Source organism: Trachurus japonicus, chromosome 10 (assembly GCF_045865225.1).
Source record: "Trachurus japonicus isolate A0001 chromosome 10, Traja_1.0".
Classification (NCBI taxonomy): Eukaryota; Metazoa; Chordata; class Actinopteri; order Carangiformes; family Carangidae; genus Trachurus; species Trachurus japonicus.
Genome location: NC_140916.1, coordinates 26,688,352 through 26,803,332, shown reverse-complemented (window position 1 = coordinate 26,803,332; position 114,981 = coordinate 26,688,352). Strand labels below are relative to the sequence as shown.

Below are 114,981 nucleotides of genomic sequence, written 5' to 3'. Positions count from 1 at the left end.
AGAAAATGTGCAGAGACATGCCGTATATACATAGCTACAATCCTTGGAAAAAAACACATCCTGTTTGTGTGTGTGTGTGTGTGTGTGTGTGTGTGTGTGTGTGTGTGTGTGTGTGTGTGTGTGTGTGTGTGTGTGCCATGCCAGACAGACAAACAAGGAAAACACTGGCGACCCTGCCAACATGGTGACAGAATGCGCCATGTGTGTTCGAGACGCTCTCTGTTTGTGTGTGTGTGTGTGTGTGTGTGTGTGTGTGTGTGTGTGTGTGTGTGTGTGTGTGTGTGTGTGTGTGTGTGTGTGTGTGTGCGTGCCAACTTTCACTCTACTGGGCAGCCAGGTCAACAGACAGACTGGTCACCATGGCAACAATGCCACACGCAGCACCTCTAAGCCAAGTAGTAAATATGGAAGTCATAAAAATATGAAAGTCTGACAGTCCCTGCATCACATGCCACCCGGCGGGGGGGGTCAGTGTGGTCCACAGGTGATCCAGACCCAGACACGATGATACACGATGTGAGGATTGAGGTTGTTATAGTATGTGAAGCAACTCATAGACAAATTGGATTTTCTTTATGGTCTGGTAGCACATCACAAGCTACATTTGTATAGCTGCAGTTCCTGAGATAAGGTTTCATATTCTATGCGTAGTTCATAATGTTTTCTCCCACTCACGCATCAAATTTGCTCCAACATACGAGCCCATGTTTGATTGACCACCATGCTCACTAATCTCACAGGTGTCAGTGGAAATCTCACTCAAAAAAGTAAATAATCAAATAATGAAACATGAGCAGCTGCAATATTAAGTTAATATTCAACTGTTTTTTAGCTACCTCATGTTGTACAAACTCAGTGCTGTCCTCTTTTAGCATGATGTGTTGCTACCGGCCAGCTGAACTACTCTCTGTGAAACAGTTCTGATAAACCCTGTGCACACAACTCACCCACCACCAAACATTAAACAGATAAAGTGAGCCAATTGCTGTTGAACATAGTTGAGTATTTAGCAGGTACAGAGCCAGAAGTGTCCCTCAGTAGGTGATGGAGACCAAATCAGAGCTACTGTATAAGGAGGATGAATTTACCCATGCAGAGGTCAGACACAGGATCAGCTGAATGTGTTAAAACGTTCACCACAATAACTTGATTATATATGTCAGATTTGCATTCACAGCTCTTCGTACCCACAAGTCAATCAATGCAGCATCGACTGTTATGGTGGTTCTCTACTACAATCAGCCATACTGTGTGATCAATGAACCAGCTCTCCTGATGATAGGGTCTTATTTTCAGCCCATATAAAACCTAAGAGAGATGTTTTATTAAACACATGTATGTTAGAACAAAGTCTCATATTGCTGAACGTGTCTAATAATTAGAGCCTGTGTGGTAAAACGAAAGTCACTGTAAACTCTTTCCAACTCATTATGCAAATTATGTAAAAATCAACATACGTTATGGTGATGGCATGTTGCACCAACCACCCAGCACAGCTTGTTCTGCTGGTTAAATTACTTTGGGGACTACAGCAATACTTTCTTTGCGGTCGGTTTAACCACAGGCATCTCTCATGTGAATCCATGCTAATGCACACTCTCTTCACAGAGCAGGCTCCATGTCGGTGGGGTCCATGCATTAAACATGGGGCGGCTGAGGGGAGAACATGTTGGAATACCAATAATTTTGCCGTGGAAAATCTGCCTGACCATGTTGCTGAATCAGGCCAACAAAGACATGATGGGAAGTTTAACTGAGGTTGAAAAGAGAGACTTTCCATCCTCAGCTTTGCTCTTATAATGTTATGTAAGATCTGTTGTGATTATTTGTCTTTATACTATAGATGATTAATTAAAAAATGCACGTTGACACTGATTATGATAGATTATGCAGATTTAAGGTGAGCAGAGAACATTGGTTTATTGGTTCTTTCTGTTTCACGATGCATGTTCGATTTCAGAGGTCAAAGGTTGAGGAGAGTGTTGTTGATTGTGTATTCTTGGCGATCTTGATAACCTACAGTGGACAACTGACCCTAACCCCAAATCACTCCATCACCTTCCCCAACTTGTACCTCAACTTCAATGGGAACAACTAAGATTTAATCTTAGACTGTATGTAGGTTTGATATTAACTAAAAAATAGATATCACTGATATCATGGGCATGGGCATGGGCATGGACATGGGCATGGGCCCCAGGATTTAAAATACACATCCAAGGGCCACCTTAAAAGCCTTAACTGTTATACCAGTATTAAAGATCAATGAATAAAAAACATAGTCTTGTGTTGTGACTACAGATACCACAGTGTTGTGAACCACTGACTATAACCACATTATAGTCTCTCTCCATCGTTTTGGCTCACTCTTCTAAACAGTCTTTAAAACATTAAACTGTCACATCAGTTTCATGCTTCATCAAAGCTCTATTGCACATCTGAAAAAGATTGTAATTCACCCAAAACATATCATGACGGTTTCAAAACTTAGTTTTTGGGTCAGTTAATTGACTGGTGCCAAAATGAAAAGTTGCTTTGTTATTGTTTGAACCAAACTGGTCAAAAATTACACTGTGAATATGACTGACTTAAAATTACAACCTCGGGAAAAATGCAAAATCAAAGACAAAAAACATTCTATGACAATATTAAAAAAAATCTGTGGTAGTTAAAAGAATTAAAAAACAAACTAAACAGAAACATTTGTTCCTCTTCGCAGTTGGGTCTACATGACGCTAGGCCTGTAAGTTCTCATGCATGTGGACATGCTAGACACTCTGTAGCAGACTCATTACACTCCATGTCATTGGTATTAACTTTTTCTTTTATATACAGTCTATGGTATTAACAGCATACATGTATGTGTGACGGTTCTGACGATCAAAATTTTTACATGTGATGCTCAAGCGTCTTTGAGTGACTACATAAATCATACTAATTATTATTATTTTGTTCAAACAATGGAAAAATGTTTATTTGCAGTTTTCAGATATTTGAGTGTAATATTTAGAAAAATGCTTTTCTCATTGGAGAACTGAGCCTCTAAAAATGGCTGAAACACATCATGTATTATTGACTTGCTGTTTGACCTTGCTCCAGCAGAGGGTGCTGTTCCTGCACAGTTACCATGTGAATGTGACCACATGGTCTGATCCTCTCCACGTGGACTCAGGTGAGGTGTTCACATGGCAGAGTGGAGAAATCTTGGGGACTTTTCCAAGGTGTGTCCTGCAGATGAAGGTAAGGAGGTGAAGTACCTGATGATGACAAATAATTTATTCTGATTTCCGGAAACTGAAAACACAAGTGGAATCTCAAAGCTGTTGTAATAACACAAATGACGGTGTACTACAAGCAACCACCACAACCACAATGTGTGTAATTAGAGACACAAACATTCAGATTTCTCAGCCTCCTCTCCACCTACCTGTTTGTGTTACCTGAGCAGGTCTGACCATGGCCTCAGATGGCGAAACAGGTTGTGTGTTTTCTTATGTTTGCATTCTGCTCCATTATCTTTTCACTGAGGCACAGATTTACTCAGGATTATATTACGATGAGGAGAAGAGTGAAAGCAAGAAGACACGACCTGATTCTGACCAACTTACTGTGAATCTAGGTTGCTCCTTTACAGGAGGTCACACCGGGTCAGACTCAGGTTTATTAAGGTGGACGTTAATATTAGGTTCAGATTTGAGGCTTGGTGTTAGCTGTCAGTTTAAATGTGGACTGTTTTGATTTGAGATCAAATCTTGTGACGTTGTATGTATCCATGTGTCTGTTGGTGGACCTTGAGCTTTCTGCTCCGATACCACAGACAAACAGAGAGACAAACACAGACTGCTGCTGTCTGGTATCACTGAAAATCTGGTTTTGGTGGAAACCAGCTAATGACAACTGTGGTTTCATTTTGCGTAATGCTGAGTGTCGTGGTCGTTCAACTTTCACTGACCTGATGAGAGCTTATTGTTTTCATTCCAGCTGGAATAAAACTGATCAAAATCTGTTTCAATTTCACTCCTTTCTTTGAGAAAAATCCCCTTTTTTCAATTTCACCCCAAAGAATTGATAGAGTTAATTTTATTTTAAGACAAATTTTCTACTCATTCTTAAATGTAAACATACTGTAATATATACCATTTATATTATGCTGTGATGTGGTGGTTCACATAGGCTCATGTTAGCACAACATATAGAGATTTAAAGGAGGAGTTTGTCGCTTTTTAAACAATTAAAAAATAATGAATAAAGTGTTCATAAACGTATTTTAAACATTTTACAGAGTGCAGGATTATTTACGTAAAGAGTTCTGCAAAAAAAAAAAAATCATGATATTATACAGGGAACTACTATGTCACTTATGAAAGAACTACATACTACATGTTCATTAATCCAAAGTTTTATTTGTTTTTATTTGCTTCCTCAATAACAGTTTTCCCTCCATAGTCTTCTTGGGAATCGGTAGCTGATAAACTGTAAGTGACTCATGTTGACATGCAAATCCGTTGGCTTAACTCAGTGATGCTCCTCTTTACTGGGCTGTAATTTCTGAATCATTAACCAGGAAGTTTCCTTGAAGGCTTTTTCTGTAACTTGGTGCTAATTACAGAGAAATCAGCTCAGCCCCACCAAGAGATGGTCGGCTAAACATGCACAGATTTAGAAATGTATCTACAGGGAAACATTTCAGCAAATATGGACAGTAATATTTACAATAATAAATGATTGAAATTATTTCTTTCTGGTAATTTCTTTCTGGTAATTGGAACCCAATTAGACAACTCACTATCATTAAATTACTCACAAGTCACTGACCTATAAAATAAACTGTTACCTTCTTTTCTACTTGTGCTACACTGTTTTGTGTTTTGTCATTAACCAGTATATTAAAATGTGTACTGTAAATATCAACTAAATACCTACTAAACCAAAATAAAATCAAACATAACTACACGTGGAGCGACTGATATTTACAGAGAGATGTTATTTGCAGTAAACACACCCTGAAGGTCACACCTACCCAGCCTCGACGGGGCATTAACATCAGGAGACAGGTTAGTCAACTTCATTGAAACTGAATACAAAGGTGTGATCTTATTAACTGTAATTACTCTGAGGTGTTTGCCTGACATTTACACCATGTGACTGGACTCATCTGACCTGGCACCACGAGGCGGGGCAAACACTAAACAATGACTGCCGGGCATGGTAAGTTCGTCAACAACCTGTTGACGGAAAAGCCTTGTGAAATAAATATCCAGATTACATCCTGCACATGTGGAGTTGTGATTAAGGAAGAGACCTTGAGAAGTGCTACTCAGTCACATGGAGCCAACAGGACTTCCTCAAGGAAGAGAGAGAAAGAAGGGGGGGGACCACAGCTATGCAGAGACTGTCAGTCAGATAAAATTAAAACAGTTGATACAGAAAAGGGTCTGAGAAAGAAGCACTCCCATTTCCCACAAGAAAAGGTTACATAGCCTGTCAGGGGAAATTAAATTCCTTGTGTCCTTGAATGCAGCTAAATGTCACAGGGGAGCAGATTGAAAAGATTAAGCTGAGAAGTTATTTATAGTAATGAGGGAATTTCTCCCACTTGGTATCTCACCAGCATGATATTGCTTCTTATCATTGCAAGGAATGAGGAAAGGAGTAAAGGAGGAGAAGTGGAGAGGAGGGGTGAAGGAAAAGGAGGAAGGAGGAGAGGAAAAATAAATGCAGTGATGTCAGTCCGTCCCACTCCCATTCAGTACAAATGCGACAGAGCAGAGCTGAGCCTGCATTCCACTGCTGCTGACGCTCGGTCCCACACATACACACACTCACTCGCATACAACACACAGAGACACACTCTCACATTGTCCCACGTCACACACTCATCACACCACACTCACACAGGCGCTGACTGACTGAAGCTCCGCACCAGTGCAGGGAGATGCTACCGGCCGGCAGCCTCTGAGTAAGTCCACTCTCTCTCTCCTCGCCTCTCTCTGTCTCTCTCTACCCTGTCTGTCTTTTGTTGCACTTTCCATTCTGCAGCCTGTCTCACTTCATTTATCTCTCACACTCTCCCCTGTCGCTGTGAAGTGACCACTGTTTCTCACACTGAGAGACTTTTCAAACTTTCCTCTCAGTATGCCGTGCACATACCTTTTCCTCCACTCGCTCCCTTTCTCTCTCTCTCTCTCAAATCCCAGTCTTATTTGCATCTTGGCAGAGAGCCAGAGCTGCATACTTTGTCTCTTTATATGTGTGTGTGTATGTGATCCGCTATATGTTAATTTTGTCCTTGTGATGTTGATTTTCTCTGTGGTTTTGTTTTGTGTGTGATAAGTTTGTCTGGTTTATGTCTTGATTTAAATATTTCCCTTTTGTGCTGCTGTGCCCCAGTGTAAACGTGTGCTGTTAATTACAGGGGGCTGTGATGCAGGTTTGAGACTCTTCTCTGTTTGCCACAGAGTAGGTTGTTTACTAGGAAATGAAATCTCCTTGTCAGGTCCTGTTTACTTGTATTGCTTTCAATCAGACTCTCAAAGGGGTTTTTGCAGCTCCCGCAGACTGAGAGAATGAACAGAAACACTTCCTCTTCCATCTTTAGACAGTGGACAAGAACAATGATCAGTGGGAAAAACCCTGGAGACGTTGCAAAGTGCTGCTTGGCTGCTGAATGAATGGATGCTGGGAGTAACATCAGCTGTGTTAAATGAATCCAACTTACAGCAAGTTTAATGTTTGGTTGGTTTTACTATAAGAAGAATAGTGAACAGAATTGCCTTTTCTCTTTTCAGTGTTTTACAGATTTATGAGCTGTTGTGTTTTTAATAGTGAAACATATTTCATTGTAGGTATTGTTATAATCTGAAGCTAAAGCAGGACGCTTCCTGAGCTCACCAGCTGGATCCAGCTTCATATTTACTGGGCAGAAATGAGAGTGGTATCATCCCTCTCTTCTAACTTATTTCCCAGTAGGTCAAGAAAACCACAAAGAGAAGTGAAAATGAAAAGTTTTGCACCTTGTGGTAAATGTTTAAGCTGGTAACTCTGTGGTTCGCCTGTGGTAAGAACGGCCACGTCCTAAAGTTTAAATGAAAAGCTGATAAGTCTCCAGTGTGAACCAGACCCCCTGCAGGTGGAGATTGGTGAACCATTATAACAGACTCGAATCCTATTGGCTCTCGCTCAGCAACAGCTCGCCGTTTCAAATCTTTGTTTGCACAGTTTAAGGTGAAGGTTGTTGTCTGGCATCTGCTCCTGAGGACTTCCTGGTCCTTGATGAGAGGGCTGCTGCCGCCGATGGCTATTAACCTCACGTGTGTCGATAAGAGGCTAATAACAGTGTTGTTGTTGTTTTATGTTTCATTCGTGTTGGTATGCGTGTGTGTGTGTGTGTGTGAGGGACAGAGAGAAACTTACCCGAGCTACAGTCTGTCTGTTGCACCCAGATAGCACGTAGTCATTAACACCCCACCCTGTGTGTGTGTGTGTGTGTTGACATACTGAACCTGCCCCTGTTTGTCTTTCAGTGTTTGAAAGCACAGCAGCATTCTCGCTGCCTACTGTATGCAGAGTAAACACTGCATGCATGCACACACACACACACACACATTACAGTTGGCATTTTGGTTTATTTGCTGAGGGCCCTATTGTGTTTTTCCAGCCAGAACGGGATTGAATGGTGGGGAACAAAACAATACAGTAGATATAATCTCTCCCTCCCTCTCTCTCTCTCTCTCTCTCTCTCTCTCTCTCTCTCTGCACTGTGACTTCCACAGAAAAGAAGAGAGCCTGACACACACAGAGGAAGTGCGCTTGACAGAGGACACTTCACTGACCTCCAGCAGTTGTCCTGTACCTGATCCACTTCCTCCAGAAAACAAGAGGGAATCTGACTCTGAGTGTGTGATCTCACTCCACGGCTGAAACCCGACCCACTGCACAGAGAGACGCAGCGGCTGACAGACAGACGTCTGCCGGGGGGGAACGGACAGAGGCAGGATGCTGGCTAAAATCCTGGAGGACATGTGGGTGGAGCCGGAGGTGCTGGAGGCCCTCAGCGAGGACCAGAAGAGGATCCTGTTCCTGAAGATGAGAGAGGAGCAGGTTCGCCGCTGGAGAGAGCGGGAGGAGAGGGAGGAGAGGGAAGTCGACAACAACACCAGGCCAAAGAAAGGTAGAGTGAACTGGTTCTACTGGCAGAACAGACTGTCACAGAGAAGAAAGATCTCTTTAATTATGACTCCAGTGGAGCAGAACAGAAGAACAGTGACTGACAGAGGAACATATTTCTGTAGCAGGAGGGAGCCAGGTTTCTGGGAGGGTCTCATGTTGTAACTGTACAATACCACAGTGCTGCACTGGCAAAATGACAAAAGTGTTGTACATTGAGATAAGTAAAGTTCTTAAGATGTCAAACAGGTTTAATCCGAGTTTAACTTGAAACACGTCACAGACCTCAGCACTGTGTCTGCAAATCTGGATGTTTTAAGAGGAGTTAATGTTCCAGTGGTGGTCCTAAAGAATAAGTGAGCAGGAAATAATAAAGCTGAACAGTACAGTGATTGAATATTAAGATAATAACGTAATTATACTTCTAAAGTTTTTGGTGGTTATGCTAAGAGTTTTTCAGGTCAAGGGATTTTAAAGGTCCCATACAGTATAGAGGTAGATGTCCATAGTAATGTGGTTATAAAGCAGGTCAAGTTTCTATATTAACACTGTGAAAGTATCAAAACCTCAGTCCACAGAGAAATGTACACAACCTGTGTTCAGAAACTGAGCCTTTAAACCAGGCTTCAGGACATTGGCATATTTGATCACTCAAGAAAAACAAAAAACAAACAGCCATCAGCCAATCAGAGGAGAGAGAGGGGATGAGAAACTACACTGAAGTTTTTTTTTGGTTCTTAAAACATCAACTTATATATCAAAAAATAGAAAATGCTGCTGCACAGTGACAGTCGAGGTGCCGGTAGTATGGCGAAGGAATAAACTAGTTGAGAAAACCACCAAAAGTAGGAACATACTGCACACTGGACTGCATTATGAGGATCTTTTTAAGTTTATTTTCATGTCAGGTTCATATTGCTCTGAAATAAATAAAAAAGATCCTCATAATCCAGTCTAGTGTGCGGTATGTTCCCACTATATGTGCTTCTCTTAACTAGTTTATCACCTTTATCTTATCATGGATCAACACTGCTGGTCAAACACAGTCAACAAAAGGTGGACCCATTTATGACTTCAGTGTTTGTAGAAATCCAAGCTACAGCTCTCTTTAGCCCTCATACAATCACCACACACTTTTTTCTATGTGGAGAGTAGGCTTATTGCAGTTTTTAGTAGATAATTATATAGAATAGGAAATATATTGATATACTACTTACAGCAAATAGTCTGTTGCTAGGGAGTCTATAACTAATTAATGCTGACCAGAATTCTTTTAAAGTGTGAGTGCACATGAGTCAAGAGACACAGATACACAAGCTGTGTAGTAACACACTCTCAGGTTCCCAGTCTCATTAATCTGTTTGTGTGTGTGTTGATTACACACACACACAAACAGAGGCTTTTCAGTGCTCCGTCAGCAGCTGTGTCTCCCTCTGCTCCACCTTCTGTCTGAAGTCATCTCATCCAGCCTTCCTCCATTCACAGTGTTTATCTGACTCACTGAGACCCCATCGACCCCACTGGTTCACCTGCACATGAGTTTGTGTGTGTGTGTGTGTGTTTGTGTGCGACAGACACTCGTTAAATCATCCTCCAGGCGTTGCCAGGCTTTAAACCACATATTAAGTTCCCGTCTTTGTTAAACCAATCTCTGCTCTGTCACCTGAGAGGTGAACGAGTGTGTGCTGCCTGTGTGTGCGTCTGTGTTACACAACGCACAGTCCAGTTAAACCTCTTTAATGCCTTTGTTCACTGCACTGGGAGCGTCTTGTGTGTGCAGACAGGCCGATAAATCTCATGCAAACACAATCACGCCAGTCTTTAGACTAAAGATTTCCATTTCCAGTAAGTGGTTAATTTGTAGGTGTGGTAGTAATAAAGAAAGACGCCGCAGATGAGAAATCGCCTGTGTGTGTGTGTGTGTGTGTGTGTTATCACAGCTATAACTCAGTGAGGTGACTGTGGAAACATTAAGGTGTGTTGTGACTGACAGACGATGACTAACAGTAAGTCAGAGATGCTCTTTGGTCAGATGACTGAGTTCAGACAGCAACACAACACAACACAAACACAGCTCATTATTCTCCACAACGTCAACACAACAGAGCTGCTTTTGTCTGTATCAGTGGAGTCAGTTCACAGTGAGGAGCTGATTGTTTATCTCGACTCTCACAGTATCTTTTAAAGGCTGAATCGATTTTGCGTCACACTGCTGCACAGCTCAGAAAAATTACTATTTTAAAGCCACGCCCCTTTCAGTGATGTCATGGCAGGTGTTTCATATTTATCAGGTATTATTCGTCATGGAAAACAAAACAGGCTTTGTGACAGGTGAGGTTTATTTTTACCTCCTGTGTCATCAGGAAATAACAATTTAAAATTCCTTCTGTTTTTTCCCACATGTGGTAAACATGTTTGAAGTGAGTTTGAAGTTTATTTGTTTATGGGTGACTGCAGATAAGATAAGATAAGAATAAATAAATGACAGATTCTGTTTAATTGTACTTTCAGATTTATAAAGTAAATTATTAGTCATACTGGCATTATAGATGGGACTGATTATAAAGTCAATGGAGAATAAAAGTGCTGTTGCTCAATTCAACTGACACACAGTGTTTCAAAACCAAACATGTGGGCTGTGTCCAGTTTCTGGTAACTTAGTTTCATGTTGACAGGAAGGTGTTGGTATACTGATACTGGTGCTGGTGCTGGTGTTGTTTTTCGTTCATATCTTTTGGCAATGATTCCATATAATTTGAACATGCTTAATCAATATTATTCCATGAATAGGGTATAGTAGTGATATGGATTGTTTCAGTGGAAACAGAGCTGGTGAAAAGAGTGGGAGAGACGAGAGAATGATAAGGAGTTGAACAGTGATAGAGGACAAAGTCTGCTGCCATTGTGTGAGCGTTCCCAAGCCCTATACTTAGAGGACAGTGCCACCTTCTGGAGGAAACCCAGAATGACAGTTTATCACAATCTCATGTTCGAGCCTGACACTGTGGGATGAAAATAAATCTCATGTTTTGTTTTGTTTTGTTTTTCTTCTTTTCCTCCCCCAGCCTCCAGTAAAAATGTGAGGTGGCTGCTCGGTCGAGACGGAGACGTGAGTGTCAGTGTGATCGGAGAAGTGGACGAATTCAGGTCGTCTAAACTCCTTCAGAACCTCATGAACAACAGGTAAACACAGACACCAGATGACTAGTAGCAGGCCTTTTGGCCCTGACTCAACACAGTGTAGCTTATTATTAAATATAATATTAAACATAGACCCAACAGTATCCGTGTGGTCGCAGTCTCTTCATTACTGTAGAGGTCAAGCAACGTAGAGAGAAAAATGTGAAGTTGATGTTTTTAAACATTTTATGTAGAGAACAAGATAAAGAAAGGTAAAAACATGTACTGATGATTTACATGTACATGTGTCTCTTTAGTCTCATTGAGGTTTAATATGTAAGATCATTTATTCTGGTCCAGAATGAATACACAGTAGCAAAACCAAACTAATTCAAAAGGTGATAAATTTGTGTCTTCCTTACAGTGAATTATTTAAGCTCATCAGATGTTTTTTTTTCTCCTTTTTTTTTTTTTACGTATCCTACAAAGAAATATTGTAATATTTTAGTTGACTATTTATTGAGTAACAAGTGATTTTCCTTCAGGTCAGGTCAGTTCATCAGCAACGTGTTTCTAAACCAACACTCATGAACATCCTCATAGGTCTGTCCTCCTTAACGAAGCCCTCGGCTGGTTCAGATTACATAACTCTGGTCGGCTTTGATAAGATAAACAGGGAACTAAAGAGTTTCAGTCAGCGCGCCGTCTCCTCGTCCCAATTTGATTATGGAAGTTATTTCCCAAATGACTGACTGGAGGATTAATTCAAAGGTTGGGACGTCTGTCTTTGGGAGTAAAAATGGACGTCTTTGTCTTCCAGACTCCACAGTGATAATATGAATGGCATCCAGACAGTGGACTTGCTGCCAGGAAGAGAGGCCCGGGAGCTCGGCTTTAAAGAAAAACTCCAGCTGCCCCTCACAGATGTTAGCGTGAGTTATAATGTGTTTGTATGTGTGTTTGAAGTTTATAAGGTAAAATGTCCTGACTATAAAAGTCTAACTGTCAGATTATGTCCCGCTCACGTACAGGACGACCTGGCTTCAGCGCACGAGCAGTCGTCTGAGGAGGACATGGACTCCTGCAGCGTTGATGACGACCTGAAGGAGCCGGTGGACGACAGCGACACCGAATCAGGCAGCGGCTCAGACAATCCCAGCGACTGGGCTCCTCTCTACAGGCCCCATCTTAGTCGCCATAGCAACCTGCCGCCGCTCAAAGCCCCACTGTCAGACACACAGAGAAGCAGCCGACAAGACAGAGGTGAGGAAACAAGAGAGCAGAGACGTGGTGCAGAGAAACGTGGTTTTTGTGTTAAAATGTGCGATTCTCATGGACACAACTACTTCAGCATTGTACTGTGTGCCGTTACAGGTAAAAGAAGAGCTGTATTTCATTCATGTAACTTAAAAAAACAAACATATTTTAAACATCTACAAACAGATCAAAATAAAAGCTACTAAACCATCTATACATGAACAGTAGTAAATGTATTATCTTTGCAGAATATCCTCTGTAACTGTCCATGAATAATGTCTGTTGCTGTTAGATAAATGTGTTGGAAAAAATAAATGTGACATGTAGCATAAAATGGAAAGTTGTTGTAAAGTAGGCTACGACAGTAAAGCTGATAGTAGTTAAACATTTTAAGATAAACTGAAAGATTGAATGTCTAATATGAGGGATGAGAAAAAAGAAAGGCGTCTGTTGACCTTCACCTTCTTCCTCTCTTTCCCTCTCAGAGACCTCAGTGAGTTGTGAGGAGAAGAAGTCAGAGTACGGAGGTCGTGTAGCGCAGCTCAGGAAGACGTTCGCAGACGATCCTAAGAGTCCCACACCTGCCTCCACCAAACCCCCTCTACCTGCCAAACCTGCTCACCTGCAGAGCCGAAGCGCAGCCTTGAGCTATTAGGACTCCAGGTGTGTCCTGGCGCTGAGAGATAACATTTGACTCCAAAATGGCTTAGCCATGTCGTACTGAGTGTAAGGATACTTGTGGCTCAGCTGCACTCTGCTGGACCAGGCTGCAGCCACATACATGTGCAAAGGAAGAGGGAGAAGAAGCAGAAGAAGAAGGATGTCCTTGCTTGAACCAGAGCTGTGAACTGAGATGGGCTTTGTGCGTCAGCTGAAGGAGCATCCACAGACAGACAGTCTGGGAGGTGGACACAGAGAAAGACTTGAAAGCTTTTAAACCAAAGTCAACCTGAATGATAAAAATGAAGCGGCTTTGATGTTGCTGAGTTCAAATACACTCACATAGCTTTTGTGATTGGCAGGTAGACGCAGGGCGAGATGTCCAGACACACACACAAACACACACACACACACACAGACTGTTGACCACAGCTGAAAAAACTCTGTTGTTCACTACTGAAACAAAGTTCAGTTACTAAAACGCCATAAACAGAGGGTTTCGGAAACTGAAACATGACTTACTTATCATATACTTTCTTCTCTACTGTTTAAAGGGTTGAAACTGTTTTATATTTTGTATATAGCCTAACTTGTCATTGTGTTGTTTTAACACCGCTGACTTCCACCGACGTAGACAGCATCTTTATCCATCTTACTGATCACTTTGGTGCAGGGGTTTGTGGGTAAAATAAAAGGACTGAATTTGTGGTAATTTACCCATGTTGTGCCTTTATATTTACATCCATGTACTTTATATTTACATCCATGTACGTCACATCAACCTGTGAGCACGCATTCACTTTCACAGTCACTGACAAGTAGCCTACTTACCAGCTCATCAGGAACAGGTGGAGTTTCACCCATGACCACTGGAAGGACATTTACATCACAGATGTAACGAAGCTGTTTGGCTCCTGCAGCTGTAGACGGAAAAGGAAACTGTAATTATGAGGTTAACAAGGTGACCAGTGTAAAAAAGAGAGTATTTACATTCACAGGAACTAAGGGGCTGAAGCTTTGTCATGATACTGATGTGGTTCAAGGGATGGAAATGTTGCTCTGTTGGTCAATGGGCTCTTTGCACAGCTCCACTACTTCCTGAACTTAATGCTGCTCCTTTGTTTCCTGTCTTGCATTATTAGACAAACTGATTAATCCAGGTGTGTCTGACCATTGTTGTGACTACTGAGGTCAGAGTCAGACACACCTGGATTAATCAGTTTGTCTAATAATGCAAGACAGGAAACAAAGGAGCAGCATTAAGTTCAGGAAGTAGTGGAGCTGTGCAAAGAGCCCACTGATTTAAAGGGACAACAAGGAGTTTCTATTTGGTTATAAAAAAAAGTCTCACGTTAATGTGGATGAATCTCCGCTACCCACACTTGTTAATGGGCCCATTTTCGATAAATATATAGTTTTGTCTCTATCGTTATTTTTGTTATTATTAGTGGTGGTGGAAATGCTGGGCGAGCCGACCAGCGTTTCCTTACTTTCGGTTTCGCGGCGAGTCATGAGAATAACGCAGCCGAATCGCCGTTTATTGTTGGAACTATGACGGTATCTGATCGTCTTCGAACCTCTGACTTTAATTATTGATGAATGAAAACATGAGTCTGTCTTGCGCCGGTCAAAGAAATGTACGGTGCACACGGAGGCTCAAATGTAGTGTGAAAACGCTTCGCTTTTCCAAAACTCCTCGTTGTCCCTTTAAGACCTCAACAACTAAGTTTTGCTCAGACTTATTCCACAAAGCATGCCTTGATCACCATCATCTTCACTTATGTGACCAAATACCTGCTAAAGTTTGAAAATCAACCTGAACTGCACTTAAACTATGTTGTGCTAATTAGCATTAGCATGGTATAAAATATACCTGCTCCTAAACATTAACATGTTAGCATTGACGCTGTTAGCATGATCACATTAGCATTAAGCAAGAAGAACAAACTTACAGAGCAGCTAGCTGAAGGGAGCCTGGATATCTGAAGGACAAGAAAGGGGTTGGATAAAGTAAGATACTTTTTTCCCTCAATTTCTCAGTTTTGGCTCATTTAGGGAAAAAAAAGTGGGCCACGTCTGTCAGTTTCATCAAAACATGTTGCATGTTTTTCAAATTGCCACCAACATGAAAACTAGTAAAGATGCTTTTTCACCATAGCCACAAATTACATTGTGATAATGACTAAGGAGGTCTGATAATAGCAAACGACCAATAATATTAGCAGATATTAGCATAATAATGTTATATCTGTCCATATCATTATTGGTTTTTCTATCGATAATGAAAACCCGATAATGTAATGCCATTTCGAACGAATTAAGAAGCAGCTGCCACTACTTATTGCCTTGCAGCCACAGCTTCAGAGAAGACACAACAATTACATCCTTGTGAAAGAGCAAAATCAAAAACATAAAATGATGAAAACTTAATAAAATAAATAAATAATAATAATAAATAAAATAAAATTAACATAATTGATCTTAAAAACTGTATGTTGACCTGAGAAATAGTTTGACTACTACAAAACAAAAAAGCCCACTTAGATTTTCTGTCATCATGTGACCGAGCACTTCACATCATAAACCATTCCCATGATAGCCTAATTGGGCAAATGTCAAATCATATTTAATATTTGGTTGCATGTTCATTATAGTCAATGACCACAACCCAACACACCAACACACTTCCGTTGCCGCGTCTGTTTCCTACAGCTCTTCAGTAAATGAATCACATGATTGTCTGTGCAGGGGTCAGCTGTCAGGGTGAGGTCAGGTGACCCACTAGGCCTTAGGCATCAGGAATCAACCTTTATGTTAACAGTAGGAGGTCTTAGCTATGTTTTGTAAAAAAAACAAAAACAAAAACCAAACTCATCTGTATAGTCATGGCAGTGATGGGGCCGTGTTGAAAAAGAGCTCCAGCTGCTTTTCTGGTCGTGTTTTAACGAGCCTCTTACAGTACTGCGGCACTTCAACCCCATGACCATTGTTTCATGTTGGTGGTTTGTTGAGTACTAATCTAAAACAATGGAAGATGTCTCTGGAAAAACATATTTTTAGACTTAACTGTAGCTTTCAAGGGACAAAAGATGCAACAAAACTACAGGACACATGAGAGAGTGCTTCATTTTTAAGGTTTGGGGCGGTCAAGATGGTTACTACCTAACCACTGTGTCACATGTCGCCTTTACTTAGTCACTAATTCCCAGCTAAACTACGATCCTGCTGACACAGATTTTTGTATTATACCCTTTGTTTGTCTGTGTTTTGTATATTTACCTACCAATTTTATTCTGTGTTTACTGCATTTGTCCATTATGTTGGATGAGAGTGGAAAAACTGGTTTTATTGTGTTTTTGTATTCAACAAAGTTGTGTGTGTTGGTAGCATGTGGTCAGCAGGCGAAGGTGGAGCTGATGACAGGGGTAAACACAGAGAAGTTGTTGATAGTGATCATCAGCACAATGATTATCTATTGAGAGGGATGCATCAGAAAACAGCCCATCAGAGATCAAACACACAGAGCACAGAGAGCTGATTAGCATGTGGTTTAGACTGAGACAGAGGGCGCGACGCATGGGGAGACACAGCAAATGGGAGTCAGGTCACGGGAAGCAACACGTCACAGTCAACTCAATAAACCTCCTCGCATTCCCTCACCACCTCCACACCCCAGCCTCTCTGTGTGTCAGGAGTGTGTGTGTGTGTGTGTGTGTGCGTGTGTTTGTGTGCCTGTCCGCCCATATATCTTGAATCATGTGACTTGACACGAGCAGTCATGCACACAGTGTGAAAAGCCCCGCTAAATATAGTAGGACAGTGTTGGGTTTCTCAGCAGAGCATTGTAGCAGTCTACTCATCTTTGTCCCATAAGAAAGTGCGTGTCACTGACTTGTAATGTTTCTGTGGGCTGAAGGTGTCGAGACTCTGCCGCTGCTCCTGTTTGTTTTCTGTCCGGCCTCAGAGGTGAAACTGGGAGGTGAGAAGCTCTTCGTGTGTCGACCACGGTCCTGTATGACGGTGGACCTCAAACATTACATCAGGCAGGAGTGGGTATATGAAAAATTGTTTCCTTTGGAACAATAAACCTTATCTGATTTCTAAAGAGATGTACAGAGTCAGGAGATCAGGCAGTTAGTTGACAGCTCTGTGCCTGATGTATAATTACATTACAGCCGTGGCTTCATTGATTTGATGCTACAGGCCAATGGTTCCTCAATTCGTTAGTTAATTATTGTTCAAATCTGAGCAGTTTCAATCAGGATTTCATTGTTTGGCTGCAAATTGTGCATCTTTGTCCAATCTCCCAACCTCAACAACATAAAAAGTACTTGCACATGGTCATACATAACAGGCTCTTACAGACTACACTGCAAAAACTTAAATCAAGAATATTTGTCTTATTTCTAGTCAAAATGTAATTTCTAGTCAAAACAAAAATCTCATTATACTTAAAATAAGACTCATCAAGCTTGTTTTAAGACACTTTTTAGCCTACTTGTTTCAAGCATATTTCACTTGAAATAAGTAGAAAAATCTGATAGTGGATCAAGTTTCTCTTTCTTATTAAAACATACATAAGTGAAAGTGACATTTGTTTGAAATAAATGAAAATGATCTAAAAACAAGTTCATTTTTAGGGGATGATTCTTATTTGAAGTGAAAAGAGTTTAGTTTTGACTAGAAATGAGACATTTTGACAAGAAATAAGACAAATATTCTTGGAAAGATTTTGAGTTTTTGCAGTGTATAAAGCACACTTTATATTAAAGATATACTTATTTCTCCCAGACAAAAAAGTAGCACTAATATACATCATGTTTATGTCTAATATGTACAAAAAAAATAGACATAATGTTTAGACGTAACCCAGAGAAGAAAGCACAAACCTGATCGGCTTCATTGTGTCCTTAATCAACACAAGTCAACCTATGAACTTTTGGTAGAAAACAAAAAGGGGAGATCACAACACTACATTTCCCAGAATGCAACAGAAAGCATGTTTTTGTTAGGCCCTCCTAATAAACACCAACATCTTTTTAACTTTAAAAAAATAAATAAATCTGTAGTCTCTGTGACATTAACAAGGTTGACGAAACGACTCCAGGGACTCACAACTCCTAAACTGAGTCCACTCAGGAAATTAAACAACTTTTTTTTTTAAATGACACAGCGCGTTTATTTTTGCCAGCTGTTATTAGCACGCTAACACAGTAAGCTAAGATGGTGAACAATGGTAAACATTGTTCGTGTTTTGTTATTGTGAACATGTTAGCATGCTGATTTTAGCATTTAGCAGCAGTGATAATATCCCAGTCTGAGCAGCAGGATCAGTGGCTGTGCTAGGATCTGACCAGATTAAATGAGGAAAGGATTAGGCGGTGTCTGTAAACTTTCTTACAGGATATTTAAAATGATATGGATGTTAAAATGCTGTCTTCATCCTTTTCTCAGCTGCCTTCATGATCAGTCTGGATACAGTTGCAGCTGTTTTATGAGGCAAATGAATACTATCTGACATTTCTTATTTGGTTATGCAACATAATATCACTGATTATAATGTATTATATTCATTCATAATTTAGTTGAATGCTTAAATTGAGGGGAATAACATGAAAACCAGTCGGGGACCTCATGTTGCTGACATTGGAGATGAGTGGATGATGTGCTGTGCTGATTAAACCGTGGGGATCATGTAAACAGAGCGGTGAATGTGGCCTCCTGCTCAATACTGGACGACAGCAAGTTCTTCCACATCATGGAGCCGTGGTGAAATATCAGGGCAGGCTGACAGACTTTATCAGTGTGCTTTGCCTAACTTCCTGGAACCACTGTGGCTTTTTTGAGATCAGCAGTGAGCTAAAGATTAACAGAGCTGTGTGTACACATTAGCTCCAAAAAACCAACACCATGTGAACCCACCTGAGGATCCAAACGTGTGAATGGTTTCAGAACTCATTTTATGACTGTTCTCTGACAGCGCTCCATGACTCAGTTCTTTAATTACACAGAGACTCTGAGTTACATGTGTCATCTTAATGCTATTTAATGGCTTTTTTGTGCTTGTTGTTCATTGGGAGCGTGAGACCAAACCAGAAGTGGATGAAGCTGCATTTAGACGTCGGCCTATTTGAATCCACATTTAACAGCTTAAGGGGTCAAAGGTCAAGAGACCCCCTCCGACCCCGGTGTCACCAAAATATAACCTGAGGACTGATGAGCCTGAGCTTTTCAAGGATGTGAGAAACTATTGTGTTTCTGTTTTGGGGAGCAGCGTGTTTTGCGGGTCTATAAAAGTGAAACACAAATGGATAACAGAGACGTAACGAGGAGTGATCTCAGAAAAGATGCTGTTTCTGCAAAGCTGTTAGAGATTTTCGAACACTGGGGATGCCGCCAATGGAGGGAGGAAACGTTCACAATGAGACACAGTGTCTCCAAGCAGACGCAGTGGCCAACATTTCAAAGGTCTGGCTCGTGAGTGAGGGTCCGCCCAGCTCCAGTGCAGGTTGCCTTGGGCTGGCAGGTTGTTCCACTGCAGTGTGTATGAAAGGAGTGTTTCTCCAGAGTGGGCAGGGCCTGCTGGTGTGCTAACATATGTAAGCTCCACGGGGGTCTGTGACGGCACACACCACCTCTCTGGACAATGCATCCGTCATTAACCCCCGGTCTCTCCGTCCTGCTGCATTTCAGTCGTCCTCCATCACTCCGCTCATCCCTCCGTCTCTCTTTGTTTGGCCCACATTATCTTCATCCCCTGCTGTCCATCTCCCCGTCCTCCTCCCCGCATATCTCTCTCTCTCTCTGTCTCTCTCTCTCTTCTCTCCCCCTGTGGCCTGCTTTTCATCTCTCCCAGTTTCACCCACTCTCTCTTACCCCCATTACACCCTCCTCTCCTTCCTCCCTTTTCCCTCTCTGCCCTTCACCCCCTCCACCCCCGGATTCGCTTTCCACCCCCCTCCTCCCCCTCCTCCCCGTCCTCCTCCTCCTCCCCCAACTCTCTCTCCCTCTCAACCCTCCCCCCTCCTCCTCTTCTCTGTCCTCCGTTCAATCCCTCCCTCCCTCCCTCCTCCTCCCTTTCTCTCCTGCCATCTTGCAGGCCAGTGGAGCCAGACTGCAGGCGTTCAGGGAGTCACTGGACCTGCTGGGCAGCGGGTGACACAGATTTCCGGTGTGTGTGTGTGTGTGTGTGTGTGTGTGTGTGTGTCTGTGTGTGTGTGTGTGCGTGTGTGTGTGTGTGTGTGTGTGTGTGTGTGCATGCGTGACGAGAACAGGGAGGGGGGATTAAGCTCCAAATCACTAGAAAGGCACAGAAGAGAAAGAGGGGCGGTGAAAAAAAAAGCTGCAGATCCAAGAATTTGAAATTCCCCCTTTGTCTGGGAGATGAAGAAACACTAGAGTGTGGACTGGAGCTAAGAGACTGTGTGTTTCTCTGTGTGTTTCTCATTCAGTGGCAGCGTTGTAATAGCATGATGTTGGAGCTCACTGCTTTTCTCCATGAGTTGGCAGTGTCCTGTGTTGGCTGGCGTGCTGCGCTTTCTCCCTGCCTCTCTCTCTCCCTGCCTGACAAACACACACACACACACACACACACACACATACACACAAGCACTCACGCACATACGCACGCACACACACACACAAGCCCCCCCCACCCCAACCCTCCCACCCCCACAGATGCGCACACACACATACACACACACACACACAGAGACACACAGTCCCTCTGCGATCCCCCTGACTGAAGGCGCACAGGAAGTGCAGCCGTGGCCCAATTATAGCGTGACACCTCGGGCCGGCCGTTGCCATGGTTACGTCTTCCCTGCGGTCCCCTGGAGTGTGGCGCCGAGGAAGAAGGTCTTATCACATCAGCCATCGTTACGGCAACAAGCAAAAACCCACCCTATAGCCTTAGTCCAGCTGGCTCTGTGTTTGGCTTATAACATGTGTGTGTGTGTGTGTGTGTGTATGATCTATACTTGTGAATAAAAAGGGAAATTGCGTCAGTGTGTGAATAGAGGAGAGTGTTTGTGATTATGTGTGCATGTCAGGTGAGGTGTGTTCGAGTGCAGGCTCCGGACTTGCCAAGGCAGCATGTAGGTGTGTGCGTGTTTGTGTGTGTGTCTGTGGGGTTGTGATAAGGCTCTCAGCCACACCATTAGGTGACTCATAATCCACACAACCCCACACACATATACACACGTGTGTGTGTGTGTGTGTGTGCGTGTACAAGTAGAGACACGGCTGCAAACAGACACATACACCCAATTAAATATGAACACACACACACACACACACACACATGCGCTAACACACAACATACACACAGAGGTGTAGTATAAACGCAGCCTGTAGACGAGTGCACATGGCCAATTTCTTTTATTTCAAAAGGGCAAACAGAGCTTTACAGTACAAGTTGCACATGAAATAATTTAGCCGCGGCTGAACTCATTCATTTCTTACTGATGCAGTGACGTCAGAACAACAGAATCAAAAACTCCCCGTTAGAAACAAAACATTTGGCTCCTTTTTCTTTAAATGTTGAAACACAACACATCCAAACTGGAAAGGGATGTAAAAAAGACATAATGTTTTCCAGATATTTACAGGCTATTTACAGCATTTTTGTCATCATCTAAATATTGACACACATTGGTATCCTTCTCTGTCTCCTCTGCCTTTCACTGATTGTCAAAAGGAGGGATGGGAACGAGCGTGGACATTCTCAAACAGAGCTGCAGCTCCTCCTCAACACCAGATCTGAAGATCTGTGAGCCACAGTCCCAGTGTGTTAACATCGTGTCCTGTGTGTTTGTGTTAAACTGCAGCTCCTCAACAATCATCCAACCAGGATCCTCTGACAAATGCTGTCACTCCGAGCGTCACTATCCATCCAAGGCTCCGTTGCTCCGCTCCTGTGCCAGACCCAAAGTAAAGTCGGACCCCCTCAGATCAAACCCAGACACCCTGCTCTCGAACCCCGGGCCCCCTGGCTTCCTCTTCAGCTCCTCGCACTTCCTGTATTTACAGATCTGGTGTCCCCTCTTGCGGTTGCGGCAGCTGCTGCACTGTTCGCAGTTCGTCTGACGCCGACACGGCACGCACTCCCCGCACCTCTTTCTCTTCCTCCTGCCCGCGTTGCCGGCGCCCAGAGAGCCGGGGGAGTAGCCCTCGGCCACCAGCCCCTCGATGCCCTCGGCTCCCATGGCCGCGCTTCTCCAGTGGCCTCCCCCCATCTGGAAACCCGCCAGGGGGAACAGAGCGGGGCTGAAGGGGAACCAGGCGCCCAGGAAGGGTTGGAAGTCAGTGCCGCATCCAGAGGAGTCCTCTTCCTCCTCCTCCGGCCCGGACCCACCCCCCTCTCCGTCCCCCTTGCCCCCCTTCGCCTCTGCAGCCTCCCTTTTAGCCGGCTGGCTGCTCTGTGCACCCAGGCTGGCCTGCTCCGTGGTGGCGGGCGTCAGAGCCAGAAGCCCAGCGCGCATCAGCAGCTCTGCGGCGTGGGCCAGGTGGAGCCCGCTGGGCGACTCCCACATGTCGGGCCAGGAGGGGGCCCGGCGAGGCTTAGTGTGTGCAGGCTGAGCGGCCCGCTGCTGGGCCGGGGAGGGCTGGATCAGGCCTTTGACGTCCACGGCTGGGGAAGGGGTGGAGATGTAATGGGAGAGGCTGTAGGGGTGGCTGGAGCGCTTAAGGCTGGGTCTGAGTGGCTCGTTGGGGATTTTAGCGCTGCTGTGGGGCTGGTCTGGGGAGGAAGGGCCAGCGATGTCTACGGCAGTGGACATAGCTGTGGCTGTGTGTGTTGGGGAGGGGGGGGGGGCGGGGGGGGTCAGTCCTTGTGTGTGTGTGTGTGTGTGGGAGGAGAGGTGAGGGAGAAGGGGATTGACGCCGATGCGGGGTTGACAACCGTCCTGCTGTTACTTCAGCCAAAATGGCAAGCCTTGGCCTGAGTCCCTATTCCCATTCTCTGCAGCAGCCTCACAGTCCTGGAGAGCTGGAAATGAACAGGGGATGAAGAGAGGAAGGGTAAGAATAGAAATGTTGGACAGAGGAAAACAGAAGGAGAGTAAACAGAGGAGATAAGACTGGAGGATGCTCCTCAGCCACTCAGTGTCAGAGAGCCACAGTCAGATAATCTGTTAAAAACACATATAACATAAACGTAAAGACACTCAGGAGCAAAGAGCTCCACAGAGGAGGACACATCCGTCCATCAGACACACTGCCTGCCCTGCCACTGATTTCCGCATACAGGAGGCAGTATCCCTTTAAGAATTTCACGGTATATCAATGCAATCAATAACAGAGCGACAACAATATGCAAAGATATGCGCATATGCGCAGGTCAAATGTGGAGCGCGCTTTTCAAATACATTTTGACGACTGCTGTTATGTGTGCCAGCCAAAGCTTTAGCCCAGCAGAGTCAGACTAAAGAGGGGACCGGAGAAAAACAGGCTGTCTTTTGTCTGCTATCGACGACGAGGAGCGAGGTGCGCAACGATGCGGTGCTGTGGATAAAAAAAGACCAGGCTATATCCCGGCTCTGCGTTTGGATCAAAACTATTCACCGATTCAACTCGGGGCCGTGTGAGATGTTCCCGGACGAGTGTGAGGACCGAGTGGTGGCTCGATGGTGGACACCGATCGATCATTTCACCGTGATTAACGTTACCTAAGAGGACGGTGTTCGACCGACGCCACGGCGCTGACCACAGTCCGAGTGGTCGCTGCGACACGGCGCCGCGCGCAGCAAAAGGCGACACAACAAAAACAGCGAAAAATCAACCGGAAGTGTTGGGAAAACGTCTCGTCTTACCTTGTGAACACGGTCCGACCTCTCCTGTCACAGATAGGATGAAGTCATGAACTAATGGCGAGCTGATTGTGGTGTCTGTGGACGGCGGAGCTGCCGATTCCTCCTCCACCTCTCCGTCCCGGAGGGTCTGCAAACACTCTGCACGGAATTTGGGGGCGTCGCTCAAAATGCGAAGTGGACTCTGCAGCCGAGAGCGTGGTCAGAGTAGAGCCACCCCATAATATCCACAGGAAGAGCCCGACACGCCGTCAACACTCTATAGCAACCAATTAAACCCCACATTTAATAACATCCAGCAGCCCCATGTACACTCACTGTGTCAGGAGGCGCGGAGGCGGGAGAAGGTGGACACTATTACTATTATTATTAGGCTATTAATATTATTATTATTGTTGTTGTTGTTATTATTGTTGTTATTACTACCATACACCCCCTCCCCATCACACATGTCACAGATGTCATACATCAACACAACTAACAACTACACGTCCTATTAATAAAAGTATACAGATAACAAAAAACAGATATCAACAGATTTATTTTTTATCTCTAAGTTTAGGAATAAATTAGTTATTTAATAATACTACTAATAATAAACAATTATGGTGATGTTGTGTTTGTTTAATTAAAAGATGTAGCCTAATTAATTATCAATAACATATGTCATAGCAGCCTTCCTGTTACAACACTGTGATGACTGTGTAGGTCTGCGTCAGATGAAGCTGTTCTGTCATACTGTTGTGTAGTTGTATGTGACCACACTGTGCAAAGTTCATTTACATTGAATCCTATGTAAAAAGTTGCAGCAAACTGGCGACGATGGAGCTTTGACGGTATTAAAATGGGAAAAGTGAATCAAATCAAATCAACTTTTATTATGGCACTTTCTATACATCAAGTAGCACAAAGTGCCTCACAGAGGGTAAAAACAACAAAGAAAAACCATGAAAACCCAAACCTCCCACCCCCACAAATACACTATTTGCTTTATCAGTGTGTTTATCTGGAATGACACAAGCATGATGTGAATATGTGTCAGATTTCAGATCGTGGAACAAATGGAAGATGAACACAGATGATCCTGTTAATTAAAGCTGTGTGTAAAATGAATAGTGAATGTCACCTGCAGCAGCACACCTGTAGCTCCTGTTATTCCCAGGTAAACACAGCATTAGGCTCACATACAGTCCATGTTACAGAATAAATAAATAAAAGAAGAGGGGGGTGGGGGGTGAATATATAAATATAGAATAACAACACATCTCCGCCACCGTGTGTCCTCCGCTCCGACGCCGTCGCTGCCTGTCGAAGGTGACTCCTCACACGGGGATGGTCGAGTCCACTCCACCTCTTATGAGAGTCCTCCGTTGCATCTGGCACGCAGCCAGATACCTCGTGCGTGTCTGACTATGTGTGTGTGTGTGTGTACGTGCGCGCGTGTCACTAAGGGAGCAGGGGCCCACCGTACTCGCGTGCACCGTCTGGCCTGGACTATCCGTGCAAACACAGCGTCTTCTAGTGGTCACCACAAATACTGCTGCGTCTTAAAATGGCCACTGGTGCTGGTGGACACTGCAGCACGGAAGCCCCCCCACCCCACCACCACCCCCAACCCCCAACCCCCACCTCTCCAGCCCAGGCCTCTCTCTCTCTCTCTCACACACACACACACACACAAACACACTGATCCCAGAGCAGCCAGCACACGGCCCTGTTTACTTATTATCCCTGCCTACTGTTAATCCATAAACACACGGGCTCTGCTAAGGGGTGAAGTGGTTAAATGAAGCTCATTTGATCTTGTGGTTCAAAACAAACATGTAGAGTTTGGCCCCTCGGCTCCGGAAAACAAGAAACGGCCCCTATGCATAAACAAGAATAAGAGAAGTTTACAAAAATCAGATCACTCAACAGGTTTTATTCACAGTATACACACAGCAATAAATCATCATGTCACACACACCACAGCCAGTAGAAAATAAATCTGAAGAAAAGGCAAAATATATCCTTTATAAGCAGAGTTCTCAGCCGTCAACACTTTACAGATTAAATACAACAGTTTCCTCAGAGAGCAACAGTATGTGATCAGACAGAACATAGTGTTTTCACACTTCTCAGGACTCAATGATTATTTCATTTAAGACAAGACTAAACTCCCGTTTCCTCTGACTAAGCAGTTCTTAGTGCAAAAATCAAAACATGTAACATTCATATGTGTGTGTGTGTGTGTGTGTGTGTGTGTGTGTGTGTGTGTGTGTGTGTGTGTGTGTGTGTGTGTGTGTTCAGATTTAAATATAAGGCCCAGACTGAGTTTCAATGAAATACTGCTGTGACTGAGGCAGAGCGACCAGTTCATTACATGTGTTGATGCCCTGCTTCACACCTGGAGGAGCTGAGAAGGAAGGTCAGGTGACACCAGCCGTGACAACATAAAGGCCACACACACAGGTATTTCAGGTCTGATGTGAATTTTGACCAAATCCTTCATGTTAAATGCAGCAAAACGCTGCTGACAGCTCAGTTGTCTGAGAGCACCGGGTGCCAAAGTCCCTTCCTTATCTCTCCTCAGATAACCTTTGATTTCAATGTCATGTCGTCTAATGCAGTGTGGAAGGTCTGGGATCAACATTTAGAATTTATTCAGCACTTTCTGAGCGTCTACTCTGGGCTATGAAGCACATCCACTGTTTGATCGAAGCGGTGTCGTACCGTGACAGCCAGCATGACACCGTTTATGATGATGGTAGACAATTGTAGAAACTGGGAGGAGGGGGAGCAGGTACATGAGAATCCGAGGGAGTATGGAGCTCTGTGATTGATTGATTGATTGGTTTAAGCATCCTTCTTTTTGATGATGAGCGGTCCGACGTTGTCCCCGGTCTCCTCGTTGTGTTTGGCGTGGGCTCCGTCACAGAACGGGAACTGCAATGAGAACACATGACCTCAGAGGAGAACAAGATTTCCTCTCATCAAGGTTAAGCCCCTTGGTCTTTTGAATGTGGGAGGAGTCGACATTTGATACTGTAATAATCTGATTCAAGATTTACAACAGACGGTCTGAAGCTGTTTCCCTTTTGTTCCAGCAGAGGGCAGTCTAAAACGTCACTGTCAGCTTGACCCAAGACACGCCGTAATGACCTACCAGTAAACCAAGCAGCTGGTAATGATGTGTGCTACAATCATGGGGGACACTCGTGAACAAAGACACCTCTTGAGCACCGAAGCACCTGAGGAGCATCGTCTCTACAGCTTTAAACCGTGTCAGAAATCTACCGGTCAGCTGAACTGTGTCAATCAAACTTTGTTCCAGCCTGATTGTTTGTAGAAAAAGTGACATCATGTGAGAGCTGTCACACGGAAACGGTAATAAACTGCTTCTCAGTTGACATGTTTGCTCCATTATCTGACTGAGAATCTATGTGATTATAATAAAAAGTAGAATAAAAGATATTTCATCTCCACCAATCTTTTATGGCTATCTTCTATTAAAACATTTAATTCAGTGTTAAATACACCTGTAGAGTAGCCGTATTGTTTTTTTTTGTTTGTTTTTGTTTTTGTTTTTTTTATTTATAGTGCAATGCAGGTGATAAACAATACAAGTGTAAAAGTGTGTAAGACGGGTGAAAAACAAACATATATAGCAACACAGGACAAGACAATACACAGTGATAACTATTAAGAGTAGCCGTATTGTTGAAGTCTATGTCAGGATGGAGCGACGTCAAAGTCTGGCCCCGCAAACAGCAGAAGGATGTTTAACTGAGTAAAGTTTTGACCCCTGCTACAGAGTCTAAAAACTCTATGAACTGGCTGATGAGGTCTGACCTTCTTGGACTTCCAGCAGCGGCAGTACACGGCCTTGGTTCCGATGTCCTCCATGTCAAAGCTGTGGACCACTTTGGGACTGTCTTTGCTGATGGACGTGTTCACCAGGCCCTTTTTACAGCTCCGCCTGTTCAGGTAATGGCTGACGAGGAAGCCTCCCAGAGCTGCAACCACTGCCACCGGCACCGCCACCACCAGGTGCTCTGTGGAGGGACAGACGATGTCATGGTGAACAAGCACATACAGAAACTTTCCATAAAAACCAACGCTTGCCTCATGAAAACACATAATCTGAGTGATACAGATATTAAAGCAGAAGTAAGCGACCCGGTCGTTTTGGCTGACTTCTTGTCAGCCGGTGGAGTTAGCAGTCCCTGCCCTCGTCATGGATCTATTGGTCCTCGTCCCTACGTCACCACATTCACGCACATCCCTTGGCTGCACACACACAGAGGACCGCCCCTTTATGCCGTTCTCTCTCCTCATTGGATAAAGGTTGTAGGATACAAGGAAAGTTTTCTCCTCGGCTTACAGCAGAGCAGAGTGACTGACAGACCCGTGTTTCAGACCAAACACTCTATATAAGTGATTGCTGTCGGAAGATATAACAATTTAAGACTTATATTAACACAAATATTCCGCTTACTTCTGCTTTAATATTAAGAACTGAAATCAAATAGCGCCACTGCCTATGTCCTCCAGAATGACCAGAGTAAAAATGTGGCTGAAACAGAGAGAGGTTTGCCAGCCTGAAGCCTAATGAACAACCTGTCTGCTCCCTACAGTTTCGCCATGTTGCACCATCATCATCAGAGGAGTGAGGGTGATGGAGGGTTTCTCCTCCCCTGTTACATGCAGAAACAACCAACAGCTTCAGAGGTATATTATGTGCGTCGGTCTCCCTGTTTCTACCGGGGGCTGCTAAATTGCAGGAGGATTATCCAAGTCCACTGAGCATCACATGACGTGAAGTCGTAGGACAAAAAGAGCAGGGGCCCTGCGGGGACCCTGGATCACAGAGTTCACTGATTAGCTGCTTCACCAGAGCGACGAGAGGCTCTCGCATACACAGAGACAGTCATGCTGGAGGGATGGCGGGACTGCCAAGTACGGCTGGATCCGACGGGCCAAAAACTATGTGAGTGACCGTCTAAAGTTGGAAACATAACCTGTGGCCGACTCCAGCCCGGCTGAGTGGTCACTTCACTTGGCTAGCTACATGGCTGAGGGCCAGCTACGGACCTGGCTGTTGACAAAGCAGCGAAAAGTATCTGACTTTACAATAATTTATATATCATACTGAGGTTTGTGCATTACATTTACATTGACCGTTTAACAGCGCTGCGCCCGGAGAGCATGAAGGCAGGCAGCGTTTGAGCGGAGAAACGAAAACATGCATTAAATGCTAGCACACCGTTAGCTGGCGTCAATACTTTTACCTTTGGAGAACCGCAGCCCCTCGCTGGGTAATGAGGGCAGCGGAGGCATCGGCAGCGGGGGCATGGCAGGTAGACTCGGAGTCGTCATGTTGTCCCTGGACGGTCGGTGTGTTGTTTGTGGTCAGCTCTCGAAAGCAAGGTCAACCGGGGAGAACCGACAGAGTCTTATCTGAACTCTGTCCGACTGCTGCACCGGGCTGGCGCTCACGTCACTGAGCTGCCAGCCAATCAGGGCCTGAGGCGGGACAGAGCTGTTCTGTCATAACAAGAGGATTCAGGCCGCGCTCCGGACGACTTCCGGCTTCGCTTCAGTGTTGTTTACGCAGGCCAAACACTTTCGGGTTCAATTCCCGGGTATTCTTTCCACTGAAGTTTAAATGCGAGAGTCTACATATGACCGTTATAACACCTTATGTACATGTGTAGTCCATAGAGGTGTAGTCGAGTACACTAACTGTTTTAGCGGACCTTTCAACCACACTGCACAGTGTCCGACAGCGAACCCACTTTGCTGAGTTGGTCGTTGCTCGAAGGTAAGACAACTGTACTGTTGACCACTCATTAAAATGTATGGAGATACTTTCAACTAATGTTTTAATTAAATGATTAAAGTTGGAGTTGAAAATCATTTAATCGACACACGCAGGGCGGCAGATTAGGCCAAACGCTGTCACAGGAGGAGAACCATCTTGATTTCCTCGACCTTTGGTGAGTTCCATTTCCTTATATGAGAGTTAAAATGCCCTCCTGATCATGATCACCAAGTACACATGGTGAGCCAAAAACCCTCATACAGTTTATTTTTCGAAAACCGTTTCGCATTAAAATAAATAAATAAATAAAAAGTACTCCTTTGACATTATTTGTTGATGCCTGATCAGAGGACCGGCGCTTGTTGTTTAATGGACTCAGTTTGTTTTTGGTTTTTAGCACCACAAGATGGCGACAAAGCGGCCCACCTTCATGACAATTAAACGTATGAATGGATTAGTTAAGTGATGACTACTAAAGGTAGAGTTTAAAGCTACAAAACTCACTTAAATTCAATTTGAACTCAAAGTTTAAGACCTGGCAGCATCAGTAAACACATGGAACAACATCTCCTGCAATCTAAATCTGAGCAGTTGAAAAACAAAGTTTTAGTGAAGTAGAGCTCATTAATATGACATTTCCAAACACCCAAAAATAATTTATTGTTTGCAAGTAAATCATGTTGTTTTGCATGTATTATTCATCTAGTAAAATTTCAGGAGAACTGGGTCATGAATGTGACCTGGCTTCATGTTCCTCTCCTACCTCTACGTCCTTTAACAGGGCCTGAAAATGAGTCTGCACAGGAGTCATGGGTTTTTATTACACAGTTTAATCAACACACAAAGCTCAACGAGCCTCTCAGGTAATTCAATATACAGAGGTTTTGTGCAAGAAGAGTGGGTTCTCCTCGCACCCAGAGCCCAAGCCAGTCCCATAGCCATTTAAGATGTTAGCTTCTAATTTAACAATAGCAAAAAAAAACAACAAAAAACAAACAAAAAAAGAAAAAGAAAGTAAAATAAAGAAAAGAAACAAAAGAAAAGAAAAAAAAGCAACCTAAAGAGTTATGGGGGTGGGGAATAAAAACACAGGTTAAACTAAGAAAAATAAATTGCTTAAATACCTGGTCCAGAACCTCCACTTTATGAATAAAGAAAATGTGGTGGTCGTGGTGGGGGGGTGACATGGGGTTACAGTTGTGCGTGCATGTGTGTTCATGTGTGTGTACAAAGGGGTCAACTTGGGTCAGGTGGTTTGGGAGGGAAGGAGGGTTGAGGAGCAGGAGGTGTGGGGATAAATTCAAGTCCTTTCATAGAATCCAACAAAGACCAAAATCGGCCATTTTACATAGCCTGCAATGATTTTTTTTTTCATTGTATAAAATACAGAGTGCCCTTCGACTCGCATGCGAAAACTGCTTTCTTGAATTGTCACCTCAACAGATGGGAATTCTAAGGACAACAAAACAAGAAAGGGTACAGAGTGTAAAAATCCCTCCATATTATTGTCCCCCTCCCCCCTGAAGGAAAAATAGGGAAATAAAAAGGTCCCCTCAAAGTTTTACAGATGCTCAAAGGAATGCTTTTAGTGATTAACGTCTTGGGAGGATGGGTGAGGATGCAGGCATGTAGGAGAAGGGGGGCGTGGGAGGGGTTGGGGGTGGCACAACAGTCCAACCTGCATGGTGACAAATGTAACGGAATACAGAGGTCAGGAGATGGGGGGGTCAGAGGAGGTGAAAAAGAAGTAGAGGAGTTGGGTGTTACCATTGCAAGTTGACAATATGTACACTGGAGGGTGGGGGCAGGTGAGCTGAGAGGCAGGAGGGGAGGAGGGAGGCAAACAGAGAGAGAGAGAGAGAGAGAGAACAAAGTGTGGAGTTGGGGCAGAGGGAGTTTTACAGGTACTCTGGTGAAGGGGAGGCGTGGCTCAAAGAAAGCACTCCAATGGAAACCAACAAGATCTTGTTTTAAACTTTTCATTTGTTTGTATGGTTTTTTGTTTGTTTTCTCTTTACGTCTGAAGCTCCCCTAACCTTATGTCGTAGAGGTGGTTGGCCATGATTCTACTCCAACACTACATTGCATACTTTTGTGTCCATTCCCGAGCTATTTTGTTGTACCTGTGAACAAGCAGAGAGAGAGACAGAGAGGGAGTCGTTAATGGTTCGGCCTTGTGAGGGCCGACCTATCGGTAGGAAAAAACACAGTCACTTCCATTACTTTCTATGAGCACATAAGTTTTGCTGCTGCCCTGACAACAGCTGCGAGACCAGCTGGCTGGTCACTCTGCAGGAGCTCACATTTTGTACCAATGTTTCAGCAGGTTACTTTTTTTATTTCCTGTTGCCACTGCAGCAACCGCCAGAAATTGCTGCTGCTGGTCAGTCAGTGACAAACAAAACATCCACACTGCTCAAGTACAGATATGGCAAAAGCAAAAGGACAGCCAACCTCCGCTGCTCTGATTATGTTTATCAAGCTCGTCAGTGCACAATACTTTGTACTTGGAGATACAAATAATACAGACGTGAACAAATCCTTGAATACATGTTTGCTTCATGATCATTTTCTGCTCCTATGATACAATGACCAGAAATTTGATTGAAATCCAGAGGAGGCAGTGAAAATAAACTGCAGTAAAAACCTTTTTCAGTGAAACCTAATCCACTATTATGAAGTATGTAAATACAGGACCTGCATAGGAGAAGACAGGATAGGTTTTGTGATCATCACCTTTTTTGAGGGTACATTATGTTTTAATTTTCTATAGGAATCTAAAGAACACAAATGACAGCAGAGCCAGCGAGTCACTAGAGTAGACTGATGACAGATAGCGCACCAGGTGGCTGCTGTAACGGCACACTGCTGATTTAGGCAAATTTAATGTCTCAAACCAAGGTTTAATCGTTTTTTTTTAAACAAATGTTGCACTCTTTAAATGGCTACCAATGACATAGTGAAGTGTGATTCCAGCTGCTACAAGCAGGGTTGGGGAGTAACGGATCACACGTAACGGTGTTACGCATTTAAAATACAAAATATGAGTAACTGTTACATTGGTGTATTCTGAGTACAGATAATTTCTTTTAAGGGACAACGAGGAGTTTCTATTCAGTTATAAAAAAGTCTCACGTTAATGTGGATGAATCTCCGCTACCCACACTTGTTAATGGCTCCATTTTCGATAAATATATCGTTCTGTCTCTATCGTTATTTTGTTATTATTAGTGGTGGCGGAGATGCTGGTCGAGCCGACCAGCGTTTCCTTCGTGGCAAGTTATGAGAATAACGCCGCAGAATCGCCGTTTATGGTCGGAACTACTATGGTAACTGAACCTCTTTGAACCTCTGACTTTAATTATTGATGAATGAAAACATGAGTCTGTCTTGCGCCGGTCAAAGAAATGTACGGTGCGCGCAGAGGCTCATAAATGTAGTGTGAAAACGCTTCGCTTTTCCAAAACTCCTCGTTGTCCCTTTAAAATAATGGATTACTTGGATTACTTTAGTCTATTGCACTACACGCAGGTTGCGATGACTGTGTGGATGCTTGTTGCACTGTGGCGAAGTTATAACCATCAAGGTGGGAGAGGGATGGACAAAACAGCGGCGACACAATTAACCCAGCTCCGCCGGCCCAGAGTGCTCTAATGCGGGGAAAGAAAGGAGGGTTAAGTGCTAAGCTCGCCGGCCGTCTCTGCTGAAACTGCTGAACTGCGACAGGATCACGTTTTTAAAAGGATCCTGGACTGTCATGATGTTTATAATGAGCATGGTTTAACAGCAACGTCAGTCACACTGTTTCCAAAACGACACCAACTTCAGCAGAGAAGAGTTCAAGTACATTTTTAGAGTTAGCCTACAGATTTAACAGTGGCTCCTGTCATCACTTTATATCATGTTGCTTGCCCTACACTCACAAACAAAACCTTTTTAAATTGTGTATTTTCTCAAGGGTATTCTGCAGAAGTATTAGAGGCTCAGAGGCTGTAGTCTGGACCGTAGAGCAGAGAAAGCTGCTCAGTTTTAATATAGCCTAGGCCTACTAATTCAATGTGATTGGCTATTTAAAACAAATCATTTAAAGGTGTACAGAAATGGCCGTTTGTCCTGTTTGTCGCGCCGAGTTGTCCCGAGCTGCAACACGAGTTTACCCGAGTAAGGAAAACGAATTTGATTGGTCGTTATCGAGCGGGCGGGATATTCAAAGCTTGGGGCGAGACCGAGCTCCGTGTGTGTGTGCGTGTCTCAGACGTTTGAATGACGGATTACGGATCCAATATCAGTGGCTGATGAATCGTGTACAGGGAGGCTGACGTATAATCCATGCGCTTGCATTATCCAATGCGGGAAAAAAAATACACACTTTCATCCCGGATTTACTCAAAAATAGAATTTTGCACAAAGTTTGGCCTACATCGTCTGAAAGATGAGTTATTACATTAATTTTATGATCCAGAGTGGGCTGAAATTCAGTTTTCTTTTCTGTACACCTTTAAATATGGCTGGATGATCAATAACAAATTAAAATGTGGTTTGACAAATTCAAACACATATTAATTAATGCTTCAGTTTAAAGGAGCCACGGTAGCCTATTAGATCATGTGTAAGATCATTCTCTAAAGCAAACTCAGTGTCCCAGTTAAAGGCGCTAAGGCAGGCGATTTTGAAGTAATCTAAAAATAATCCAGAAAGTATAAAGAATACGTTACTTTACTTGAGTAACCTACGGAAGCCGAGAACGGCCAGGTCCGTATAAATTTTTTTTATTACCGTTTTCTCGTGATAACGACTTATTATTTCGTTATCTCGAGATAACAAAGTCCGTTTTCTCGTGATAACGAAATAATCATAGAATGTGTCGTTGACATGGTTGCCATGGTTGCCAGCAACAGGAGGCTACTGTTCAGCTCGAGCATGGGGCAGTTAACTTTTCTACTCTAGTCTACTCACTGGTGTGATTATTGTCCACACCAGCTGTCAACAATAACTTACCAGTAAGTTACACTTAACGTTAGTTTGTATAACGTCACTGTGCTGGGTTTATTTAAGGGGCTACCGGCCGGTGGTCCCATCTATCCTGTTTCAGCTAAGCTAACGTTAGCTACTGGCTGCTGCTGCTGTCAGAAATCACAACCTTATCTCGAACCATCAGACACCTGTTGCCTGCGACCACTGACATGTAGGCTAATGTTAATTTGGCAAGACAGCAGTGTTCATGAGCTTTGTCTGAGCAGCAACTAGCTAACATTACCTTAGCTGGAGCTGCCATAACGTAGTCTACTCTCATGTGTTTATGCTAACCTGTAGCCCCTTAAATAAACCCAGCTCAGTAAACAAACTAACGTTAAGTGTAACTTACCGGTACTTCATTGTTGACAGCTCCTCAGAGCAGACTAACGTTAGTGGCAGCTCTTGAAGGCTGAAATCAGGATGATGTGATCACATTAATCAGCTCACTGATTTGAGTTCTACACATGGTTTTGGGCAATTGTCCCACGAAAAACATCTCTTCTGTTACGTTAGATCTGTAGATGTGTAGTGTTTTCAACAGACTCGCTTTAGTAGCCTCCTGCTACGAACATACAGCGGCTAACCAGCTGCTACCATGGATGTAAACAGAAGCGATTGCACCGGGGAAACATGTTGCTAGGCAACCATGTCAACGACACATTCTATGATTATTTCGTTATCACGAGAAAACGGTCTTTGTTATCTCGAGATAACAAAATAAATTAATTCGTTATCACGAGAAAACGGACTTTGTTATCTCGAGATAACGAAATAATAAGTCGTTATCACGAGAAAACGATAATAAAAAAAATATTATGGACGTGGCCGTTCTCGGCTTCCGTAGTAACCCAAATACATTACAGATTACATTTTAGGGCATGTAATCAGTAATCTGTAGGGGAATACATCCTCCCAACACTGGCTACAAGTGTGCAGTTGCACTACATTCATAGGACCTTCAGACCCATCATTCTGTATATCAGTCTCACAGTGAAAAGTTCCACACAGCTGACATGTTTTGATTTGGTGGCGTGTAGTGTTGGTATAATGAACAAGTTTGGAGGTGGGGCTACACCAGTCAGTGCTTCTCTGAGCTACAGACACCAGAGTATAATAATAGGTGCCTAGTGATCAGTGCTAGAAGTATTAATGCCAATATGCCATTCACATATTTTTAATGAATTAGTGACTGATGGATCGGAGCACAGGGCTGTAAGTTAAGGGAAATTATTGTTCAATGTTTAATAGAAAAATATCGATCTTAACTGTGTCCTGTTCCCAAACAACAACTTTTATGAATTGCCAAAATACTTTTTCTTTCAGACATTTTTTACATCCCTTGTGCTTTCTGCACCATTGCTGTTGTAGTAGTTACAATCCCTTACAAAATAAATAGTCATTATTAGATGTAGCTTCTGCTGATAAACAGACAGTTTCTGGCATAAAGCAGGTGTGTTACTGGCTTGGGTAGATTATTAAGAGAAAGCGTTGAGGCTGGTAACCAACGGCTTCATGGTCAATGTTGTGGAGTGAAGCATGGAAACAAATCATACTACACCCAAATTATGTACAACACATAATGACAAATACTTACTTTTCCCTGTCCGTCTTGTAGATGCGGGCGATCTCAGGTACTAAGGGGTCGTCCGGGTTTGGGTCACACAGCAGAGAGCAGATGGACAGGAGGACTGGAACACAGAGCAAAGGCTGAGAGTTAAGATATTTTGAAAAAAAATATATTGTTTTTCCTTCAGTAATAAAGACAGTGTATTGGTCACAGCCATACACATGCTTTTCTAATTCTATACAGTGACAATACATGTGACTGTGGTGTTGTGTGTGTGTGAGGCAGACATGGGATCAAGTCACACATGTGCAAGTCCCAAGTCAGTTTTTCTTTGGCAAGTCAAGACTCCTTAGTAATTATTTTTAATAGTAATTAAAAGAAAAAACAAGATATTAGTACCTGTCAAATAATGATATTGAGCAATGATCATGATTAAAGTCTAATGATGAATTAACCATATTTACCACATATTTAATCACATTTATATCATGTACTGTTTTTAAGCTATATTAAGGCTACGAAATATTGGTTTTAACTTATAATTACTCCAATTTAAAATCATATTTAATACTCCATTTGAAACCATACTTTAAAACCATACCAACTCAATTTACTCAGTTTTTAACCAATATTTAAGTTACTTCATCACTGTTTTGTCTGTCAGTGTCCTCTGGCACCAGTGCTAACTTTAACTTTTTCAGCACTTTACTTCTTTTTCAATACATGACAAAATGGACATGTGGCTTGAGACCCTGGGAAAAAGGTCTCACAGTCAAAGAAAGGTTTCCCTGCCATTACAAGACTTAGTCACACTCTGTATTAATAAACGGCAATATGAAAAAACAAAACAAAAAAAAACTCTGCTCATACAGTTGAAGCGCCAGCTCTACATTGCACACAGGACTGGTTTTATACATCTACATTTGTGTCATCAACGTGGTTCATCTATCCAGTGAATCTGAATCACACATCTGGACAGCTGTCTGAGCATTTGGAGTTTAGCTGAGTGAGGAGTGACTGGGACTGAGCTGAGATCAGCTGCTGCTTCAGCCTGAGGAGACCTGAGGGGTTCATACAAATGATCGTTTACTGTTCTAAAAACATGTATCAGTTAATTGACTAAAGCGTGACTGGGTGTTGACTGGTCAGTTAGTGAGCTCCTCCGACCTACTGCTTCATCAACATGCAGATGGGAACGTTAGCACAACGTTTTCTACGGCTTCACATCTGTAGTTTCTGAGGCTGGAGGTGACGGCTCCTGGCACCGCTCCAGCTGACATGACGATGCTGGCCTAATAGGAGAGGGTGTGTTTTTCCATGAAAACAACCTGGTAGCAAGGGGCTTGGCTGATTGACAGGGCAGTCATCCAATCATGACAATGCCGTTCCCAGGGCGCGCTCACACAGGGCTCCAGACTGCCCCTAAAAGGAGGCATTTTGCCCCTAAAATTTGAGACAGTGCAAGTACATTTTTCCTCTACTTGCGCATGTGCGACCAATAAATTTGCCTCTTTCTGCTTGTGCTCCTAAAATTTTAAGTTAGGGGGCCACTTACTCCTAGTAATAAATGATAGTCTCGAGCCCTGTCGCATACTGGTCAATAATAAATCAACAGATATTTGTTTTATACTTTATCTTTAAACTGTAAACATGACATGATGAACAACAGTCAAGACCCGGGTCTATAACTTCCAAGTCGAGTCTCAAGTCTTTTCTTTTTTGTCAAGTCAGGTCACAAGTCTTCAAAACAGCAACTCAAGTTGACCCGAGTCCAAGCTGCAATGACTTGAGTCCCTATTTCTTTATAAGCCAGTCCCGTATTAACCGTCACTGGGTTAGAGATAGTCCAATACTCCATACTCCAATTTATTACAAGGACTTTTGCAAAAGGAAAGTGGAAATGTATTATTTGTCTCAGCTTTTTCATTTAATGGGAAACCAACATGCTTCCTCTTTGCCTTCACTCTTAGCATGCTGTTTAGACAGGCAGTACCATCAGCCATTTATCTGCACCATTGAGTCTTGAGACGAGAGTGTGACGACCAGTCGGCGGCGGCCTACCTTTGGAGATGGTGAGAGCTGGAGACCACTGTGATCGCAGGATGTCAAGACAAATGCTGCCGTTGCTGTTGATATTTGGGTGGTAGATTCTTGTGGTAAATGCAACCTGAAAACAGAGAGAAGAGGAACGTGGGCAGTGGGGGTGAGGAAGGGGGGGCAGATGAGAGGAACAACAGGAAGCTGAATGACATAAAGCTGCGTGCGGCGTGTTGTATCAGACAAGAAGCACTGTTCCGTTTTATTATGTATATGTTGCTACTTGGTATATCTTGTTTACCTTTGGCGGTTTGAAGGGGTAGTCTGTGGGGAAGTGTATGGTCAAGAAGAAAACCCCGCTCTGGTAAGGACTGTCATTCTAATGTGGGGACAAAGAAACCCGTTCATTTTATTAGTGATGAATTACATTCATGACAGATGGATGCATACAAAATAGATCATACATTTAAAAAATACTACAGGTGCTGTTAACCAGGAAAATGTTGGCTGAATAAAGTTTACCTCCTCACTGATAAAACTGATGAAGCACAGCAGTAAAAGTTGACATTAGCTCTACAGATGTTGTATTAGTTAAGCTATAAGTCAAGAGTTCAGATCGTGAGAATAACAATAATGACAGAACAGTTGCACCTATTAGTCGTTATGAAAAACGAAAGCAGTGTGATAAGGCTGTGAATGTGGCGATACTTACAGGTCCCATTATTGTGGCTTGCCAATGAAACACTGAAAAAAAACAAAAAAACAGATACATTAGTGATGAAACACTGAGAACGTGTCTGAGAAATGTAAGAATAAATAACACCACATTTGCTATTTGTGTTTATTTGAGCAGCTGAGGAACAGACTCTTATAGAAACTCCAACTCAACATTGTTTTTTTTACAATCGTAAATGGTAAAGGGTCGTCTCATGGCAGAACACTCACATTTACATCAAGAAAATGCCTTTCTATGAATAATATAAAAATACTCTTGAAGAGGATTATTTTTTATCCTAGCATAAATATGCTTAGTAAAAAAAACAAATTGAATCAAACATAAAACACATTAATTCGATTAGGGAGCATCTAAACAGGTACACATGCTGACAGTGTCGAACTAAAAAGTCAATCACCAATGGCCATTATGAGTTGCAAGAAACACTTTCATTCTTTATCATAGAAAAGTGGTTTATTTGATGTTGGTTGACAGGAAGTGACATGAGAGCAGTGTTGCTGCTGCTGATTTCTCCCATGGTTTTGCTTCATTGTGAAAAAGGGACATTGAAGCACACATTAAAAGTTAAATTAGAAAAAACGTAAAATAGTGTGATGATGTTTTAGCTCTGACACAACCATTTCCTCTTAATGATGTCTGTATACTAGAATGATCTGGACTCACTCTTCAAATGCTCATGCCCATATGTTTTAATGGCATGAAAAACCTCACACACACACAAACTTATTTCAAGCCTGAATACTAATAGGATTCATATGGTGAAACGTTTGTTGATAATAATGAAATACAGAAAAACTGCATTTGTGTTGACTTAGTTCGACATAACAAGAACATTTGTTGCCCGCAGGTAAAATCTACTCAATTCTTTCTCAAATGTGACCTTATATGAACAAAGAAGGCACAGGATTTTTTTTTTCTGGAATAATGACGCCTTTGTTAATTTTTCTTTTCCACAAACACAAATATTCATAAAGTTTGTCAGGCTCTGGCTACAATGTGTATTTCCCAAGAGCCAACAAGTACTTCTTAAGAACCACTGTCAGAATTGATCAGTGTTAGTTGTGATTTCGTATATATGATGAAAGAAACTATATTTAATATATGGATCAGGCATCTTTTATGCCAATCAAGCACTTCAAATAGATTAAAAAGGAATAACAGAATTAAGAATAATGTCTGTAATAGTCTTTTTCAAAAAGCATGAACTAAATGTGACATAAATGAAGATTTATGAATAAGTATTTTTTAATGGTACTGATCATAATGTCAAATTGCAGTACACAATAAAACAATACCCTGTGAATTTTAAGTTGTACTTGATACAAGATGCCCAGTGAACCATGAATATGTATGTGCTCGTACCTGCACATGTCACAAACTTAAAACATGAGATAGTGGTGTGGGTGTTGGTCCCTGGTGAAAACCAGGTGTTACAGTCGTGATAAACATCAGCCCCTTCACTCAAAGCTGTGGCACTGGCACTACTGTTCCTCAGTGTAGTTATTTCATGTCAGGCTTTGTAGACTGACTTATGTTAACATCAGTGTGTGTGTGTGTTCATCCATCATTTGTAAACATTTTGGACTGTAAGGATTTCTTCTGTGTGTCATGCATCGGAATAACAATAAGGCCAACCAAGTTTGTTAGTGACATACAGTTATCTGATTTCACCGGAACAAGCTCCTACTAGCAACACAGGCCGGCACTAGTCATTGTTGGGAAAAACAACACGTTTTATGGAAGTAGTTCCTTCTACTGCTAATTAACTGTAGTTCAACCTCCACTCAATAGGGATGTTTTTATATGACTTTGATACATGTAAAAACAATGATCTGTGTGTCTATCATGGAAGCATCTATTGGACACAAGGTCTGGTAATTTCTTTATGTAAAGCTCAGTTTAAAAGTCTCTAAAATGTGTGAATTCCAGCAGTGTCACCACAGATAAGGAAGTGATCACAGACACCACAGACCTAAAAGTAGCTGACTCTTCCAATGTTTAACAGAACTAGACTGTGTTGATTAACAGCATGATTTTTGATTCACAATCACATTAACTCTCTGTGACTTTATCACTTCTTCATTATGTTTACAGCAGCAGGTTGCTTTTCTTCAGACAGGAAAAAAAACTGGTCTATAGTACAGACAGTGACCGTAGTCAACACAAGGGTTACTAATAGAAGAAAAATAAAAAGAACAGTAAGGCACCTGTAAGTATAAGCATCAGCTTATTGTTGGTTTGTTTTGGATTAGACAAACAGAACAATAAAACTATCCACTTGTACAGTACAAAAAGCACCTCTACACTCCACATCAGACAGAGTATCGCATTCAAAAATGAGTTTAAATAAGTGTAAGCTATGCAAATGCTTCATTTGTATTTCAACAAAAGAAGTTGATTGACAAAATGATGCATAGATAAGATTATATAAGATAAATGCAAATTACTCTTTGTCTGTACATGACACTTTATTATCTCAACTCGTTTTATTGTTTGGATTCAAGCTTTTTTCACTTCCTGTTATAGATAGCTGTGCTGGCAGAGGATGGAGGTCAAATAAGGGGGGTTTAAAATACAGATTCACCTTTTAGTTTAATGAAACAATCCACCTTAACACCAGGATTTGGAAGTGAGATTTCTCTCTCTGTGTCACTCATCAGACACTAAAGGTGGTATTTATCACCATTGTACTAAACTGCATGTGATTTTTATTCCATCACGACACATAACCTTAACTTTTATAGTACTGTATGCTTACTGCACTGAGGGAAAATACTACCACAGTAACTGTTGCTTAATCATTATGAAACATTTATATAAACTTGCACAGCATATAACCTTCATCCCACAAGGTGAGAGTAGTAAATGATCTTAATCAAATGACACAAATGTGGGAGACATGTTTCTACTGATGTGGCTGTGTGTTTGTAAGACAGCTGCTGGAAAGACGCCATATTAAAAAGGGCTACCATAGTTTCACTGAACCTGCAAAGGGTGACTCGTACCTGTTTTATCATTTTCAGCTTAAAAAGCTGCTTGAGGAAAAAAATGTTTTACATTAACAGCCCTTGATCAGTCTCTACTATAGTGTATATGCCAACCATGCTATTCTGATGGTCCTACAATACAACTCAATGCCTCAGGTAGAATTATCCGCTGATGACATGATCACCTATTCACCTTACACAACAAAAAACATCACACACTTTCCAATAAATTAAGTTTTACCTTTGTGTACAAAAACATACCAGCTAAACTGGTGAGTAAATATCTATCACTGAAGGTCAAGTAAGTAGTTGACTTGAAACAAAGAGGACGGTTTTAAGTCGAAGTAGAGATGGATGAAAGCATTCAAATCTGCTTAGAAAGCAGTGAACAACAAAAATGCTGGAAGCAGAGACACAGGTGGCTGAGATGTTAAAAGAGAAGCTTTGAACTGCTGGTAGCATGACACAATCTGAGACAGACTGTATACAGTCTGGTCACAGCCAGGAGCTATACTGCTACAATTAAGTAGATTGTGATTACACAACAATAATCTCCTTATTCACTAAAAAAAAAAAACATGCAGCAATTTGGCATGTTGCTGTATTTGAAATATACAGTGTAACCACATGCTATTTTCATTCAATACAAAAGTCAATTCATATTTTCTAAATAATGCCCCTACTTGAAGGGTGATAAAAATTACGCTAAAAAGCTACAAATGTGAAGAATTAACTTTCATCAAATTAATTTCTGTATGTGACAGTACTTGATATTAACTCATTGAGTGCCAACCACGTAATTTCTCGTTTTTCGTTCCCATGCGTTGAGTGCCAAAAACGAAATTTTTCGTTTTTTGCTTTTTTTTTAAATTATGAAAATAGACACTTTAATACACATTATATGTAAATTTGGGGACTCTACGACGAGGAGAACTGAAATAGATGACGATCAAAGTCACATGACAGCTCATGATCTGGAAGTTTTTATCATAACTCAGCTTCTGCAAACGGAGTTCTGCATGCAGATGCAGCGCAGCTGCTCCGCTGCTGCTCTGCTCTCACCCGCGAGGCTGCAGCAGCTGGGAGCTGAACCAGGAAGCTCTCAGCCCACTGTCCCGCCCGGTCTTCATCTGGAGCAACACCGTGTCCTCCCCAAAGTCCTCCCGCGGTAAAATCTGATGGTCTCTGGGCCAAAGCAGACCGGCACCACCGACCCGTACCACAGACGGACCGCGACCACCGGCGGGACCGGTGTTCGCGAGCCGCTGTGGCCGGCAGACCCTCACGTTCCGCGGCGAGAGGCTGTGACACGGCACGGTGCGTCTGTGTTATTGCTGTTTAGTGGCGCCCCCCCCCGCCCCCGATGGTGGTTTTGTGAATAGAACAACAATTGTTGTGTATATTTATCTTATACGAGCCCTTTGATCCAGAAATGCGAGTGTCTGAAGAGCGACAGACACAAACAGCGCACCTTTCATAAAAGACGCTCTATCTCCTTTTCTAGAAAAAAGGAGGGATTTTGGTGAAACCCAGCCATGTTTAGCTTGACTTTTCTCAGGAACGGAGGCACGTAGAAACAAACGGTTTGTGGCCATTTGAAGGATAAAGTTAAACCTTTCAAATGAGCTACAGTATGTGTTGGTGGCAATAATATAGAATACACTATGGCTCTAAAATAAAAAGTCAAATATGGTCTAATTTGCCGGTACACTTGACTAAAACTTTGGAAAGGAGCGCGGCACTCAATGAGTTAAATAGTCAGAAAAAAAATCAATGTTCATCATTGTCTTGTTTTTCCTGACAATACAGAAAACATTTACAGTTCATGCCAAATTAATTTAATGTCATGTACTTAATTTAACAGAAAAAATAAGGTCATTAACCCTTTTGTTTGATTTAGTTTTGATACAATATCTCACAGGCAAAACATCTAAAATAAGTAGTATGTTTTTGCCCCTGTATTATTACAGTAAAAATAATTTTCAACTGAATGTAACCTCAAACTTGCCCTCAAAGCGAAAGTGAAACTGATGTTGCAATAGCATCACTGGTGGATATATTTTCTCAAGAGGCAGTCCAGGTATTTCCCGGATCTGGGAAAACTGAGGATTTCCTTAAATGTAATGAAATGCATTGGACTCCACACAGAGGTCAGAACATTCACTAGTATTCAAAATATTAGCCTGTTGTATGTCTTTGAAGTGTTGGTTGAGATGACACTTTTTTGTTGACAATTGTCTTCATCCAAAGTAAAACACAAAATAACCATTACATTTAATGTGAGAGAAAAGAGCTGAAAATCATCCATAAGTAACTCACATCTAAAGGGATCTACATAGTCTGTAATTAATTGGAAATGTTGCCTTTTCTACATATTTTGAACAAACATTTGGAATGTATATTAAATATGGGATGTGTAAACCAGGAGTATTGTTCAATGTCAAGCCCCGGTTACGCGCAGGTACCAGAACAGTGTTGGTTTTAATGTTAACTTACTGTCATCTCCTACTGGTCCTGCAGAACACTGGGCGGGTGGGTCCCGTGCCAAGTCATTCAATTCCTGAGACAAAAAAATGACAAGTTAGTTGATCATGTCCTACTGTATTATAGTACAGTATTTAAAACACCTCCACAACAGTAACATAAAAAAGTATGTCATCTTAATTTGTAAACAAACAAAAGAAATTCCCACACAGTAATCTGACACTACTTCCTACTAATACTAAGATTTTTGTTGTAGTTGTTGTTTTTAAATACCACTTAAAGAGTGTCAAGTATGACAACTGTGTACAGAATGACTATCACTGTTTATAAACTACTCCTGAGACGTGTTGGACTGCTTCATACCCTCCCAACAAAAGTAACAACCCAAAGTTAACTGAAAACTGCCCACTGACACAACTGCACTATTGCAGCCAGTGACATTGTGATTACTGGAGTGACCACTCTTACGTAAGAGCACCTCTCCAGGTGCAGCAGGTAGTACATGTGACACTAGAATCGAGATCACGGCGATATGACGAGCAAAAATTAGACTATAACCAAAACATTGCGGTAAATTGGTGTGAGCTAGTTGTGTGTAGCCTGGTGTAACGTTGAGGTGCAAATGTTAGCTTAGCGTGAATGCTAGCTGCTTCAGATCGACAACAACTTAGGATGTCCAGTCAACATAATGCTGGCCAATCAGCCACACTATGTCACGGGCTGACGTTTCTGTAGGTATTTCAGACAAACACACAGGACAGTAACACTCAGCTATCTCCATCAAACAGACGGTAACTTGTAATAAAGACCTGCTGCTCGCCTGCTGTCAGCAACATGACATCAAAGGCGAACAACGCGTGGGGCCTGTTTTCACCACTGCTAACATTATCACTAGCGTTTCTCTTGTTGTTGGTCGTTTATCGAGCATTAACACTGGTAACGTCAAATACATCCACTAACACACGTGTGCCATTTAACACCACTTCGTTTGGACTGAATGTACGCATTACAAACGCTACATGACGAAATAAATGGGGAATATACACGCTAGCTTTGGCTAAACGCTCCCGTGTCTCTAGTCTATACTACATCAAATCTACTAAAATCCGTTACATATTCAAAAATTAAACGAATCAACCATAAACAAAATAATTCAAATGGCAACTCTGTACATAAAGTAAGCATCTCTAGGTGCCCTCTTTAATCATGCTAACGTTAGCGCTGCCGCTAGCTGGATAACTTATCTGTCAAATCAAGGAGCGAGTTGGACAAGCTGAAGCCACTGTAATAAATAATGTTGTCTACCTGGCGTACAAGGCTAAGGGACAGCTAGGAGGGAGCCGACAGCACCGTGAAACATTTTCCCAAAACACTGGGAACTACCGTCATTTTACTGTGGAGATACAGCGCTGGTGTTGTTAGCTAGCTCGATCCGGGAGAACATTTTAGCGTCTCCGAGTTAGCCAGGGACAGATAATGTTAGCCACACACAGCTAACACACCGCTTATATCATCATTATCTGGCGACCGTCACAGGTAGTAGCCACGGGGTTTGACTAACATCCAGTATCACATCTATCGACGGTTAACTGCTGTGACATCGCCGAGAGGAGCCGACCTAACGGCTAACTGTAAGTCAACGGTCGATCCACCGGCCCGTCCGTGGCAGCAGCAGCAGCAGCAGCAGCAGCGGCGGCGGCGGTGGTGGTGGTGAGCAGGGAGAAGCGGCGCATTGCTGCTCTCTCTCACTGTCGTCACTCGCTATTCACAGACCGTTAGCTGGCAGTTGAAACACAGCCCGAGTTATTTGGTGATTTTTCAAAAATTATTCACAGTTTATCAAACCCGCCGGACGAGCATCAGCTAAGCAACCTTGGAACTAAATCCTTAACGAAACTGCGAAATCCCGGGCCTCGTCGTTCACTTCCTTACCTTGTGAATTCTTTTCAGAGCCATTGTTGTGCTAGCGCTTCTGTCAGGGAAAACGTGCGATTAAAATGGCGATTGATATCACTGTCCCTTCGTAATACTACGATTTACTTATCATAGAACACCGTGACTGTACACTCAGGTTACCGATCGTAACAGGAATGAACCACCGAGAGAATTTCGAGGCGAAACTGAAAGACAGAAGGGTAGAACCGCGGTCCTTCCTCCTACTGCAGCGGCTACCAAATCACTGCGGCCTGTGTTCTGCCACCAGCAACCACCACAACACTTCCGAACCCAGCCCTTCACAATAAAAGCATCACCACCACGCATCTAAACCTAATTTGAATATCTATTTTACCCTAAACCACACAAATTACAGGCTAATTAAGGGGGGTAAAAAACAAAACAAAAAAACAAAAACAAAACACAAGCATACGTTAAAAATGAATTGCATGCCTTCAAAATCAGTCAGCCATTTCGATTTCTCCTGCTGCCATGTGCTTTTGACAACAACAGAAGATTGCACTAATTTACCATTGGAGGAGTGCACATTACCGTGTTGCAAGGGACCTTTTCTTTGATTAATGGCTAATCTTTCATTCTCCCTTTTAGGATATTTTTATATTAATCATAACACATAAAAAAAATGTCAAAAGAAATATTTTGCAAAAAGCATCTTCAATTTGTTAGTGTTAGTCCCAACCTTATATTCAGTTTGAAAATATATAAAACGAAACAAAGCAGTATCTGCATCTGTACATGTGAGAAGTTGGAGGTGAGACAGTTGTTTGAAAACTGATTTAGTCTGTTGCGCAAAAGGGAAGCTAAATAGTTCTACTGTGTTATGTTGATTGACTAATTGCTTAATCGTCCCGTCATATTTAATATTGTTTTCTTTTTCTGAGACTTCCAGTAGTAAGAGACTTTTAGTAGCCTAAATGATATGTAATGTATGCAGGTTGTAATTATGCCAAGAAATAACACCACTCTTTTATTCTGAAAGCCTGCCGCCTAAACCGGAAGTCTTATTGTTGGAGCCACAGGACGCATCCCTGACTGCGCTGCCGCTACAGAGCCTCCGCCATGCGCACGTACGGAGCCCGTATATATAAGCGCTGGCGACGTATCTCTGCAACTGGCATCATTGTGGCTCTATACACCCGACGGAGCGGGTGAGTGTATACGGCCTGGACGGAGCCAACATGTCTACCAAGCATGTATTTTGCATGAGGTAAACTCCTCGTTACCTGTGTGAAAATGGTACCACGACGGCAGCATCATTAAGACATGTACAGGCAGCAGGGTGATGGTGGCTGCAAGTATCCGAGTGCTTTGTTTATATTTATCGCTATAATACAGATTAGTGGGGGTAGGGTATTGATACAGATGGACCACAGTCGTGGTTTGTTCAGCGCGGAGTGATATGATTGCACCGACTGTGATCGCGAGATAGTAGCACAGGGATGGATCATCTGTAACCAAGTAGCCTACGTTGATTCTATGTAAGCCAGAGCTTGTTCATAATAAAAACAAAAAAAATCATTTGACAAAAATGTTGCAGGTGGAGTCGGCAAGATAAAAACAAACAACCACACGGGTAAAAAAAAAAAAAAGAAAAAGCCTAATTAGGAGCGACTAAGTAGCCTAGCCAAACTTTTACCTCACATAGGCGAAATAGTCTGTTTTTCTCTTGCAGGTGCTTAGCCATTCATTAAACCTTCATCTACAGACCTCATTTACAATGTTGTCGAGCAAAGGAGATTAAAAGCTCCTAGACACAAGTAACAATAATGTTGACCACCTTATAGTGTCAGGTCACACAAACACAATAAAATCGACAAAGTTCCAGTAAATAAAAGAAACATTACGAATGAATAGGCCTAAAACCCTTAACAACAATAAAGATTATCAGATAACTGTGTAGACAAGCTAAAACAGCCTGGAAGTAAAGTGTGTTGTTATTTAAGATTTAAAGTGACCTAATATAAATATAAAAGTGAAAAAGGTTTGAGAGTATTCAGCTTCAGTTGTTCCACATTGCAGCTGCACAATAAGAAAGACTTGATCTTCTGAGTTCACTAACACCTCCAGAGAGATCCAATCACCTGATTGTGTCTGATACAAGGAAAGCACTTTGTAAGGAGGTAAAAGACCAATAAGAGCTTTATGAATTATTAAACCCCTGTGCCTTTCACACCTTATAGAGAGGGAGCCATCCAACCTTGGCGTGTTATAATAACTCCAGTAAAAAATCTTAAAGCACAGTGTTGAGTGCAGCGGTTAAGCAGAGCCAAGGGATGAACAGCACTATGTTTCAATGTTTATGTTCACATATTAAGTTTGAAGAACTACTTTATAATAACTAGAGGTATAGAGATTCAAACTAGTCACTGCAAAGACCCTCATGCCATAAGTGACAGCCTGGTCACCTGCTCCTTTTCATGCCCCACAGAGAAATACACAATAAGAAATTCCCAAACATTTTGACATTGCACCAATACTAATTACAAATCTGAATGTTAATGCAGCAAGAACAACACACGTGCATAATTTCCATTACACCACCAGTACACAGCTGTCAAATAAACATAATTTATATGTAAATCAATCCTGCAAATAGACTAGTCATGTTAACACTGCTGACAAATGTGGATCAAGCTAGATTAGGATATTACTAATAACATGTCATCAATAATTTATTTAATAACAAATTTAAATTTTGAAATCAAAAGAGTTTTAAAATAGACAAAGAATGATCTTGTACCCAAATATTCAAGCAAGTACAATGTGTATATAAACTATAACTATATAGTTTATCTCTCTTCTCCTCATGGTGTTTAAGGATGATACATTTAAACCATTCCAGCAGTGGTTAATGATTAAATAAACAACTGATATTCAAGTTTTACACGTTTAAAGCCTTGTTCTGAGAGCTTCATGTCTTGCAATCCTGCATCACTTGGTTGGTGTGGGGGACAATGTAACAATTTTTTTTTTCACATGTTTGAACAATTAATCAGTTTACCAATGTTGCAGTTCGTATTATATTATTTATTATATTATATTTTTATGATATCAAAGTTCATGAATGTTACACTTGATGGATCTAAAATAATTTTGTTTCAAATTCATTAGACCTGGCTGGAAAAATGCACACCTAACATTGCGAATGGCTGTGTATAAATATCAGTAAATAACATCAGTCATCTAAGCTGCACCCAAGTCAGGCCCTGAAACAGACATACAAATCACTGTGGTGCTTTTCCTGCTGTGACCTATCAAACTGTGTCCTGCAAAACAGCCATATTAGGCTACGTTATTTTTGGTACCACTTTTAACTCAAAGTACAATTGCATGAAAAGCAATACTAATTCAAAGAAATACATGTTAATGATAGTGAAGGATGGACCATTACGAAAACACAGAGCACTCTCAAAAAAAGGACTGGTGACTGGTGACCTCTTGACTAGAGCTCCTCTAAGATGTCAAATGCTTATTAACTGGTTAAATACACTTAAGTGGACACAAGCTACTTATTAATCAAATTCCTCTCATATCTACTCTGAGTATATATTATATTGGCATGTTACAATCTATATTCATTTATTCAGTACATTTTTCATCTTTTAGATTATTTTGCAGGTGTTGGCTGATTGTGTCAGTGTCAGGCTTCATTCAGCTTTTGTGCAGTGTTGTGTCTGCTGTGAACTACATGAACTGCAGCAGCCTGACAAAGTAAACCTGACATTGCAGCTATGCAGATGCAGAGGGTATAATTTGTGCTTTAGACTGATGGTAGTTGGGCCAAGTCTGACAGTGCAAAACGTCTTAGTCAGAGACTGTGTAGCCTGTGTTCAGACCCTCAGAGGTAACAACACATCCCCCTCTTTAGCGCCATCTTCTGGACTGAGCTCCCATTTTCGTCCTAACACTTGTCCATCCAACAATTTTCTTTTCTGGTGTACAACAGTAATAATACCTCACAGTGTGTGGGCAGAATTACTCTCCTTAATATGTCGAGGGTCTTTTGAAAACAACATTGTTAATAACATGTAGTATATAAAATGCATTGATGTCCAAACAGATCAATAAGATGTCTAATCGCTCAGGAGACATTTGCTCGGTTGGCAGCCTCATCTTCAGCCTTTGGTTTATTCCAGGTTGTAAATCACAAAGAAAGCACTATCCTATATGCCCACGTGACCTTCTGTTAAATGGCCTAGGCCTCTGCACAGTTACACACACACACGCACCCACGCACAAACACACACTCCACGGAATTGTTGTTAAGGGGGAAAGCCCTGTAGCCTAATCCACAGGATGGCAGTATGAGCCTGAGTGGGATGTGCATGCGTGAGTATGCGTGTGCGTGTGTGCACACGTGTGTAATATATATGTATGGGTGTATATGTATATACATACACACATACATTTATAGGCCTGTGTGTGTGTGTGTGTGTGTGTGTGTGTGTGTGTGTGTGTGTGTGTGTGTGTGTGTGTGTGTGTGTGTGTGTGTGTGTGTGTGTGTGTGTGTGTGTGTGTGCGTGCGCGTGACACTGCGTGGGAGTTCCTTCTTTCGCCATTCCGGGGTGTTGCCAGCTGCACGGCTCCGCTATAGAGGCGTCCTGGAGAGGTAGAGTCGAGTCTGCGCGTCTCTTCTCTCTCCACGGCGTCTCTTCGCCCTCTAACCTCAGGAGTCTACCCCCACCACCTCCCCCCTATACTCTACTCCACCATCACCACCGATACACCAGCAGCACCCCCACACCTCCGCGCCCCCCTCCTCCTCCCCCCCCCGACCCTCTCAAAAAAAAAAGAAAAAAGAAAAACAAATTCTGGATCCAAGCATGCCACAACAGCAGCTAGGTATCCGCCTATCCTCCCCCAAAGTCACCGCAGGCGCAGCAGCAGGCTTCCCCCGTCCGAGAGAGCACGGAGACTCCACCGAGTGATGCCACTACTGCAGCAAGAAAAGCACCCAGCAGCTACCGCGCACATTCTCGACGCCTGCCGGAGGACCCGACATCACAGTCTCGGCCCTTGACAGAAGAGAGAGCCCCCCCACCCCCCACCCCCCACGGCTCCGTTCCCGTCCCGACTCCAGGATGTCCGACAGCACCGCAAGTCCCGCCGACCGGGTGATCAAATGTAGGCATGCCTCTATGCCAGTGATTCTGCTGTAACTCATCCTTTTTTTTCTTTTTGCATCCCTGTCGTTGCACCAGTGTCTCTTATTCGCACGTTTGTTCTGTTGAGTCCATCTCTGTGCATCATCATAGCACCTTATAATAAAAGAAGCCTCTCTGGCTGGCGAGTCACCATGCATGTGCCTCTGAACCTTTTAGGGGAGGGAGGTGGTGATGGAGGGGAAGGGGGGGTGGGGGGTATACCCAGCACGATACGCCATAATCAGGGTCTTCCCTCGTTATTCTATTAGAATTCACCCCCTCACCAAGGCATTACCCCATTTTCTAACGTGGGGATGTCTCTCCCTCTATGTGTACAGCCAAAGCTTTTGTGCGACACCCCGTGTGCTGCATGAGCTCCATTTACGCGCTCCACTCCTAGTGGTGGTTTCGTGTTACTGAATAATACCCTACAGAGACACACAGCCGAGAGAGTGATAGAGAGAGGGAAAGCAGGCAGAGGAGAGAGGGAGAGGAGCATCTTGTTCCAATGAAACATCCAGCAGTGTGACGATGACAGCGAAAGCCAGACATAAAGGTAAATACATGTTTACGCATAAGCTGCGGTCTGTGGTGCTGTGGTGGTGCTGTGGATGTGGACCGTGTGACGGGATGATGTTGGATGCGAGCAGAGAGCGGGGGAGAGAGGGAGGGTAAGATGCTGTGGGGGACTGGACGCTCGGAGACTCTCAAGGATTTCTCAGCTTTCTGCCTTAGTATTCATGCGGTGTGTGGATGAGTGTGTATGTGTGTGTGTGTAGCTGGTACATCGGTGTTGGATGTGCCGACTGTTTCCATAGGGTGGCCTACATCAGCGATCCCGTTTTATTTTTAGCCAAATCTGAGCCGAAGTGATGCGATCGATCGGTTTAAACGGCGGGTTAAGGCGATAAGTTTGCCAGGCCGAGTGCGCACCTCCATAGTTTTAGTTTTGTGGGGCCTGATGGATGAAATCATCCTGATGTTTGCTGATGTGACGCTACATGATGGATCTTGCGAGTCGCTTCGAGTCGACGTTTCCTCAGTGAGGCCTGAATGTCAGCGGGTGACTGTGCTTCTCCCGTGCGTATCGCGCCTCCTCCACGTCTCCGTAAAGGTCTCCCTGGCTTCCCCCTGCTCGTTTTCCCTGCGTGTCAAATGAGAGACAAAATGGAGTGTGGGGATGCTGGGCTGCGTATCCGACGACCATGGTGCATACCGCCCTAATGGTGTTATTGCATCATTGGATTATGGAATATTTAATGTGTTTATGAGAGTGTCTGTTTCTGCTTTACGCGTGGGCGGCTATAGGGGAGGTGAGGAGGGGCTCCTCCCGGGTTATGATCCGCGGAGCCTGCACAGATTGTCGTGCTTGTCAGGTCACAACAAGGCTGGCATGGCAGCGGCGCTTCCACGCACGCAGCCTGTCACATGCGACGACGCCTGGCTGCCCGTCTCTCCCACTGGCTCCGCTTAATAAACTCACAAGGTCTCTCTGCCGGAAGAAGCGGAGCTGACAGTTGGATGCGTCGCTCGGGCATGCCCCGGTATTCCGTGTGTGCGTCGTGCTTGGAGGGGGGTGGGATGGGCTGGGGGCGTCGGGGGCTTTTGCAGTTTTTGCACGTAGGACTTCAGGACTGCATGTGCATATGCCCACAGAGTGTGGCTATGCCTGTGTGTGTATCTACATAGATGCAGCTGTGCAGGGGCGGTGGTAGTAAAACTGGGTCCCCTGAAAAAGCCCCCCCCCCCCCCTCCTTACCTCCATGAGCTATCTGGATATACCACCAAATTAGTAGCTACAGCCTGTGTGTGTGTGTGCGTGTGTTTACATCTTCTATTGCATGTGTATCGTAATGCAGCTGTGCCATCAGAGCCCAGTTACTGTCGCACCAGTGGAACAAACTAAGCGTCCTATATCCTCATGCATCATCCCTCTCACACACACACACACACACACACGCACACACACACACACACACACACACACACACACACACACAACAATTAATCAGGGAGGTGAGGATGATTTAGTGTGTATGGGGCAGCAGAGGGCTGGATGGACTGAGCCTGGTAGTTCCCATGGATTTTAGTGACGTGACGTTCAGTGGAGAGAAGTGCACAGAGATGGAGCCAGAGGACATAGCATAATGAGACAAAGGGACAGAGAGGCAGAGAGTGTGGGGGCGAGGTGAGGGAGAGAGGGAAGGAGGGAATGTGACAAGGCCATGGAGGAGGTGAAGTAGCTGAAGAGAGGGAGAGAGAGAGAGAAAGAGAGGGAGAGGCAAAACGGGAAAGAGAGAAGGGAAAAGAACATGGACATAGTGTTAACTGTTGAGTGTGTGTGTGTGTGTGTGTGTGTGTGTGTGTGTGTGTGTGTGTGTGTGTGTGTGTGTGTGTGTGTGTGTGTGTGTGTGTGTGTGTGTGTGTGTGTGTGTTGAAACAAGCAGGCTTCAGAGCCAAAATGTGAGAATGTGACTTTTACTTGAAGTTTTGTAGTAACTTTAAAAATACTTGGTATTTCATTTTGAATTGTACAAAACAGACAAGAACAGAGCTGAATATTTTATAATATTTTGTAGGAACACAGTGTAAGTTCATGTCAGACCCATAACTGTATCGACAACAGAGTCTGAGGGATCCTAATTTATTAAATTTCCACCATGGTGGATAATAAAGATTTATTGTATTGTATTGTATTGTATCAGTAACACAGAGAAGAGCCATAATGCTATCACTGCTGGCAAAAGGGCAAACCTGTACCCTTGAGCCAACAACAAGGAAGCTTGGACTTAATGAAATCTGCTAGTACACAACCTCCTCAGTGCTACGAACAAATAACAAGGTACAGTACACACAGAGTAGTGCTGAAAAGCTGCATGACAAAAAATACAGTTGTTCACTGAAGTGTAACATTGTTGTGGTTATTATCCCTTTATCAGTTAAAATACAAACATGGTCATAATGTATCACCTCATACTTTATCATGACAGATATTCTAACACAGGTGGAATGAACAACATTAATAACTGGGTTTTTCCACGTGTCAGCCAAAGTCCTGGTGTTGTGTTTACTGGGTCAACGACATGGAGAGGAGACATTGTTCATTTTATTAGGTGTGTGTGTACATTTCCTTCTATGACCTATGTCGAAATGTCTGCTGTGAAAAAGGATCTGACAACTAACAACTAACCATATTCACAGCTTCATACATTAAAAAAGACTTTGTTGTTCTCAGTTTTATATCACTGTAAAAGGGAAACGTCAGAGAAACAAGTGTTTCAGTCATTTTAGATTAAATGGCCAACTTCTGAAATATCTATCGAAGTAGCGATGATATGCCTTGACCGATTTAGTGTTGATAGAATATTAAAAGATGTTGTATTAAATTGCCATCCAACGGTCCTTTGACATGGTAGACAGTTTAGCTCATCAAACACAGTTGTGACTAACAACATTAATCATGTGTGTGGTCCCTGTAACTGCTGCACCTGAATGTAACAGGGACATTGTTACTGCAGTTAGTTTCACCTGTGCTCTTCCTGCTATGAGTCAAACTGTGCAGTGTGAAAAAAAGCCCCAAACAAGAACTGCAATGATGAAGGTGAATCAGTAGTTTTCTGACAACATGGTAAGAAATGGAAAAGCATAAGATCCATAAAGAGAATTCATTACAAAGGTTTATCTAATAAGGCTGAAGTGATGAGTGTACTGGCACTTTGCTTACATTACTGTATCACTTAGTTTTAAGTGCATAGCAACGCACATATAAACTAGGTCAAATGACAAAGACTGTCATTATCTAAGGTACAGAACTAAACCTTTAATGAATCCAAAGTTGGTTTTGGTTTATGTACTTTTCTGTCAATTTCTGTATTGTGTTGTGTCCATTGCTTATTTTTCCTATTAAACACAAGGTTCACTGAACGTCTCGCCATTGATTTCCACAGATTTATCCCCCCCCCCCCGCAGATCCTGTTTGTCTTCATCCTTTAAACACCTCAGGAGTTTTCATAGCTCACAAACCATTCAGCTCAGCTGTTTCACTTGTTACTTTTAGGATAGATCTACCTTTCTTATGATATTTATCATACTTTACATGAGTTAGCATAACACTTTAGACAGAGCAAAACTGGTGTGGTATTTTCAGATATGTCCTCTCTTCCTAACTCCTGTCAAATTGTATCATCACAATCTTAAACAGAAAGTTAATTTTGAAGAGCATTGACCAACACAGAGTGGAGCCATGGCCAATATGCATGCATGCATGTATGCATTCATGCTCCAACACACACACACACACACACACACACACACACAAACATCACCTCTGGCAAGGCTTGAGGCACACTGGGCATATTTCCTTTTAGTGTAACATGCTGTCCCATTCCCCCATGGTTCCCTCTGAGCCCCGTGTGAGCCGTCCGTGTGTGTGTGTGTGTGTGTGTGTGTGTTGGATTCTGGAGTATCCTTGTGAGCCAGGGGTCCCACATTGACAGGTGTGTGTGTGCCCTGTGGGGAGGGTGGCAGGGCAAGGCCTATTTATAGGGAAGGTACTCCAGAGAGAGAAAGAGAGAGAGACAGGGAGAGAGAGAAAGGGATTGTCTAATGAGGGCAGGCTGTTAGGGGATGGGCCGTTGTTTCTGTTCGTGTGTGTGTCTGTGTGTGTGTGTGTGTCTGTGTACACAGATGGTCCTTCATGTGTGTAGTGTGCATTAATTGAACGACTTCAAACGCCTCTTTAGTTGTCCCCCCTCCACCACCTTCAAAGACCCGTGGATCTGTGTTAGCTGATCTGGGTCAAAGATGGTAGATAAACACAGACACACACGTACACACAATAAGCATGTGAACATACACCCCAATTATTACCCTCTCTCTCTCTCTCTCTTGGCTGCTCTCATTCTTTCATCCATCAGTTTCTCCCTCCTTCATTTATTCTTGCTGAGACAGGCAGTGGGATGAACTGATCTCGGGAGATGTGTGTGTAATCACTTTAGATGAGGTCCTGTGGAGGGCAACACATCTAACATACAAACACACACACACATACATACACACGTGTATATACAGACATGCCATCAGATCTGGCTGATGTCACTGGGTGGACACCAGACAGATACAGTCTGGACAGGCACAGTATTGCACCGTAATGAATCGATTCACAGCTTCCATAGCACATATAGGCCGTTAATGATGCTTCTGTAATTACTGTGTGTGCTGTAATTTATCACTCAGTCCAGACGATTTCCATTTCTCTTCAATGATCTGACAACTAGCAGACAGAGAAGTTTACATTGTTTTATACCTACTGAGCCGTATTTTGTAGCATTCGGGGGACAGACACTAACGAGGACAGATGGATCACGGGTGACTTCTACTGTCATTTCTGCAATCTGTCAGTTCTCTCTCGCTGTCACTTCCTCCGTCCCGCAGCAGCACTCTGATTGCGAGCGGTGTCCCTGTGTTATATTAAAACTGATGAAATATTCCCATAATTAACTTTAGCCATTAGCGAGGATGCACACAATAACAAGATGATTCTGATCAGATTCTGCTCCAGTTAGACTATTAGGCCAGCCCAAACAAATTAAGGAGATTTGGTTGAAAGCTATGTCATAGATTTTCTCTCAGGCTCCCCCTCGCTGTCCTGCGATGTGGAGGTTTTTGGCTGAGCTGGCAGCTTTGGCGCTTAATAAATTCCACACCGGGGAGTTCAGCAGAGGAGTGAGAACCAGAAGACAAAAACAGGACAAAGTAGACCAGGAAGGAGCTAAAAATGCTTTTCAACTCTCTGCCCGTCTTCCACTGCTCGCCCATCTCACCTCACATGCACGCTGTGATTGGTTGACTCAGTGAAATGGACAGTTCTGGATGAATAACACTTTTTTTTTTCACTCCACTTGAGAACGTGGAGCTCACTGTGTTCATCATCACTTTAGTTGAGAAGGCTGGTGTTCATGATCTAAGCTAACTGTATGTCAGGCTTCAGTTAAGTATCCTTTGCTGCTGGTATGAGTGGCAGGTGCCAAAACATGAGGGATCGAACAGCTTATATATCAATGATGTCACTTTGATTCTGGTGATCTTATATTTAGTTTCACTCAGAAGTGGTGAATTCACAAAACATTCACGGTTAAGTGTAATTTGCCCATAGCTTTCGGCTATTAGCCTATAGGTTTTTTAAGAGCAACTTAATCCTTGTGCTTTATTTCCAGATACCACATAATGTAGATTTACTGTTTGTCCAAGTTGAGGTAACACTATATATATTTTTAAAAAGCTTATGTTTGATATCACCTCCCTGTATTCCCAATATGAACAGAAAGAGACAGAAAACTGTGGTTAATCTCATGGAGTTTGGGTTTTATTCCAAGACTGTTTTCTCTGTTGGTAATTAAAAAACCTTGGTGTGTAGTGTTAGCCCATAGCTACCAGTAGGCCTGTATTTCCCTTCTGGTCCAAACAGAATAATAAGCTAAAACATCCGATGTCAGCATTACTGTAATGCACAAATCAGAGGCTAAAGTTTTCTGTATAGGTACTGTCATCATACACAGTACTTGTGCTTAAATACTTGTGTATAGCTATGTCAGCTATAGCTTGAGCATGCTGCTGACTATGTTACAGTGAGATTCGCCCACTCACCCACTGTGAGGAGCAGGTCCTCCGCATATTAGCTTGATTGAAAATGTAATTTTTGACTCTGTGAGGAATTGAGCACTTACCCAGACTGTTTCCTCTGAACTCTTGGTTTGAATGATAGTTTGCTAACATCAGAATAAATTACATAACATTTTGTGTAGTAGAGGTTTTCTCTTGAAGAGAAAAACTGAACAACAAAATCAGGGAGAGCAGCAAAGACTCTCAAAGCTACAGGGGACAATTTCTCCTGAAGATGGTGGCGGAGAGACAGTAGAGTTTATATGTGGTGCATGTTTGTGTATAATTACACTTAACAGATACAGTTAGGTTGAATACATCATGGAAGGACGGTTGTCTTCAAGCAGTCCTCTACATGGTGAATTTGTGAAAAGGAATAAAATAAAACAGCACAACTCTGTAATAACCAGGACAATTATAAGACTATTCTAAATATCAGTCCCATATCAGTAACAGTGGTATCAATGACTACCTGTGCAGCATGCAGTAAATGACCAAAGCTGATCCAAACATTTTCAAGGCTTATTGGAGAAAGAGTTTTCTTCTGTACAGTAATCAGACCTGTGGAAGACCTCAGGTCTCACACAGCGACAGTAAGGAGGCTCGTTCCACTGCTCCACTTGAAACTGCAGTGTACTGAATGATCAGTCAGTGCAATTTGTTCTGCACAAGCTCAAGCACAAAATGTGTACAGTTAGTTCTTGTCCTCATGAAACATAATGATCCTTTGTCGTGAACCCAAACATCATTTTCTACTCTTTAAATTAGGCATCCATTGACACTGTGTGTGTGTGTGTGTGTGTGTGTGTGTGTGTGTGTGTGTGTGTGTGTGTGTGTGTGTGTGTGTGTGTGTGTGTATTTGCCTGAACTGAACTGAGTGTGAATTTAATTCAACCCCAAGCCCCACTTTTTCAAAACTTTTTGTTTTGCCTCATCCTTATTAGGAGTTCTAGTTTTGTTTGCCTAAAAATACCACATTTTTCTTTCTCATGCTAGACTTGTGCAAAAAAAAAAAACCATGCTGGATCATAAAAGGTTTTAGGAAGAGAACACCAGGATACAAAAGCCCAATTAACAAAGAAGGAAAACAAAAAGCTTGCATCTATTCACATGAGATCTGTAGCAGCTATATGGCAGTATACGTCTCAGTGGGTCCACTGCTCTGATCCAGACTGAAACTGATCAGCAGATACTGGACAGATTCTCTAGAAATTCTTCTTGGTCCCCAGATGATGAATCCTATCGAGTCTTTACTGTGCTGTTAATATGAAAATATGAAATATCAGCAAAACTAAAGACATTCTCATCAGCCTCAGCTATACTTTGTATTCAGTGCTAATATGCAAATGTGAATACGCTACCACACTAAACTAAGTTAAGTCAGTTCTATTTACATAGTGCTAATTCACAACAGCGGTTATCTCAAGGTACAAATTGAGAAGATGTAGACCCAATTGTTCCCACCAAGAGCAGCGCACATGGCAACTGCTGCAGGAAAACACTTATTTCTAAGAGGCAGAAACCTCAAGTAAAACCAGACTCAGGGTGGGTGGTCATCTGCCTCGACCAGGTTGAGGCAGAGGTTGGGTTGGAGGGAAGAGGACAGAGAGAGAGAGAGAAGTACTCTAAGTACTGATCAAATCTAATAACACTAGTCATAATTATCATAGAGGTTTGCAGGATGCATCAGACAGGGTAATGCAACAGAAGGTGGTTCACTGCTGGACATGGTTTATATTACACCTACTAATCGTCAGCATGTTAGCATTGTGTTCCTCAGCTGCTACCATGGTGCAGAATTACAATAATAAACTCAGATACAGTTCCTTCATAATTTACAGCTCCAAACCACTGACAGCTTTCACTCTTCAGCCTCGCAGCTCCGTCTCCCTCGTCAGAGCGGTCAGTCGTCAGGTGTAAAACACCTTCCTGGTTTGACAGAGTTGGCACTGAACCTCCCCTCTCTCTATTCCCTAACTGCCAAGTATAGTTTTCCCAAGTATAGTTCCTTTCCCTGAGCTCTGTGTCTCTGCTGCTCTCTCATACCTGCCCTACTTTCACACTGCTCTCACAATTTACGAGTTTCACACTCCTCCCTTCCTGCTTCTCCCCTTCTCTCTCTCTTTCTCTTTCACCCGCAAACTGGGAGCCTCAGCTTTACCTCACACCAAGAAATACAGTGTATTTGTTAATGAATATACCTTAAAAGACAGATAATACACGCGCAGTCCTCTGACGAGTACCAGCATCATTACAGTTTGCAGCACAGTAGTGTTCAGCAGAGCAGTACAGTACAGTACAGTACAGGAGGAGGTTTATCCACATCCTACAGTAACTGGGCCCTGTTGTTTTCTCTTATAAAGAAATATGAAGTCACACAAATACCAACATGCATGAGTAATTTTTTCCCCGGCTTATGTTCTCTGACAGCCTGGGGTGCACAAACCTTTTAAAAAATTAATCAGCCTTAACCTGAAAACCCAAACTGGTTTTAACATGTAGAACCACTGTTCTCAATAGATGGAAAACAGACTCTGTAGCTTGGCAGCTGGTGGTGTCCTGGGATGTCTCAGGGTGTTCAGTGTGCCGGGTGCCGTCTTAGTAAGGTGCAGAGACATGTAGGGGTGTGGTAGTTGCCATTATACACTTTAAGGGTGTCCTAATATGTATTCATGTTTGTCTTTGTGTGTCCCAGAATCCGTGGGGTAATCTGAGATGCTTTTTTTTTTTTTTTTTTAGATGTCCTGAATTTGTTTGACCTTTTTGGTTTGATCCAGAACAAAAAAGGTTAATACACATCAGCTATTTTTTCCATGTGAGATTTTAATGGTTCAATGGACCTTTAGTTATAAAATCCTCATAATTACACATTACAGTAGGTCTTGATATACTGTAGGTTGATTGTAAACGATTTGTCCAGCGTTTATTGCCCCCCCCCATCAACTTGTTTGGCTAAATGTTCCTGTGATGTTTCCGTGGTGATTATATAAAACTGTGCAATCTGGATCCATGTGGTTGTTGAGCTACTTTTATTCCAAACACGGAAATAAAATGTGAGTATCACATTAAAGTATAATGATGGACATCAGCGTGAAAGCAAAGACCGAGGCCTTTTACAGTGACAGGAAGAGAGAGAGCAAGAGAGAGAGAGAGAGAGAGAGAGAGAACGAAAAAAGGAGAGGGGGCAAGAGGAGAGAGTGCAAAACAGAGACAATGTGACAGAGGGAAAGAGAGTGTAGAGAGAAAGAGAGAGAGAGAAAGAGAGAGAGAGAGAGAGACAGGCCTAGTTTTTAGTGTGTGATCTAGGCCATTATCTGTGTTAGCACTGGTGGGGCTCCAACAGGCTCTGTGGATCCTGCATAACAATACCTTTTATGAGCTTGTATGTGTGTGTGTGTGTGTGTGTGTGTGTGTGTGTGTGTGTGTGTGTGTGTGTGTGTGTGTGTGTGTGTGTGTGTGTGTGTGTGTTTCACTGTAGTAACACACATGCATTCATGCATGTTAAAGCCATTGTGCCATGATGTGCGCAGGCACCCGAGTGCCTCTGCCTTTTGAGTTTGTGCCTGTTTGTTAAGAACACTCGTGTGCGTGTCTGCGCTTTGTCCAGTGTGTCGTCTTAATATGTGTGTGTGTGTGTGTGTGTGTGTGTGAGTCCTCACGTGCAGCTGTGCGCTCTTGCTGTATCACCCCCGTCGTCAGTCAGCCCCCCTCTCCAGCAGCGCCCTGGGGGCCTTCATTATGTAAGAAAGACATTACTGCAGAACAGAGGCAGAGAGGCAGAGAGACATTACTGCAGAACAGAGGCAGGCAGCCCTGATAACTGTGGCAGCCCCTGCTCCAACACAACACATCTAGGCCTCCATAACACGCACACATACACGCACACATACACACTGTCAATGCTGCAGCAGAGGTGTGATCAGGATAATGGTGAAGATTAAGGGCTTCTGATGTTTGTGGGCAAGCATGTTGAAGAACCCAGGAAATGCCAATAAATCATCTTCTCATAATGAATATTTGTTCTTTCTTTTTCCACCATAAATCTTCCTTATCACAATCCATACATCACTCATTTGAACTCTCCTCCCCTTTTCTCATTCTCAAATATCTGGTGCAATCTGCCTCTCTTTCTGCATCCATCACTGATCCTCTTCTCTCTGCACCTCTTTCTTACTTCCATCTCCTCCCCACCTCTCTCTCCAGCGGTCCCCTTCCCCCTGGCCCACCGGCTGACCATGAAGGAGGTGTTTGACGCCGAGGGCCGGCCGCGGGTGGACCTGCTTAAAGCTCATCTCACCAAGGAGGGCCGGCTGGAGGAGGCCGTGGCCCTGCGCATCATCGATGAGGGTGCCGCCATCCTGCGCCAGGAGCGCACTATGTTGGATATTGAGGCACCAGTCACGGGTATGGCAAAGTGATGGAAGTGAGGGAGTGTTGGGTGTAAACAAGTCTGCCATTTAGTGACCAGTTAGAACAGATAGTGGGAAACAGGAAATAGAAGAACAGCTAAACATGATATCAATTAAAGGAATAGTTTGACATTTTGGGACACGAGAGGACTGATACCACCCGTACATCTGTGTGGTGAATATGACACTGAAACCATCTGCCAGGTAGTTCACACAGTCTGGACACTGCTAGCTCACTTATTACTGTGAAACATGTTGCTTGTTCGACAGAGTAATAACTTCCTGGAATCTGTGCTTCACACCAATCCAGAGAAAATCATTGTTTTTACACTTCAGTTTTTTGGACAAATGCTGTTATAGACAGGTATTGTTGCCTTTGGAAAGGGCCAGGCTGCATGTTTTCCACAGTTTCTACTCTTTGTGCTAAGCTAAACTAATCAGCAGCTGGATGTATAGCTGCATATTTAGCACGACACAAGACTGGTGTCAGTCTTCACACTCAACTTTAGTCAAGACAGTGAACGGGTGTTCCCTGAAATGTTGAAGTGTTCCTTCAAAAAGAGCTCTCACTGTCTTTCTATGCATTCATGAGTGACAACAGATAAACATACTTTGACAGTGAAGGCGTAGATAACAACAGTCAAAGAGCTGCAGAGCGAAACAGAAAGATTGATAATTATGTATTAATCATGTTCCATTCGTCAATTCATTAATCTGCCGTAAGTAGCTATCTGCTGGTGTTTGGTTGCACTTCACTGAGAGAACGAATTGGCACTTACCTCACAATAGCAGGAGCTGGCTTGGGTAATATCTGCATGTATTCCCCTGCCAGGGAAATGGGATGAACCAGGGAGTATGAGGAGGAGGAAGAGGATGAGGAGGAGGAGGAGGAGGAGGAAGAGACCGAGATCGATGGAGAGCAAAATATAAAATGAGTTTCTGAGACGATGGCAGAGAAGACAGACTCAGACACTCTCAACCTATTGACACTGCTTAGTTAATGTACCTGTGTGTCTCCCTCATGTATGTGTGTGTGTGTGTGCGTTTATGCAAATTGCGAGCGGTGAGATGATGCTGTGTGGGCTGCGGTGCCCACGCGGTGTAGGAACATGGCTCAGCTTTCACAGGTACAGATCCCCGGGGACCAGGACAGACAGACAGGCAGATGGAGAGACAGCCGATGAGAGGCAGCTCAGTGCAGAGGTTCTCAAACCCGCTTGTTCCCAAAGAGCGATATATTGATCATTGTCTCCAAGTTTCTCCACTTTTACAGGTTCTGACCCAGAAACACCCACCTGAGAGGAGTTAGCTGTGAGAGGAAATAGCCTAGAGATGTCAGACCTACAGAGAAACAGTGCAGATCCTCAACGAGAAGGCTTTAAGCATGTATTGTATATAAAAGACAGTTTAACATTTAAATGCAGCCTCTCTGAAGATGCTCTGTGATAGAATAGGCCGACCGGCGAACAGCCAGGCAGGTGGAGAGCTACAATCTGAACTGACAGGCTTGTAGGGTGTCACATGAAGACTTCTGGGAGATCACTGAGACAGGTCTGAAGAGGCAGACAGGTACAGCTCAATTTCACTCATGCCATTTTGCATTCCCAATTCCCAGTTCAAATTAAAGCCAAAGCTTATGAGTAGACACACAGAAAAAAACAGACATTAACATGGCAAGCAGATGGAGAGACAGACAGACGTAGTCAGCCAGACAGATGCAAAATGGCCATCGTAAAATGGCTGCAGAGGGGGAACTATGACATCAACTAAAAGTGAAAGGAGAGGCCAGACAGATGGTGAGGGAGGCGGATGGGAAGATGTATTCTGGCAGATCACACAGACAGACACAGTCCTGAAGTCTTTCAAAATATAAAGCGTTCAGCATGTGAAGCCTGATCTGAATTACATCCAATATTCCTGGATGTCACTTGGAACAAATCTGTGGAAAAATTGTGGGAACCAGCCAAGAGAATCAGAAAAGTCTGCACAGAATCAGACCTCGTGAGCCTTTAATCATGAGAGTCTGATTGCTGTGGACATTAATTCATACAAGTCATAAAAGCCACGGTTGCATTTAATCAGGATTCAGAGTAAATTTCAAGTGATGTAGTGCAGAAATTGAGGGTTAAGTAATACTGGGTAATATTGAAACTACCTTTGTTGTTTTAGGAAAAAAGCATAACTAGAGTTACGGTGTTGTTTATTCCAATATCAGTTAATTTGCTGACTATTTCCTTCATTGATCAATTAATAGTTTGCTTACAAAATGAATCACCTGCAGGTGACTCAAGTGACTTATTGGTTATTAATAAATTTTAAAAGGGAGCCTTAAACAATCAAACTCCTTTTCTTACCTCCAGGATAATGTTTCTTTATCGTGCACGTTATGTTTTCATTTTTTCATCAGGCAGATGAGTGATGTTTCTAGATCAGCAGGCAGGACACATGTACCTCTGCAGATGTAAATCAGGCCATATGGAGCCACCGAAGCAGAGACAGCTCCACGTTTGTTAACTGCAAACTTTGCAGCTGAGAGCTGTGGTGGGACTGTAACTGTAACGCCGTCCTGTGTCGTTCCCACAGTGTGTGGAGACATCCACGGCCAGTTCTTCGACCTGATGAAGCTGTTTGAAGTGGGAGGTTCTCCTGCCAACACACGCTACCTCTTCCTGGGGGACTATGTGGACAGGGGCTACTTCAGTATCGAGGTGAGGACAAGGACACTTCTCGTGTAGCACGTCTTCAAGTGTGTTTTCATGTAGACATACTGTAAGCTCAGTGTACCAGTGTGCATTAGCATGCGTTGACTTGAAGTCTATTATATATTTTGCAGGGATAAGATTAATTTCACCACTGTGCTGTATTTAATGTATTATAAATGTATAAAAGGTACTTAAGATTAGCGCAGACACACCACAATGTGTCTCTCAATGTACATGTACCGAGGTGATGTGATTTCAAATTCATGGACAGGGAGCCTCATTATTAAGGTCAGCTCTCAGGCACTGTTCAGATTTAGTAGCTTGTGCTTTCCTATAAGGATTCAGGGTCTGTAGTCTCAAACAGGAGTATAATGTGCAGCTCACTGAAATATGTATGGAAGCTGAGAGGATCGTGTACTATCCAGAGGGCTGTTTGGACATTTGATTCTTTGGATACAAGTGTAATAATGTCTTTTTGTGATCACTTTGTGTGGAAGTGTAGCACCACAGACCATAATACACAAGCACAGGGTGAACGCTGTAGCTCATGGAGCCACCGTGGCACCACTGACACGGAGTGAGCATGGAGCAGAGGGAGCCATATTTAGGCCACCTTCTTTACACTCTTGAAGGGCGCACAGACAGGGGACTTAATGTAGTGCAGGGACGATAAAGGTGAGACGACTCAGAGCTGTTTGTAGGGTTAACAAAGTGATAAGAGTGACAACACATTGCATGATGTTAGGTTTGAAAAGATGCATGGCCACAGCTGGTTACTCTTTATTTTATTCCTTGTTAACTTAATCAGTACCATCTGATTTGGGAGGATTCTTGTCAAAATCCTATTTATGTCTATCTTTAGACTGGAATACAAATCAATTTGCTTTCGGCTCGATTAATTTGGGCAGTGGGTGGCTCATTCAGCGGAGGAACTCCTAGGATCGGCTCCTTCGTGATTCTCTGTGTCGCTCTTTGAATTTCCAGTTTGAGTTTAATGAGGGGAACTGAGAGTGAAATGAATCCAACTCTGCCTTTACAATTACTTACAATGATGGGCTAAAACTAAAGTTGTGTTTTCTGTAATGTGTGCTTCAAAGCAAGGGTTTAACATTTTGGGAGAGTTAAATGAGAAAAGTCTCATGTGTTTCTGGTGGAAATTAAGCTACAGCGAGAGGAGGGTTATTTCAGGGGGAATCAACGGGCCGAGGTTCCTTCAAAAGTAAAACACACATTTAAAACACTAATTAACACGTTCAATCTGAGGAAACACTGAAGCATGAAACCAACAAGTTGTAATTTCCGATTAGCCTAAAAACGGCTAGTTGTGTCTTCCTGCCACGCCAACATTACCTGACCTTGCATAATGAAGTGTTAGACGAGTTCTACTATGCTGTAAGTTTACAGTTAACTTAATTTGCGACTAGACAGTAGCAATTAATGCTACTTACTAATTAACACAATGTAAATCCTATTCAAAATCCTACTGTTACATCTGCTAATGTTGTTTTTGGCTCTAACGGGCCTTTCTCTCCCTCAGTGTGTGTTGTACCTGTGGTCACTGAAAATCCTGTACCCAAAGACGCTATTTCTTCTACGGGGAAACCATGAATGTAGACATCTGACCGAATATTTCACCTTCAAACAAGAATGTGAGTAGCGCTCGTCTTTTCTTTTTAATATTAGACGTTCCTTCATCATCTCTGTCCTGACCACTTACATCTCTGTCGCTCTGTCCCATCCTACTCTCCTACTCATTCAGTTGCTGCCAGGTCTTTCTGTTAGCTGTCACATAGTTAAGCATCAGATGCTGGGTTAGGTTGCTTTATTGAGTTAGAGTTACAGCTACACCAGCCTCCAGACTCCTGCGCTCACTTGCATTCAGCCCAATGCAGAAACTCAAACTGTGATGGGTTTAGCAAACAGTCGATTGCTACATATCTCAATCATCTGACTGATACATTAACTGATTGTTCAGCTATTAAGTGGTGTGTTCTCTTTAGCGTCTCTCTTCTTCCTCTCTTCCTCCCCCTCAAAGTTCCTCCCATCCTTTTCTGTTGCTGCCAGGTTGAATCCTGCCTCCTTTCCCACGCTGCCATCCTGATTCTCTTCCTCTTCCTCTCCATCTATCCTCCACCTCTTCCTCCATCCCCCAGTCTCTCCCTGTCTCTCTGACTCTCTCCTCTGCCAGTGAGTTTTGCCGTCCTGTCCGAGAGTGGGTGATTAGCAGCAAATTAATTTGGCCCTTAATGATTGGCTCAGGGACTTACTCCTCGGTGTCTGATTGGCCAAGGGACGAGGAAGCTAATTTCCCCTGGTGCTTGTGGCGAATAGTGGTCGCCCTCAATTACCATCTGCTGTGTGTGTGTGCGTGTATATATATGTGTGTGTGTGTGTGTGTGTACCCGCGAGTGTGTGCAAAAAAAGTGCATGTGCTATGACTGCATGCATGTGCAAGAGTGTCTTCATAAATGTTTGAGTGTGTGTGCGTGTGTGTGTGTGGAGCTGACAACTGGTGGACTAGCAATAATGAGCTCTTGCACTACACAAGGCAGATGGAGAGGTTGACAAACACACTCCTCACTGTCACACACACACACACACACACACACACACACACAGTTACTGTAAGCTCGTACTCCTTAATACTGGCTTCGACTTGTGTACATGTCGTTCTAATGTCCTCACACTCTCCCTTCTCCTTCCTCCTCCTCCTCTCACCGCTCTTAACCTCTCCTCCTTCTCCTGTCTCCTCCCATCAATCTCACTCCTTCTCTCTTTATGAAATTATCCTTCTCCTTTCCTCTCCTCCCTGCTCGCTGTCATCCAAAATCCACCCTTGTCTCCCTTCTTCCTTCCCTCTCTTCTATCTCTCTCCTATCTATTCAGCTTTTTTTTAATCCTGTGATATTGTTTTGTGTCAGATGTATTGTTACGCTCATGTGTGAAATGTCCTTAAAAGAAGCTGCGTGTTGGATGTCTTTGTTGATATCGCTGCCAAATCAAAGGAGTTTTTCTCAAAGCAAAAAATTCAGCCTCACAGTGAAGCCTCTACGCTGCTTCATGCTTATATTTGGGTCAGACTTTGTTCACTAGAAACAGAATTGGATTCTTTGCATCTATATGTTGCCTGTAATAACATTCTGTAGGAGCATTTTTCACATACATACTCACGGAAATGTCATTTTAAAATCATTACAGAGGAAAGAAACAGATCAGATGGGAGAGCTTTAGATCATGAATTACTGTAATGGTGTGTAATGTTATAATCCCACAGTGTAACACCTTTATTCTCATCTGAACTAAGTATATTTAAACTGAACAAGTCTGTATGAGGCCTTTGGATGGATTCATTATTCAATGAGACACACTCCAAATGACTGACATGTATGGAGACGGTGACTGTTCATGTAGCCTATATCAGAACATACTAAGAAGCTTCTTTTGTCTCAGCTTTTGAAATATCTCTCCACTCCTCCCTTCACCTCCAGGTAAGATCAAGTACTCGGAGCAGGTGTATGATTCCTGCATGGAGGCGTTTGATTGCCTGCCCCTGGCGGCCCTGATGAACCAGCAGTTCTTGTGCGTGCATGGGGGACTTTCACCAGAAATCCACACACTGGACGACATCAAAAAGGTATAAGACACAAACACTCACGTACAAGTTTGAATGAACTCTTCCTAACTTAAGTAAAACCATAAGGAGTAAATACTTGAGTTGACTTTTGATGTCTTTGTTATTACGGTATATGGAGTAGTATTTTGTGGGTAGCTGAAAGGAGACATTTTGGTTATATTTTCCTCTTGTATAACTCCAGATTATCTTTAAACTGAACTCTGCATTTAGCTCCTGCATTTTGGAAACAAAAACAAAAATCCCCACAAAGGTTAAAATGAAGACAGTGCAACCTTTCTATCTAGCGCATTTAGCTGGTTTTAGTAACATTAATAATATCATGTTACTGACCTATGAACAGCACTCAAGCACACCTGGGAGTGGAGACATTAACACTAAGGCCAACTTCTATTGATACCTTTATTGCAGGCTGTAGTGTAAATGCAGAGGATTCAAAAGAAAACCGAGAATAGAGCAGAGAGAGAGCCACACACGACCTGCTGCATGTATACAGTTCACAGTGATGTGAATACAAAGGCACACACATGAACACGGAGACATGAGAACACACACTTCCTCGTCTAATGGCAGTGTTTCCATGGTGAATCTGCTGGTGTGACATCTTCTCCCTCCTGTGTGGTGAGGGTTGCCATGGAGATGCTCTGCTCTGACAGTATGTGTTTGTGTGTGCGCTATGTGTTTGCTTTTCTTTCTCCTCTGATTTATACTATATGTGTTTATGCGTACTTGTGTGGTAAATATGACCAAACATTTTGTATATTGTGTTCACATATATTTATAGCCTATGTAATTTGTCTCAATGTTTTGTTGTGTGCCAGCATTTGTGTCAACAGTTGTGTTTGTGTAAGCTTATATTTTGTATGTTTCTTTGTGTGCATTTGTGTGTGTGTGTATCTTATGTCCTAGTTGGACCGGTTTAAGGAGCCCCCAGCATTTGGGCCCATGTGCGACCTGTTGTGGGCCGATCCCCTGGAAGACTTTGGCAACGAGAAGACCCAGGAGTACTTTGGCCACAACACAGTTAGAGGCTGCTCCTATTTCTACAGGTACAGGACAAAATGACTCCTCACAATGTCACCAACAAAAGGAAATATTACACAAGAGCCCTCACAGCTTATTTTAGGAGCTTGAATTGAAATTAACATGGCAATAGAGGCTCTGAGATATGAAGTAACCTAGTGTCTAAACAAGTCAGATAGAAAAAAATACAACATTGTTTAAAGCCACCAGCTGAAAGACAAAAGACTTGTCCACTCCAGCATCTTTCCTAGGATTCAGTCGATGTGTGTTACTGTAATGATGTGGGTCTGTCTGTGAATGCCCAGCGTTGCCGAGATGCGACTTTCATTTACAACTCAGGAATCTAATAAGTTTTAGGTGGACTTGAGGCTATTGGATTGGGATACTGGTGCTGAGGAGAGAGATGCTTCCTGCTCTGCTACACCACATTCAGGATCCAACAACAGTCACTAGGATTTGTACAAGAGACACAAAATCTTGGCCAATTCACACACACACACACACACACACACACACACACACACACACACACACACACACACACACACACACACATACACACATGAGTATGTGTGTTGCAAGCACAACACACAAACACAGCACATTCACAAACACATAGGCTACACAGTTCGGTTTCAGCATGAAACGATATCCCACAATCCCCAGGGAGACTGCACGGTTCTGTTGCTATGACGACTGGCTACTCCTGCCAGATATGGAGTGATATTAAGATACAGTGAGAGAAAGAGGGAGAGCAACATCGGAGGAGGAGGAGGAGGAGGAGGAGGAGGGAGATGGTGGTGGTGGTGCTTAGAAGATGAAAGCTGGAATTGGAAAAAAAAAAAAAAATGGAGGAACGTAAAGACGAAGAGCTGAAGGACAGATGGAGCGTCGGTGCCGTCCTGCTCGGGTCCCGGAAGTGTAGAAGTTGGTGTTTTGACGTGTTATCTGCGCACAACACTGTGATTTTCTGTGTTTAGCAGAAATAGCAGCAGAAATAGCATCAATCAGCCAACTAGTGTGCACAGGCCCCCACAGCACTGAGGCAGCAGCCATAAGCTCTGCTCAGGCCTGCCAGCACTCACCATGGACGTATTATATTATAATAGATCCATAGCTCTCACTGACGACCCCTGCTGGTCCCCATCACACATGACATCAGAGAACAAGAGGCCTCCTCATCTTCCATTGCCACACTTTAAGTACTTCCATCTGTTTTGTGGTTTACAACAATCTTACAACAATAACAAATCACATATTTGTTATGTTAAGTGGTTCTTACTGGATCCTGGTAGACATTTCCTCCTCTGGATGTTTCTTTTTTCTCTCCAGTGTCCCATTTCAGATGCTTTTACTTGCTCACAGACTTTCTCTCTCTGTGTCTCACTTTGTCCCCAGTTACCCGGCAGTGTGCGAGTTCCTACAGACCAACAACCTGCTGTCAATCATCAGAGCACACGAAGCACAGGATGCTGGGTAAGCTGACTGACTGTCGCAGCTCAGTCCTTCTCTCGGCTTAAAAGGGAACAGCATTTAATTTAATGGCTTCACTTGACATTTCATGTGCCAAGCAGTTATTCTTCTTTGTTAGGGAATTGGCACATTAAGGGGAAAGAGATTTTACAATTTTCCCTCTGTCTCCCTTAAACTGTGTTATTAGCATTGTTTGACTGAGAGCACCAGCCAGCCTGAACTAAATTCAGGTTAACTAACTAAAACAGCACAGTCAGACAAAGGGCCATGTCAGACTTCCTCTACTAGTCTAAATAAAATAAAAAAGTCAGGGCAAAACACTTTTTTCTGACCCACAAATCCATTACTGGCATCTGTTATCTCAGTTAAAATCCTCTACATATAATGCCGCAATTAAGGCAATGCTATTCTAGGTTGTGCTGTTTGGTGAACCCATTAACAGTATTTTGTCTGCCATGCAGCAGGCTAGTCTGGGTAATGGTTCATGGGTCTTGTGGCACCTGGCAGTGGCTTGTGAATAAAAGAGACTATCATTTAGAGCAGGATAAATAAGCTCCCATACCTGAAAGTCTTGATCACTGACGAGTTTTATAATTAGTTCATCTCAGGGGAGCAAAGCTAGTGGAGGCTGCTTTTGTGCTTTGTTTGTCAGTACAAATGACTTGTGGTGTGCCTGTGTTTAATCTCAGCAGGTTCTTTGCATCCAGCCTTGTTTTTATTGTGACAGAGTCATCAGATCTGTGCATAACATCCACGCATTTACTTCCTGCTTACAGCTTCTTTCCAACACTGTGGCTTTCAGTACCAGTGGCAACTTTACTCTCCCCTGACATGTTGCCCACACAGTTTTTATCAGCCATGGTAGACAATCAGCTGCTGCTGCTGCTGCTGCTGTATTTGTTATAAATGCGTGGCTGTCTCACCTCCAGCTGGTGACTGTCTGCCTTAAAGACCTCTGAAGCAAAAACCTGAGTTTCCATCTTTGGCGTGGCGTTTGATTTGAGTGGCTCTAACGTGGGCGGCTTGTTTGTCTCTCTCTGTCCTCAGGTATCGCATGTACAGGAAGAGTCAGACTACAGGTTTCCCCTCCCTCATCACCATCTTCTCTGCTCCAAACTACCTGGATGTCTACAACAACAAAGGTCTGACACACAGACATAAATACACATACTCACACACAAAAAGCTGATCTGTGAGCAGTTGCTGTCTGTTATTTTTCATCCAAGACAATTAAAACATTCAATAAATATCTTCTGAGTGTACCATGATATTTGATTGTTAGTATTAGGTAATATTACCGACTGCAATCTAATTAAACAAGACTAAGAGCTTTGTGTGTGTGTGTGTGTGTGTGTCCAGCGGCGGTGCTGAAGTATGAAAACAATGTGATGAACATCCGTCAGTTCAACTGTTCACCTCATCCCTACTGGCTGCCCAACTTCATGGACGTCTTCACCTGGTCACTGCCTTTTGTGGGAGAAAAGGGTAACACACACGCACACACGCACACACACACTACCATATAGAGAGCACACACTCCTCAGTGATGATTATCAGAGAAATAAACCTTGTGGTTGTGAGAGCATGATGGGGTTTTGTGAATTTGGCCATGACTCAGACCAAATCTGATTTTTGTGTTGGTCAGACTCCTGAGATGTGCTGCAGTATATCATACGTTAATATAGCCACATGCTAATATGTGTTCAAATATATTGTGTGAGCAAAAGAAACCATCTGTATGAATTTGTTTGTCTGATAAATTTCAGAAAGATCCTTTGTACTTTATATGTTTCTAGTACGCCTTGATAATACTCTCTAAAAATAACAATGATATCAGCTTTAAAAGGTAGACAAGACCCCTACTTACAGGATTATGGACTGGCGGGTAACTAGAGTTTAGTCAGATTTGTCCTCCACTACATCCCTCTTTACCTCAGAGGAGGATGATAGGAAATGAGGTGAGAGAGAGAGAGAGATGTGGGAGCTTGGTGTAAAACAGGGAAGATGCAGGTCACTGTTCAATAGCTTGACCTCAGGGTCACCAGAGTTTTCAGTGTGTCCCTGGTGAAGTGTGTGTGTCTGTGTGTCTGTGTGTCCTGCAGTGACCGAGATGTTGGTCAACGTCCTGAGTATCTGCTCTGACGACGAGCTCATGAACGACGGAGAGGAGATCTTTGATGGTGAGACACATTCAAGGCTTCACAGGCTGCAAAGCAACATATGAAAAACTTGCAAATGTCTGTAATTAGAGATAAACATATTTTGATGATTTTTTAAAATCTCTAACTGAGTTTGCATTTGATCGTCTTACAGCCAGTGCAGCAGCAGCGAGGAAAGAGGTGATCAAAAACAAGATCCGAGCGATTGGGAAGATGGCCAAGATGTTCTCTGTGCTACGGTGGGTTGAGTCCTGCTTCTTCATCCGTGTGTGTGTGCATGTCTATAAATGTGATATTTCCTTTAACTTCTGTAGAAGTGTATCAGCTGTCACTTTCTTAGTTCAGTGTTTGACCTGACAAGTGGGCCTTTGTGTTTGCAGGTGCGCAGTATGGGGAAGTGTGTAATTCTCTGTAATTCTCTCTTTATCACCTGCTCTCTCTTTTTATCCACACTCACCTGTTTCTCAGGGAGGAAAGTGAGAACGTGTTGACCCTGAAGGGACTGACCCCTACAGGCATGCTGCCCAGCGGAGTGCTGTCTGGGGGCAAACAGACCCTGCAGAGCGGTGAGTGTTTCCCACACACACTTGACCCTGAACACACCTTCCAAGTCAGATTTAAAACACACACCAGTTACACACGGACCCAATTTGGATATCTGCTTTGGACCATCTACTGGTTCCTTCCTGCTCTCTCCTCTCATCCTCCGACCTCACTGACTCACTCCCTCCCTCCACCTCACCTCGGCGCCCAGGATACTAACAGCCTGCTGGGTGTGTGTGTGCGTCTGTGTGTGAGAGACACAGGTAGACAACAACACCTGTATTATTAATGGGCCGGTAATGCAGAGATACACACACACACAGGACATACAGCTAAAGTATGTGTGTGAGAGGCGTGTGTGAGCTAACACCAGCTGCTGCTAACTCTAAACCTGCCTCAGTGCTGCTCACATGACTAAAGCCTGAAACATTCTTTTGAGTCCGTGAGTTTATGAACAACAACACGTACATGTTTGTAGCCGTCAAGTGCACATAAGTGTCGATCTGTACCAGGATCACACCTGAATATAGAGGGAGTGAGGACATCAGTGTTGAGTGGAGAGGCAGACAGGAGAATATGGAGAGAGAGAGGTGAAAGACAACACAGCCAGATTCAAACCTGAGATACTGAGCTCCACATGCTACACGTCTTAGCCTCTACACAGTTATCATGCCCCCTTACCAAGTTTGGGGAAAGTAAAACAAACGTTCACTCTGAAATCTGCTTTCTTTTCCATTTGACATTTTCTCTCTGGTGTTGGACCAAACATCACAGGCCAGACTCTTTCAGTGTGTGACAGCATGTAGCTGTGATGGTGGAGGCTCCTCCTCCAGCTGCTGTTACACACAACCAAGCCGATACATTGACACATGACAGCACAGAAGCATGTTTCAGCCTTCACTCCTTTCTTCTTCTTCTTCTTCTCCTTCTTCCTCTTCTCTCTTGGACTCTTTCATCTTCTCTCTCTCTCTCTCTCTCTCTTTCTCTCTCCTCTCTCCGTTTCTCTCGCCCATCCTTCAGCTACCATTGAGGCCATTGAAGCCATCGAGACAGTTAAGGACGATGAAGGTAAAATCCCACTCATCTCACTGTGCGTGTGTTGTGTGTGCACACATGTGTGCACATGTGTGTTTGTGTGCGTGTGTGTGTGTGTGGCATGGCTGTGCTCTCAGCCATCCATGCTCATAAGGTCATAGATCTTCCTTACCCACGATGCACTGAGCTCTTCTAACTGCATCAGCGCTCACAACAAGCCTTAACCCGCTGCATGCTGAAGCCACCACATCAAACACCACACAGACATAGCTTTTCTCTTTCCTTCACCAGGGAAACAAGAATACTGCTACGAAACACACACATTCATATCATATCCCAACGCGCACACACAAATACATCACACACAAAACATCACACGCAGCTTTTTCTGACACACAAAAGAAGAGCGGGACCGTGGGTGGGAGTGGGTGTTGTGGAGGTGGGCAGGGTCACTCAGACCTCCTCTAGTCCTCTTCTCTGTATTTCATAGGTGCAGTAGTTTGTAGAAGACCAACATGCAATCAATCTGTTTCTCTACAAGATGTGGCAGAGCACCACCTCACCAGGCTGATAATAGACAATGAAGTGGGAATATATATTCGCATTCATTGTACAAACCAAATCTTAGAAGCTCATCTGGGATCAAAATATTCTGAATTCAAGTTTCCGTCAGCTCCTCACAGAGCCTTCAGCTGTGTCCCACAGTCTTCTCCAGCAAATGGTCACATAACCTGAGTCCTTCAGAGCTCCAGTGTGCTGCTAACAGGTGACGTGACCGAGGTCATGTGATGACAACCGAGCCGTTTGATGAAGAAGACTCGGGGATGTGGTTGAAATCTCTGTGAAAAGCAAAATGTTTAGCCAACAGGCTCAAAACTGAGTGCAGACGTCCGCACTGCGTAGCTGTCAAAGAGCTCCTGCCTCTTGTTTTCTCTTGTTCGCTGACTGTGATTAAATTAAACTTGAGTTTTGAATATTTCACCAGATATGTGTTCCCTAAACTTCAAACCTGAGTGGAAAGAAAAAGAGAAAGACGATTCATTTGGCACTTTGGTCTGCCAGGTTCTTCTGTGCCACTGAACAGATTGTGGTCATGATGTTTGTGTTTAGTGTACTATACTGTGTGTACATAGGCTCAGCGATTACTCTGCACGCTTAGTCAACTGTAGCCTTCTGTGTCTGTACCTTTAGTGCTGTCTTTGGCTTACTTCAACTAGAGTCCATAATTTGTTTATGCAAATAAATTATGGCTATCTCTGGTGTTATGTTTCTCTGTCATGTTATATGATTTGTAGCTGGGTGTTAGCTGTCCGCTGTCTAACGCAGTGGCATACTGTCTCTGTCAGTGCCGGTAGCTGCATGTCTGCAAAGGTAATATGACAGTAGCTGTTGTTCAAAAGTGGTGTAGGTTCCCTCTTCCTAGAGACCACAGGTCAGCTCATTTCACAGCCTCAAGTCCAAGCATGATTATTTCTCACTGTAATGAAATTGGTTTGGATGTTAAATGCTATTACAAGAGGTTGTCCTAATTTAAAGGGGTACTCCAGTGATTCAGTTTTTACAGATTTAACATCCAATAAGTTATGAGACTTTAAAGAGATGGTATAAAACAAGACCAAGGGAAGCTCAAATAATTAGACGACAAGGCTTGCAGTGGGAGGAACCATCTTGTGGGATAATAATGTGGGAATGGTCCCATGTGTGGATGAGAACATATTTTTTCCCATTCTGCTGAGATTGTGAGAAGACATCATTAGACTCCCACAAACTTCTGTTCGTGGAATAGTTCAAATTTTGGAGGGAATATGTCAAGTCTATAAACAGAGCAGCACAGATGATCAGTTGTGGTTTCACAGTGAGTCCTGTCGTCACCAGACGGACATAAAATCCAGGACCTCAGTGTGCACATTGAGGTCAATTACAGCACATCCAGCACCTGCCCGTTACAGCTTTACAGGTGCTACACCGCTGTGCCCACTCTTTGTGCTAAGCTAAGCTAACAGCCTGCAGTTGCTTGCTTCAAGTGTCCTTGTCAAATAACTATATTTCCCAAAATGGCAAGCTGAGTGTCCAAACTGAGATTGCCCATATGACGCCATCCATCCATGACCAGTTCTAAACTCAGCTTCATCTGTGAGATCAGTGGAGTGCCCCTGACTTCATGTGCACCAGCATGTTATTCATTCACCCCCCGATGGAGAGACATAGTGACAAATCTGAAAACGTACACTATAGCAAATTTAGACAGGAACCTCAAAGGAGAGAAAAGAAAACCTGACGTTTGCCCTGTCTTTCAAATATTTGTTTGTAGTGTAAAACATTTATGGGGAACTGGTAACTGCTAATAAAGCAGTCTCAAACAAAAGGCTGACTCAGGAACTGTACAGAGACCAGACATGTCTGACGGACTTATGAACGACTGCTTCTGTGCAGCTGTGCTTTGTTCCATACTCTGTCTGATAATGGCTTTACTTTCCAGGCGTCTCAGACTACTGATCTAGGATCAATGGCCAGGTCGCGCTGACTGTCACGTTCACTGTGAGCCGTGAGGTCAAACTAATCCTAGCTCAGCATTCAGGCAGCAGATGAACACCGGCTGTTATCGATGTAGGAATCTTCTAGATGAAACAGAACTTTGTGTATCCAAACCCAAAATGGCCTCCAGCTAAAGGCAACACTATCTGGATCAATGTGTGGTAAAATGAAACATTTAAAAGGTGAATTAAACCAGAATGGATGCTCTGTGGATGTCTGCATATACATATTTCATAAGTGAATAAAAAGCGGTTTGAAATTTCAATCCATTTCGGTCTGACGGCTTCCTTCAGAGCTCCCGGGGGTTTGGATATATGTGGTTCTGCTAAAAGTCTTAATAGATGTTAACTTTGCTTGCATGTATGTTTGTGTGTGTGTGTGTGTGTGCCTGCCTGTCTCCACAGCCATCCGAGGCTTCTCCCCGCAGCATCGGATCAGCAGCTTCGAGGAGGCCAAAGGTCTGGACCGGATCAACGAGAGGATGCCGCCACGCCGCGACGCCGTCAACAGCGTGGGCCTGTCGATGGGCCGCATGAACATGGGAGAGCCCAACGGGACCGACAGCAACAGCAATATACAGTGATGGACGTACATTCCCACATGCCCAGACACATACCTGCAGTTCCAACACTGATACGGTACCATATTTATAGATACGTGTACATAAGCATATATACACAAGAAAAAAATGCATCACATACATACACAGTATTTCATACACTGAATAGGTTACAAAAAACATGACACACACATGTAATCACACACACGGTTACCTACCCTTTTCCCGTTGCCCTCAGCTGTATGTAAAGGCATGAGCGTCCCCGGACTTTACCACCAAAGGCTGTGTCTCTTCACTGAACTGATCAGCCCTATGTAGAGAACTACAACTCCCATGTACCTGCACCACGAGAGGAAAGAAACTACAAAAAACACTCCCCATGCAAAAAGAGATGGAGCTGCTGGCCGCCATGTTGTGTCAGGGGTCAACCGGCGGGTCGACAGTGTCAGCATGAAGTTGCTGTGTCAGTGGTGTGTGTTGTGTCAGGTGGGGTCCAGTGTTTGCTCGGGTGGGGGTGGGGGTGGGGGGGTCGTGCGATGTGTGGGTCTCTTTCCTGTTTGAATCTCAGAACAGGAAATGGAACCAAACTTGCAATAGGTTGATTTTATAAGGTGGATATTCCTGCGGGTGTGTGTGTGTGTGTGTGTGCGTGCGTAGCGTGTGCGTGCGTGCACATGCTTCAATGTGTAAATGTCGGTTATATTTGAAAAATGTGTTTGCAGATCTCGTCATGAGCCAGACAACAGAGAGCAGAAGTTGGATGTGTAGTGTTGGCGAGAAACGTGTGGAGATAATCTCAGCTGCAGTTTAATCTGAGCCCTCGCTCTTCTAGTTCTTCTCGGGAGGAGATTCCCGTTTGCTTCTGTAGCACTGCACTGCAACCATCCTCAAGTGGAGCACCAACATCCCCCCTCCCCCCCACAATGAAAAAAATAAATAAATAAATACATTTTAGTTCCAGGCCGGTTGGGTCTGAGGGAGTGGTTTGAAGATGAAGAAGGGGCCCGGGTCAGATCTGAAGTGTTTCTCCCTACCTGTCGTGTGTAAATAGGAAACATAGAGAGGTTCTATTGCACATCTGATGCATATGGTCACAGGATTCAAGATGCAGCATAGCAGAATTAGGATACTTTATGTGTGTGAGGGAGTCGGGGGGGAGTTGAAATGTGAAGTCACACTCTATTCATTCTCTTTCTACATCCTCCTTTCTTCCTGAGTTGCTGTCTGCTACCAAACAGCAGTGATGGCCGACTGCGTCTGGCCCTAACAACCAGGAAATGATATTTCACAGAGGAAACAGACTCTTCTGGTGAAGGCAGCAGCCAAGACAACAAGAAGAAGTCAAAAGAAAAGGTCTTTGTAAAGCATTTATATTAACGCATCAGTGCATGCAGAGTTAAGTTCTTTGATAATAATGTGAAGATTATATTTGTGCTCTGTGTTTCACTATGGTAGGAAATTTTTCTTCTTGTTTTTCTGGCTAATATAAATGATCTGAGGAATAATGAATTATTTATTTTGTACATAATGTTAATTTAATTTATTTTTTGTATTCATTTTGTGTTATATTTTTAGTTTTTTTTTTTTCTTTTTCTTTTTCTTTTTCACAACCTGTGTTTCCGGTTTGATTTCAACGCTGTACAGAATGACAGAACGCTTCTATTCAAAGTGTCGAGTCCACGTTCTCTCCTCTGTTCTTTGTCGATGTACAGGAGTTGTTTTTAATGATAAATATGAATAATGATAAACAAATATTAAACTAGCATTGATGAATGACCATACTATATACAGAGGCACAGGCATTCAGGCAGCCAAAAGCATGATTGCATGGTTAAAATTTGCGCTGTTCAAAGCAAAAAGCAGCAAGACACATTTTAACAGAAGAGCTGGTGTGTTGCCGTCACAATTTAAAGGAAAAAAAGTGTACTCTCTCTCTCTCTGATCATAATTCTTGATGATTCCTCTTGTTATTTGATGATATTTATGATTCTATGATTATTATGATTCTATTTATTATGGACATTATTCTTAATATTTAAGCTCTCTCTCTCTGCTGGTTGCTCTTCATGTTACGTTGCTCCTTGGTTGATCTTGTTGTGCTTCTTTGGGAGAGGTGAACCCCCCTGGGAGACCCTGTGCCATAGAAATTGTGCCACGGTTCTTACTTTCTTTCTCTCTCTCTCTCTCTCTCTCTCTCCCTCTCTCTTTCTCTCTCTTGCTCTGTCTCTCGCTCTTTCTCTCTCTCATCGCTCTCTCTCTCTGTCTCTCTCTCTCTCTCTCTCTCTTTTTCTGTTTTGACTCCCCAGTCACTAACACTGTAAGCATGCCCCATGGGACGATCCACTTTTTTACTCTTGAATAAAATATGCATGAACCTTTGGTATGGATACCGTGCCTTTACTTCCTTACCACTGAACACGCATGCACACACGCACATCTATGCTACAGATGACTGCTTCATTAAAACCAGTCAGACCTGTTGTACAGTTGCCACATCACATAAACAACATACTTATATAACCTGATTGATACAGATCACAGAATGTGAAGAGGTGAGATATGCTTTGTTCAAACTAAAGAAGAAAGTAAAAGAGAGTGAAGTCATAGTATAAGGTGTTTTTTCCTTTATCTTCTTATTCCTTCTTCCTTGACACAATCATTCTAACACATGAAGTCAGTAGTTCCCAACCTTTTTGGTTTGAATCCCTTAAACATGAACCAATGTCTCCTTAGAGACAGGTCACAGGTTAAGCAATGATTTTTACCCACTCAGATTGATCATTTATTTATGTCTTTCTAGGCACCAGACAGGTTATCTATCAAATATTTTATAAAATCATAGAGTATAAATAAATTCAAGAAAACAACTGTTTTGTGTGTGGCAGACAGGGGTGGATTAAGAGTGGAATCAGTTGGCCGAGACACCGGTGTCGAATGGGGAGTCTCTTTATTCACAGTGGCCGTACTAACAACGTAATTGGAGATATCTCCAAGCCATACAGAGCCTGACATGCCATGCCGAAGACAGTGTTTGTGTGTATGTGTTGCGTGGACTCGCATGTTCATGCATGTGAGTTAGATTTGTGAGTTTCATCCTGTTTACCAGACAGTGTGTGTGTGTGTGGGGGGGGGCATTTCTCAATTTCATTTATCTTGAATTTAAACCAAAATGTGAGTGGGTGTCTCAACACTGTGTGGTGTGGTTTGGTGGACCGATATGCTCAGCATCAGAATAGGTCAAGGTGACCTGGCTCTCACTCTCCTACACAACCCAAGCTGTGTTTTGCATTCTTCTTTGAATGAATGCAATTTATAATTCCTATAATTAGATCCATCACTGCTAACTGACTTTCACTTTCATTATGTAGTCTCACAGAAAATGAAAATGTTTGACCAAAGTGCAAATGAGCTTCATGAATTATACAGTGCAACATTTAAATAATGGAGAGAGAGAGAGAAAAAAAAAAAAACGGGATAACTGAGAAACACAAATTCACCCGAGTGTAAAAAGTTGGACCTAAAGATTTCTGACGCGAGGTTTTAGCTCACAGAAAGAAACAGATAGATGGAGAGAGGAGGGGAAGGGGGGAGATTAGGGGTTAGGAGGTTTCCTTTCTCTTTGTGTCCGTCTTTGCCAGCTCCTTGTTTTGTGCTTCAGCCTCCAGCAGATCTTTTCTGAGTGCATGAACGACTTGTCCCAACCAGGACACACACGTGTTGGGCCGTCTCCAGCCACTGCTCAAGTGTCTGAAACACACAAAGTTACATGCAATAGGTGAAAGTATGTCTCATTGTAATGCATACAAACAAATGACTTTCATGTTTATGCTGTTTTACACAGTAGAATAAAATGTCACAAATTCCATGTGCTTCCATTCTCAGTCTCTCACACAAATCCAGCCGCACTCTACAGACCTTTAACTAACTGTACTAGCCACCACACTGTACACTGGTCATCACTCCAGTGTGCTTTTCCCTCTGAGAGCATGGGGTCACTGTAACATCGACCTCATGGTCAAACACTTGAACATAAAAAGTGAAATATTGCTGTTGTTCCGGAGACATTCCTGGTTTTATGGCATGTGCTTCCTTTTTCATCCAGCATTGTTAACTCTTTATCGTGCAGATTCAGTAAATCACTGATGACGAATGATGATAAGTTTCTACTGGAACTTTGTAAAAGGGGAGTTGATCTGACAGACAAACAGGTGGGAACACGAAATATTATATAATGAGTTAAGCAAATCAAAGTGTAAATAGGTGAACAACCTGACAGCTAAAACAGGGATGTGTATAGGCTATCCAGACATGATTAGTTATTAGAAACCAGCAGGCAGAAAAACTAGACGGCACAAACACTGGATGAAATATGAGAAACTCTTTGCACAACCACCCACTCGCGGTCTTTGTCTCTCTGCTGTGATGTTCAGATGACATCAGCATACCGGCAGAGGGCTAATTTAACTGAAAACGAAAGTGAGAGTTGGACCATGATTAAAAGGGTGGAGAGATCAGGAAAGGAGAGGCAGAAGGAGAACAGCAGACAAAGGATCTCTCTCCTATCTGAATCAGAGAAAACACACTGAGGTGAGTCCCTGCATACATTTATTTCAATCTTCTCCTTTCACTCCCTTTATTGTCACTGCACAGTGTACAACAGGGTTCATTTTCAGAGAGTTAGACTGACTGTTCGCAGCTATGTGGGGATTTTTTCCCGGCTGTGCACATGAGGATCAGACAGCATCATTGTGCAACTGGAAACCCACATAAACTCAGGCGAGGCTGTGAACTCCACAACCTGCAGCTTCATTGAGCTGTCAGGGTCAGATCATGTACATTATATTCATATACAGCAGCATAAATTACAACTGGAGACACCTTTCATACAGGGCAGCTGTAGACTGTATTGTACTTATGATATAGACTGTATTTACAAAGACAAGTACAGAGACCAGGCTGAATTGTAGAGCCTTTTCTAACCTTGTCTATACCTGCCCGAATCTCTTTATCACGGATATTAATGAGAAGCTGAAGCTGATCAAACCGTGTCTTCGGGCTATTTCAATATGTGTGTATACATTTCATCTAACTGGACATTTACTTCATTGGAGCTCCATTACATTTCAATGCACCGTAGAAATGATTTAATTGAGTGAGAGTGTGAAAGCATACATCTACTAACTACAGAGTTTGAACACCATCTAAATAACTGAACAGGGTTGGGGGGGAAGGGGAGGGTTCGGCAACCCTTAAAAGCTGGGGGCTATGAAAGGAGAAGCAAGAAATCATTCGCATAAACATTTACACACACGCACGCACGCACACACACTATTTACTATGCAAACATAGTCCTGGAAAATGAACTGAAGGAATCACAAACAGCTGATGACCTGTATTTTGCCAGGACTCTATGATAAAAACTCTTTGAGTCCTACATATTGTTGAAAAATAAGCTCAAGGACAAAGACACAAGATCTTAAGGTTGATAAGCCTACTGTGAATCTCCTCATGTCTCTCTAGTGGAAATTTCCCATTATCTATGTCTGTCCACACCCCTGTCAGCGGTGACACAACACCTGGAGGCTATTTCTTATAACAGGATGGGCAAAAATAAAATCTTTGATGCCACTGAGCCAGATGTTCAACATTTCAGCCCACAGAGAGTGGAGAGGATCTGTGCAATTCAGGCTAAATTTGGGCTTTTTAAAGTCTCAGTACTTTCCCCTGAAAATCTAAGCCCACACCTCTGGTTTGATTCTGTCACGCATTTCTCAATTGGTAGAAGCTCTGATGGGACAAATGATGGTGGTTGTAAAGTAATCTAAACAATTTTCTGTTGTTAATTTATATAAGAACCTGTAACTTTACAGTAACTTTAGAGAAAACATTAAACATTTTTGTACATGACCACCACATTGCTTGATTAAACTGGGTTTATAATGTTTTCTTGGTTGACCAGTCCCACACACTGGGCGACTGAAACACCTGTTTGTATAAAAGCTTCCCTGACACGATGACTGTCCCCCGACAGATGCAGTGCCTCCGAGATCAGGATGCGCTCATCCCCCGGCCTCGTGGGAATTTGCCCAAGGTGTGTGCTGTGGCGCTGGCTGCCACAACAATAGCAGGCATCGTGTTTCTGTCTCCTGAAAGGTTATTTGGCTGGGTTGCCATGGTAATACTCAAAATGACCCTTGGCCCTCTGCTGCATGGGCTGTGTCTGCTGGCAGAGGAGATGCTGTACCATTCAAACACAAGGTGAGAGATCAGAGCAGAGACAGATTGAAGCATTCAGTGCCTGTGGTCTGTTCTGCCTTCAGTAGCTAAAGCGTCCAGCTACAGAAAACTTTTGTGTGACTTTGCTTTTAAGTTGTTCTAATTGAATGTGGATCAGTGATGATGAGTTAAGTCAAACCAACAGACTATTACACCCCATCTCAGCTCTAGCTTGTTTTATCATCTTCCAGCTCATTGTTTTGGCCTAAATTATCTTAAAGCTGTTATTGTTGGCTGACTACCAAGTTGCCAAAGGCAAATTTCCACTGTGTTTTTAAACCATTGAACAATAAAGTCTTCTTATCTTATCTTATCTTATCTTATCTTATCTTATCTTGATCTTAAAGAGGACATACTATGGAAATATCACTTTTGAATGCTCTTTAACATACAGTAGCTACATTTGGGTGTTTGGCCTTCCAGCCCCCAAAATGTGAGAATTGACCAAAAAGAAACATTTTTGTAATTTACAGTTCTCCTGAGGTTGAAATCCATGTGGCTTTAGGAGCTGTTCCCTCAGTTGTCATTCAAAGATGTCATTAGTTTTCTAATTTGCATTATAACCCCCCCCCCCCCTACCTGTGTGAGTACTGGTAAATTTGCATTTAAAGGGACAGGCACTGAAATCAGCCATTCTGAACAGGATTATTTTGATGTTTGATCCTTGGGGTAATTTGATCGAAGCATGTCACAGACACCTGGGTCATTTTAATTTGTGAACTATAAGGAAAAGACTAAAGTGAACGTTCACCAGTCCAGCAGGGACAATCGTACCTCTATCCCATGTTATTCATTTGATTTTACCAGGTACCGAGGTCGAGGGTTTCTGAGCCACCTGCTGCCAGCCTGTGGTTTGGGTGGTAAGACCCTGCTGGCTGCTGGACTGGCAGCCCTGCTGCTCTACGTGGACGGACATCCTCTGAAACATGAAGGCCACTACTGGAAACTCCTCTTCCTGAGCTCGGCTCTTTATGCATTGTTTAAAAGCCTTGGAGTCCTGGTGAGGTCCAGACCTGACACACACACACACACACCAATTTGACTGCACATCCAGACTGCCACTATAGTTTGAAGACATTCTACCGCATTTTATATAAAACACAATAGTTTGTGCTTTATGAAATGGTAATTCGGAGTACAGTAATGCATAGGAAATAGGATACAACATTGAAAAACAGTGACATAGACCTTTATAATAAAGACATAAAGACACCATCTAATGTTTCCTGGCCATAGCTAATCTTCATCTGTACTGACCATAGTACTGTCCTTAAAGAATTGTATAGTTTAGTATAATCAATACTATAATATAATTCATTCTTCACAGAACCTGGCTGCATTATGAATTCAACTCATTTAGCTGTCTCTGTCTGCTGTGTTTTCTAAAAATATGCAGAGGAAAGGGCAGCCTGGGTGCAGGGATGCCCTTTCCTTTTACCTCCTGGGCAGAGGTGAGGTGTTGTTACATCCTTCCTTCCAGCTGTTCATGTGGTTGATGTGCAGGCTCCGTCTGAGGTGGAGGTGTCGGACATCTGTGAGGAGAGGAAGATGAATGTGGCCCACGGCCTGGCCTGGTCCTTTTACCTGGGTTACCTGCAACTGGTGCTGCCACGTCAGTAACATCAAAACACTCACACACACACACACACACACACACACACACACAATGTATATTTAGTTTGTCCTCTTTTTCTTTCTACTTATTATGTTGTGGATCCATGACATGTGATTAGTTTAGATTTATACACTATCTCTAACTTTTTTTTTGTATTAACCCTGTGGGTTAGGGTTATTATTCTATAGATATGAGTGTGCATAAAATGAACAGGTACAATTGATCAAATGGTTAAATTGTGTGTATAATCCAGGTTTGGAGGATTCCATCGCATCATTTCGTGACACACATAAGGCCACCGCTCACCTCTGGGGTCGTGGGTCCAAGAAGCTGCTAATCCTGATTCCCCTCAACGCCAACATCTCCCATAAACTGAAGGACGAGGACGACCACATTCACTTTGACGACAACCTGTCCGACAACGAGATAGACAGGGCTGGGGTCCGGAGCCGGGTTTACAAGCACAGCGTCTACACTGTCTTTGACGAGCAGAGGAAGGTGGGTGAGGATGTAGATCAACAGTGTGATGGCTTCTCACAGATTAGACTTCAGGTTGATGATCAGTGATCTGTATGAGATGACAGGTAGATACCGAAACAAACGTTTCTCCTCTCAGGTTCAGAGTAGGAGTCAATATTGAAAAAGTAAATCTACTCCGGCTCAGTGTCAGTCTGGGCTGATTTGTTCTCCTTTGATCATCCTGGTAAAGACTACACAGCTTAAATGTGATGGAGAGAGAGAGAGTCACAGTAAAGTGACAGACTCAAGGGACTGTTCCGGTACTTTATTTATTTATTTCTAATATTTCATGATGGCACGTCGCTGTGTTCTATATTCAATGTTTTTGATGTAGCAAATCTAACAGTGATTGTGCTCAGAACTGGCTCTGTATTTTAGTCGGGGGAGGGGAAGTTTGGGGCTTCATAAAAACATCCTGTGTTTCATGTCAGAACAAAAATAGCCACCAGTTATTTCAAAGTGATCACCAGAACAATGTTCTGGCTGTGTTTTTCACTACACAGAGTAAAATGATGATCAATGTTAGGCTTTTACTCCAATACACTAAAGTACAAGTTTGAGATGCCTGTTTATTTTTATAATCCTACCCAGGTTCTACCCAGAGGGAAATATTGTACTCGGGACTTTGTTGTATTTATCTGAATGTTACTGTAGTTTTACATATAAAGTGTAATTATGTGGCTGTGGATTAATTAAATGGCCATTATCTTAATTATTCAGATAAATGCTGAATCTATGAAATATCAATAAAAGTCCAGTATGCTTCATTATTACATCTTCAAATGTTTGCATCACATCCTGCAACACAGTCATGTAATGAGACTATAATTTATGCGATAATACTTTCATTTCTAAGAGATTTGGGTTTTTCATTTGAAGTATATTTTTTGGGCTCTTTGCCTTTAATTGATACAATAGTTGAAAGAGAGACAAGAAATGGGGAGGCAGAGAAGGGGAGAATGACATGCAGCAAAGGGCCACCAGATTATGGACTTGAATCGGGGCCGGCTGCAGTGAGGACTGTAGCTTCTCAACCCACTGAGCTACAGTATATACGCCCTGTTTTTGTGCTTATTAATGCAACACAAAAAATGTAGGATCAGCAGTTTGTCAGCGGACATTAGCAAACTTTAGACTTTCTCACTTGACTTGTCTCAATGAAAACTCTTCTGAAAACTTTTTGCCTATTAATTATTACTGTTGAAAATCATTTCATATTGTTGTGTTGCAGCTTTGACTCAGGTTTGACTGAGCTAAACTATGACTGCCTGACTATATCACTGTTGAATCTATTGGCTCATCAATGAAAGGCATGAGTTTACAATGAGATTAAAACAAAAACCAAAACAGTCGCTACATAAGGTGCCTCCCCTGCGTGGTGTGAGTACCACCTCCTGGTTAAACCTGAGAACTCAGCAGTGGAGGACGAATGCGCTGCAGAACAGTAACAGCACCATCTACCTGTAAAATACAGTAATCAAACATTTCTGATGCTGAAGTGCCACATGCTTTTAAACGATTGTCCAGGAAATAACTCACCAACTGCTTTTTTTTTTTAGGTCTGTGTTACATGTGTGTGTGTTTATGTCTCTGCAGGCCCATCAGTGTGTGGTGGAGTACGCTACGCCCCTGCTGACGCTCTACAGGATGTCCCAGGAGAGCAGTGCAGGCTTTGGGGAGCCTGAGCGCAGGCAGCAGGTCCTGCTCTTCTTCAGGACCCTGCAGGACATCCTGGAGCAGTCGCTGGAGTGTCGCAACCGCTACACACTCATCCTCCTCAATGGTATGAACTGTTGGCATGTGCGTGTGTGTCTGGGGGGGGGTTATTGTTTATTGGATCCCCATTAGTTGTTAGTTGTTTGTAGTATTCTTCCTGGGGTCCCTAAAAAGCAAGACAAATAACAGTTCCTATACAATGTTCCCAAAATAGAAATCACAAAAAATAAAAAATACCAAATAAAATAACAAACAAATAATTAAATTATTCCCATAAAAAACTCAGATCATAGAATAAAAATACTTAGATGACTAGGCAAATATGAGTATATGTATATGCATACATCCATAACGTGTGTATGCACACACCCACTCACACACATCAAATTCCTACAGGCACATATTAAACATTCACATGCACCATGCATACACAGTACAAGTATATACATACATAGTACAAGCACCTACACATACTGTATGTACGTACACACACATACACAGACACATTCAGAGATCAGCTCATTAAGAGCTGTCTCTATACTGGGCACAGACTGCTTTTAAGGGCATGGTTTCAGGTTTTTAGCTGATCCACTGACCCACAGGGAAGATTTGTGTATTTATATTTTAAAAAGGTTTTGTTACACAGCAGCCATGTACAACTAAAACAAAGAGTAGAGGTCACAAAAATTCACTTTGTGTGAGCTTCCACCTCTGTATTGGATGTGAGAAAAGTGGTTTCCCTATTTCGCTGAAATAGCGTGAGCAGAATAATTAAATGCCACGCTCAAACAAACCATACCTCATGTCTTCCTGTTCTTCCAGACGAGCAGGGGGATGACCCTCACTTCCTGTCCAAGGCCATCCTCAGACACCTGCAGCAGCAGGAGGCTGAGGAGTTCGACCTGACCCCTCTTCCTCAGCAGGAGGCGGAGCATCCTCTATCAAAGACTTCCAGTGCTCCTCCCAGCGCTCCTCCACTCATAAATGGAGAGTGGCACCATCCTGAGCCACTAAGCAGAGAGCCCACGCTCATGTTCAGCCTGGACAGACCTCAACCTCTGAAGGAACCTGTTGAAGACACCGACCATTATTGACATGAAGGAAATGATCACTGTACTCCGTGTCTGTCATGTTACATTTCTTTAATTATAATAAATGTTCCATGTACAGACTCTGAGTGTCAGCTGAATTAAAAAAAATCAATAACAAAATGTGTGTTAATTTGACCTGTGCCATTATGAATGACTTGGTTTATTTTCATTTTCAATTGTACTTGTTCCATGCATGGGCCTTTTCAATTCATACATTAGTGACAAAATGATCATAATTCACACATCCTATGGATGGAAAGGAGCAGGATGAAGAAAACTTTTTTTTTTCTGCCCCTTACTCAATTCATTTTGAAATTAGAAATAGACTATAGTTTGACAAAGACTGAGGAGCTGATGAATGGACCATCTATTATTGTGCTTAAAGCAGAAGTAAGCGGCATGTTTGTGTTAATATAAGTCTTAAATAGTTATATCTTCCGACAGCAATCACTTATATAGAGTGTTTGGTCTGAAACACGGGTCTGTCAGTCACTCTGCTCTGCTGTAAGCCGAGGAGAAAACTTTCCTTGTATCCTACAACCTTTATCCAATGAGGAGAGAGAACGGCATAAAGGGGCGGTCCTCTCTGTGTGTGCAGCCAAGGGATGCGCGTGAATGTGGTGACGTAGGGACGAGGGCGGGGACTGCTAACTCCATCGGCTGACAGGAAGTTAGCCAAAATGACCGGATCGCTTACTTCTGCTTTAATTACAGTAATAAAAAAAAAACAATATGTCCTCACTTATCTTTAGTCCACTGCGCTGACATTGAAACGTGTGGTGGTAAAACCCTGGACAGAGTGTACAGGTGTTGGAGGTTGTTGTTCCCAGGGGAGTTAGTCATCCTCCTTCCTGCTTCACAGAACAGGACGTGACCTTCTGTCAACATTAACCCTGTCCAGTTAATAAACAGTCACATACTGTATGGAGATTAAATGCTTCACAGTGTTTAAAGCTTAGTGTCGATTCCTGAGACTTTTATTGTGAAATATAAAGACTTTCTTATTCTGACAGAAAATTGCCATGACTGGTGGAAAAAGAAAGTCAAATGTACAGAAAGTCCTGAAGGCAGCAGATAAAGACACGGTGTTCAAGAGAGTGGAGGTTGGAGGAATACACAGACGAGAGTGTGTTTTATGACTGCATAAACAAAAGAAGCAGTCACAGACACCTGACACCACGCCTGCTTATCTGCATCTCACATGTACTCACACACTCACACACACACCTCATGACCCACAGCAGTGCAGCTGAAACAGCTCGCTGAAGTTGCATCAGATATGTTAACAATCTGACGTCTCCACGGAGCAGAGGTGAGAGGGACAGAGGCATCTGCTCCAGACCACAATGCCTTAGCAACGGCTTCTGAGAGTGCAGATTCAGATGGTATCATTATGCATGTTGTAGCTTGAGGATTAAGAACAAGATAGAAATCGAACAATGGAGCATGAGCTGCACTGAGCATGAAGAAGGTTTATTGGGTCAGCACGTAGCTGTGGTTCCCAGTCCACCACTTCTTTTGTAATTCTTTGTATTTCAACCTCTCAGTCGGGAAAATGCTTCCTATGACTCAGAACTCGTCCTCTTTGGTTGAGCTGCTCATAACGCTCATCACAGAGGTCAGGCCGTGGGAAGAACAGTCTGAACGGGAGAAGTTCAACATCTACTTGTCAGTTTTTACACAAATCAGGTGGATTTTGTTTGTTTGCTTTAAATAGAATCAAGTTGATTTCAGTCTTGATGCTAAGCTACGCTAATTCCTCTCAATCCACACACATTACCCACACACAATGCAGCTGACGATTCTCGGTAACAAGCTTTCTTTTCTTCATTTCATTTTACAGTAACCTGAAATCCTTCTGGGTTTTTCTTGCTGTTATTTGAAGCCATCTGTTTTTGCTTTCACAATTTCTAATGTTATTAATAATAGTTTCACATTTGATTAGATAGGTTCCACTAATATTCAGTGTATTTCATATTTTAGTGTATTCACAATCATTTAAGTTCATGAGGCCAGTGAAACATTTTTAAAATAGAATAAATAATATGTTAAAAAGGGAAAGCACTAATAAAAGGTTTGTCTATTATTATTTGAAAAAAGTTCTGGTTGGGAATTTATCCATGTAACATGTAACCAGTATGTAACCAGTCACATGAACAGAGTTTTCTGAGGGTGTGGCTGATGCATTGTGGGTGACGTGATGTTATTTTGAACATCTGTGTATAATGTTGTTACTCTTGTCATATGGACAATGTGATATCTGTATGAAACATGCATTACTACATCTGCACCATGCACAGTGTGGACCTTGAGTGTTTTTAACACATTTGATGACTTTATCTGACACAGGTAACATGAGTGTGTATGTGTCAATAACATGAGCCCATGAGGACGATGATGTGTATTAGAGGGAGCGCGTGTTTTGAACACGTTCCCTCCTTGTTATCAGGACTTGAAAAAAACAATACTGCAGACATGTGAGTTATAGCGGACAGGTCTGACCTGTTCTCCATGAAAACAACACATCGCAGCCAGCTGACATCAGATCAGCTGACACTGAGAACGATGGATGGATAACACTGGCACTATTGTGACTGAGTTTACACAGAGCAGGACGCAGGCTGTTTACTGAGGTAGACTTTAGGAGAGCTGAGCTCATCTGAACAAGTGATAAATCTGATGGGTGACGAGATCCATGAAAAACTAAACCTGCTGCGACCGCCCGGCAACACTCACGGCTCAGTTTGTTATCATTGTTCAAGATGAGGCTGAAAATTCAACTTTTCTATGCATTAGAGGAGAAATTCATGTGCAGCACACACACACACACACACACACACGCACTCACTATTGGTTTAGGCAGTGAGTGTATACTGTAACCACACAGTGTAGTTCCCCGGCCTTTCTGCTGAAACACACTTCCTCCTTGGTGGGGAGCTTGTCTGACGACAGCCTCAGGTCTAAATGTGATTGGTCAGCAGCTGTGATGTCACAGCAGGGAAATTTCCCAAGAAGGTGAGTCAGGCAAGAAGTTAACCTGCAGGAGCTGTCTTCCTACTGAGTCTCTTCTCACGTCAGGCTAGCTTTACGTGTGTGTGTGTGTGTGTGTGTGTGTGTGTGTTATGGTAACAGAATGAAAGAGACATTATACAACAGATTTTACCATTAATACAGTTAATATAAAACACTCAGTAGGCTATATGATGTTTACAATGATTGAGCCTTAGACTAAAAAAAAGAGATTAAGTTAATCTGGCCCAGAGATTAGACCTGGGTCAAGACCACAAAGCCCCTAAAAGTGAAATCTTCTCTTCAGACTTATTAAAAGTGGCTGAGGAAACAGGAAGAGTAGTAGAGGAGATAAAGAAAAGAGGAACATGTAGCCAGATATGATATTCACATGAAAAGTGTAGGCTGCTACCTTCCAGTGAGAACAGCTGCTGTCAGTCACTGCTTTACTGGACTTAACTTGGTTGTGTTATCTCCTGTTTTATTCTGTTTATAGATTTATTGTGCCTGGACATTAATAATCAATAATTAATGCAGTGGCGGAAGATAGGCTACCGTGCACAAATCTACACATCTGACGGAGACGTAAAAACACACTCGGGTGTTTGGTGGAAACGCTCCTGATGCTCGACCAGGTGTGAGTGTGAGTGAGCAGCATGTGTCAGAACATGTGACTCACCTGTGAGTAAGGCCGGGCTCACAACACCTGTCTAGACCCGATGTGCCCTCACACACACACAGCCTCACAGTCAAGTCAGTACACTAGAAGCAAATATGAAAGCTAGAATTAATGGGAAGTTACATCAAGATTAACTGATGTGACATTTATAACCAGACCGAAAATTTGATGGAAGTCGTATTTTTTCTCAATGAAATCTTTGATCAGGCCTAATATGTATTACCTTTCACTCTATTCATCAGAGAGGTCATTTTCAGAGAGGAATAGCACGGATAAGCATGTGTACTAATTCATTAATTACAAACAATTATTTAACATTAAGTTCTTTTAAAATAGGCCTACGTGTTTATTCACCATTTATGAGCAGGTAGTAAACTCTGGTCTGTAGCAGCCCACAGCTTCAGGGAGTCTGAGGACTGGGGAACTTCTTTGCCCTTAGGCGATCAATTAATGCTGTTGTTAAATAAAAAGAAACAGGTGGGGCGACTCTGACTACCCCCATGTCTGAACTTAAGATTTAAAGAGATTGCATTCATGATCCCAGGCTGGACAACACCCCGCCTGAGGAGATCCAGACACATAAACATATTCAGCATAATAAAGCTGCCAGCAGGAAATATGGATGAATGGTTTGAATTTCAGACACAGACAGATTCACCTCTAAAAACTTTTGTTACCTTTTTGTGCAGCTGCTATGTCCTATCATCACTGCGGCAAAGCCAACAAAAAAAAAATCTGTTATCTTTTTCAAAATTTGGTGGCTTCATTACCCACAATGCAACTCCACAGTCAGTTGGTCTGGAGATTCAGGTGTGTTAGGCTATAGTAGTAGTAGTGAATAATGGGCAGTTGCTGGTTAAAACCATTACCCACAGTGCCACTGTAGCCTGGAGCTTCTTTTATATTTATGCAAAACTCATCAGCTTAAACCACCTTTGAGGTAAAAAGCGTCACACAGCTCTGTCTGCAACCACTGAAAGCTTCATGACAGAGCATGAGTCATGAGGTAACTTTACACCTGGAAACAAACTTCTGATAGGTAAAATCAACAGCGTTCCCTTTCAAATATAGCTACACATGTCCTCAAATAGAAACAGTTCATATCAATTCATTAACCACAGCAGTAAGATGATTAAAATAATGAATTAATCTAATTAATCTAGAGCCTTGTTAAAGAGCATGTCTCCTCTGAGAGTGCGCCCACTGCACATGATTTTATAAACTCCATTATATTAGTCACTGGCTGGTAGATTTCCCTACAGTGCAAGTTCCCATGAATTTTATTAGATTTTAATTACATTAATAATCATATATATCATTATATTTTTTAACTTAAGATCAAAAAAGCCGAACAGAAATTAGGCTATTATAACTGCATATTTTAAAGTAGCCTAGTTTCTGGAAATTTATATTTATCTATTTATCTTTTGTTGTTTTGTTGTTCATTTTGGCTATTTTATTCTTTTTATTTTCAGGCAATGTTAGTTAGTTGAAGTTAATTAACTTAAAGTTTACCAACCACGTGAAAACCAAGACTAATACGCTATAATTCCTGGAACCTCTGATGAAACCAAAGTGTAGAAACGCATTCCTAATGGGAAGTCCTCCCAGGTTTCACCATTTATTCTATAATTGATTATCACTTAGTTTTTTCGCTGTGTCAGATCTGCTCTGAGTCCAGCTCGGTGGCTGATGAAATAAAAAGACACATCCATCAGTAAAACTGCAGCGGTTGTGACATGTTTGTATCTTGCAGTAATAGCTACTCTATACGTGCAGCCGCTCAGCTCACCTCGGTGTAATGTCCCGACATGTTGCGTTAGTTCAGGAAGTTTCTCGGCTCCGCCCACACGCAGCGCTCAGCTGATGCAACCGGCGGCTGCCCGGTATAAAAGCCGCGGCCGCCGGCTCGAGGCTGCTCGTCTCAGCTGCTGACCTGATACATGGAGGAGACACCGACCGGACGTTTGGAGGAGACACCGGAGCTTTGTGAACAGGAATCGGGATGGTCTATACCACGGCTCTGCTCTTCGGACACGGGGTGCCGGTCCAGTCGGAGGAGGAAGGCGTCGTGGAGATGATCGGACGGTATCTGTCCCAGCTCACCGCCCCGGGCAGAAAGACCGGCTCAGGCCGGCGGGGCAGCGTCGAGAGCTGCGATGAGAGAGACACAAACTCGCCTTGTAAGTAGTTTTTAAAAAAGTTAAATGTTGCTTTGTCAGGAAACTACAAAGGGATCTTAGTTTAAAGGGTTCAGGCAATATTCAGTTCAAACTCTAACTTACAGTTAAGTAGCTAGTTAAATTTTGATGCGTTCACTGTAGCCTACGTTTCTGGGCAAATTGAATCGTAGGCAACTGGACTTGTATTGTCTGTAGGCTACCTATCTCAATATTGAATCTAGAACGACAATAGCCTATCAGGCAGAAGAACAAATACCGTAAACTAGCTGATGTGAGTGATGGGAAAGAGTCTGATGCAAGTGACTCAGGTGTTGGATCAGCTGATGACACCGGTGCTCCTCCCAGCTGCTGATCCAGAGTCAGCTCTCTGCTGACATGACAGATGAGCACATGATGAACCGTCAGGTCAGGGGTCAGCAGCACTACCACCAGGCTTCAGGGTAGATGTTCTTGTCAGTGGAGAGTGAGATGTTCTGTCTGTTCAACACACTGAGTTGATGCCACTTGTCCACTCACCTCCTCCTCCTCCTCCTCCTCCTCTCCTCCCTCAGTCTACAGCCTGGACGCCGGCCTGGAGCACGAGGAGCGCCTCCTCCAGCAGGACGTGACCCGCCGGATGGAGTGCTGTCTGACCGAGGCCAAGGCGTCCACCCTCCACTGCCAGGTGCTGCTGCTGCCCCACCACATGACCACCAAGGTCGGCCAGGACGTGGTCCGCTCCTCGGCCGACGAGCCCTGCGGCCTCCGTGGCGCCTCCATCCAAGTCTACGTGGAGTGTAAAGACGGCCTGAAGTCGGTGGGCAGCGTCCTCCCAGACCCCAGCGTCACCCCCACGTTTGAATTGTCTGTGATCTTCAGGGCGGACCAGGACGGTGGCTGGCCACCGCTCAAGCGCATCTTTGACATCAACAAGGTGCTGAAGCTGAGAGCAGAGTACCGGCTGGTGAAGAGGAAGCTGTACTCCTCCGCCAGTCCGGTCATCCATGACTTCCACTAGGGCCGAGGATGAGCCCTGTTCCACTGTTTACAACTTTATTAGTCTTTGAATGTTATTAAAAAGCAACATGCACAAAGTGTGATGTGCACTGGATAATGTTGGAGTGTGTGTTCCTGTTGTTGTGTAAGGAAGTGGATTGTTCTGTTCACTGTGTTATGTATGAATGTCTGAGAGCAGGAGGTTAAACTGCTTGTTTTCCTACACTGTGGCCAATGACGGCTGTATTTTGCACAACAGTTGAACGAGTGTAAACATGAAAACGTCCTCCTGGGAATGGGCGGGTCTCGCTCCTGGAGTGTGCCAAGCTTTTTCTACTGTCACTTTTGTTATTTATGAGACTGTAAAATAAAGAAATGTTGTTACACCACTACTTCATAGTCCTGTGTTCGTCTCAGTTAGTGTACCTGCTGCCGAGGGACGATGCAGCTGTTCCCACAGACACACACCGACCAGCATCCAGGAGCCTGCTGGTGCTGGTGCTTCATGACCGACCGGACAGAAAGCTAATACAGGAAGCTGCAAAAGAAATCCTTAACGTACAAACTGGATTCAACAGATAGTAACCAACCCTGATCTGATTTAGGATTAGATCAAATAATCTTTTTATTTCACAAATGTACAACAGAACACATGATACATGTATCGGCTACCCAAACACAAAACTCTACATGATCCGTCACACTGGTACAAAACTTATATTTGTACTCCCATCTAACACACAGTACACAAACATGTTTCTTATGCCATTTACATCGCACACACTGGCTACATCCTAAGTGACGAGTAGTAGTGGATGCATCAATACTGCTTCTGCAACAACCATCTAAAACACAAACTGTGTTTTAACCCTTTAACTAACTCAACACCTGCATTTCACATCACTACCAAACATTTCACAAAGCAGATCTTTACTCTTTAGATGCAATTCCTGCCTTCACTGGCAGATTTTGGGTTTTATACATTTTTAGGAATGTTTTTTTTTTTTAATCCGAGATGCCCGAGTGTACCTGAACGCACCCCAACAGAAATTAAATTGTTTCTATTATAAGACAGCTAATTATTTTCTGTAACTTTTTCATTCCTGTATGTGTTTTTGTTTTAATTCAAATGTTCTTGTACTTGTTTAATATGGAGGCTGCAAGAGGGCAGGCAGCCAAACTTTAAACCTGGGGGAAAGAAAAAAAGAGAGGTGGGTGGGGGGCTTATCAGAAATGTAAAGTACCAGTAATCTGCTGTTTAAGCGCTAAAATATGTATAAGCCCATTATGCTCCTTTAAGTCCAACAGACTGCAGCATTATAATTCGTTACTAAATAACCAGTTAAGTGATATTCAAGTCAGATTTCAACCTTGTTCCACGAATACAAAAGTAAGAAATTCCAGTGGTTCCAGGTGTGATTAGTGGGTCTCACTGTAACGTTTCAGTGGGGATCAGACTGAATGATGATCCTGGTATATGGTTGTATTCACTTTGAATTTGTGGAGAATGTACATCATGATTTGTTGTGTTGAAATCCTGGTTGTTGTTGCAGCTCTTATGTGTTGCGCACAGTTTGTTGCAAGACATTCAAATCGACTGATCAGTCACCCAACAAGTATTAATGCATCCACGAGCCGACGTGATAAAAAAAACCTGACCCGCCCTTTATCATCTGACCCCAAACAAACGTTTTGCTGGTGAAAATGTTCTTTCTTTCTTTCTCTTCCCACAACATCCTTTGCTTTTCCATCTCGGCCAGAGGAAATGATGAGCAGCCACCTCCGCTCAGAGGGAAAGTGGTGCACCGGCTCGTTGGTCCTGTAGTGAAATCCCACAGCGCTTAACAGCAACCAGTCGTATGAACTGGGGAAGAGGAAGCTCTACGCAGCTCTCTCAGGCAGGCAGGCACGCACACACACGCTCCTCATCTATGCCAAAGCACGGATGACTGTGTGTATAAACACACACACGCACATACACACAGCAGGCACACAGAGACTGCAGTCCTCCTCAGAAAACAACCAAAGTGAGCGGTGAGTGTTCAGCTCTCCCTTCTCCGATACCAAAAGTGGCCGTTTGTCTCTCGAGTGTCTCGTTCTCCGAGACCCGAGTGAGTCTATTTCTTCATTTTGAGGTCAGCCTCCATGGCACTACGCCGACCTCTGGTGCCTCCGTCCTGCAGCAGAGAGACAGAGGAGGGAGACAGGGGGGAAAGGAAAAAAAGAAAATTGAGAGCAGGAGAAAGAATTAGCATAAGAGTGGAAAGGTCAGAGGTCAGAGGTCAGCTGGACAGCGTGAAGGGAGGCCCTGTGGCGGGCCTCCTCACGTGATAGAGCTCCGCACAAAAACACAGCACAGTCCACTTCGGAAGGCTTCCTCCCCAAATGAAGAACATAAAAAAAAATTATGGTGAGAAAGAAAAAGAAAGATTTAAAACGAAAAGAAGGAGAAAAGAAATTAGAACATGCAGAGACACGGACGATCGCACGAAAACAGAAAAACACAGGAAACCGGCATGGGGTCATTAACCGAAGGTCGACGGAAGCTTGGGTGATGAGAGGTTATTGGAGCCTGTGTGTGTGTTGTGTTGTGTGTGTGTGTGTGTGTGTTGAGCGCTGTGTCCAAACAGAACTTAAATGTTATGAGGGTGACACAGACAGTGATGTGTGAGGGTGTGTGAGAAACTGTAAGAAAAAGAGAGAGAGGTGGCTTTTAATCCTCCACACACACATCTGTACAGCTGCATATGGCTGGACACTGACTGTGTTTGTGTGTGTGTGTGTGTGTGTTTGTGAGACTTTCATGTTGTAAAATCTCATTGGCTAGATAACAACTTTCGGGAAACACAAATATAAAGGGGGAAAAGTCCACAGTCTGACATCATGTCCAGGAAGTTATTCTGTGTTTGAGCAAAAGAAAATTAAAGACTAATTAATTTTGACCTTCACTAAAAGTCATGGAAATCCAGTGACCGTTAAAGTCGTCACAGAGTTACACCATGTAGTTATTTAAGATGAGAGATTTCTGTATTGTATCTGCTTGTCTTACTGGTTTCAAGTGGGTGGGACCAGTTAGGAAAAGGTGATGTCATCCACTCGCATGGACCAATCAGGCTTTAGCAATATTTGACTCAAAATACTACGTCACTGTGACTGTTTGCTAGTGAGCAACATCTGATCTCACAACACTCACACTGATTCCTGATAACAAATTTAACAATCAATAACTGATACCGTGAATTTATTTACAACCTTTGTATTGATTTCCCGTTTAGTCATAATATAAATGTTACACAAAATTTAAATAAAAGGAAAATGACTTACTGAAATCATTTATGGTAAGTCTTGATATCTATGGTTTATAATAGTTATAGGGATATGATATCATCATTTGGAAGTTAATGTTACGTAATGTATTTTTTATATCTTAACATCACACAAACAAGTATTTTAGAATAAACCCAAAATTTTATTTTTTCCTTTTGTGTCCAAGAGACATGTTGAGCCAGATGTCATGTAGCTGTAAAGTACCATGTTTTTAGATTTTAAAGTTTGACTTTTGGATGGAAGAAATTCCAAAAATCAGCTTATATACTAGTCCAAGCGCTTTTTAATTACCTGAATGGCAGCAGTTTATTTACTGCTTAGTTACATTATTGATTTAAAACAATAATGGTGTTTTTTTTTAATAAAGATTTCAATCCTTTCTACAGTCTTGCTTTGTTTAATGCTGCTGAAACACAACTGAACAGAGAGAGAGAGCAAAGAAAAGAGGAGAGGAACAGACTGGTGTGTGTCATGTGTATCGTGTATGTGTGTGTGTGCTTGCGTTGAGACAAGCGTGTGCGGAGCGTGGCCTGGTTCTGGTGAAATCTGAGGGAGAACCTGAATACTTACAAAGAGAGAGAGAAGGAAAGCAGGAGAGGCCATTGGGACACTGTCCTGTAGGAGGACAAACATTGGAGTGAGAAAGAGAGAAAAGACACACATGTGCGTGAGAAGCAAGTTTCATACAAGTCTGCGTCAAACACAGGAGCACGCTGGGGGACGGAGGTCCATGTGACCGCTGAACAACACACACACACACACACACACCCATTCACACAACACCACAAAGACAGACACACACTCCCATATGCAGACCATAAATAGTGACATCAACGACACGCACCCTCGCGTTCACACCAACAAGTCGTTACCACAGCTCACAGCCCGGTCGAGTCCCAACATGGCTTGTGTGAAACGCATCGTACCTTTACATTCAGTCGTGGCACCTTTCTGAGCTACACGTTACAAATCATCTAAATTAACTTCTAAACTACAGTGGCAGCCTCAAGTCCACTCCAGCTGAGCTCGCTGTGGAGAAACAGCCAAACAAAGATTAAAAAAACATTTGATCATTCGAGTGAAAACTCCCCAACATTTGTGAAAGTTAAACACAAAATTGAGCTTGATCTTTCTCTCTGGAGACGACTTCATAAGATTTTATTATACCTCAAAAAAAAAATTGCCATGAAAAGCAGGGACCACGTTAAACGCACACTCCAGTCTCCCACATTCATGCAGTTACACAGTTCACACACACACTCACAGCTGCAAGTAAGAAAATTCACTGCGAACAGACAGACAGACAGACAGACAGACAGACAGACAGACAGACAGACAGACAGACAGACAGACAGACAGACAGACAGACAGACAGACAGACAGACAGACAGACAGAGAGACAGACAGACAGACAGACAGACAGACAGGAGTTAGTGAGGAGAGGTGCAGCCAGCATGCAGCAGCAGCAGCAGCAGCAAGACACCAACCAGCTGGGAGAACAAGACCAGCATCATTCACTGAAGCACGTTACAGCAAGCAGAGGAAGTGTTGACCAGGTCCATGTGTTTACCACTGGGTCTGTGTGCATGTGTATGAGTGAGTGTGTGTGTTGTGGACATTTTGTGTGTGAATATAAGAATATCTCAAATGAATTCCCCAAAGCAGCTTGAATTCAATAGATGTTACATTTTCAGTGTCTAGCCTGGAATACAGAATAAGGTCATTCATGTTTCCAACTGGGACACAAAGATCTTTGTGACAAAGGTCTGTGGTTGTGTACGGTGCATAACGCCGGCAGCACTGATCACAAACCGTTGCAGACGACCACACTCAGGGTTTCAGCGCTTCAGAGGCGTTGACTTTGGATTTATGGAAATAACACTGTACCAGAGACACATGGATGACTTTGGTATTTATAAGTGTACATGAAACACCAAAAAGAGCGGTAATGTTTTTTCTCTGAAGGTAAATTCTGTACAAAACAGAGGGTGAAGGTGTTATTCAAATGATCTGCACACATTATTACACATTTGCTTGTCTTGAGAGGAAATGCATATGCTTTAATAATCAGTAAAGAGGAGACTGAATGGCCTCCTATCAGGAATATACAATTCTTATGACCAGACAGACTTTATCAGTCTTTAAGCAATAAAACACCCTAATCTGTTTAGATTACAGGCCTAAGGACCTAAACCCTGCACATCATGGTTGATCATGGATGTGTTGGAGCAGGAGCAGACTGCTGTAGAGTGCAAATCAATACAAGTGCTGGTTCCCAAGGTCAGTGTAGACAGCTGGATAATGAAGAAGAGGAGTGGGTTGCCAACTTTCCCTGGACATGTTTCTCATGTCTCCGTTCCTAACTCAGGGAAACTGAGACTGCAACGTTAAAAACAAACAAAGACTCGATGACTTTGCTACGGCGCCTCCACACGCTGGTTCAAATACACTGTTGATATTTTGATATTTTCACACTGAACGCATGCCACAGTTGAGCTTCAGGACTCTTTTTCTATTTCTTTATCAGGTTGACACCCGTTTGACACCTGGAGAAACGTTCACTCCCTCCCAACAGGTCCAACCCACCTTCTCAGCCGGCTCTCCTGGTTTACGGTTTCCCTCCCTCCCGCGGAGGCTCTTGGCGGAGATGGCGCTCTCTGACGTTTGCATGATGAGCTGCGTGGCGAGGAACTGCTGCACGTGCTCCAGGACGTCGCGCTGCATCTCCAGCGCCATGTGGTACACGTCGTGGTCCGACGAGTTGTACATGACGGCGTTCTGAAACATCAGCATGATGTCTCGCTGGAACTCGGCCGTGGTGCGGATCACACCGGACTCAATGTTCTTCTTTATGGCCGACAGGTCCATGGGTCTGAAACGGGACGGGCGGTGGAGTCACGGAGCAGAGGGAGGCGTTTTATTAAAGGTTGTGTTTGTGTTTTTTTTGTTTGTTTGTTTTCCTTTTCTCTCACTTTTACTTTATATGAATTGAAAAATGTATTGGTAATTATGATTAATTTGATAGTGTTTTATTATTTCTGACTCTCTGGTTGCCAATAATAAAAATTTTTTGTAGAGGGTCGATTGTAACACACGTACGTTAGGTTGTCAAAAACATTAACACACCGGCTTCTACGAATAAAAACTTATGAATTTCTTTGAGTGTAACAGCCTGTAAGTAGTTTTCACTGAAAAAAGTCAGTGTGTGTGTGTGTGTGTGTGTGTGTGTGTGTGTGTGTGTGTGTGTGAGGTCTGACCTGTGAACGATGCTGTGGTAACCGGGGGCAATGTCATCTGACACAGGCTGCAGGAAGACACTGGCATACCTGGGAGACACAGGGGGAAAAAGCAACAACAGTAAATTTCCCTCCAGTGCAGCAGCAGTGAGATCCTCTACTGCAGACTGTTTCCTGTGACTACAATCTTTATTTCTCCAAAGAGGTGATAAATCAGTTTCACTGTGCACACAGGGTCGTCGAGGAGAAAAAGTAGAAATTGCCATCTAATCTTTAAAACACTGCAACGTCAGCCGACGGAAAAAGCACAAAAATGTTAAATAAAGAACTTGCAGACTAAGGGGTTTTGTACAGAATTAGCTCTGATGAGGGTGCTTCTCATTTCTGAACTTGTTTCTTGGCTGCTATTGGCTACTAGCCAAGACTGTGGTGAGCATGACTCTTCTGCCCTTTTCTGTTTCACCCACAAGAAAAACGCTTCGGTGATGAGCAGATCAAGGTCGTGTTAGCTGTGTCGTTTGGGTTTTAATCACTTTAAAAGGGAGTTCACATTCTACATCGCATTACATAGAAATTACATGAGATATTGATTCTTTTGACATCCAACTGTATATAGATGTATTCATAGATAACAAATACTAAGTGCTATCATGTTGAAAGATAAAATATAGCTCAATGGACTCAACAATAGACACTTGAGCGTCTTGTTAAAGCCGTATATAAGGAGTAGGTTGTGCTTCAGGATACGGTATTATGCTGAATGAACAGACCTTATATAGCTCGTATTAATATTGGTTCAGATGTATATCAATATTCCTGAATAACTATTTGCCTGTTCTGTCAAACTCCCACTGAAACTGACTGAGAGGTGCTGCTCAAGTGTTGAGACAAAGACTGGTTGATTGTTAAGGCCAAGAGGCTCCACCTGTGGTTGGCTGCGGCTCTCCACACCAGCATGATGGCTTTCTTCCAGATCTTCTGCGCCTGCACGGCCTCCTGGTCCTCGCCACATGTCGACCTGATACACAAAGACAGAGCAGGACAGAGGCAGCGGAGAGGACGTGAGTGGGACATGAAGAGAGGATTGTTAGGTCGACGGTGGATGGAAATTGAAAGCAGAAGAGAAACCCCAAGTGGCAGAGAGACAATAGCACATGTTGTTAGAATTTGGGATGTCAGCAGTCACAGACTGCTTCGCTCAGAGAAATGGAGTCTAATCTGATTCAGAGGTCATGACATAAATATTCATGACAAATGCCAGCTGAGCTTTATCTAGTTTTAACACAGCAGTTCACTTTGAATGCAGTGAAGGGGGTTATCTCAGGCCATTGCGCTGAAGTAACCGGTACTCAGCAAATAATAAAATGGGGATTATCACAATTATCACATCACTCCTGCAGCCGGGAATGACACCTACAGCTGGGACGAAGAGGCCGGGCTGCTGGCCAGCGAATCAGCCGTGTAGCGCTGAGAGGGTGGGCCGTACCCGTCCTCACTCTCGCTGGCGGCCCGCTCCACCTCTGACAGATAGGGCCCCTCGCCACACTCCTCCTTCAGCTCCATTCCTTCTTCAGGGTCACCCTCGCTGCCCGCCTCCTCCTCCTTCACCTCCTGGGGACAAAATAAACACAAAAAAGTCAAACAAGTGCAATTTAAAGAAGATGTTTGTATGTCCAAGTCTGCAAACGTGTGTTACCTTGGACTCCTTTCCAGACACAGAGCTGTCCTCAGAGTCTGTGGGTCAAAATGAAATGAAAGAAGATTAAAAACATAAATATAAAAGCATCGTTTGTGTGTCTGTGTGTGTGTGTGTACACAACACTCACCTAGGCACGGTGGGTTGGGCTCAGGCTGGCTCCACTCCTCTGCTTCACTCTTCACTGTCGCTTCAGTCGCCTCCTTTCCCGCGCCGTCCTCTGTAACCTCAATCCCCGTGGCGCCGTCGTCCGAGGTGACGGAAGAAGTGACGTCGCTTCCCGCCACCTCGGGTCCTTCGCACTTTCCCTTGATGGGCTCCTCTCTTTTAGTCTCTGGTTGGTTCTGGGTCTCTGTGCTCACGGGAGTCGGTGCCGACATCGTGGCCGCGTCCTGAGGCTCCTGTGTGGGGTTGGGTTCTTGGACCGCGGGCGCAGGATCTGACGTCTTGAGCTCCTGCGTCTCCCAGGGGCCGGGGAGAGTGTGTCCCTCTGAAACGGCCTCTTCACACAGAGAAAGGGCTGCCTCCACCGCTGCGGCATCCAGAGCCTCCACAGAGTCATCGACCTGGGCAGAACGTTTATTACATGTTTAAACAACTAATATAAACTGCATCGTGTGATGACTGAGCAAATGTTAAATCATTCTGGAGTTTTTTTTGCAGTGGGAATGTAAAGGGATACTTCAACATTTTGCAAATTGGTCCGTTACCATAATCCCTATAGTCTCAGGAGTAGGTTTGTTACCTTTAATTGTCGGTGCAAGCTATTTTTACAACGGCAGAGCAGAGCCGTGAGCTGCTCAGAGCTACGCTTGGAGGCTCATGGGATTTCTTAGTTTCCCTCATCAAACTCATCAAATACACAATCCAACAACTCCACAACGCTCTGGTGGACAAGTTGTGACCTGCATATTCACCACGCTATGAGATAATAATGGAACGTTACTTTCGAGGTAAATTCATGAAGAACCACTGATGCGCGTTCCACTATTTTTAAGACTATTTTAAAGGGATAGTTCAACCATAGTTGATGCGTGTTCCTGTCGAAGGCAGTCTCTGCATTTACCTCGAAAACAACTCTGTCTCATAACGTTACATTATTATCTCATAGCGTGGTGAATGTGCAGGTCACAACTTGTCCATGAGAGAGTTTTGGAGTTGTTGGATTGTGTATTTGATGAATTTGATGAGGGAAACCAAGAAATCCCATTAGCCTTCGAGCGTAGCTCTGAGCAGCTCGCGGCTCTGCTCCGCCGTTCTAAAAATAGCTTGCACCGACAATTAAAGGTAACAAACCTACTGCTATGACTATAGGGATTATGGCAATGGGCCAATTTGTCAAAATGTTGAACTATCCCTTTAACAGGACACAAAAAATGGTGATTTTTTTACATTCTGACACAGCATCAACTATACCTTCTCCTCGATGATGGCGATGATGTCTCCCACTGTCTCCAGGTCCAGTTCGTCTCCCATATAAGACACCGCTACGAGGTCCTCTTCTACTAACCCTGTCTCCTCACTGAGCTCTGCTTTTACTGCGGCTTCAGCTTCTGCTTCACCCTCTGCAAACACACACAGAGGTGTAGATATATACACCAACGCACGATACAAACCTCATAGCAATTTAAGTTTTAAGTGACATAATGGAAACTGATCTGGAGATGTTGTTGAGACAGTGTCACATGGCCAGTTGTGTCTGTCCTTGTTTTTTAAGCATGTTTTGACTGTGTGATGTGTATTTGACTACACTGTGTAGTCAGGATGTACTGCGTGTTTTAAAATCTTCAAATATACAGTGTGTCCCATGGCAGCAGCCAAATGTCAAACAAAGCAAGTGCATCATGTTCTACCCACTGAGCAATAAAAGGCGCTGTATTGTTTTCCCAGGATTTATTCTTTGTGGAACTAAGACATTTCTCAACAACACAATCACCAAAGCAGGAAATGTGCCTGTGTTTGCGCGTATGAGTAGTTAGTTATATGTTTACCTGTGATGACCTCGTGGCCAGTTGGTAAGGCTGTGGCTGCTGTGGCTGTCTGTAGTCCATTAGTGAGGCTTCCAGTAGAGTCTCCCTCTGCAACCTGACAACAACAAATTAACAAACAAACAAAAAAAGCCACAAGTGAGGTTTTATTCCTGAGCTATACAAATACATATTTTATATTTGTCACTGGTTTTAGCCAGTCAAATGTGAAATTCTCTGATTCCCTTTAGTACTGACAAGGCCAACTTACTTGTATAGCCCATTTTTACCAACGGTTTGTCTCAAAGGGTTTTACACAGCATCATAACAACATCCCCTGCCCTTAGACCCTCACATCGACTGAGGAAAGACTCCATAGAAAACCCTTTTAACAGGGAAAAACACCAGGAGAAACCTCAAGAGGAGGGATCCCTCACCCAGGAAGGGCAGACTTGCAATAGATGTTGTGTAGAGACAAGGAAAACAGTTTACAACATGGAATATGGGAAAACGTGGAAATGGAATCAGTCACTTAAAGAAGGCTGATGAAGGCATGGTACTCTCGACAAATTAAGTACAGAAACTTTGAGATAGTTCTGTTGCCTTTCATTTTTTTGGTTTTCTTGTAACTTTTTGGACGTCATCATTCAAGCTTCAGTGCCACCTACCAGGCGTGGGCTAGCTGAGATCAGGTTGCCTTTTTTCAGCAGCTCTGACAGAAGAGGTGATGGCGGCGGTGTGGCCTTCTGGGCCAGGAGTCTCTTCTGTGGCGAGTCGTCTACAAGAGCAGCCAGGCCTCCGTCTTTGGGCCCGGGGCCTGGAGGGTCCGCTGCTGGTAGAAACACTCCCACCCCCTGGGCCTGGTGGCAAAGGCAGGAAAGAAGAATCAGCACGAGTGAGTTGGCACAGGCAGCCACAGTGTTGTCAACTCTTCGTTCCAGCTGGTGCCGGCTTTGCCAAAAACACCACAATGTGAAATCAGCCTGAGCCACGGACTCATGATGAGACAAAAAAATAATTTGGAGGTAATTTTGTGGAAAGGCAAAGTCAAGATATCATCCTAATTAAGAGACAAAGCAATCTAATGTAACTGACACTGATTTACAGTACATGTGATGTGACAGCCCTCAAATCTGTTTCAATTCAGCCTGAAATCTGTCAAATGAAGAACCGGTGAGAACTGTTACGTCCATTTCATGTTCTAAGTGGGTAAAACTGAATCTTGGACAATGTCTTTACTTGACAAAGAAAAGCTCAGTTTTCTTGTTTTATTATCACTGCTACATGAGTTTGTTCTTACAACTGAGTGGGTGGTGGTGGTTGTGGCGTCGTCAGAGCCGCCGCCGCCTCCTCCTCCTCCTCCTGTGTCCATGGGCGGGGTGGGGGCCGAGGAGTCAGCCTGAGAATCCAGCGTCGGCGGGCTGGCACCCAGAGGAGAGCGTACGGTTACACTGGGCAGACGCTTAGGTGTGTTTTTCACCGCCTGACGAGCTGTGACGTAGAGAGAGGGTCAGACAAGGTGACGGAGAGAATGAGTCCATTTTGTGAAGGCGCTCGGTTCAAGGAATTAGAGACAAGAAAAACTGCAAAACAGAAATCATGAGCGAGGCATCATGCGATAAAACTGTCTTTCCAACGCAAGCACCTCAGAGAAACAAGCCTTTGTTTGAACAAGAAAGAAAAAAAAATTCCAGGAAGAGGCCCGGGCAAAGTGTTCGGGTCGTTGGAGATTTATTGCTTTAATACTGCGAAAGTCTACACTGGAATATAAATATGAGAAACTCCCGGTCCCTCTTTGTCTCCTTTGTTGGTTTTGATCTAATGTCATGTTCTATTTAATCTACTCTTTCACAGATATAAATAGACAGAAAGCTGTTCATCATTAGTAATGTGTCTGCAGTCTTACATCAGTAACTCTATGTTCTTAACAATGTCATAAACCTCCACAGCACTGAGAACGGTTATCTTGGCAAGGTGGCAGATAAAGCTCTCACACCTCGGAAAACTTTGGCAAGAGAAGATGTTGTTAGTTTATTATGTTGTGATGCAGCTCCATCGCAGCATGCCAGGCAGTGTGGGAGGAATGACACAGTGACCTTTCGTAAAGTTAAGTGTGAAGTTCACAGTAGTAAATACCAAAATGATACAAGATGTTAGATCTCCAGAGGGAAAAAAACTGACATTTTTCTAAATAAAACCTTCAGTGTGCAGACTTCATCTACCTTGGTACGCTGTTTCTGTTGCTTTCCTCTTCTGTTCTGCTTCCTCCTCATCCTGCTTCTTCTTTCTGGAGTTAGAAAAACATACATGTCAAATGACTGATAGGCCGAATTCCGATTCTCCCCTTAGCCCTAGCCCTTGGCCCTAACCCTTCGTTTTGCGCGTTCACGTGAAGTGGTAGGGGTGTCCCAATTCTGGTTCAGACGAGGGTTAGGGGGAAGTGGTAGGGCTATCTCGCCCTCGAAACTGAGATTTTTCAGGGGCACACTACGGACCGAGGGCTATGGCAAGTTTCCCAGAATGCATCTTGCGGCAACCGGCAGCTGATTTATTTCTCACTGTAGCGCTGTTATTACGTCATTTTGTTAAGTTTTAATATTTTTTCATGCGAGAAAGTAGCTGTTTAGATCCCCAATGTGCGGTCGGTTTATCCACATGAGGCTGTTTAGACGTTTGCTCCGATGTTTTTCGGAGAAGTGAACCTCCACGTTGGAGCCTCCACCTGTGGAGCAGATCAGCGGCTCGTCACGGAGACACCACCCCGTCCGGACAGCTTGTCAGCCGGCCAACCTCCCGACCTCGTCCCGGTAGAAAAGACGGACGCTAATTAACTTACCCGCGGGGTTTTAAAGGTTTACCGCCGCGTAGTTACATTCTTTTTAGCAGATAAATGCTCATCTCATTGATGAAATGTAACAATTGTCGCATTAATTTGTTTGAATTAAAGGTGAAGCTTCATGTGTTTTGGACACAGAAGCAGCACTGCCTGGGGGATCTGTAGCCTATACAGAAATCACCACATTTACATCAATAAATAAATGTTTTACAATGAACCGATCATTCTTCATTAAATTTTATTTTATTTTATTAAGTTAACGTGGTTCTGAATAGAGGATTTGTGGCAAAAGCTCGTCACGTCTGCTTATGTGAAAGCCAGCAGAGACGACTGATGACGTATGTGATTGTTGAAGTGGTGTCCCAATTCGTAGGGGTTGACTTTCAACCCTACTCCTTGTAGCTCCGTTTCAAGTGCAAGGGTTAAGGGCTAAGGGCTAGGGGTAGGGGTAGGGATGAAAAATAGAATCGGAATTGGGCCTTAATTTATCGACAGTGTAGGGGAATAAAGGGAAAGACTGAAAATATTAAGTTTGAATTTCGGAAATAACTGGAGATCCTCAGCTGTGATGTCATTGCTCACTGCACAGCAGAGCCTGGTGTTTTACTGGATAGCAGACTGACTGCAATTTTTGAATGTAAAGTTCCTAAAAAAATTCTCATGAACCATAACGTTCGACAAAAAGACATTTTCACAACTCTACATTAAAGGGATAGTTCAACCTTTTGGCAAATTGGCCCATTGCCATAATCCCTATAGTCATAGCAGTAGGTTTGTTACCTTTAATTGTCGGTGCAAGCTATTTTTAGAACGGCGGAGCAGAGCCGCGAACTGCTCAGAGCTACGCTACGGAGGCTAATGGGATTTCTTGGTTTCCCTCATCAAACTCATTAAATACACAATCCAACGACTCCAAAACGATCTTGTGGACAAGTTGTGACCTGCACATTCACCACGCTATGAGATAATAACAGAACGTTACGAGACAGAGTTGTTTTAGAGGTAAATACAGAGACTGCCCTCGCGCATCAACTATCATGAACTATCCTTTTAAAAAAGTCACAAAGATATTAAGAGTCATCTCTTGAGGACTAGGCTGAGATTGGCTTTTTAAGTAATACTGACAATTATCACCAAACAGAAGAGCTGCCAAGAGTCTTACAGTGTGATCTCTGTCCACAGCTCCTTCAGCTGAGGGTCCAAGTGCCCCGTCTGGATCAGATCCACCTCCTTCTTCAGCTTCCTGTCAGACAGAAATCACAGGGAGGTTAAAGGTCATGCCTGGCTGTAGCCATCAAGGATTTGTCTCTCACAGGTTAATGTACCTGTACTGCTCTTGTGTGTCTCGCAGCAGTTTTTTCAGCTCCTCTATCCTCTCCGTGGTCAACCTGCGAACGATGACGTCCTCAATGGTCTCGACCACCTCACCCTTCTCGCCACGCTTACGCCTGGAGCACAAACACAGACAAACATGATGAGACACAGTTGGAAACATTTAATCCATGGATTTGAAACAACAAACAAAATCACGATTCTGTACATGTGTGTGTGTGTGTGTGAGTTACTAACTTTGGTGCTTCTGTAGCTTCCAGCAGTTCTGAATATTGTGAGGCACAATGCTGGGAAGAGAGAAAGCAGGTTTTCTTCAACATACTGTATGTTACAAAAGAACGATGACATCCTGTCGCTGCGTTACAACAAACGATGGACTTGTACAGAGAAAGAAAGACTTGGAGAAAGTGTTGAGTAGGTTTTGCAGCTCTCTCACCTTCTGTGAGAACCAGTCAGGTGGACGACCAGGCTCTGAAAAAGGCTTGATGGCTCTGCTTACAGACACCCTGGAAAACAAAGAGATGCTCAGATTAAGCAAGGACGCTGACAGGACAATGTTGAAAGTAAATAAATGTGGCGACTGAAGACGTGCATTTAGATTAGGAATTAATGAAAAAGGCCCAGCGTGTTGTGGAAAAGAAAAAGTACTTGATGTCACATTTGTTTGTAAAAACACTCAGGTTAGCGTTGATATTCTCTCATAAGCTGCTGACTGACAAGAGTTATGTGCAGTCTGTTACTTGAAACCTGTCATCGCTTCTTCTTTTAGACATTATAACCTGTCCTAGTCTGATCTCTAGTGGTGAGAAGTGAGATAACCTGCTTTAACAGGGTCAGGGAACATAATATTTGTACACTTCCTGTACAGTGTCCTTAAGATGGTGATGAAAATGACCAGATCATGTATGTGAGCTAAAATCTAACTGCAGCTCATTTTGTTTGCGTTAAAGCCTGAAGGATTTGTGGTCTGTGATTGATTAACATCTTTCCACACACTGTTTGTTTCTCTTACTCTCCTTGAAGTTGTTAATAATATCAAACAACAGCTTCAAGTCATTCTTTTATTCATTTGCTTCAATGTAAGGACACAAGGGCTGATACTACATCTGTGCTGCAAGAGTGGGACAGTTCCCTAAGATCACGCATTTAGCTACTGGAGTGCTCACATTGAGATAATTGCAAAAACAGAGCTACAATGGAGATAATGTGATGGTGCCTTCATTTAATTTACTAAGAGGAAACCTCTTACAACTCATCACATCTCCTTTTTACTGATGTCCTGCCAGCCACCGCATCACATTGTATCATCATATGAATGTTTCAGATACAAAAGACAAATATACATGTGTTTCTATTTGAAGTGTTGTGTTTTGTGTATTTCTTTTTACCAGTTTTGGTCACCACTCCTCATGACAGAGGAGGCCAGGCACAGTTTCTCCCGGACCGACCAGGGCTCTGTCGGCCCCACATTCAGGATCTTGTGTTCTGCAGGGAGACAGGTAGAAACATGGAGAGATCAGCTGACAGCAGCACGATGAAGCTTTTGCTTCTCCCGCTTTCCCTTTCGGTCATGTGTATTGTATTAAGTGGATTGAGATGATGTGTGATGATGATGACTAATTGACATGCCCGAAATGAACCAAATAAATAAATAAATAAATAAATGAGAAACCACTGTGTTGGTTTATTACAGAGTAAAGCTGCTCACTTTACTCTGTAATAAACCAGTACACACAAACCGTGGTCTGATATAAACATCCACACTAAACAAGGAACATACACATGAATAACTGAAACAAAGTCCTTGTTACAGCTCCCTCTCAATTCATATTTATTCATGTCAGATTTTGCGTTATGTTCATGTTTTCTCGGTCTGTTGTGGCTTTGTTTGTTGTGTTTTGTTGTTGTTGTTTTTGTTCATGTTCATGGCTCAGTTCATATCCAGCAGAATAAGCTGTCTGTCCCGTGATTAAGCTGTCTGTCCCGTGATGAGTCAGTGAGACGAAGATAAACCAGCTCACACAGCCGCAGCAGCGCTGTTAGACGACTCCTGCATCTTATTGTTTATCAGAGTTGGTTAGCTCCGTTAGCTTCACCCAACACATTAGCGTGTGTCGTGTCCGTGCCATTAAAACCTATCGGTGTATTTCAGCTTTTAACAAGTCCTGGTGCTTAAATACAGATACAAAACCAGACACAACTGCATAAACACACGAACAAACAGGGACTTTGTGTACAATAACACGCAGTTAGCTCATGTTTTAACAGCAGCGTTAGCTTAGCCGCGATGATTACGGGGGACCCATTCATGAGACACACAGCGGCCGCTCGCTGAAACCTTTACATCAAACTACGAGGCCGTGGAGCTCGTTTACACCGGTGGAAACACGCTGCCGACGGGTTGTTTAGTGTTAGTTTATCTGTGAAACACTGAGAAGATCGAAAAAGAGGTAGAAAACACTACTCACTGCCGATACCGCTCGCCATTTCTTTTGTGACAAGGCCGAGAGCCCAACTTCCGCCGGACAGGTTTCAGTGTTACACCACGGGCTAGGGGTGTGTGTGTGTGTGTGTGTGTGTGTGTGTGTGTGTGTGTGTGTGTGTGTGTGTGTGTGTGTGTGTGTCTCACACACATCACATCACATTAACTAACACCACATCCTAGCGAACCTGGTGGACACAATTCATGCATTAAAACTGTAGCCTAATTAACAATTTTCTATTATTTATTATTACAACAATTAATTCGGATAAATTCTGGTCTCAGAAATTAAACTCACTCAAATGTAGTAAGCCTATATTTAATAATACATTAAAAAAAAACTCAAAATATTACAACAAAATATGGACAAGAAAAATCCTAAACAATATCTTTGACTTGACCTCTGACCGAGGTATAAATTCAGAGCTCCTTTCCAAGATCAGTGGTGAGTCTGACCCTGGTGAGGATCAGAGTCAGTGGATCAAAACACACCCAGACTTGTGTTTGAGCAAAGAGCTGTTGTTGTGGATTGTTTGGATCCATCCATCCATCCATTGTCTATTTACCACTTATCTGTGCAGGGTTGCGTGGGCTTGGACTCAATCCCAGCTGTCATAGGGCGAGGGCGAGTTACACCCTGGACAGGACGCCATGTCAGCCCTGATAGGGCTGGAAGGAGGGGAGAACTCACTCCCCCTAGAACCTGGGAATTGAACCGAGAACCCTGTTGCTGCTGCTGAGTGCTGGCCGTCACACCACCGTGCCAGTGCCACCCCTTATCCGGATCATGGTGGAAATATTCAGTGTCAGTGTTGATCAGAACAGATCTGTTGAACTCGACTGAAGACTCATAGCCTCTTTTAAATGCAGGTTATGATTTAATTTTATACAGAAATAGGCTAATAAATACACTAGCGGTCAAAAGTTTTAGAGCACCCCTAATCTTCCAGCTTTTTATTGAAATGTAAGCAGTTCAAGCCAAATGAATAGCTTGAAATGGTACAAAGGTAAGCTGTGAACTGCCAGAGGTAAAAAAACAACAAAAAAAACAAAACATATATATATATGTACTGTATATAAAAAAAATGGTAAGGTTACCCAAAACTGAAAGATAATGTAAAAAAAAAAAAAAAAAAAGGATCAAATCTCCGGTTCATCATGCAGGATTTTTGTGACCATTAATTTTTAATTTACCATTAACCATTAACCATTAAGTAGGCTGAAGGATGGTTGTTGTGTGACATCAACTGTCAAACATGGAGGAGCTTGAAAACATGGAGTGGCAGCACAGTCTCCATCCAGCTGGTTTGGGATGAACTGAATATATAATAATAAGAGTGAAAGCAAAGCAACCTACAAGTGTCACACATTTATGGGAACTTTTGCAACAGCTGGGAACAACTTTCTGAAGAATATAGCCTATGATTTCCATTGTAGAAATAATGCTATGAGTGTGTTTAGCTGTTATCTGCCACAGTTGGCTACAGTACTTTGAGTAAAAATTTTAGAATACATTTATAAATTCTATATATTATTATAATAGACATTTCTTTTTTTAAACTTCAAACGTTA

The 114,981-nt window shown here is 43.1% G+C and overlaps 8 protein-coding genes across 13 annotated transcripts; 4 read left to right on the top strand and 4 right to left on the bottom strand.

The window, feature by feature from the left end:
- The first annotated feature begins 5,781 nt into the window (after positions 1-5,781).
- Positions 5,782-13,913, top strand: LOC146980197 (uncharacterized). Its single transcript, XM_085788473.1, has 6 exons — positions 5,782-5,959; positions 7,773-8,170; positions 11,232-11,349; positions 12,107-12,218; positions 12,318-12,549; positions 13,029-13,913. The coding sequence occupies exons 2-6, from the start codon at positions 7,996-7,998 to the stop codon at positions 13,196-13,198; spliced, it is 807 nt and encodes a 268-aa protein (XP_085644599.1). The 5' UTR covers positions 5,782-5,959; positions 7,773-7,995; the 3' UTR covers positions 13,199-13,913.
- Positions 13,914-21,730: 7,817 nt separating this feature from the next.
- cxxc5b (CXXC finger protein 5b) lies at positions 21,731-24,251 on the bottom strand. Its single transcript, XM_085788472.1, has 2 exons — positions 24,015-24,251; positions 21,731-23,191 (listed from the first exon to the last, which is right to left on the bottom strand). The coding sequence occupies exon 2, from the start codon at positions 22,980-22,982 to the stop codon at positions 22,089-22,091; it is 894 nt and encodes a 297-aa protein (XP_085644598.1). The 5' UTR covers positions 22,983-23,191; positions 24,015-24,251; the 3' UTR covers positions 21,731-22,088.
- Positions 24,252-25,912: 1,661 nt separating this feature from the next.
- On the bottom strand, positions 25,913-29,501 carry LOC146980195 (CDGSH iron-sulfur domain-containing protein 1). The gene is made up of 3 exons (XM_085788471.1): positions 29,282-29,501; positions 27,843-28,045; positions 25,913-26,936 (listed from the first exon to the last, which is right to left on the bottom strand). Exons 1-3 carry the CDS (start codon positions 29,367-29,369, stop codon positions 26,847-26,849), a joined length of 381 nt encoding a protein of 126 aa, XP_085644597.1. The 5' UTR covers positions 29,370-29,501; the 3' UTR covers positions 25,913-26,846.
- A 1,127-nt stretch (positions 29,502-30,628) lies between these two features.
- On the bottom strand, positions 30,629-46,822 carry ube2d2 (ubiquitin-conjugating enzyme E2D 2 (UBC4/5 homolog, yeast)). Its single transcript, XM_085788469.1, has 7 exons — positions 46,574-46,822; positions 44,654-44,717; positions 39,147-39,178; positions 38,736-38,813; positions 38,459-38,564; positions 36,425-36,518; positions 30,629-31,937 (listed from the first exon to the last, which is right to left on the bottom strand). The coding sequence occupies exons 1-7, from the start codon at positions 46,595-46,597 to the stop codon at positions 31,892-31,894; spliced, it is 444 nt and encodes a 147-aa protein (XP_085644595.1). The 5' UTR covers positions 46,598-46,822; the 3' UTR covers positions 30,629-31,891.
- A 4,603-nt stretch (positions 46,823-51,425) lies between these two features.
- Positions 51,426-79,381, top strand: ppp3cb (protein phosphatase 3, catalytic subunit, beta isozyme). Of its 3 annotated transcripts, none has more exons than XM_085788466.1 (14): positions 51,437-51,721; positions 62,605-62,805; positions 65,394-65,518; positions 67,050-67,161; positions 69,001-69,146; positions 70,053-70,192; positions 71,565-71,642; positions 72,687-72,781; positions 72,999-73,124; positions 73,742-73,819; positions 73,953-74,037; positions 74,267-74,364; positions 75,362-75,409; positions 78,316-79,381. In XM_085788466.1, the coding sequence occupies exons 1-14, from the start codon at positions 51,679-51,681 to the stop codon at positions 78,492-78,494; spliced, it is 1,554 nt and encodes a 517-aa protein (XP_085644592.1). In that variant the 5' UTR covers positions 51,437-51,678; the 3' UTR covers positions 78,495-79,381. The 3 variants fall into 3 exon arrangements, with proteins under 3 accessions (XP_085644594.1, XP_085644592.1, XP_085644593.1); XM_085788467.1 differs by lacking the exon at positions 51,437-51,721 and adding an exon at positions 52,042-52,297; XM_085788468.1 differs by lacking the exon at positions 75,362-75,409 and having other exon boundaries at positions 51,426-51,721.
- Positions 79,382-82,799: 3,418 nt separating this feature from the next.
- Positions 82,800-89,865, top strand: sting1 (stimulator of interferon response cGAMP interactor 1). Of its 2 annotated transcripts, XM_085788465.1 has the most exons (7): positions 82,800-83,057; positions 84,502-84,728; positions 85,554-85,746; positions 86,250-86,358; positions 86,615-86,859; positions 88,477-88,663; positions 89,419-89,865. In XM_085788465.1, exons 2-7 carry the CDS (start codon positions 84,502-84,504, stop codon positions 89,688-89,690), a joined length of 1,233 nt encoding a protein of 410 aa, XP_085644591.1. In that variant the 5' UTR covers positions 82,800-83,057; the 3' UTR covers positions 89,691-89,865. The 2 variants fall into 2 exon arrangements, with proteins under 2 accessions (XP_085644591.1, XP_085644590.1); XM_085788464.1 differs by lacking the exon at positions 82,800-83,057 and having other exon boundaries at positions 84,484-84,728; positions 89,419-89,788.
- A 5,427-nt stretch (positions 89,866-95,292) lies between these two features.
- LOC146980191 (DNA damage-inducible transcript 4-like protein) lies at positions 95,293-96,925 on the top strand. Its single transcript, XM_085788463.1, has 2 exons — positions 95,293-95,558; positions 96,110-96,925. The coding sequence occupies exons 1-2, from the start codon at positions 95,381-95,383 to the stop codon at positions 96,553-96,555; spliced, it is 624 nt and encodes a 207-aa protein (XP_085644589.1). The 5' UTR covers positions 95,293-95,380; the 3' UTR covers positions 96,556-96,925.
- A 215-nt stretch (positions 96,926-97,140) lies between these two features.
- On the bottom strand, positions 97,141-113,461 carry brd8b (bromodomain containing 8b). Of its 3 annotated transcripts, none has more exons than XM_085788476.1 (19): positions 113,396-113,461; positions 112,316-112,412; positions 111,364-111,433; positions 111,165-111,214; positions 110,921-111,043; positions 110,758-110,838; positions 108,982-109,046; positions 108,060-108,250; positions 107,428-107,619; positions 106,784-106,877; positions 106,209-106,357; positions 104,923-105,358; positions 104,793-104,830; positions 104,514-104,707; positions 104,022-104,114; positions 103,118-103,186; positions 102,447-102,732; positions 100,431-100,475; positions 97,141-98,710 (listed from the first exon to the last, which is right to left on the bottom strand). In XM_085788476.1, the coding sequence occupies exons 1-19, from the start codon at positions 113,412-113,414 to the stop codon at positions 98,651-98,653; spliced, it is 2,352 nt and encodes a 783-aa protein (XP_085644602.1). In that variant the 5' UTR covers positions 113,415-113,461; the 3' UTR covers positions 97,141-98,650. The 3 variants fall into 3 exon arrangements, with proteins under 3 accessions (XP_085644602.1, XP_085644604.1, XP_085644603.1); XM_085788477.1 differs by having other exon boundaries at positions 98,436-98,710; positions 104,514-104,704; XM_085788478.1 differs by lacking the exon at positions 100,431-100,475.
- Between the last annotated feature and the right edge of the window lie 1,520 nt (positions 113,462-114,981).

What these genes read in the sequence shown, in the direction of transcription:
- cxxc5b (XM_085788472.1), bottom strand. Translation starts at nt 22,982, where the DNA reads ATGTCCACTGCCGTAGACATCGCTGGCCCTTCCTCCCCAGACCAGCCC.
- ube2d2 (XM_085788469.1), bottom strand. Translation starts at nt 46,597, where the DNA reads ATGGCTCTGAAAAGAATTCACAAG. An exon ending in AGGACCAGTAGGAGATGACA is followed by an intron (nt 39,179 to 44,653) that starts GTAAGTTAACAT and finishes GTTTTTTTTCAG; the next exon opens with TGTTTCATTGGCAAGCCACA. An exon ending in AAGCCACAATAATGGGACCT is followed by an intron (nt 38,814 to 39,146) that starts GTAAGTATCGCC and finishes TCCCCACATTAG; the next exon opens with AATGACAGTCCTTACCAGAG.
- brd8b (XM_085788476.1), bottom strand. An exon ending in TCTCAGCTAGCCCACGCCTG is followed by an intron (nt 106,878 to 107,427) that starts GTAGGTGGCACT and finishes TGTTGTTGTCAG; the next exon opens with GTTGCAGAGGGAGACTCTAC. An exon ending in AGAGCCGCAGCCAACCACAG is followed by an intron (nt 103,187 to 104,021) that starts GTGGAGCCTCTT and finishes TGTGTCTCCCAG; the next exon opens with GTATGCCAGTGTCTTCCTGC.
- LOC146980195 (XM_085788471.1), bottom strand. Translation starts at nt 29,369, where the DNA reads ATGACGACTCCGAGTCTACCTGCCATGCCCCCGCTGCCGATGCCTCCG. An exon ending in GGGGCTGCGGTTCTCCAAAG is followed by an intron (nt 28,046 to 29,281) that starts GTAAAAGTATTG and finishes GTCCCTCCACAG; the next exon opens with AGCACCTGGTGGTGGCGGTG. An exon ending in GCTGCTGGAAGTCCAAGAAG is followed by an intron (nt 26,937 to 27,842) that starts GTCAGACCTCAT and finishes TTCTCATTGCAG; the next exon opens with TTCCCGTTCTGTGACGGAGC.
- LOC146980191 (XM_085788463.1), top strand. Translation starts at nt 95,381, where the DNA reads ATGGTCTATACCACGGCTCTGCTCTTCGGACACGGGGTGCCGGTCCAG. An exon ending in GAGAGACACAAACTCGCCTT is followed by an intron (nt 95,559 to 96,109) that starts GTAAGTAGTTTT and finishes CTCCTCCCTCAG; the next exon opens with TCTACAGCCTGGACGCCGGC.
- ppp3cb (XM_085788466.1), top strand. Translation starts at nt 51,679, where the DNA reads ATGTCCGACAGCACCGCAAGTCCCGCCGACCGGGTGATCAAAT. An exon ending in CGCCGACCGGGTGATCAAAT is followed by an intron (nt 51,722 to 62,604) that starts GTAGGCATGCCT and finishes CTCTCTCTCCAG; the next exon opens with CGGTCCCCTTCCCCCTGGCC. An exon ending in GACAGTTAAGGACGATGAAG is followed by an intron (nt 75,410 to 78,315) that starts GTAAAATCCCAC and finishes CTGTCTCCACAG; the next exon opens with CCATCCGAGGCTTCTCCCCG.
- sting1 (XM_085788464.1), top strand. Translation starts at nt 84,484, where the DNA reads ATGACTGTCCCCCGACAGATGCAGTGCCTCCGAGATCAGGATGCGCTC. An exon ending in TTAAAAGCCTTGGAGTCCTG is followed by an intron (nt 85,747 to 86,249) that starts GTGAGGTCCAGA and finishes GTTGATGTGCAG; the next exon opens with GCTCCGTCTGAGGTGGAGGT. An exon ending in TCTTTGACGAGCAGAGGAAG is followed by an intron (nt 86,860 to 88,476) that starts GTGGGTGAGGAT and finishes ATGTCTCTGCAG; the next exon opens with GCCCATCAGTGTGTGGTGGA.
- LOC146980197 (XM_085788473.1), top strand. Translation starts at nt 7,996, where the DNA reads ATGCTGGCTAAAATCCTGGAGGACATGTGGGTGGAGCCGGAGGTGCTG. An exon ending in CAGAACCTCATGAACAACAG is followed by an intron (nt 11,350 to 12,106) that starts GTAAACACAGAC and finishes TTTGTCTTCCAG; the next exon opens with ACTCCACAGTGATAATATGA. An exon ending in TGCCCCTCACAGATGTTAGC is followed by an intron (nt 12,219 to 12,317) that starts GTGAGTTATAAT and finishes GCTCACGTACAG; the next exon opens with GACGACCTGGCTTCAGCGCA.